General features: G+C 37.1%; 3 protein-coding genes and 1 pseudogene across 8 annotated transcripts in view; 1 reads left to right on the top strand and 3 right to left on the bottom strand.

Annotated features, from left to right (window-relative positions):
• LOC306872313 (atrial natriuretic peptide receptor 1-like) overlaps positions 1 to 10,019 on the bottom strand; it is a 17,262-nt pseudogene extending 7,243 nt beyond the window's left edge. Inside the window, exons 1-18 of the transcript in view lie at positions 9,664 to 10,019; positions 9,230 to 9,319; positions 8,980 to 9,125; positions 8,434 to 8,555; positions 8,189 to 8,339; positions 8,025 to 8,109; positions 7,678 to 7,813; positions 7,430 to 7,516; positions 7,182 to 7,325; positions 6,297 to 6,375; positions 5,098 to 5,197; positions 4,742 to 4,834; positions 4,528 to 4,589; positions 4,327 to 4,448; positions 3,209 to 3,280; positions 2,969 to 3,118; positions 2,653 to 2,805; positions 2,358 to 2,536 (exon numbers count right to left, since the gene is read on the bottom strand). The product of the transcript in view is annotated as an atrial natriuretic peptide receptor 1-like (transcript). The remainder of the gene's footprint in view (positions 1 to 2,357; positions 2,537 to 2,652; positions 2,806 to 2,968; positions 3,119 to 3,208; positions 3,281 to 4,326; positions 4,449 to 4,527; positions 4,590 to 4,741; positions 4,835 to 5,097; positions 5,198 to 6,296; positions 6,376 to 7,181; positions 7,326 to 7,429; positions 7,517 to 7,677; positions 7,814 to 8,024; positions 8,110 to 8,188; positions 8,340 to 8,433; positions 8,556 to 8,979; positions 9,126 to 9,229; positions 9,320 to 9,663) is intronic.
• Positions 10,020 to 25,409: 15,390 nt separating this feature from the next.
• Positions 25,410 to 50,915, bottom strand: LOC306872524 (spermine oxidase-like). 2 transcript variants are annotated; one of them, XM_079421128.1, is made up of 7 exons: positions 50,697 to 50,915; positions 46,713 to 46,946; positions 46,377 to 46,603; positions 39,306 to 39,479; positions 37,474 to 38,170; positions 29,259 to 29,419; positions 25,410 to 25,927 (listed from the first exon to the last, which is right to left on the bottom strand). In XM_079421128.1, the coding sequence occupies exons 2-7, from the start codon at positions 46,918 to 46,920 to the stop codon at positions 25,775 to 25,777; spliced, it is 1,620 nt and encodes a 539-aa protein (XP_079277254.1). In that variant the 5' UTR covers positions 46,921 to 46,946; positions 50,697 to 50,915; the 3' UTR covers positions 25,410 to 25,774. The 2 variants fall into 2 exon arrangements, with proteins under 2 accessions (XP_079277254.1, XP_079277255.1); XM_079421129.1 differs by lacking the exon at positions 25,410 to 25,927 and adding an exon at positions 28,239 to 28,931 and having other exon boundaries at positions 50,697 to 50,794.
• A 16,767-nt stretch (positions 50,916 to 67,682) lies between these two features.
• On the top strand, positions 67,683 to 103,666 carry LOC306872090 (RING finger protein 24). Of its 4 annotated transcripts, XM_079420468.1 has the most exons (8): positions 67,699 to 68,025; positions 70,526 to 70,579; positions 81,873 to 82,026; positions 85,554 to 85,703; positions 93,363 to 93,405; positions 93,594 to 93,635; positions 101,312 to 101,391; positions 103,191 to 103,666. In XM_079420468.1, exons 3-8 carry the CDS (start codon positions 81,944 to 81,946, stop codon positions 103,330 to 103,332), a joined length of 540 nt encoding a protein of 179 aa, XP_079276594.1. In that variant the 5' UTR covers positions 67,699 to 68,025; positions 70,526 to 70,579; positions 81,873 to 81,943; the 3' UTR covers positions 103,333 to 103,666. The 4 variants fall into 4 exon arrangements, with proteins under 4 accessions (XP_079276597.1, XP_079276596.1, XP_079276594.1 ...); XM_079420470.1 differs by lacking the exon at positions 81,873 to 82,026 and having other exon boundaries at positions 67,685 to 68,025; XM_079420471.1 differs by lacking the exons at positions 70,526 to 70,579; positions 81,873 to 82,026 and having other exon boundaries at positions 67,683 to 68,025.
• Positions 103,667 to 114,263: 10,597 nt separating this feature from the next.
• On the bottom strand, positions 114,264 to 143,950 carry LOC306872561 (F-box only protein 41-like; the record flags this gene model as incomplete). Its single annotated transcript, XM_079421169.1, has 12 exons — positions 114,264 to 114,326; positions 115,870 to 115,985; positions 116,440 to 116,598; positions 118,016 to 118,134; positions 118,283 to 118,378; positions 119,936 to 120,088; positions 120,649 to 120,764; positions 123,154 to 123,389; positions 125,514 to 125,872; positions 129,474 to 129,547; positions 133,788 to 133,995; positions 143,232 to 143,950. 12 exons carry the CDS (start codon positions 143,948 to 143,950, stop codon positions 114,264 to 114,266), a joined length of 2,418 nt encoding a protein of 805 aa, XP_079277295.1.
• Between the last annotated feature and the right edge of the window lie 229 nt (positions 143,951 to 144,179).

Genomic DNA, 144,179 nt, shown 5'->3' with positions numbered 1-144,179 from the left:
TAGTACATTATTAGAAAAGGCGATTTGCAAAGATTCATAAAAGACCCTTTTACTCACTTCTGTAGATGAAGCTGGATCACGAATGATTTGCACGAACATAAGACCTATTCGCACGGGATTTGTATTACCTGGTGACCTCTAGTCATTTGTAATAATTGCGGATATTGTCTGTGATCTTAATCCCGTGCGAATCGGCCCTGTCTGTAACTTGTAAAGTAAAAATTCCCCCGCAAATGACCTACCATATTTCTCCGAACACCGAGGTCCTGTGATAATATTAGTCCCGTGCGAATCGGCATCTCTGTGATTTGGCCAGCATTTGGCGGGTCATATATAATTTTTCAAGGTTTGTGTTTCCTGTGCGTCTTTTTATCCATCTTTTGCAAAGAATGGAGCTGCGTTGGAGTGTTTGATAGTATTTTGGGTGCTGTCATATCGCTACACCATACAATTTGCAGAAAGAGAAAGCTGAAAAGTAATCGCGTTTGGTCTCATACTGTATCGCGTATCTTGTCAATGTGTGCACTTGCTTGGCCATTTTTAGTGATTAATAGGAAAGTGGGTTCAAGCGCCAGCAGAAGGCAATGAAATAGTGTAATGAAATAGTCTTTAAGAGAAGCAGTCTATCAGCGGAAGTTAAAATCAGCTCGTAAGTGTATTTACTTGTCTCAGTGTTTAGCGCAGATGCCGTTGCTAGGAAACGCTTATTTTGTTTACTGTGTTGAGTTGCTGAAATCGCGTTTGGTCTCATACTGTATCGCGTATCTTGTCAGTGTGTGCACTTGCTTGGCCATTTTAAGTGATCAATAGGAAAGTGGGTTCAGCTGAATTCTAATAGTGATTTGTTAGATAGGTATAAAAAAGGTTATTATACCGCGGTGGGGTCGCGGCAGCCCTCGTGTGAAGCCTTCTTAGTGTGAAGACCAAAGAGTGTAAAGACCATCGACTCTACCGAGCTAGGACACCGGCAAAGGATATAAGTATCGCTTTTTATTTTTATTTTATTTATTTTTATTTTTTTTCCCTTTTTATGTTTACTATTGTTGTATGCATTTGTCAGTTTTATTTAATTTCTGTATTTTCTTAAATGGGTGTGTATAGAGTATTTACAGAGTGTTAACTTTTAGTTTTAGTTACTTTTTCTTATTTGTAAATCGCTTTGGATAAAAGTGTCTGCTAAATGACTAAAAGTAAAGTAAAAGAAAAGGTTTAATGTGTTACAAAGAAATCAAGCATAAAGCTTGAGATATTATTTTAACCTGGTGAAATGTAAATGACACGGGCACAAAACTATATTAGTTTCTTTTTTCTTTTTTTTAAATCCATCTAATTGGACCATATAATGGGACTCTCAAAGCCTTGACATCCCGGTATCCGGGAGATAAGTCAATCATTTTGTGTAAAATCACAGGCTTCGCTTATCCCGTGCGAATGCACAACACGAAATTCAAATGTGGGGGGGTAATTTCAAAATCACACATGGTCCCCAGATAAAACTAATCCCGTGCAAATAGGGCTATAGACATATTTAGGCAGATTGGGGATCAGCACATTCACTTCAAAGCGAAAGTAACGTTAAACCTCTGTGTCTTCAGTGGCTCAGATGTCGGGAGTAAATGACGACTTCTATATTCATTATTACAGCCAACAAAAAAACACCTCAATCACTTAATCTGAGACATCTTGTCTTCCCCTGCACCGGAGTCGACACAATGGCGGTCAGACTGTTTACAGCTCACTCAGTTCACTCGGGGCGGGTCTAAGGTAAGACGGCCTTGTCAATCATTGTGGGAGCGGTCTGTGCAGAACTACGTCATTCTGACAGGAATCTCAGAACAGCCTGATTTGAGAGAGGGGATTTTAAAATAAAAAAAACACTGTGATTTTTATAATTATAGGATGGATGTGTACACACACTTCCAATACACATTTATGCTAAAACAACTTGAAAAGTGAATTTTGCATCCGATGACCCCTTTAAGATAAAGTCTTTAATATTTTAAGATTAAGTTTTTTATCTAATATTTATATCTTAATTTAATTCAGGTTTATTTTTTAATTATTGTAAATGATTTTCAATAGGTTTAATTAACAATTAAAACACTTATATCCATAGATAAATGCACACACATACAAACAGAAGATCGGATTACTGATATCCAATTTATGAAGCTGGTTCTTGATTCAATTAAATGTAATTTCAAAGCATCTGAATCAGTCAATTGCGCACTGTAAAAAGTTGTAAAAATCAACTAGACTTGCAGTATATTGGCTATATTGACAATATAGTGTAAAAGAAATGAGAGATAGACATTCTAAAATAAATAACATTATTGCTCTATGTCTTGCTTCATTACTGACCCCTTAGGACATAGTTTCTTGATGGCAGTCCTGAGAGAAGAGAAGTCTGGTCTCTCTGCAGGTTTCTTTTTCCAGCAGCTAACTATGATTCCCTCCAGTTCCTCTACACCCTCCGATGGGTCTATGTGAGGCCTCAGTGGGCTACAGCCTCTTGCCCTGACCCTCACCACAATCTCTGAAAAACAGACAGGGAGAGAGTCACCAACACTCCTGTACAGTTATCCATCTGAAATGGTTTACCTTATGAAAAGAGGCTTTTTTAGAGAGAGGGAGAGGAGTGTATTAGCATGCCTCTAGCACTGAAGTGACAGTTGGGGATGTAGAAAGGCCCTCTACGATATACTACCTCTTGAGCGATAATGGCAAAACTGTAGATGTCACCTTTTTGAGTACCATTAGCTGACATGGACTCCCTCAGCAGCTCCGGTGCTCTCCACAGCAGAGCTTAAAATGAAAATGTTTTTTCAAAATTTAAACAAAACGATCTACACTTTGCGTTTATGTGTGCAACATATTTGTGTTTATGCATTGAGCTCTAATTTAATTATAGATTTTTCATCCAAACAAACATTCTTTTCTTCTTAAAAGTTCTATATTTCTAGTTTACAAATCCAGGGCTCTGCTCTGACTCTGAACGCCTGACTGCATTAAATCCAAAATCAGTGACCTTCAGGACAAAGCGGCTGTCCACAACACAGCTGGATGACGAGAGGCGACCGTCACAGTGCAGAGGACTGTGGTGCAAATAGTCCATGCCCTACATCAAAGTCAAAATTTATCCATCACTGTTTTATATTCTACAGTCAACGAAAAAACAGTTTAGACTATAAAACACAGACACTTTGACCTTTACAATATCTAGCATGAGGGAATTCTTGAAAGTCCAGTCCAGCTTAATAGACTCATTCTTCAAAATGTCCTGCAAATTTTGGGGACAAAAAACTTTTGTTACAATGGCTATTGTTATGAGCCTTAATCATTTGTTTGTTTCATTATGCCCTCTTGTGTTCTCTCTGTGTATGTGTATGTTTGTGTTTCAGATGGGCGGTTCCCTGAGATAATTTGCTGGAGGCTGCGATTGGTTCTCCTCCACAACTGACCCAGATATAAGGACTGCCCCAAACACTCAATGGAGGCCATTATTGTGCCGTCGTGTGTGACTCTGTAGTTTGCCTTTGTGCGTTGCCGTCGTCATTCCTTTTAGTCTTTGGGTGTCTTACCAGAGAGATAGTGTGTGGGTGCTTAAGATTGTAATTCTGTGATAGTTTAGTTTTTGTTTTGTTTCCATTTTGTGATATTCCTTGTTAACTTGACCCATGCCTGATTGACTACGAAATTGGATTCCGATTGTGAATTGTTTACTGCTAACTTGTATATATCTATATATAAGTTTTTAAAGTAAAATAAGTTTTTGGTAAGTTAAGGGTGGACAGTTAAGGACAGTCAGAACACTATTCTTAAAGTAATAAGAACATGGTACTTTTTCAGTTTACCCAAAAATTCAGTCATTATTTCACATCGTTCCAAAACTGTAAATCTAGAATTTTGTTTTAAGAATATACACAGCTCTTTCCATAAAGAGAGTAAATAATAACTATTTATTTTTTACTGGTGTACTAAAAATGGAACAATACTTATGACAACTCAGAACGCTAATCTACTACAATGCTTTCTGGAATTTTAAAACAAAATAAGGTCTGTGGTAAACTTTATTTGAAGATACATTAAGTTCTAACACAAACTATATTTCAAACATTAATTTTGTAGCTGCTTTTTTTTTTTCAAATGTATGCTGCAATATATTTCCTGTATAAGGATTACAACCATTGTCCCAGTACTTGCACCTATTTATTCATAAACCCATTATTAAAAGCCATTATTAAAAACCCATAAGAAAATCCTGAAGAAATACATAGTTTGATAGAAATGCTGATAGAAAAGAAACAATTATCTGAGTAATAGCACTTGCAGGCTTCCTTTAGGGCAGTACTCTGTAAGAATGAAGGGCTGAGGGGTCTCCAGCACCGCTCCAATAAATTTACAAAGGTTATAGTGGGTCAAATCTCTGCACTGAAGACACAGAGGTACTGATTGAGGTACATCATATCACCGACATATTGTATAAAAAAATTAAATGCATTTGTCAATGTTTTAAGCAGAGTTTACATGTTTGAGTTGCTCAAATGAGTGCTTCTTAAATTCATAAAGCAAACAGAACAAATTGTCCCCTGAATGTGAGGAGGAAAAAAATTATTTAACTATGAATCGTTTTATTGGGCAACTAATTCGTGCCCAGTGTTTTGTAGCATAAATTGTCTTCTACATAATGTCGGAATGCAGTGACGTAAATGTGTAAGCACTAATATCCCAAATACTTCACTTTGTAGACTGCGGTTCTGTGTGCCGATGGCTTGTCTTTCATGCTGAAAATTATAGACTCCAAAGAAGCCTGAATGGGTTTGGATCTGTGGGACTGAACCACAAAGAGGTGAATCTAGATGTAATAGATTCATTCATAGCGCATGTAGTCATTCCATCTAAACAAACCACAATTAAAGCAGTAATGATTAGGAGCTAGAAGTGGGTATCTCTTTAGATGACAGTGTCTATTACATTAATTATACGTAATATTTCTGTCTCACAATTGCTATTATGTTCTTGCATTACAAAATAAAGTAAATTGTGGGCCAGAAGAATTACTTAATCAACTTGTAATGCATTAAATCCTCTCAAAACCTTTGCTGGCACGGTTGAGGAGTGATGCTCCATCATTAAAACATCATCAGTATTGACTGTCCACAGCATCTTGGAAACTTCCTCCTGGAGTTTGAACTTCCTGGTAATAAATATCAGTTTAATCTGAAGACTGTAGAAAATCTAAGGCCATATTTCTACAAAGCCAATAAATCCTGAAAAACTGAAGAACAGCAGTGGAGCTGATTGAATAAGAATAGCATTTTTGGGCATCAGCTCTAACGTTTCAGCTCAATTTAGTCTGGCGTGAACTATAAAATCAACAGAATGTTTTAACATAATTGCAGTATAACATGCAAATCTTACATCCAAAATAAATGAAAATGGTGTAACTAGCAAAAACAAATCTCCTAGGGGGGAGTATAGGGTACAACAGGGCAAAAGAAGCCTTTGATATTATTTTCATCTAAACCACTAGATGGCACAAAAACATGGATTAGCACTTTCCAAAACATCCGCTTTTCAAGATGCACATGTATATTTGTCTGATATTTGACGCGATCGTGCACAGCTGTGCAAAGTTGATTCTGTGCTTACTTGAGCTATTTTTTTTTTTTTTTTTTTTTGTATGTTGTAGATTTATTGGTGATTGGTGATGAGTTTTTGGCTCAAGGTCTGCATATAAAGTCACACCAGAGGTGTTCAGCTGGGATCAGGACTTGGCTTTCTGCAGACCAGTCAAGTTCTTCCACACTGACTGAATCAATCATGTCTTTTTGAACCGTGCCTTATACACAGAAGCACTGTCATGTTAGAATAGAAAAGGGTCCTGTCCAAACTGTTGCTATAAAATTAGAAGCACACAATTCCCTAGAATATCAGTATATGCTTTAACATTAAGATTTGTACTTATAGAAATTACTAAAGTAGTCAAGCATGTTCATTAGAAGGGGGTGACCCAATACTTTTGGCAATATAATGTATTTGTATCAATACCGTGGGCCTTTTACTCCATGCTGGTGGGCTCCTCTTGCCACCTCATACATTTATAAGATTTTTAAACAAAATAACTTGATTTATTTTCACACAAAATCTATTGATCCATTAATGTTCAATACAACGTATATATATTTTAAGGTGGGCCTTTAGCCCCGTTGTACCCTATGCATCACACCTAATTTCTACACTTGATTCAGCATTGTTAATATTTAGCAGTTAAAAATACACACTTTAACTATTACCTGTATAAAGCACAGATTGCAAGGGTCCCTGTAGCCTCCAAGCCAGCAATAATCCCCAAAGAAATCAAGAGTTTTCTCTCTGAAAATAAAGAACACACATTTGCAATCTGCAGGTCTGCTGGGTGATTAGCACTCACTTGGTGTCAAAATGCAACTACTACGTCCATTTATAGAATTATGATACAGCAAGACTGGAAGACACCAAGGGTAATTCTGTAGGAATGCAATATGAAACAGTCACATCCAGTCACCTTTGATAAAAGTATTATATCTGATTGCATAAGTCTGTCCAGACTTTATTACTTCGACCTGTTAGCTTGAGGGCGATTCAGTCAGTGAATAGCTGAGTAATCTATATTGCCACAGAGTTGGACATTTGGATCTTGCAGGCATTGGTACATAATTCAAGATTTTTCTTTCCCCCCATTTTTTAATCAATGATAGGGTATGGGGCAATGCCAAAAAAGATGAAAATGAAGGGGTGAGAAACCAAGGGCAGAGTGGTGGGGTGTGAATGAACGTGTATGGAGCAACGTTGGGTATCTGGTGCCCCCTACTGGAAACAAAGTTACAAAGTTACTATAGCCTTTAACTGGCGCCTTTACAGAGCTGATAAACAGAAGTGCATGAAGACGCTTCCGGGCCTAATATCATGTTGCTGTGTGTTGTTATCGCACTTTCAAGATTAACGAATGATGGACCATAAAATGCATTAAACCTAGAGGCCATGAAAGTCCAAACCCCAACCCATCATTGAAAAACATGCCTTTGCCACAGACTTGACATTTCACAAGTGTCACGAAATGTGCAAGAAGTTATGTATTATGATTATGCAGAATTGTTGCCACAGTCACGTTTTTCCAATGAGCCTGGGTTGCCCAATACCTAGAATGAGGCAGAGTTCTCCATGAAAGCCACAGTCTGGAGAGTCTTTGGGATGAGTTGTCCGTCCTCCATGCCACTTGATTTGAACTCCTTGTGCTGCCTTATAAGTCCCAAAATAGTTTGCAATGACCTGTGTGGAGAACCCTATGACTCATTTGACAAATGCAATTCAGAATAGCAGAGCAGTTTTCACATGGCTTACACTGGTTTGGTTTAGATAGTAAGCATATGCTAGTGGCTCATCTGACACTGGTTATTACTACCTTGGAATTGTTTCATCATGTAATTTAACTCACGGTCTCCACTTGCATCAATAGTTACATCTCCTTGAATACCTGTTTAACAAAAAGTCACAAAGCATGTAACCAGAAAACAAATCAAAACCAGAAATATGCTCCTTTTAATTCATATTATACTAAATAATACAGCATTGCATACGCACATGTAATCTTAAATCCAGTTGGGAATCACTGGATATATTTGAAGCTCTACAAACCTGTAATGGTTCTGTTCCACATTCGTCTAGTGATGGCTAAGCCATCATATGGGTTTTCTTTTTCTGCCAAAGTTTTGTTTAATGTCTGAGCATACAGCCAGACACTATCATGGGCTATGGCTGCTAGGAATGACACCTGTGGAATTAAAACAATTGAAGTCACAATGAAATAACTTAAAGGTTGTGCTAAAGCATCATCTCACTTGTATAGTGATATTTAAAAGCGAACTAAATTTCCCATCACATGGCTTTCCATCCATTCAACCACATGCCCTCGCACCAAAATTCAGATGTGGTGTCATTGACAATAAACGCTATCTTTGTTGATGTGCATAATAAAAGCAAACCTTTTCATTATGAGCATATGTATAGCCAAAGTCTATTTTGGCCACTGAGTCATATCCATCACCTGAGAAAGAAGAAAACCATGTACTATAAATAGAAAATTACATCATGTTCAGTAATGTCTCATTTTATGAGCACAGTCATTGATTTTGTGGTTACATAATACATACCTTGTTCCCAGTCAAAACTGCCAAATAACACCTTTTGCTTGTATGGCTCGAAACAAAAGAAAACAAAATCTCCGTTGGTGAGGCCTTTCTTGTGAGCTTCAATTAACAAACTGCGGACCACCTTGCTATGTGCTGACGTCACAATAACTGTATAGGCAAAAGGACACAAACAATAGTTTCATTGTTTAGTTTCTCACAGCTTTTGGGAGAGCAAATTTGCATCAGATGGGATTTTTCTTACTGCGAGAGACTTGAGCCACCTCAGTTAAGACCCAGGATCAGGTCGACAAGGATCCTTGAGAAAGAGAGCCATGGATTTCTTGATACTTGGCCACTGTGATGTTATTGTGCTCTGCTTGATACCTTTCGAGAATTTTTTTTTTAATAATTCTAAGATGAACTTCTTGACTTCGTAATAGTAACTATATATTTTTTTATCAACAAGACATTTAACTGCTATATACTTATATCAAATGTGAACTGTCACACAGGGAATTCTGGTAATGTCAATTTACGCATTTTTTTCCAGTAAATTATTCGATTACTTGTTCGTTTTCACATCTAAAAAACAGTACATTTATATGCAAACTGTACATAAACCAGTACAGTTCCTTTTGGTGCAATATTTTTTTTTGTACTTAATATATACTTATATATACACATTATACTTAAAAATCACTTTTACCATAAAAATTACTTTTTATTTATTTATTTTTACAATGCAGTTTATAATAAATGTAAATATACACGGATTTTACACCTCTCAGTTTCAAGGTATATTACATACCTGATCCCCTCGATGGGAATAGCCCAGGACTGTTTATTGTCATAGATAATGCCAATGCGCTGCCAGCCAAACTGCTTACAGATTTCCACAAAGAAAGCCCCTAGTTTAGTAAAAGGTCCAAACACTCTTGTTAAGGTTGGATAGGCCTGAGTTTAAAGGGGCCAAGAGAAAAGGACATTTAGCAACTGAAAAGCAAAGTGCATTTTAAGACATAAGTGTGTCCATTGTAATATACGCATTAAAACAGACTTTTCATATCTAGAAACTGTTGATCTGCACATACGGGGCTGATGACAGCAATGTTCCAATAAGCTGCTAGTTTAGCAGTCACTGCACAGACCTTAAATAAGAATTATCAACAGATGATAATGCTCCATTTCCTACTCAACGAACATTTGATAATCCTTCGTCTTGTAATGATGATATCTTGTGACAAATGAGATTATAACGACTTTTGTAATTACTTTTTGATAGCCCTTCATGCGTTAAAAGTCAATTTTAAGCTTTAATTGGAAGCGTGTGCTTGTAGAAGACGGATACCTTAATTTTGAGTCTGAGTAATGATATGAGTGAGTGATTGTTATTTTTGACACGTTCCGTTTAAAAATACTTTCCGCTGTATTTTATTATTTATTTGTTTTGACCTTCAGTTGTCTTGGAAAGGAAGTTAATACAACCACATACGTTTGAGCAAGAAGGTCCGATGAAAGCACTGTATTTGTGTCTATGGTAAAGCATCGCAATTTTCCCTGGGCCACGTAGGTCATTGCATTTGCAACATATTACATTTAAGATGGTATATAAATATTGTGGATCTTGCTTTTCTACTTGGTACAAGTACCTCACTGACCTTGCAGAAGGTCCGGGCTGCTGTTTACAGAACTGATCCCGACAAGAGCTCTAGCCCCAATCCGACCAATACTGAAAGGAATGGAGGTGTTGGGCATCGAGATCAACAAGGTGAATCTATCACCCAGACTGAGAGCAACCAGGGTCATCAAAAAGAGCAGTGAGACAGGAAGTCTCTCGGAGTGCTTCATTACCTCTAGATGGCATATTAGTCCAAATTTATATTCATATTTTTCAGTACACACGAATATATATTTGTATATTTAAATAACTACCCATGTAAGCAAACTGTGTATAGATATACAGTATGTGTTTGAATAGCTTCTAATTGTCTCATGTGCTATGTACATTAAATAAGCCTGGAAAACTATTAAATTAAATTACTTACCACTCATTCCAAAAGAATAATTCCCACTTCAACACAGTGTTTGAACAAAATGATTCAAAAACAAATAAAAAAGGGACCTTGCATCAGGAACTACCTGTATCGTGGATGGAAAAAGTATCCAGTGGCAAACTGTGGCCATATGGTTTTGCTCTGAATCCAGCCATCCACGACAGTGATCTCCCCAGAGTGACTGTAAATCAAGAGGCTCACATTAATACTGCTCTGTATCTCAAGCTCTGGTGTTCCTCTGACATTTGTTTATAGCTAAACAAGCATATGAGTAAACACTGGTCTACAGATGTCTTTGGGAATTCTCATGTCCATGAGGACTGAAAAAAACATGTTCGTCTGTCAATGCTTTGAGTGATACTGTAGCATATGTTTCTGTTTACATGCATAAGGGCTCTTTTCAAAAGTGCATGTAAGCATAAACAAGGATTTGTTCATATTGAATAATGACAAGGATGTAAGGTTCTAAAATAAACTGGTATTTTCTAATGTTTTCCAACTTTCTGTGTTTTAAAGAAGAATAGAAAGACGAATATTAATGTATGCACATCAGCCAGGTCAGGAACAAGAGGTCAAAAGGTTAAAGTAAAAATAAGATAGTGTCACCCCCGGCACACTGGCACTGGAGGCTTTATATCGTGGGAATGGCTCTAGTGTGTATGCCAATTCACAGGCCAGAGAACATTTGAAACCTTTCTCAGTACAAAAAAGCTGAACGAGAGAGAGATAAATGTTGTGGTCATTTTCCCCCTTAAATATGTCTGCCTATAAAAACAACAAAATTTGTATTGGGGTTAGTTTGTGTCATTGCACGAATACACAGAGGAATGAAAATAGTACAGGAATAGCAGAGAGAGATGTCTGCTTCAAAATGGGGATGGGGGGGGGGGGGATATATAAAAAATAAGGGGTAAAAATTCAATAATTATTTTTTGACAAACACCAAGGTCATTTAATTGCCGTCCGAATCCACATCTCTGAGTTTACGAGAAAAAATCGTAAAAATTCTGTGTTTAAACACTTTTTGAGCACTCTCGGTGTAATTTGCATATATATTTATTTCTGAAATGCTGGAAAGTATTTAAAAGAACAATACTTCATAACAGCTCCACCACAGCGAGTGGGAGCAGAAAGAGAAGAAAAGCTCATTCGAAATGGGTCTTTATTATGGCAGCAGCAGGTATGCAATACAATTTTCAAATGTGTATTATAAACATATCATGTATATACAAGTATAGCACGTCTACTTTCCTATTTTTAAACAGAAGATTTAAATAATTAAATAATAAATAGGATTATGTATTATAAAATATGCTTGGAATAATAAGAATACATTTTACATAATAATAAGTATTTTTAAATACATTTTACACAATAATAAGAATATTAATATTAACGTGAGCAGCCCGGGTTTGTAGGTTCACAGAACTCGCTCGTCCACTGTGAATAAATCGCCATCCGAATCCATGCGTTTTATCACTGAGGTGATATGTAAACTTATTTTTACAGACGTCCATATGAGAAACAAGTAGGCTACCGTCCGAATCGGGCTTTACTCTGTCATTAGAACGGCTGTAACTGTTATCTGAGGAAGAAATGCATCACATATGCTTTCGTCAGCTTTTATAACATTTATTGTAGCTATATGGGCGCTTAGTTTTTCTAGTTGTTTAATACACTTGGTCAAAATCTCAAATTAAGAGTTTATGCACAGAATATTTGGCTAGACGGCAGATACTTCTTCTCCGCTCTTTAAGCACACAAAAACATTAGCCTTTACAGGGAGTGTTGGAGTAAAGGAAACGCTGTACTATTCAAACATCAATTATTTATTTACCCTTTCATTGCGAAAAAGCAGAGATCTCCTACAGGCTGTGCGCGACGCGTCAATATGAAAGGAGTTGTGGGTGAAGTTACGAGGTTTCGCAGAGTTGATCCAATGGCGTTACGAAGTTTTACTGACCAGGGCCCGTATTCTTAATGATTCTAAGTATCCTTTTAGAGAGCTCCTAATTTATCTTAAAAATGGCTAACTAGGTGTCTTAGCTTGAAAGTGATTCAGGACCAATCTGAGAGCAACTAAGCAAAAACTTTCATTTTAGTGAGGAGGCAGGGCAGACCCCGTTGCTCTTTTGAAGACTGTGATTGGTTGGTTGCCCATGAAGGAAATAAAAGAGCGTAAGAGTAGGGTTTATTTTAAGCCTTCACTTTGAAATTACAGGCGTAATTTCTTCTCCCTCTTCATGTTTGTCCATTTTCTCCGCTGCTAAATAAACTCTTAAGCCCCTTAAAAGTCCTCGTCCATACGCCTAACAATTTTGGACCTTAAAACCTCTTTTAAGGGTTCCCAGCGGGCACCTTGATGTCAATTTGACGTCAAATATTAGTCAAGATTTGACCAAGATGCTTTATAGCATAATTTTAATTTCAGTTTGGATGCCAATTTCTTCTGATGGTTAATTATGGAAAATAGGAGGTTATCCTGCACTGAAATTGGTTTAATATATATGTAGGCCAATATATTTGACGTTCAATGTACGTCAAATCAACGTTTGACCAAAAACATTTAATTGATGTCATATCGACGTCGTATTGACATCAATGATTAGTATGTTTAATCAGGCTTTATGTAAAGTTATGGTGTACTATGAATTTTTCATTAGCTTGATTAAGTTTAAATAGCATTTTTTTCTTAAATGAGGTTGAAACACATCCTTGTCATCTTTTGAACCATGATGTGTTGGATTTGTGCATGGAACACAAACTGCTGTATGTGGACTTGTAACTTCTACTCGAAATTTATTGTTATTATTATTATTTTACTCATGCTGAAATTGAAGGTAAACAGTCGAGTGATTATTAAATTTACCAAAAATACTTATTTATTTATTTTTATTTATAGTGCTATCATAATACTGTATACTGGCAAATACAGCATTATGGATGTGACATTTTGTGTTAAGGATGTGACATAAATTCTTGAAAATGTATGTGTTACCAATATACTAAATAATCTGCTTATATTTTAATAAACCCTCGTTGATAGAGTCTAAACATCAGAAAAATATCAGTCTATATAGTTTTCTATGTTAAAAAAGAGAAATAATCATGTGTTATGGATGTGACAAAAAAGGACACTGTTTTTGAGAGAATAGGTCTATACTTTGTAGGATTTCTTCAAATTAAAATGCACAAACCAGATGCAATAATACCCAACAAATAGAGAAGCGATGGCTCTTCAAAGAATAATGTTATTTTAATTTTGATAAATATGTACTGTTATGGATGTGACAAGCCTGAAAATAGCACTTACCAGACTATGGAAAATCATGCACTAAAAAAAAAAAAAAAAATGCTTTAAAAACCTTAAGAGAGACCTGGGTCATGGGTATTTGAACCACCAAATGTTGACATCTGTGCTGTCAGTATAGAAAAAACTTTGGTAAAAACGTTATTTTTTCATGGTAAGGTTGACTTTTGCATGGAATTGCCATTTGCTGTTATTACGATATAATTGTAAAACCAGCATTTAGAGTAACAATTATTAATTATTGTAAAATTTACATTAGGCCTAATTTTTCACAGTGAAATTTTTCACTTTGACATTTCATGTCTGGTGAACAAAAACAGGCTCCCCTTCAGATTTTACAATTATTCAGATTTCCTTAATTGACCAAGATGCAATGTATGACCCTATAAAATCAATTTTATTTTTTCCATTTTTTTTCTTTTTAATTTTTCTTGACTCCAACAGACAAATAAAAAATATATATTAATAATAAAAAGTATGTCTAATTAATTGAAATCATGAAAAAAGTAATTTAACAGTAATTTATTAAAAAAAGTTATTAAAAGTTTAACAAAAAAAATACATTTTTTTAGGCTCTATGAAACGTGCATTTTATTTTCTCAAATTCAGTTTGTGTTTTCCAATAATTTTCTGGAATTATGAAAAATGTAGGGCCATAATGGCCATTTATTGAGAAAGCATTCCACATCTGTAGATGGTGCTGTTTTACTCATTTCCGGGTTTCCGTTGAAACGCCTCATCACTGCCTTGATTGGTCCATTCTGAAGTCGAAGCTTCCAGAAAGCGGTTCTCTGACACGTTTTATCAGGTGAGTAAATGTGTTATCTTATAAAATATAAATCAAGTTATATTGTGTAACTATTAACACTTAGGAGGTTGTGTTAGAATGAACTATGACTTGCAATAGAACTGCAACGTGCAATTATTTTTTTGTGTGTATTCGAATTTCCCGCCAGTATGTGGCCTAACGTTACCAGTGTGGTTGAAGCTTTGGCTGTGTGAACATATAAAATATGACTATAAGCATTGTATTGTAAGTCTAACATTAATGATTTTGAAATGTTAAGGGGATGATGCGTTAACCGTTTGTGTTCGGACTAGAGCTCCGCGACGAACATCTCCCTGCTTTCACGGGGGTCCGTGTATTTTTGAGTCCATTCATTTTTTCGTTATTTATCCCAGAAATTAAATACGGAAAATGCGGTTTCTTCTCGTTCAAACTGTGATTAATAAGCAGAAACATACCTTTTCACTATTATTTCATTAAGAGATTTTTTTCATTAAAATCAAAATAATTATATAAAAATAGTTTCATAGTGTACGCTAAATTTAATTTTTAGCGTCTCTATGCAGACTGTAATAACAGTGGACTGGCCATCGGGAGCACCTTCACGGTGAGCCGCTGTAAAATGTGGGCCGACCCATTGCGTAATTATAAATAATGAATTCTAGTTAGCTGATGGGCTGAGCTGATCCTGTATGCACAATTATAGCACCCGACAGACAATTGCAAGTCTTATATTCAGTAAATAAACAGTGTAGCCTATAATAAAATGAAATGTATAAGTTAAACTACTTAAAATTAATTAAAAGTTAATTGAAAATAATAAATTTGTAATAAAACATAATTAAAAAGTAGATTATTAATAAAACTACGCAATTAAAATATAAAAGAAATACTAACAGTTAAGTAATTGGTTATGACTGAGGTTGAACCATGTTTCAGTTTAGATTTTTGTTTGTCTGTTAATTGATGATAGTGTTAGTACTCCTGACTGCTGAAAATACATGAGATTTTTTTTAAATGTTTAATAAGACAAAAAGACCCATGCTTGTCATTCTCCCATAACATCTTTGTAAATATATGTAAATATCTCATACATTGCTCAAACAAGTCGCCTGGCAAATTTGCTCAAAGTTGCCCCATGTATCATCAGCCTAACAGCTTTTCCAGAAATTATCCTTGTGAGGGTGTGGAGGTTGTATATGATGCTTTTTCTGAGTGTGGAGGAAAGAATGCTCCCCTTATGTAGATTGCATGCAACACATTCAGAGAATGATTAAGTTATCTTAAGTAAGTTGTTGCAGTTGCCAGAGTCATAAACTGAAATAACACTTCTCTAAAAGTACTGATTTGTTCTGATTCTTTTATAGGTCTTATTATGTGGATCAGGGCAGTTTGGACAGAGCCACATGGAGAAGAGGAGGGAGTCATCCCAGAGGTTTGGGTGAAGGACAGCATGGTTCACTGGCCACCAGGGGCTAATGTAACCAAAGTCGCTAAAGAGATGCGACAGCCAGCAAGCAGCTGGAAAAAGTTTCCACTGTTGAAAATTAAAATCAAGTCAAGTAAGTTTACATCCCTTTTTAAAAGTTAAATCAGTTTTTTTTTTTTTTTTTTTTCTAATTAGGGGTGTGTGATATGACGATTTTTGATCGTGGAAGATTACAATGTCTCTACGATCTGCTTTTGAATAAACATTTTAACACAAATTAAGTTAGTTATTAAAAGTTTGTTTTGTTGTCCACTTACTTTAGAGAAGCGGGAGGTGTGTGAGGCATTCGACCAAACAACAACTGCAGAGCTGAGTGAAGAAGAATGCAGTCCTGTCAAGAGGGTATCGAAGAAGAAAAAATACCCAGGATTTATGTTAGGTATAGAATAATTGGCCACTGTGGCAGGTCCCTGGTTTCTGGTGCTGAAGGATATTATATCTTGTGATAGTATGCATTGTGGTTATATTGTTGTTTTCCTTCTTACACAGATGTGGATGAATGCACCCAAGATGGTTCTGGAAAAGGATGCAATGTACGAAAGCCATGTGTGGAAGCACAATCACAACACAGTAAGCAAACTGGTAAGCATCATAACTTTTATTATATATTTCAGCCAATCCATCATCTAACTTGGTTGTCTTTCATCCATCAGGTCTGTCCTTTCCAAAACCACCAAGTGTTCGACAAATGTCCAGCCAGGCTTCAGGATCAGGAGAAATGACTCCTAGATCTAGGTCCCGCAGTCCACTCCATGTCTGTCCAAGCCAGCGGTCCCATACCCCACGCCAGCGGTCCCATACCCCACGCCAGCGGTCCCATACCCCACGCCAGCGGTCCCATACCCCACGGCAGCGGTCCCATACCCCACGGCAGCGGTCCCATACCCCACGGCAGCGGTCCCATACCCCACGGCAGCGGTCCCATACCCCACGGCAGCGGTCCCATACCCCACGGCAGCGGTCCCATACCCCACGGCAGCGGTCCCATACCCCACGCCAGCGGTCCCATACCCCACGGCAGCGGTCCCATACCCCACGGCAGCGGTCCCATACCCCACGCCAGCAGTCCCACTCTCTGCATCACAGCACTCCACACCAGCGCTCCCACTCTTCTCATCATTGGTCCCACAGTCCATGTAGGGTGAACCAGCACAGAGAGGGCAGTGATCTATTCCCTTTAGATAATGGAAGTAAGTATACCTCCTTATTTTCTAACTGACAGTGGTGTTTTTGCAAATGGGACAAATGTGTATATACTTTTTTGACTTTCAGAGTTCCAAAGACGAGTCCTCTATCTACTGTCTGATATAAGAGCAAAGCTGTCCCAAGTGGGTCAAAACTTTGTGCCCCCAGAATCTCAGTTCCACCTGGATAAGATAAACAGCAGGCATGAGCTCAAGAATCTAGAAGGGCAACTAACTGATGAAGGACAGAAGAATCAGATGGTCAGTATAACTTTGTCATGCCAATAGTAAAACTGTTCTCTCTGTGTTCCTGAGTTGGAAAATGTTAAATTTTAAAAAAATGTTTTCAGATGTCTCGGTTAGCCAAGATTGGGGGTGCAAACCTTGAGGACTGTGTGAGAAATGTGATGAAAAGGTAAATGAAACTCCATAATACAGTTTTTCTCTGTTGCTTTGGTGCATTTCTCAGATCAGAATTGAAATTCTTAAATTCTAGATCAACTTTCACATCATCTAGTCACTTCTTCACATCATAAAAGCAATTTCTCATTTCTTGAAACAAACAGAAAATCCAGTCTAGCAGGAAAAATAGGTTCCCATTAGGGGTATAACGTAGTGTGCGTTCTACAGCATACACTCTATCAGTTGTAGTTCTGACACCTCTGTCTTAATATACTGTACAATGCCACATACATTCACATCAGTGTTAACTCCGCAAGACTGCACTTATTCACAATCACAAAAGTGCAATATTTGCATGTGCTTTAAAGCTTTGCCACTTAAAAGTTTTATTCACGTGCTGTTCTGACACAGGCTTTTTCATGTACACCTGAAGTACACACACTAAAAACAGGGTTTGTACGGTCATTAAAAACCTGGAAATGTCATGGTATTTTCAAACAGCAATTTCCAGGCCTGGGTAAGTTTTGGAAAAAGTAAGAAATAATGCTCGACCAAAGCGATGGAGAAAAAGGCATTCCTTCTCTGCTTGAAGGCTCAGCTGTTCTGGTCACTTACATTGTTCATTCAGCTAAACAAATATTGGTTACTGATTTCACTTGGTTGTCTTTTTTCTGTTGGCAGAGTTCTTACAAATCGATTGATGGCCATGATGAACATGGACGGCACAGGACCAAAGAAAGCCTTTGGCAAAACACAGCTCTGCCAAGTTATGATAGGTACTGGATCACTTTTCTAGTATGATTAGAGGATGTAGTGTCCAGCTAGGTCAGTGTTACTCATTGTAGAGGGTTCGTACAAGATGCTTAAAGTGCTTGAAGTTGACTTTTTAAAAATTTAGATCCTGGAAAACACTTTAAAACAGGCATAGTTATGTATAAAGTTATCTGATTGGCTTGAGTAAATGGTGGGTGGAGTGTACACATTTGTGGATTCAGCTTCTTGAGGCTAGAAATGTTTCTAAATCCACAAATGCACAGTGACCGATCTACAAATGCACAGGATGCGATTCACAAAAGAATACCAGGCAAAGTTGTGTTTGTAACATAAAAATATATTTGTGAATGTTTTTTTATTTGCAAATTTTATTTTATTTTTTGTGTGTGAATTTAATTCTTGATTGTGAAACTATAACATTTATTTGTGGATCTCATTCTGTTTATCAATACGTTAAATTTTTGTTAATGTCTTTACATTTATTTGTGGCTCATCAAGTTCAAGTTCAAGTAGTCATAGTCTACTTTTTTGGAATTTTGCAACGATTCTACCCCTATATGTGAAAGCCTTGTTTTTAGCCACCACAGATGACAATAATGTATATAAAAATAGCCTACTCAACCCTGCTACACTATTCATTCCAAAAGCTGTTGTGTACTCATGAAGCCTATAGCAGCCTAGCATTGGTTAGAATTTGTTTTGTAGATTGTAATGTCTTGAGTGCAAAATGGCTCAGGGATCCTAACGCTTTCCATGTCAATAAGCAGTGACAAACTGTACTGTCTCCCTCAGTATCACATCATATCACTTTTTCATTCTTTTTCTTCTCCTAGTAAATGTAACAGTATATGAGAATTTGGATATTCTGTATACTACACTCATGTAATCAAGGCTTTTGAGTATGGATGAGATGTACTTAAGCAAGTGTTCATACTGGAATTATCAGAGAATATAAAACACACACCTTGTAAAATATGTGAATTCTATTTTGTGTAGCGCCAATTTTAGTCGAATCGGGTCCATGTAACACTTGTCAGTTCAATTTTGCATCTGAAAAATAGGACATTTTAAAATTGGACTATGTTGACTTTGTCCTGCTGGTGCAGCTTACTTGGAAATAATAGTGAGGATCACTGAGCCACTAGTTGGTTATCCATGCTTATTTAAAGAGTTTAAATTACTTTTTGGATTAGTACGAGTGATGGTTAGTTGAAAATGTATACTGCATTTTAAAATGAGTGATACAAGTGTCTCTATCTTCATTCAGGTGCTGTACAGCAGTCAAAACCATCAGCGTCAGAGGCTGACATTAAAAAATTCATGCGGAATTATCTCCGGTCTGCTCCCGACAGATGTGGGGGTATGGGACGCCGAATGGGCCAGACAGCGATTGATCTGTGTTCTGATTCTGAATAGTTCCAAGCTAGCATTTACACTACCAGTCAAAAGTTTATGAACCGGAAGATTTTTAATGTTTTTTAAAATGGAATTTTACTATTTTAAAATGTTATTTATTCCTGTGATTAAAGCTGAATTTTCAGCATTATTACTCCAGTCTTCAGTGTCGCATGATCTTTCAGAAATCATTCTGAAAATACTGATTTTCTGTTCAAGAAACATTTATTATTATTATTATTATTATCAATATTAAAAACCGTTGAGTACTTTTTTCTGGATTTTCTGTTGAATAGAAAGATCCAAAGATCTGAAATATAATTTATGTAAAATAAAAAGCTTTTGTAACATTAGACACCATTCAAAAGCTTGGAGTCATAAATAAATATATATATATTATATTATAGAAAATAATACTTTTATTTAGCAAGGATGCATTAAATTGATCCAAAGTGATGACAAAGACATAATGTTACAAAAGATTATTTCTATTTCAGATAAATGCTTTTCTTCTGAACTTTCTATTCATCAAAGAAACCTGAAAAAAATTCTACTTTGCTGTTTTCAGCATAATATAACAATAATAATAATAATATGTTTTTGAGCAGCAAATAATAAAATTAGAATGATTTCTGAAGGATAATGTGACACTTAAGACTGGAGTAATGATGCTAAAAATTCAGCTTTGAAATCACAGAAATAAATTACATTTTAAAATATATTCAAAGAGAAAACAGCTATTTTAAATAGTACAAATATTTCAAAATTTTATTTTGTTTGCTGTACTTGGATCAAATAAATGCAGGCTTAGTGAGCAGAAGAGAATTATTTAAAAAAAACATTAAAAATCTTACTATTCAAAACCATTTGACTGGTAGTGTATCTACATCGTCTATCTACAGTATGTTGTTAATTGGCCTTTTTTATGCTTTTGATTTACATTGTTAAATTTACATACTGTAGTCCCTTGACGAGATAAAATCCAGTTCACATTTGTATTTTGGAATTGTATCATGATAAATAAAATAGTTCTTACATTTATTAGTTGTGTCATTATTTTGGTTGTCTAGAATAGGACATAAATGTGTGGAAGTCATTGACCTTAATTTTTGATGTCAAGTTTTTGACGTCAATTTGATTTGACCTGTTTTTTGATGTCAATTTGACATTAAGTTTTGATGTCAATTTGACATTAAGTTTTGATGTCAATTTGGCGTCAAGTTTTTGACGTCAATTTGGCGTCAAGTTTTTGACGTCAATTTGATTTACGTTTTTGACGTCAATGTTTGATGTCAATTTGACGTCAGTTTGATATCAATTGCCCACTGGGTTAAGATGCTTTCTGAACTTTACTTTACTTTTTCCTTTACTAGGATCTTTTCTTTAATTTTAAGAGGAAACACCCACATTTCTTAGAATTTTGTTACTAGGAGCAACTCTTAGCACTAAGATTTTTCATGAATACTGGCCCAGCTCTTTTTAATGCTTATCATTGGTTAAGCATTTTTGAAACTCTCTGATTTAAAATAACGAATTATAATAGAGATATGAAGTTTGGATCATTTTTCACGGCACACCTGACTGGGCTATGGTATAGCCTCTGCCATACGGAAACGCCACCCCTGCTCTTTCCTACTACTTGTTTCACTTCTGTTTCAGTTTTTTTATAACCATTTCTTACTATGTGTAAGTTGTCTTTTTTTACCATGTGTGTTTGGCTCAGTTTGATTTGTATTATGTCTGTATAGATTTTTTTTATTTGTTTTAGTTTTATTTAATTTGAGATTTTAGTACGTCAACATACTACATGGAAATGGATATATATATATATATATATATATATATATATATATATAACAGGTAACTAATACTCATCGCTAAACCGAAGCATGCACTGATATCTGAATACTGAAGTCCTCGATGATGATAAAAGGTGAAAAAATCCAATAGCAAGAGAAAATCTGATAGCAAGAGTAGCATAAACAATTGTAAATCCGTTTCCTTAAAACATAGAGTGCGTTGCAATTCTTTAATGATGCTTTGTCCCACGATGAGCACAGAGTTTTGGTGAAGTTATTTCTTAGTCCATTGATGAGGCATTCAGGGTAAATAAGAAAACAGAGACAGAAACAAAAAGAGTTCTTCTACAAAACAAACAAACAACTAGCATTAGCATTTAACAACAGCCCATAATTTCACTACTAATTGAACTATTTACAAAGTAAATGCAAAGTTACACAGCACAAAATAAACTGAAACACTTACATGATTGAGCTGAAAACCTTAGTTACTCAATCTGAACTCCATATGCAAATTCAAATTCAAATTTTATTTGTCACATACATATACATACGTAGTACATGTAGTGAAATGTATTGTACGACTGTCCAACAAATTTGTCCAACAAAATTAAGAAAAACCTCAAGTTTACAAAAATACAAATAGAAAAAGTACAGTAAACATATATACAGAAATAAACTAGCAATAAAATAAAATAACAAATAGATATGAGAATAAAAATAGATATGAGGAATAAAAAATAGAATATGATTCTATATAGATTCTATAAAAAGTAAAGTGTATGTCAGTGATAAAGTGTCCGTGTGCTGTGCAGTGCAGTAAAGTGTATAAGTGAGTAAAGGAATACTAAAGACAAAGACAAATGGTATGTAAGTCCCACTCATTTATCCTTACGTAACCTTTTACAAATTAGTGCAGATTGTACTTGAAAAATGTGCAAAGTGGAAGTGTGGGGTGATGTGATTATAGTGAAGAGTGGTTAAGACTCCGAATGGCCTGCGGGAAGAAGCTCCTCCTCATTCTCTCTGTGTTCGCCTTCATGCAGCGGAAGCGCCTCCCTGAACGCAGCAGAGAAAAGAGTCCATTGTTGGGATGGCTGAGGTCCTTCACTATCTTCCTGGCCCTGGTCAGGCACCGCTTGCTGTAGATCTCCTGCAGGTCAGGGAGCTCGGTGTGAATGGTACGTTCCGCTGAACGCACCACCCTCTGGATAGTGCAGTTCCCGAACCAGGAAGTGATGCTGCCCGTCAGGACGCTCTCGATGGTGCAGGTGTAAAAAGTCTTAAGCACCCGAGAGGGAGTCTAAAGTCCTTTAAGCGTCTCAGATGGTACAGACGCTGCCTGGCCTTCTTCACCAGGGTGCTGGTATGACAGGACCAAGTCAAGTCCTGCGTGATGTGAACACCCAGGTATCTGAAGCTGTCCACTCTCTCCACTGGAGTCCCGTTGATCGTGATCGGCTGGTATGACCGCTCCTGCTTCGTACTGAAGTCCACTATCAGCTCCTTAGTTTTGCTGATGTTCAGGTGTAGACTATTCACCTGGCACCAACTCTCCAGGTTCTTAATCTCCTGTATGTAGGCCGTCTCGTCGTTGTCTGAGATCAGGCCCAACACAACAGTGTCATCAGCAAACTTGATGATGGTGGTGGAGTTGGAAGTGGCCACGCAGTCATAAGTGTACAGTGAGTACAGCAGGGGGCTCAGAACACAACCTTGAGGGGCTCCAGTGCTTAGGGTGATGGAGGATGAGGTGTGTTTACCCATCCGTACGGCTTGCTGTCTGTCCTTCAGGAAGCTGGAGATCCATTGGCACAAGGATGTGCTGAGACCAAGGACCTCCAACTTGGAGGTGAGTGTGGAGGGAATTATGGTGTTAAACGCTGAACTGTAGTCCACAAACAGCATTTTTACATAATTCCCTTTTCTGCAGTCCAGGTGACTTGTTGTTCGTGTGGAGGAGGTGTGAGATGGCATCCTCCGTGGAGCGGTTACGCCTGTATGCAAACTGTAGTGGATCCAGTGTGTCTGGTAGTGATGCAATGATGAAGTCTCTGACCAGTCTCTCAAAGCACTTCATCACCACTGATGTGAGGGCTACAGGGCGATAGGTTGCAGTAAGGTTATGTAAGTGAAAGCCATGCTTCCAGGACAAGGATACGTTATATTTATTGAAGGAAGATCTTGATGTTCTTTATGCAGAGAAGGCCAAAGGCGCATTTGTTAGATCAAGGGCAAAATGGTTAGAATTTGGAGAAAGGAATTCAACATATTTTTTTAATTTAGAAAAAAGAAAAGGTGACTTAAAAAGAATTTCCGCCCTTGACGTTAATGGTATTCTCACTTCTGATGAAGCCAAAAAAATCCTATAACCTTGCTTAATTCTGATTATAAATTATTAGCTTCTTTATATCCAAGGAGACTAAAACCTTGTTTAGAAGAAGTTATCTCACTCACACAATCTGGCTTCATGAAGGGTCGACACATATCAAATAATATTCGTCTTGTTTTAGATCTCTTAGATTACACTGAGCTGGTTAATGATGATGCACTTATTTTGTTTTTAGATTTCTATAAGGCGTTTGATACAGTAGAGCATGCCTTTATGTATGAAGCCTTAAGACATTTCGGTTTTGGCCCTAAATTTGTGAAAACTGTACAGACTCTGTATAAAGACATCACTAGTAATGTGTCTTTGTCTTCTGGAACGTCACCACGTTTTGCCATGGGGAGAGGAATTAGGCAAGGTTGCCCTATTTCCCCCTTCTTGTTTTTGTTAGTTGCAGAGCTTCTTAATCTTTATACAGTGAATTGTTCAAATATTGAGGGCATCCAAATTGTAGATCGCACTATTTTGATTAGTCAACTTGCAGACGATACATGTATTTTCCTAAAAGACAAAAGACAGGTCCCTATTATATTAGAAGCTTTAAAACAGTTTTCGCATGCCTCTGGCCTTTCTGTTAACCAGACTAAATCTGAGATTATGACAATTCATCACTCTGATATATCAGATGTATGTGGAATTAAGGTAAAACAAACAGTTAGATATCTTGGTATTGTAATTAATAAATGTTCATCTGAAAGAATTGAATCTAATTTTTCTAAATGTTTACTTAAAGCAAAAACAGTTTTTAATTGCTGGTCTCAGAGGAATCAAACCATCCATGGGCTTGTTCTGCTCTCCAAGGCTGAGGGAATTTCGAGGCTGGTATATCCTGCTCTGTCTTTGTATGTTAACCCTAAAATGTGCTCAGATATTGTGACAGGGCTTTATTTAAACTGATTTGGAAAAACAGAACTGAATATGTGAAAAGAAAAACTGTTATTAGAACCTTTTCAGAGGGTGGGCTTAATGTCCTTGATTTTAGTACTCTTAATATTATTTTTAAAATCAATTGGATTAAACATTGCTTGGCCCAGAGCAAATCTATATGGTTTCATATCCCCTGTTTGTTCTTTGAAAAGTGTGGTGGGTTATCCTTTCTACTATCGTGTGACTTCAAATACCGTAAACCTCTCATATGTAATCGCCTTTGTTTTTTATCCAATAGATTTTCTAGTGGCAAATTCTAAATGCATTTTACCTTTTATTATATGTTGTGCAGCTTAATATGAAGGCTTTCACTGTTTTTTTTTTTTTTTGAATGTTATGTATTTGTCTCATATTGTGTCAGTATGTTTTAAAAAAAATTAATTTTCCAGGTCAACACAGCCCTCTTGTGGTCGCTCCGAATTTACTTATTTTGTGACTTGATGCTGTTTTTAAAATAGAGCAGAGTCCTAAGAGTCTGCAATTTGTTAGTGGTACAGAGCCAAAACAGTGTAAAAAATTTTAATATCTGTAGTTACTAGACCCTATATGATCCACTGAAAATTACTATAAAAAAAATAAAATAAAATCTTGGAAGCCTGGTAAATTAGTTCAATCCATGTTTCAAAGATATGTACTTTTATAAGAGAAGAATTTACAAAATAATAATAATAATTAAATGCATTTGAATAATAATCAGAAACAGAATTGGAAAGAAAGACAACATTCTTCACATTAACATAGGTACACTTTATTCATATCAAGTCTTTTTTGTTGTTTAATTTTTAAAGACAGCATTAAATACAGAAGGCACTTACAAAAATTGTTAAATTATAGAAACATATTAACATGGATTAAAAATAATAAGAAAAATGATAAGGACCAGAGATAGAGCCACATGGCAGCCTTGTACAGTACATCTCAAGTAAAATCTACAGAGTGCTAATCTAAGTACAGTATAAAGAGGATTTATTGTTATTAGTTTAATGCCCCTACTAGGTTTTCATACATAATTATATCATTTGAAATACAGATAGCACATAACACAATTGTTTTTGTCACTAGTAAGTGGTTCTTGTTTTTGTTGCGGTTTATTTTAAATGTTAGGCTTTGTGGTTTCTGCACCGAAGGAATACTGGTACAGCTCGATCAAGCGGTTGGCCTCCCTCTGCCCTGACAACAAAGCACCATGGGTAGTGGAATAGTATTTTCTATGGGTGGCCTCCCCAGCAAACAATACCTGTAGAGGCTTTGGATAAAAGAAAAGAGAAGAACAACAAAAAGTTAGCTTGACCAAACAAATGCTCTACAACAGGGTTCCTCAAATCTTACCCTGGAGGTCCAATCTGCTGCAGAGTTTAGCTCCAACCCTGATCAAACTCACCTACCTGTGATTTTCTAATGATCCTGAAGACTCTGATTAGCATGTTTAGGTGTGTTTGATTAGGGTTAGAGCTAAACTCTGCAGGAATGGTCCAGATTTGAGGACCCCTGCTCTACAACATTACTGCCCTGGAGCCCAGTAAGCTATTTTAAGCATGAGTCTCTATCTTTCTGCTATAGAAAAGTGATTTAACAGTCTCAAGCCTCTTGTTCTTTTTGTGCAGTGTGCTCTGTGGGGTCAGACTGTTCCTTTCAGACCCGTAGAAGCCAGAGAATGTTTGTGTGTGTGTTTGTCTGGCCCTTATGCAACTCAACCTTCTCATCTGACTCAAATTTCAGTCTCAGTGCTGCACAGCTCAACATGACACATTTTAAAAAACCATCATGCAAGCAAGACTCCAGCCTGACTTTAGAGTAGTCGTGGGAAATTTGAACAATGACACGAGGTGAAAAAGCCATGTAAGTGGTTCTAAACAGGATTCAAAGGTCTTTGATTAAAATAATCAGAAACAAGTATAATGCTGTGGAAGAACACCTGGGGCCTGTACCATGAAGCCGGATTTGCTGGCTAGCCAGGTAAGTTTCAGTTTAGTTTGCACCAATCCTGGGCTCGTATTCATGAAAAATCTTAGTGCTAAGAGTTGCTCCTAGTAACATAATTCTAAGAAAATTCTTAGAAATTTGGGTGTTTCATCTAGAAATTAAAAGAATGATATTAATAACCAACTGTTCTTTCTGTTTAGAAAACAATGAAACATCTTTACATTTATTCTGGAATTGCTCTTACACATCATTTTGGTGTGACATTCTTGATTTTATCAAACGTTATGTGAATCCTAATTTTGAGTCTACGTATAGAAATGTAATTTTTGGCTTTCATGAATGTGAAAAAAAGTGATACTTATACTATAAACCTTATTTTCCTGTTAGCTAAATATCATATTCTTAAATGTAAATTTTCTAAATGCAAACCTCTTTTTGTGAGATTCAAACTTGAAATGAAAATGTATTTTAAATCTATTGAATTCTCTACGAACTTGAAAGCGATAAGAGCAGTGGCTTTGTTGAAGGACTTGGCACTTCCTTTGGACTGAACAACTGAATGACCTTGGACTATTGTTGTGATTTGACAATGAGTTGACGTTTTTTCATGCATTCAATAAAAAAAATAAAAAAACTTACACTCCACAGCTAACCTGCTCCGGTCAGGTTATGTTCTGGGTTAGAGATCTCAAACTGAACCTGGACCAATCAGATGTGAGCAAAGTGGCACATCTGATGCAAAATGTCACTCCCGCAGTTTCTTTTCCTCCAACTTAAAGTTCAAAATTAAAAAAAAAAAAAAAAAAAGTCTGGCTTCAATGATAATTACTTAGAATTATTTTATATGATTTATATAATTATTATATGATTTATATTATTATTAATCAATTACAAGCAAATTTAGTTTAACAATTATTATAAAGCATTCATTTTAAATGAATATTAACATATACATATCATATGTAATATAGATAAGGTGTAGAATCAATAGATAACGCATTAAAAATGACTACATGTGACCTTACACGTTCAAGTCTCTATCGCTATATATTATCAGCTATATAAACTACAATACATTTGAATAATAATCAGAAACAGAATTGGAAAGAAAACATTCTTCTTCACATTAACATACACTTTATTCATATCACGTCTCATATAAGTGGTTTCATTTTTAAAGACAACATTAAATACAGAAGGCACTTACAAAATTTTTTAAATTATAGAAACATATTAACATGGATTCCACAAACTCAGGATCAAAGCCTGGGGCAGGTTCAGGCTCACAGGTGCCCAGCGTTTTGCTACGGTTTCCGGGTTGAACAACATGTTTCCTGGAAACAGTGTGCAACGGGGTTTGAGATACATTTTCTCTTGTTTGGTGGGTGTGTCAAAAATGTAAGCACAATCAGCAGCAGCGCGTTTATAAACCATGCAGTATTAAAGAGACAGATTGAACAATGTGTCCAAGTGAAGTCCTTTAATATGTGTCCGCTGAAGCTCGGTATATGCAACAATTGAAGATATCAGAAGACATGTTTGTCGTAAGAGTTTTATAGTAACATGATGATGATGAATTTGTAAGTAAATGTAATTAACATCAAAATAAATTCACAAGAGCAAGTATATTGTTTGCACATGTTTATTTACATTAAAGGCAAAATAACAGAAATAAGAGCACAAGTATAGATCTGGAACTTCTTTAAGTATGTCTACATATGTAGTAATGGCAATGCCTTCTGGTCCATATCCTTTCCTTAGGAAAGTGTGCTAGACACTGATTAATGTAACATAAAAATACTATACATGTTTATATATTTTCCTATTGTATTGTGGAGGGACACTTTCATAAACTTTTCTATGCTCCTCTGATTATATAATGGTAAATATTACAATATCATAGCACAATAACAGTGATCAGCAATAATGATAAGCCTAATACTCACAATAAAAATAAGGTCATATAGATCATAACACAGAGGTAAGAAGTGGATTATCCTTCACCTGAAATGTATTTTCATCCTGAAATGCGAGGCAAATGTTGCATCACAATAATTAGGAACCACAGTTTCCACAAATCCCTTCACTCGATTGGGATGTTCTCTTTTATTCTGGATGGCAAGGGCAGTGACTGTAACATCGAGCGTATTTTGCAGTATTAAACACGTATTTCATCAGGCTCGGAAAATTCTTCAAAAAGAACACAAAGAATGGCCTTCTCAGCTTCCATAGTTGCAACTCTTGCGTCATCAGAACAGGGTGTTCAACGCATCACCGTTTCCGTTTAATAAATGTTTTGCACCGTTTTTTCGGGGCTGAACGCAGCCCTGAGTTGACAAAGAAAGTTGATGATCAGCATCATGGTACCAACAAAGCCAGACTGGAGTGGTTTGGTTTTGTCAATTCGAAACTAATCATGTAACTCTGAATTTGTTCAACTACCATCATGGTACATGCCCCTGCTGTTTTTGGTTTAATTGGCAGATAAGTTAATGGAAAACAAAAATCATAATTTGCCCACTAAGTAAAGAGGCACCTATAAAGATCAGCGATACTTAAACTTTGCTGTTCCAAAAAGATACTGCATAAATTGTGATACCTAATTTATGTTATGCTTTAATAATTTATACAACTCAGTGGGTATTTCAACTTACCGGAGCCTTAGTGTTCTTAATATAAGGCAGGGGCTCAGCTAGCTTCTCCACATCTCTGCCGCTGGAGCCTACTCGAGTGAAGGAGTAAGAACCCCGTATATAGGGATTACTGCCCCACGAGGAGCGCAGGATACGCCTTGGTTTTGGAATATTCTGGTTTCCTGTTAGAAACATCAAACATATGAAAATAAATTGACTATTTGCCAAAGCCAACCAGTTGATTTAAAAAAAAAAGTTAAAAAAAAAAAAAAAACCTACTAATTTATCTTAAATTGTGTTGCTACAATTTTAAACCCAGCTAATGAAGAGAATACTAGGTAAATTGCATTTAAATTGCAATAGGTAATTTGAAGTGTTATTATTTTAAGATGATCTGTGCTTGTTTTGGTGGTGTGGGTAAGGTGGACACGTGTTGGACAAGGGAAGTTAATCTTAAATCTACTGTCAAATAATGACAGAAATTAGGGTACCTTTCAATTATCAGTGGCAAGGTGTGACCAAATCCAATTTCAGCACACTAATTACTGTATATAGGACTGGGGCAGATGGGAGGGGAACCTGCTGTGGATCTGGATTAGAACAGACTTACCTAGCTAAGAGGCACGACAGGCTGTTGACATCACCTACAGAGAATGTGTGCATTGACCCTTATATCTGACTTGTGTTATGTCATGAAAGTGTTACAGTGCACTGTAAAAAAATGCTGTAAATTTACAGCAGAAATTTACGGTACTGAACCGTTATCTAAAATTACAGTTTTTTACCGTAAATTAGCACGTGATCTGTGGGGGAGGAACGGCAAGAGTGAGTGAGTGAGTGACACGACCTTTCAGTGGAATCTAGTTTTCATCAAGTGTGAAGTTGAAGCTCATTTACAGGTAGCAGATCACAGGTGAATATAAAACAAGTGTGCTCACTTTTAATCTTATTATTTTCATTTATTTTTTCGCTTTAAAACAGTGGATGTAGCTAAATTTATTGTTCCTCAAAGTTAAGTGTGTGTGTGTGCGCGCGCGCGCCTGCTTGCAGCTGGCATATTTTTGTTCTTTTATTGTGCAAAAGTTAAGTATACCCTAATATAGAGGGAAATGTAAAATAAGTGCATTCGTTTGATCATTTTATTAAATTGGTTTTTGAATTTGCCGCCATTTGGCAGTATGTTTTTTTATGCAGTGGGGGGTGGTGGTGTTGGTGGAACAGCTAACAGTTAGGTTCTTTAGCACGAGCTAATTGCATAGCACGTCTTTCTCAGTGGAAGTTATCCACACAGTTTTCATCTTAAATCTCATTTACAGGTAGTAGACCACAAGTGAATCTAAAATATGTGTGTTCAATTTTAAGCTCATTAATGTACTTTTAATTTTGCACTTTAAGACAGCTAAATGTATTGTTCCTCAAAGTTAAGTGTGTGTGTTCGCGTGTGTTGCATATATTTTTGTTCTTTTATTGTGCAAAAGTTACCCTAATATAGAGGAAATGTAAAATAAGTGTGTTCGTTGGATTATTTTAAGTAGGCTTTTGAATTTGCCGGCTTTTGACAGTATGTTTTTTTTTACACGGAGGGGGGAAGTGAGGTTCTTAATTAGCACAAGTGAATTGTGTCTCACTGGACGTTATCTGCACTGATTAAATCTCAAGTCTCGTCAAAAGCAACTTGGGGTAATCTAAATAACATTATTATGTTGGCTTTGTACAGTATATGAACACAACCGTTTTAACAGCATATTTTTGCACTCGATAAATTTGCTCCAACTACGTACATTGAACATGAAATTCACTTAAATTTTAACTTCCTCAAAGTTAAAACACGTGTGTTTGATAGCTAGATTGTGCTCGACTGAATGTGAAAAGGCTATTATTGAGTCTGAAAACACAGAGATGGCACTCCTGCATGTCAAGCTTCTAATGTCCCATTTTCAGGAACATGAAGATGGACTGGTGTTGCATGCAGATGTGAGTATTTAGTTTTCTTCTTTCTACTTTGCTAAATTATATTATGTATTCTGACTTGTGTTTTGTGTGTCCTCCACAGGTTGCTGCATCTGCAGCTGATGTTGAGAAGAAACTTAATCTACCTGCAAGTCCTCGTCTCATTTTGCTGGGTTAGTGTCTTATTAGGATGTTAAAGGATTAGTTCACTTTAAAATGAAAATTAGCCCAAGGTTTACTCACCCTTAAGCCATCCTAGGTGTATCTGACTTTTGTCTTTCTGATAAACACAATGGGAGATATTTTAATAAATATCCTGATGCATCCGAGCTTTATATTGGAAGTGAACAGGGGTCACGAGTATGAAGCTGAAGAAAGTGCATCCATCAACATCCATCCATCATAAACGTGTACTCCACATGGCTCTGGGGGGTTAATAAAGGCCTTCTGAAGCGAAGCGATACGTTTGTGTAAAAAAAAAAATCCATATTTAACAAGTTATGTAGTAAAATATCTAGCTTCCACCAGACAACCTTTCGTATTCAACGTACAAAGAAAGTGTAATGCCTTTCGCAGTTCAAAACACGTGCACTACGTTCTACACCTTCCCTATTCAACTTATGTAAAAAACTTAACTGACGTGACACCAGTTTACACTTTCTTCGGAACTTGAATACGGATGGTGGTCTGGCGGAAGCTAAATAATTTATTTCATAACATGTGAAATACAGATTTTTATTTTTTTATTTTTTTTACACAAATGCATCGCTTCGCTTCAGGTCTTTATTAACCCCTGGAGCTGTGTGGACTACGTTTACGATGGATGGATGTGGATGGAAGCACTTTCTTCAGCTCATAATCGTGAACTCTGTTCACTGCCATTATAAAGCTTAGATGCATCATGATATTTATTAAAATATCTCTGATTGTGTTCATCAGAAAGAAGAAAGCCATGTATACCTAGGATGGCTTGAGGGTAAAACTTGGGATAATTTACATTTGAAAGTGAACTAATTCATTAAGAAGAAACATTGACATATGGAGAAGATGCAATAAAAAAAAACCATTTCTATTGTATACAGATGTTAAAGAATAGTGAAGTGACATTCAGTGAAATGACATTAAATGAAATGACATTAGTTCACCCAAAAATGAAAATTCTGTCATCTACTCACCCTCATGTTGTTCCAAACCTGTATAAATTTCTTTGCACTGCTGAATGCTCCACACTATTTTTTTCCTACTATGGAAGTCTATGCTGCCCCAAACCTGTTGGGTTACAAACATTCTTCTAGATATATTCCTTTGTGTGCAGTATTATGACAATTTAATTTTTGGGTGATCTAACCCTTTACAATATAGTCTTCTCAAAAGCAAATCTTGAAACGAGTTGTGCCAATGTTTTCGTTATTGTTATATATATTTTTTAATTAAAAAAAAAAAAAGTTTTTTTTTTTGCTGTTTTTATTCTAGGTATGGCAGAGGAGACAAATCTGCAGTATCAAGAGGAGGCTTCTTGCACATTGGAGTTTCTTCAAAGGTGTGACACAGAATCATCTTCATAAGAATTTTGACACATGATTCTTGTATACTATGGTAATTTGTTATATAACTGTCTTTAGACGCTTCGTTGGAATAAACCCAAAAAGAGGCTCAAAGACCTGCAGAGGCAAGGTGGTCTCGAAGAAGACGGGCAAGGTGGTGAATAAAAAGTCTGCAACAGTTAATCCAAAGGTTGCCTCTCTCCTGAAAAATCTTGTGGATTTTGAATGGGATTTCATCTAGGTAAGTGAATTTGCACATACACACTTATTTCTGTACCTGAAGGTTTTGAAGAATCAAAGTGGTAGTTGCAAAGGCAGTCTATGGAAGGAAATCTGACAGTATTCTGTCATCAAAAAAGTTCTTCATTTGTGTTCCAAGGATAAAGAAGGTCTTACAGGTTTGGAACAACATGAGGGTGAGTAATTAATGACAGAATTTTCATTTTGGGATGAACTAACCCTTTAAATTTAAAATAGGGTTTAGAAAGAACAATAACCCAGAGTTATGGACAGTAAAGCCCTTTTTTGTGACAGGCATCATTGTACCATGCTGCTGGATATAAAAAAGCCTGCCGCCTCTTCTTCAAGCTCAAAATGTCTCCCCATTTACTCTCTCCTTAAAAGGGTTAGTTCACCCATAAATTCAATTTCTGTCATTTATTACTCACCCTTGTGTCGTACACACCAGTTTTAAAGGATTAGTTCACTTTCAAATTAAAATTTCCTGATAATTTACTCACCCCCATGTCATCCAAGATGTTTATGTATTTCTTTCTTCAGTCGAAAAGAAATTAAGGTTTTTGATGAAAACATTCCAGAATATTTCTCCATATAGTGTACTTCAATGGACTCCAAATGGTTGAAGGTCAAAATTACAGTTTCAGTGCAGCTTCAAAGGGCTATAAACGATACCAGACGATGAATAAGGGTCTTATCTAGCGAAACTATCGGCCATTTAAAAAAAAAATGTATATGCTTTATAAACACCAATGCTGGCCTTACTCTGTTCTGCGATGTGCGTTCATGACTTCACGTAATACGTAATTATGTTGAAAAGGTCACGCTTGACATAGGCAGAACTACCGAGTCAGTGTTTAAAAGGGTGAAAACTCCATCTCATCTTCTCCTCCAAGTTCAAAATCTTCCGACATCGTTGTTTTACCTTTTAACTCTCTTTTTTTGTAAGTGATGTTTGACTTCGTATTTGCACATTCAACTTGTAAACACTGACTCGGTACTTCTGCCTATGTCAAGTGTGACCTTTTCAACATTATTACGTGAAGTCATGAACGCGCATCGCAGAACAGAGTAAGGCCAGCATTGGTGTTTATAAAGCATATACATTTTTTTTTTTTTTTTTTTTTTTAAATGACTGATCGTTTCGCTAGATAAGACTCGTATTCATCATCTGGTATCGTTTATAGCCTTTTGGAGCTGCACTGAAACTGTAATTTTGACCTTCAACTGTTTGGAGTCCATTGAAGTAAACTTGGAGAAAAATTCTGGAATGTTTTAATCAAAAACCTTAATTTCTTTTTGACTACATCTTGGATGACGTGGGGGTGAGTAAATTATCAGGAAATTTTCATTTAAAACTGAACTAATCCTTTAATGTTACCTTCGTTCATCTTCTAAACACAAATTAAGATCTTTTTGATGAAGTCTGAGAGGTTTCTGTCTCTCCATAGAGATCCAGTACAACTACCATTTCAAGGTCCAGAAAGGTAGGAAAAAGGCATCATTAAAGTACCCCATGTGACTCCAGTGGCATAAACTCAGTTTTATGAAGCCACATGAGTGCTTTGTTTGTGCAAAAAAACAATTTACCACTTTATTTACAAAAATATTGATCTGCAACGCACGTTCACAAGAGCTTCACGACGCATATGTGTTGTGTTCTGACTTGCGTGTACTCCATGTGGCTCCAGTGGCTTAAACTCAATTTTATGACTGCCTATTTTGTGTAAAAAAACATAATTTACCACTTCATTTACAAAATATTATCCAAAGCGTTCACGCAACAATGCCAGCTCGTGAGCACAAAACGCATGCGTCGTGATGCTCTAATGAACGTACATGTGCATTGAGGTGACACGCAAGTCAGAACACAACACATATGCGTCGTGAAGCTCTTGTGAACGTGCGTTGCAGATCAATATTTTTGTAAATAAAGTGGTAAATTGTTTTTTTTGCACAAAGCACTCATGTGGCTTCATAAAACTGAGTTTATGCCACTGGAGTCACATGGGGTACTTTAATGATATATTTTTCCTATCTTTCTGGACTTTGGAGTGGTAGTTGTACTGGATCTCTATGGAGAGACAGAAACCTCTCAGACGTCATCAAAAATATCTTAATTTGTGTTCAGAAAATGAATGAAGGTCTTACGGATGTGGAACGACACGAGGATGAATAATAAATGACAGAATTTTCATTTGAGTGAACTAACCCCCCCCATTTTTGTCTTTCAGACTACACCTGCATCAGTTTGAAGATTCTGAAATGTTTTTGGCCTGTTCCTGTTCCAGTTACTTGCCAGGTTTTGACACTTAAACTAAAATCACCTTCAAAATGTTTCATATTCAATAGTGTTTTTAAAGGCTGTTTTTAGGGGAATGTACACCCCAAGCATGTTCTTGGCAAAAGTATTCAGATTTTCACTAAAATGTCAATAAAAGTTGTGATGTAAGTTGTATCCTCTTGATCCTGTTTTTTTTTTTCTTGGGAAAATATTATACATTAAATATTGCAATACCAGTTTATTTTTACAAGTACATATATAGATATTAAAGTTAAATAATACGTAACTTGGAATACAGTAATGAAACTGCAGGATTACAAAGGAGTACAAAGCTGGAAACCCTGCTGCCAGTATTTTACTGTTAATTTACAGAGAAACTGTAATTTAGATTACGGTAATGAAAATGTAAAATTACGGTACACAGCTGGAAACCCTGCTGCCAGTATTTTACCGTTAATTTACAGAGAAGCTGTAATTTAGATTACGGTAATGAAAATGTAAAATTACGGTACACAGCTGGAAACCCTGCTGCCAGTATTTTACCGTTAATTTACAGAGAAGCTGTAATTTAGATTACGGTAATGAAACTGTAAAATTACAGTACACAGCTGGAAACCCTGCTGCCAGTATTTTACCGTTAATTTACAGGTAAATTTTTTACAGTGTGGAAGAGAAACCAGAGTTGTTTACAGTACAATCTTTCACACAACCCTGGAAACTTTAGAGCCATTGTCTGTACGTTTACACTAGAGGCCTGACCTTGTCAGAGGTCCTTTTTCTTCCCTGATTTAACAGGTACATATGCCTTCTTGTCACAGACAAATATAACTTAAAAGCATGACAAGCAGACAGCATTAATATAACCAGTTAAAAATGTATGCTACAAAACAAACTCCTTGTTTGTTTGAATGAATGAATGAATGAATGAATGATGCATTTATGTTTGGCTGACAAACTTGATTGCATTCAATTCCTGAACCCAGAAGCGTCATGCCCATTCAATGTGAGGGGGCACGTGCCCCCTCAGATTTTTGAGCCAAGTGGATTTTGAATGCAGCTTCCAAAAGACAAAAAATAGCCAATTAATATTTTCTATATTTAATACAATCACACCGGCGTGATTAGATCATTCAGTGCGTCTTGCTGCTTAATTCAAATCTGCATTCTCTGGCTGGCACTGAGCCAGATACAGACGTGTTTTTACAGCACTGCGCATTATAACCAATAGCACACGATTCTGTTGAGCTTATGAACGCAATGACAAATCAGAGGTGTTCAGATGAGTCATCGCTAAAATGCCGGTGTTTTCTTCACTTGCTCGCTGACTGAATACCTCTTTCTGGCGAATTCTCTCATCAGAAACATCAAAGTGCAAATGTGTGTACGAATATGTAAGTAAGATATTCATTTCACAGTGTAAACCGCTTCAGTGATTTTAATGGGAATTTTTGAGAGTGCTTGAACTCTAGACTGTAATTAAAAATGTTCTTTGATAATGTAAATGTTCTTTGCTCTCTTTCTGTACAATGAAAGTGTTATGATTAGTAGCCTAATTTAATGTTTTTATTCACATTAACTTTCAATGTTAAATTCACATTAAATATAAAGTCAGTCGTATTAAAATATATTATGGCATGACACCCATATCTGTTAATTAAGTAAACAGACAGGTTTTTATGCATAGTTAATAGATGTACATTATTAGGTTACTTTGACCATCGCCCACTAGATCAACTAACATAATCTATAAAGGTGAGAATCAAGATATTTCATGATATAGTTAATGCATTTGGGAATGTTTCGAATAAAAAGGAAAAAACTAAATAAAACATATGCTGTTGTGGCTGTGTCACATGACGACCCCCCTGCCCCAACTCGTGCCCCCTCAAAAATGAGTGCATGACGCCCCTGCCTGAACCCCTACACAAATCTCCTGTTAGCTGGAAATTATCTACCTTGATTGTTGTATAAATGCAGTTCTCTAAGAGGGTCAAAATGGGGGATTATATAAATCAGGGAATGGTACTAAGAAACTAAAATCATTATGCAAATGAACACCAAAAACTGTCAACAATACTCTAAAGTCCTATTGTCAGTGGGAAATGAACTGCAATTCAATGACATAAGTACTACTGAGAATTAAAATAGATGTACTTTTTTGTTTTGTCACACCCTGATAATAGTGCAGTTTAACAGTGTTACTCTTGGCACATGTGCTGACCTGTGAACTGACGCAGTAGTTCGGTGCATATCTCTGCCACAGTCTCGTCATCACACCTTTCCATGCGCAGGGCTTCTTCTCCACAGATCCAGCCACTCAGCATGTGACCATAGCGCTCGGGTGGATACAGCACATCAAAGCTGCAGATCTTTCGGTACCACAGCTCTTCTGGGTATGCCTGGTTCTCCAGTTGTGCCTCATCCTCCCACACAAACTGAATGCTGTTGCACTCGGGGCTCCAGAAGGGCTCTGCAAACTCCAGAAAGATCTTGTCGGTAGTACTAATGCCCAGTTTCTGGATGGCCTGTGCCTTGTCTAGTGGCAGTCCTGGGGAGAAGAGAGTCTCGTGAGCTTTCTTCAGGACCCCAAGAGAGGCTGTTACGATCACATGGTCTGCCAGCAGACACACGTCTTCACACTCCACACAGACCGGAGAAGGGCTGGGTCGTTGGTCCTGGTTATGGTCAGCCTGGTCTACAATTTCCTCTGTATCATGGGAGCTGCAGTTCCAGTGGATACGGCGGACAGGCGTGCTGAGGCAGAGGACACGACTTGGGATGTCCTGAGCCAGGATCTCAACAATTTTAATGAAACCAGCGGGAATGACATGGTGAGCGCCAGGAATCTCGGTCCACTCACCAAACTCACTTAGAGACACTTCATCCATGCTGGGGGAACTGCTTTCACAGCTCTCCACCTGAGGCACAGAAAAAGATGTTAAGAAAAGAAGAAATAGTGCATAAACCTACCAGCATCTTGCTGTTAAGGTGCTTCTTGACATTAAAACTGAAGTATCTACAGATTCCAGTGTTGCCAAGTCTGCAGTTTTTCCGTGGAATTGGGATACTTTAACACAGCCACGGGTTTAAGCGAACGCAATAATGTGATATTTAGCCGCTAAAATGTGAATTTTAGCAGGGGAACCCCACCAAAAAACGTGCATTTTACCACCCACGGAATGTGATTACCGGGGGACCCTCCTCGAAATGCGATTAGACTAGTTTTGAGTACCAATTGGAAGGGTTTTTTTGTGTAAACCTGGCAACCCTGACTGAGTCTGATAATGTGACCATTCATGAATAGCCTAGCAAAGCTTAATTTACTGTTGTTGTCACACTGGTTTCGCACAATAAATGCTTGAACTCTGCTAAACACACCATTTACTCTAAGGTTACAGTTCCAAACTATACTGCTGTAAACAAACACAGACAGTCCAGCAGGCATATAGCCAGCTGAGTGCTTTTTCTGGTCCTGCCCCTTCCTCCCATAACCTCTAGCATTACAGGATGACATTTACTGTCTGTCCTACTTTTACCTCAGTAATCCAGAGCTTTCATTACTATCAGAATTTCTGTGAATAGCCTGAGTGACAAACAGTACAGTGTGACATTTATAAAGCGGTTTAATTATTCCATGAATGGTAAATACAAGCCCATTGTGAGTCTAGGTCAAAGTGTGGGAAATGATTAAAACAGTAGTATGTTTTGAATCCACACTTCTGTGGGCGGAAGTCTACAGTTTTGTATTTCGCAAGAGTGTGAGCTTGACGTCAGTGTTGTCTTACAAAGGTGAAGACACATGCGATGTGTTTGATGTTGTCATAGAGCTCCAGTAAATCTGCTCACGACAGGAACTCAGCTATTTCCGGTTGTGGCAGAGATGACAAAAATGATGCCACACCTATAATTTCAAAATCACGTCTATAGAGAGATTTTTAATTACTTTGATTTTTAATTACTTTGATTTTTAATTACTCTGTGGCTAAACAAAGCATGATTTGCTGATGAAAGTTGAGATGGAAAATCTCTCTACAACATTAGAGCCCTGCCCACCTTGAGGTACTGTTGTAACATAGATAACTTGAGTTTCTTGATGCTTTCTGAGTCATAGGGATCGAGCATGATCTTCTTGCGCACCACATCTCGTGTGAAGATTCCAACACTGTTTTGACTCTCGGCTCCCACAGGCTTTCCATTCTGGAAGAACTCCTGAGTCAGCTCATACACCTGCACAAAGGAGGGTGTTTAACAAGGTTAAGAGAGAGAGATGATAGAGTCATTCACTCTGAGAACAGCAGCTCAGGATAAAGTAACAACCACAAAACACATGACTTCACATTACATTTTTGAAGTGAAAAATGCTTTCTCTGACAAAAATAAATAAATACTTCACGTAAGTCACAACACTTTGCAGTTTGTTCAGCAGAAAGTAGCAAATTAACAATTAGGAGCAGTTATAGTTAACGAACAAAATGTTGAACGTGTATATTAAGCTACTGTACACAACTGCTGAGATTCTCTGAACTCTTTCGGGTAGAGTGAGGCCATTAATGAGCAAAGCCCATACAACAGAATTTCTAAGTGGGAATACAAATGCCATAGGCCCTGTTTCCACCTGGCATTAAGTGTCACGGTTCATGAATTCACTGGTTTCTTCATGTCTCGTGTATTGTTGTTCTCTGTGTGTGTGTGTGTGAGTGGGCGTGACCGCTCACTCCAGTCATCAGCGCGCCAGCTGATCTCAATTCCCGCTCCAGCTGCTGCCAGTCTACTCACCTATAAAGTCTCACCGCACTTTCCTCTCCTTGTCAGATCATTGTTTGATGTCCTCCAAGTGTGTCCTGCGTTCGTCTGCTTCCTGGTTCCTGGTCATTGTCTCGTCTTCGTGGTTCGTCTCTCTTGGATTTACACCGTCACTGGATCACCAACATCACTCGTCACCTACACGCTGTCTGTCGAAGTACCTGTGCCACCTGCCCACCCGAGAGACTGTACTGTTTGTCCGAAGCTGACTCTAATAAACCTTTGTTGCACTGCATCTTTGCTTCCTCCTTTATCATGTCATTACAGAACGATCTGACCACCATGGAAGCAGCAAGTGCCGACTCTTCCTTTTTGGAGGAGTTCATTAGAGTCTCTCGGATGGATGCCCAGGAGAAGAGCTTGAAGGAGTCAGGACAGGCTATTCGAGCTCTTGTGGCGCAGGTGTCCGAGCTCATCCAGCAAGTTCAACATCGGCAAGTTCCCGCTGCGCCACCTACACCGCCAGCTCTCCTCGTACCATCGAACTATGTCTCCCAGTCAGAGCCCCGCCTACCAGCGCCGGAACTTTACAACGGTGAGCCGAACTTTTGCCGTGCCTTTCTGACTCGCTGTGCTCTGCATTTCTCCCTGCAGCCCAGAACCTTTGCCAGCGAGCAGACAAGGGTGGCGTTCGTGCTCACGCTGCTGACTGGGAGAGCAGCACTATGGGGAACAGCGGTGTGGGAGAACCAGGATCCATGCTGTGCCTCGTTTCAGACACTCTCCGCCGAGATGAAGAGAGTGTTTGACCGCGCGGTTGCTGGGAGAGAAGCCGTGCGGATTCTGGCAGGGGGAGAGATCCGTCTCTGATTACTCAATCGAGTTCAGGACCTTGGCGGCAGAGTGTCAGTGGAACGAGGAGGCGCAGTGGGATATGTTCCTGCATGGACTGGCTGATCGCGTCCAGAATGAGATCTATGCCCTGGACCTACCCCCCACACTTAATGGGCTTGTCGATCTGGCGTTGCGTGTAGACTCCCGACTCTCTCGAGTCGAGCGGCGGAGGTTACCCGCTCAGCTTCCAGGGGAGACGTCTACACCACGAGCCAGCGACAGGGACGCGGTCAGCCCCGTCTACGATCACGAGCCCATGCAGGTCGGGCGAGCTCGGCTTTCCCGGGAGGAGAAGGAGAGGCGGAGATCCCAAGGCTTGTGCCTGTACTGTGGCATGGCAGGACATTTCGCCTGCAACTGTCCAGTAAAAGGGGCAAGCCCGGCAGTAAGTCTGAGGCTACTGTCGGGTGGGATCTCCGCTGAGAAGACCTCATCGACATCTACACTCCTCCCGGTAAGACTACGATGGTCAGCCCACACTCAGGACTGTCACGCACTGCTGGATTCTGGGGCTGAGGGTAATTTCATGGACTCTGCTTTTGCACATAGGACTCAAGTTCCCCTTCTACCCCTCACACAGACCATCGCAGTTCACGCTCTCAATGGCCAAGCCCTTCCCATCATTTCCTTCACCACCGGACCCGTCACACTAATTGTATCTGGCAACCACTCTGAAACCATCTCCTTCTACATTCTGGACTCCCCCCTCGCACCCATTGTTTTAGGTCACCCCTGGCTCACCAAGCACAACCCCAGGATCGATTGGCAGCAGGGAACAGTATCGGAGTGGAGCAGTAAATGTTATGAGTCTTGTCTTGTGTCTGCTTGTCCGTCTGTTTCTGTTTCTACGTTTCAGGAGGAGGCAGTGGATTGGTCAAACGTGCCCACGGAGTATCACGACCTGAAGGAGGTATTCAGTAAGTCTCGTGCTGCTTCTCTCCCTCCGCATCGTCCCTATGACTGTGCTATAGAGTTACTGCCAGGTACGTCTCCACCTAAGGGCAAGTTATATACACTTTCTGTTCCAGAGAGAGAGGCTATGGAGAAATATATTTCTGATTCTCTAGCAGCGGGGTTCATCAACAACATCACAGTAAAGAATACGTATCCTTTGCCGCTGATGTCCTCAGCCTTCGAGAGGTTGCAGGGAGCGTCAATCTTCACTAAACTGGACTTGCATAACGCTTATCATTTGGTCCACATTAGGAGGGGGGATGAATGGAAGACTGCCTTTAACACCCCCAGGGGGCACTTTGAATACTTTTGCCTTTCGGGCTGTCCAACTCCCCGGCAGTCTTCCAAGCACTCGTCAACGACGTGCTGCGAGACATGGTCGATCAATTCATATATGTTTACCTGGATGACATATTGATTTTTTCTTCTTCTCTCCAGGAGCACGTTTGACGAGTGCTTCAGAGGCTGTTAGAGAATGGGCTTTTTGTCAAGGCGGAGAAATGCGCTTTTCATGCACAGTCTGTCCCTTTCCTAGGGTACATTGTGTCGTCTGAGGGAGTGCGTATGGATCCTGAGAAGGTTAAGGCTGTGCTGGATTGGCCAAGTCCAGATTCCCGTAAGGCCCTACAGAGGTTTCTGGGGTTCGCCAATTTCTACCGGCGGTTCATTCGCAATTTCAGCCAACTAGCCTCGCCTCTGACCGCCTTGACCTCCCCCAGAACCACGTTCAGGTGGTCTAGCGCAGCTGAGGCTGCGTTTGCCAAACTGAAAGGCCGCTTTGTTTCAGCCCCCATCTTAGTTACCCCTGATCCATCACATCAGTTTGTGGTGGAGGTCGGTGCGTCAGAGGTGGGGGTAGGTGCAGTGCTATCCCAGCGTTCTCCTGCAGACGACAGAATGCATCCGTGCGCGTTTCTTTCTCATCGTTTATCCCCCGCCGAAAGTAATTATGACATTGGTAACCGAGAGTTGTTGGCAGTCAAGTTAGCATTGGAGGAATGGCGTCACTGGTTAGAAGGGTCGGGGATACCTTTTATCATGTGGACCGATCATAAGAATTTGGAATACATTAGAACTGCTAAAAGATTGAACTCCAGGCAGGCTCGGTGGACACTTTTTTCGGACGTTTTGACTTTACTCTCTCGTATCGCCCGGGTTCCAAGAACATCAAACCCGATTCTTTATCACGCATTTTTGACCGTTCCGATCGCCCGTCTACTCCCGAGTGCATTTTTCCAGAGACCCTAATTGTCTCCACACTCACATGGGAGGTCGAATCGAAGGTCAAGACGGCCTTACATGGGGTAACGCCTCCGGTCGGTTGCCCACCGAACCGGTTATTTGTGCCAGAGGGATTACGGTCCAACGTCATTCAGTGGGGGCATTGTTCCAATGTGGCTTGTCATCCAGGAGTCAGTCGCACTACATCTTTAGTCAAGCAACGATTTTGGTGGCCACTTATGGCTCGCGATGTTCACAGTTTTGTTTTGGCTTGCTCAGTTTGTGCCACTGGTAAGACTTCCAATAGACCTCCAGATGGGCTCCTTCAACCGCTGCCGATCCCTTCGAGACCCTGGTCCCATATCGCTCTAGATTTTGTCACCGCCCTCCCAAGCTCTCAGGGTAACACGGTAGTTTTGACCGTGGTGGACCGGTTCTCGAAGGCGGCCCATTTTATTCCCTTGCCCAAATTACCCTCAGCCAAGGAGACAGCGGTTACAGTCGTTAACCACGTCTTTCGGTTACATGGCCTCCCGACGGACGTGGTTTCCGACAGAGGACCCCAATTCGTGTCCAAATTTTGGCAAGAGTTTTGTAGATTACTGGGTGCTACTGTTAGTCTGTCCTCAGGGTTTCATCCCCAGAGCAATGGTCAAACTGAGAGAGCCAACCAGGATTTGGAGAGAACGTTGCGATGTCTGGTCTCCAAGAATCCTTCCTCATGGAGCCAACAACTGTCAATGGTGGAGTACGCCCACAATTCGTTACCAGTGTCATCCACGGGCCTATCTCCGTTTGAATGTAGTATAGGTTACCAGCCACCAATTTTTCCTAGTCTGGAATCCGAAGTCGCGGTTCCCTCCGCTCACACCTTTGTCCAGAGGTGTCACCGCACTTGGACTAGAGCCCGTGAGACTCTACTCCAGGTGGGAGCGCGCACCAAGGCTAAAGCCGATCGCCACCGGTCTAAGCCTCCCGTTTACGTCGTAGGTCAAAAAGTGTGGCTTTCTACCAAGAACATTCCTCTCCGCTCCGTTTCTAATAAGCTTGCTCCGAAATTCATTGGCCCGTTCTCTGTCACCAAGATCATTAGCCCGGTGGCAGTCCGCCTCAATCTTCCTCCAGTGTACAGGAGAATTCATCCCGTGTTCCATGTATCCAAAATCAAACCCGTCTTTTATGCCCGTATTAATCCGCTAGCCCCGGTTCCCCCACCGCCGCGACTCGTAGAAGGGGAACCTGCTTATTCGGTTAATCGTATTCTGGACTCAAGGCGGAGGGGACGCGGATTTCAGTACTTGGTGGACTGGGAAGGTTACGGTCCGGAGGAGAGAAGTTGGGTGCCTGCTAGAGACATTCTGGATCACTCCCTTATTGATGATTACAATCGACAGGTAAGGGAGTCTGGGAACACCAGGAGGCGTTCCTAGGAGGGAGGGTACTGTCACGGTTCATTACATTAAGATGTGTTTTATATGGAAACCACACTTGGAGGTTGTCAAAAACGCATTAAACATCATTTAAGTTATATTAATATAACTTAAATGATGTCTCTTACTGAAATATGTAGTAGAAAACCCATCAAAGATTTGCTATTTTAAAAAAATCACATCGTTTTATACATATTTTCAACTATGGGGGGCGCTATTATTCTGATGACGTAAAATGGTTGCACTCGGTGAGCTACTAGCGCTACCTGATGCTATTTTTACCACAACACATCTTAAAATAGACAACTCGGAAAATAAAATACTGATGTGATGACCACAGCTACTGAAAGAGCTTACAGGTGGCGATGGATATAAGTATAGGTTTAAACCAAATGCTGTACCATCGACTGTTCCCCACAAGGAGTCTAAACACCTGGATATTGAGGGAAATCAGTGCTGAGAAACTCCTCTAGTGGCCACGAGTCATGATTAGCGTCGGCATGTTTACATCCTAATAGAGCAACTAGCGTTTCTTGTCTCAGTCGTTTATAAGCTCTTTCAGTAGCTGTGTTCTGTTAAAAGGCTCAAAGGCATCAGGGCTAAAGCGGAGAGAAAAAAGAAAGCAAGTTTTTATAAAGTTTTATTCGTCCACAGGCATCTTCCCATGCTTTTCTCCTCCTATTATCGCTAGGAAAGCAGTCTTAGGCCGTGTTCACACTTGGCGTCTTTTTCGAAGCTGCCGGCGTCTGTTTTACATTATAATCCTATGGAGTAAACCGTGTTTTCAAAAAAGTCCTGAGCGCTTTTTAAAACGCCACCGCCGGCGTCTTTTTCTGCAGCTCAGAGCGTTTTTTCGAGTTGAAAAAAGTTAAACTTTTCTGAAAAAAACGCCCTACGTCAAGCGCCTTTTTGACAGCTGACCAATGACAAGCGAGTAGTGAGATCTGTCGTTTCCATAACAACAAGATGATATATAGAATATACCGCAAACCGTGCATCATCCAACCGGAGCTCCTGGACTAAATTGTTGTAAGCACCATATTGGTTCCTTCCCTGTATAAATGTCGTGCACCCACAAACGTCGTTGTGAATCAACATTTTCTTTCCCGTTAACTTCAAAAGCCAACGCAAGAGCCAACTTTTTACTCTTTCTTGACATTTGTGCAGTACACAGCGCTAGGCTACTGTTGCAGCTGTTGCTATGGCAACAAAAGCCGCTCTCGGCTGCTATTTGTAACAGACGCTGCCAGCTTTGTTTTTCATTAAAAAACGCTCGTCAACTTTTTCTAGTCAAAAAAGACGCCAAGTGTGAACACGGCCTTACATTGCTTCTCTTGTTGCCCTTTGACTGAAAATGACAACCAAAAGCCACACAATGTGGTATCGTATCAGTATTTTATTTTCTGAGTTGTGTATTCTGAGTTGTGTTGTGGTAAAAAGAAAATAAAAACAATTAAAAGAAATAAGCGCCAATAGTTCACAGAGTGCAGCCATTTGACGTCATCGATGCAGAACTGTGCACATAAAATAATGGCGCCCCCCATAGTCCAAAAACGATGTAGAATTTTTTAAATAACATACATTTTCATGGGTTTAATACTACATATTTAAATAAAATACATAATTTACGTTATATTAAGCTATACATGTCTTAATACCCGGGTATCCCTTTAAGGGATCCTGACCGCAGAAGGCTCTGTCTTGTCTTCACGTTAGCTGCCTAATACAGATGGAAACAGGAATGCATCTCGGCTGACCATTTATGATTGGATCACCAAATCACTTCGTAATACCAGGTGAAAACATGGCCTTTATTTATTCATTTTTTTCATTTATTCAAGCCTTATAATCCACAAGATTATACACCAAAAGCTTCCATCACCTCATTGTACAGGTCACTGAACTCCTCCACCAGATCCTTTGGGATCCGCTTGCCATTGTTGGTCTGGTAGTGGGCCACACCATTCTTGGCATAGAGGCTAATGCGGCCCACACTCCTCTCCTCCTCTGTGGTGTGCTCCAGCAGCCCATTGTCCTCAGCCAGGTGGTAGATGGGGTTCCCATTTGCCCCATGGATCCAGGTTGCTCCAAGTTCCAAAGTGGTTTTACCTGTAAGGAAATGGAAATGAGGAACCTTGAAAAAACAAGTTTTTTGATCAGAGAAGGTTACGGATGAAGTAATAAAAAGGATGCTATCATGAGAAGACAGTTGTCTTACCGTGCTGAATGCTTTGCACTCTGCCTCCGATACGGTCTGAGGCTTCTAGCACCGTGACATTGGTGAAGCCGTTCTCCAAAAGGGTTTTGGTTGCGGCAAGGCCGGCCAAGCCCGCGCCAATTACTACTATTCGTGGTTGTCGATGTCTGTGTAAGGCACTACTAAGAGGATCATCAGTGCTGTCTGAAGATATTTCACAACTTTGCATGCCGTCCAAACTCTTCTTCTAGGAATCTGGGGAAGGGTGAGATGGGGAGAAGCTATTAGAGTAAACACCAAGCCCTCCAGCAAGACAAATAATAGAGATTATTCGCAGAAAGGAGGAAAAGAACACATCAAAGATACAGAACATTTTATACTTTACATATACTTTCACCATGTGGTTCGTAGGAATGACTGCAACACAGCCCCGTTTCAAGCCATAACCCGTTCACACTAAGGACGATAACTATAAAGATAACGATAAATATGTTTCTAAAAACCGTTCTCAATATTAAAGAATAGCAGAGTCCACACCACAGCTATAAAGGCACAGAGAAACTATATCATTGGAATCACTTTCAGAGTGATTTTTTTTTTCCAGGCTAATATAGGCTATGCTACATATTAACCTACATTTCATAGATTAGTTAATTAATGACAAGACGCTCTTTATTCAGGATTTAAACAAATGCAATTCATAGAAATGAAGATATCTACTATGTTTTTTTTTCAAAATATTATGAATGATAAAAATATTGACAGCCAATCATAATCAATCCTGCTGTCACAAGCTCAAGAATTTAAAGAGGTTGACGAGAATGCGCTGAGAATAAACCGATGATATCTTCGCTGTTGTGGATGCTAATATAGTTATCTTTATAGTTATCGTTCTTGGTGTGAACGGGGCTTTAAATTGAGCATCAGCGTGGAACAGGGCAACAGACTTGCAACAACATAATGGAGAATGTGAAATGTCATTATACAGAGTCCATTACACTAGCGAATGGAAAAGGTCTGTGTGTGGCTGTGAAAATAATTACACTGTGACAGCCACAAGGAAATGAATGAGCTCTTCACATTTCCGTTGATCCTTTCAGACAAGGTCTTCACATAAACACACCAGCTTATGTGTGTGACAGCCACAAGGAAAAGATGCACCTGATGTTGGACAGACCTCGTAAAAAGTTTATCAAGGACCTGAAAGCGGAATATTGTTATGGATACAGGATGTTATTATGGTGGACTAAACAGAATTTTTCCTTTCATCAAAGTGAAGGGGCAATGTTCTCTTCTTTATGCACACACTCCGTATCTGTCAACATTGTTATTGTACCCCGTGGGCATAGCCACACACATGCAATGAGGAAGAGATGGACAACTGTGAATGAATATGATTTAAATGAATGAGGTTGTGGCTACTATGCTCTCAGTACAGACCACAATAACCTCCTGTTGGGAGTCTGCACAGGCCAAATTCATTAACACAGTTTGTTATCAGACTGTGGAGAGAACAGGAAGGGCTGCCTGTAGCTTCTCTGATGTACAGTGACAGTCAGAACGTTTATTATAAACACTAAAAGGAGCTAGCTTGGTGGCTGCATTGTATCTGCGAATGCATGAATGGGTTGTTTCCTTCTTGAGAATTCTCAGCATGTGACTTCAACTAAATTTAGCCACATGTCAGCAGATTTTTAATACAGCTGAACTAAAAACTTTAGATTGTTAAATTGACTTCTTGAACACCATTTTCCAAAGATAATCAATTCACCATGCAAAAACAACCAGTGTCAGGGCATAATAGCAAAACATAAAACCTTACCCTTTAACTATCATGTGAAGTAATATGTATGTAACAAGGATTAGGTAAACACATAATATTTTGTTACACTGAACTGCTGGAAGCATGAAGCATACTAGAAATCTCTATGTGTGGCCTATAGAAAAACAACCCAACTATAGATGAACTTTGCAGCTGTAAATCCAAAATTACAGAGTGAAGAGTTTTTTTTCCAGATTCTGAAAAAGATAACATTAATGCTTTAAGAATACCAATTTTGTCATTTTTAACTTAAGCAGAGGAAGCTGCTACTAAAGGAGCTCTTTGGGTAGTGCCAGCAGTGATAGTATGATAAGTCCCTGATTCTTGGATTAATGCTTGTATACTGAATGGGTCCCTTTAGCAAACTAAGCTTGTGAATGTGTGTTGTTTCATGGATCTGCAATGACCTCCTGTTGAACTGAGAGAAGTATTTATCAGTGACTCATAACCAGAAACTCCTATAGAAAGGACGCTCTACAGTGAGGTGGAGAGGATCTTTGATGGGATCCTGAAATGGAAAGGCCTGAATAAACTCAACTGCATCTGCATCTTTCCAATCTCATGCAGTTTGAGGCGAACCAGAGAGTATGCGCAATGTTTAACAGAACCACATCTCTGATATAACCAGTGTGCTCTTCTAGATGGAGCACATCAGAAGTTGCTGAAGGCATTACAAACAGCTGTACCAAATAAAACATAACTACACACATTTGCGTTTGTTCAACAAAGTGGTTATGGTTGAGAGGGTTTGTGTGCGAAACATTGTATGCATGAAAAAGTCCTTGCCTTTGGTACATCTGGTTTCAAGGCAGAAGCAGAAGGTCATATCTTGTGAAGTTAGGATGAAGCCATAACGGAAAATAAGATGCAGTGTGTATATAAGGCATGGCTTCCTTTGTTCCAGTCAGTCCACTGATCCTACATTAATGGCCCATATAAGGCTGCTTTTCAAACTTTTTTAACAAACACTTAGGTTCCCAGTTAGCATCAACTAGAAGTTTTGATGTTGAGGACGTTTTGCTCCTTTTCTACCAACAGGGTAGTGGGGTTGGCGACCAACGTAGAACACAAGAAAATGCTGAAGTTTTCAAAACAACAGCAAATCTGGCAAAACTGACACAAAATTAAACTACTGATCCAGAGACATTGCTTAACATAAAAAAGGAAGTAACTCATGTATTTTGAAATTCTTATTTGAGCCACCTCAAATAGCACTATCCTTGAATATTGAGTGTTATCTTTATAGCAGTATAATAACAACACAAGGTCCCTGCACCTCATGTGCCACAGATTAAGGGTGGGCTTTGGGGAATGCACACAATCTTCACAACCTACTCACACATTGCAGGACAAAGGATGTATATGAGCACTGTGCAGTTTTCCCCTCATCCCTTCTCATATCATCAGTGTTCTCTTTTAAAAGCAGACTTGGAACTGTTATACAGACCCATACTGAAGACCTACAGTCCACATGCAGGGGATAAAACAGGACAGGAACTGTCTATTTGGAGAAGATAACATTCACAAAGCCGGCAGAGGAATCGTTTTCCCAGTGGGATAAAATCTTGTAGCTACAGAAAACGATTTGATCTATACAAATGAATCTATATTAGCCTATTATTATTATACTGATTTTAAAATCCAAATATGTTTTTAAAAAGGAAATGTGTGCATAAAAGCCCGAAGCACTGGGTCATTTGAGTTGAGATAAGCGAAGTTTGGCTGCTGATAAAGTAGCAGCACAAGTGTGTTCAGTGGAATCAGCGCTGCCACGTAACTACATGCTGTCACGGGCGAAACATCTACCTATAAGATTTACAAAATATCCTTTTCATGAAATCAGCAATCACCTTTTACTGTACCTTTTTCAGGTGACTTAACATTTAAGTCATAATGTATGTGTCGGCGCATTATTAGAAGCACCTCAATGAAAACTGAATTGTAACAGACAATGCACTTTGCTTTCGAGAAAAAAATAACGGAGAAAAACGCAAAAGACAGAGAAACACCTTCTGTCCGAGATGAAAACACTGGTCAGTCCTGCGAGTCAGTTTTGTTTACGATTTTGCTTGGATTCACCGTTTCTCCGTTAACCTACATCATTGAAACGCGCACTAGTAGCAGTGAAAATACATACAGTTCATCTTCTAGTATTCATCTCTGTAGTGTGGCCATTAACTTACCTGACTTTGTCGTCTTCAGCGTAAAGCGGAGAGCGGTCCTCTGTTCTTTGTATATTCGCAGGCAGCGTCTCGCTTTGTATTTATGTGTCTTGGAACCAGAAGCAGCCAGTTTTGTCGATGCCGCTGCCTCCTCGCTGAATAAATATGAGGAACCGTGACGTACCGCGACGAAACCAACACCGGCGCTCGAGCGAGTCTTGCTGTGACTCACTGTTTGTCACAGGGGCGTTTGAACTAAACGCAAAGCCCACCCCTCTTGTAGTAATGAGAGAGTAGCTTGTTTTGTTCAGTCTTGTTAGATTACGGATTTGGTTTGTTCATTTTAGTATTTATTGTAAATAATAATAATAATAAATCAACAGAAATATTGATATTCAGAATTCTAAGCTGTGCAAGGATTTTATTTTATTTACATTTTTTATTTTGGTTATATCACTATTTATACACTCTAAAAAAAATGCTGGGTTAAATACAACCCAGTGCTGGGTAAATATTGGACAGAACACATGCTGGCTTGTTTTCAACCAACAGTTGGGTTAAATGTTTAAATGCAGTAACCCAACCACTGGGTCCAAACAACCCAGTCTCTGGGTTCGTCCATATTTTACCCAGCGCTGGCTTATATTTAACCCAGCATTTTTAAGAGTGTACCAACATTTATTTATTACAACATTATATTAACTCATTTATAACAATACTCAGTGATTGATAGCTTACAAAGCGAAAGGAAATTCACTAAAAGTGAAGTTCTGTTATTTTGGTTTCTTGCATGTTTCAGTAGCCTACATGTGGGGATATTTTTTATCTTTAATTTGCCTAAAGATTATTTCTGATCCAACCGCTGTTATGTAATTCACAAAACACCGTAATACAGCATTGCTATTGGATAAAAGATGTACTTTTTACTCCCTTGCAAAGATTAAATGCAACCTTTGAGACTAATTTAATCAAGTGGCAATCTGATTTTAATGTGTATCTTTAAAGGGATTAATCCCATCAGACTAGCATGCGTTTTTTTTCTAGCTCTCATCTCTTGTTAGTTGTTCTAATATAAACCCAGTCCAGCAGATTCACAACTTCCCTTTTTATAGGTTCAGTAGAACAGGGTGTCCTTGTTGTGGCATGTTGTTGGTTACTCACTTTGTCACGCCTGTACCGTTCATGTTCTGATACTAAATAGATACTAAATAGATAATTTATCTTAGAAATGCAAATACAACTCGATAGTGAATTAGCTCTGGGTACGTTGGTTTATGCATCTATCTAATCATTTTTACACTGTGTAGTCTGCTCTACATCATGTTTTCCCTCAATTCACAGATTATGACTATAAAGAAAACTTAGATTAGGAAACCTAATTTAATAAAGGCCTGGTATATTCCAATGCCATGCGATTAAAGGCCTGCATTCTACAGGCTTTAGTTTAAAAATAAAATCACAAGAGGATTAGCAGTGGTCCGTACGTTCCTGAGATGTAAAACTAGTTAAAACCCATTCATGAATGGGTGCCAAAGCACAATTCATTCAAATGAAAACAGTGAGGATTAAGCATTCCATTTGGGAATTGGAAAACAAAATACTTGTGATCCCAGATATAGTTGCAAAGGTACAATGCCAGCTTGTTTTCTTGACTGTTTATTATATAGCAGTATAATTTGGGTCATTCAAAGCTATATTATGGATATTAATTTTTTTTCAAGGTTCTGTTTTCATTTACTCAGGGAGGGAGAAAAAAAAAAAAAAAAAGCGTGAGAAGTGTCGGGTGTAGCAGAGGTGCTTGTTGACTATAATCTTCTTTTGAATTTAAAGGCCGGTCAGATTCCTCTGTTTTTGAAAACACTGCATATACCTCATTAACATCCTTTATTTGGTGTTTAAATTTCATTTGCCACTCGCATATGAAGAATTTCACACGCATACACAGATTAAGATATGCTTGTTGTGCTGTTTTGTAAATTCCAAATTAGTGTTGACTGGATGGAAAAGGCTGTTGCTGCTGTTTATTTAATTACACACAAACATGCATGTGTGCGGGCATAATTACCCATAAACACAATGAGTGTTTCTAATCTTTGAGAAATCACCCAGTTTACTTGCTAACAGCGGTTAACCACTTTGAAACGAGTCTAGTCGCATGCAAACCGCACTGTCACTGGTTTCAGTAGTGCATGTGCTCCACTTTGTATGCGTTATCTGGATGATTTCAAAGCAAGCTTGAACGCACAGAAAGGCTGCCGTTATGTGGCTAGCACGTGAATGGACACGAGCCTCTTGAATAAGTGGAACAAAGTGGAATGTGGTAACAAGCCATCACCAGTGGACTGGTCTACTAGAATGGCCCTTCTGTTGGTGACTTCAGTGGGGTGCATAGCCTGCACATTGTGAATGCTGCCTGCCTAGCCTCCGTTTTCTCTTGCAGTCCAATTGGCATTAGCCATGTGACTCAACAGTACAAAAGAGAAGGAAGAAAGTGTCTTTTCATGCATGTGAGGAGAAAGCAAGCACAGGAACTGGGTGGAATCGTTCTCATTATGCAGCTTCATTGTGGATGTTGGCAATGGCTACCTTGTGGGCTGAATTTTTTTGTTGTTTTGCTTATGATTAATGATATCATTTTATCTGGAATGGGGAGACTCTATATTTTTAGGAATTTATATCATGGTTTCGTCTGAAATTTGCAGGAACAGTTAATATACTGTATATCAAGCTCCAAAAGGACAAATAAGTAGCATAAAAGTGGCTATTTCTTTGTGTAGCTCACAAGTTAAAAATTCCTTTTAACTTGTGAGCTACATTTGAAGAATGTAACTTTTCAAACAACGCAAAATCAATGCTATTCTCTAAAGACTAAGGCCAAATTCAAATGTGATTCCCAGAATAAAGGTTTTACCAGAGCCATTTGATCCATGATCAGCCTTGGAAACCTAACAAAAAAGAAAAAATATTTTTTTTATTTTGTTTAGAACTTTGAGCAAGATTGCGCTGCTATTCAAAAGTTGGAGGGCACTGTGATTTTAAAGAAAGAAAGAAAGAAATTACCACAGAGCATAGTTACTACAATTAACAAGCAAAGATGCATTAAATTGATCAAAAGTGAAGACATTATAAAAAAAAAATCAATTTAATAAATAATCTTTTGAAATTTTGATTTATCAAAGAATCCTGAAAAATGTATTGGTTTCCAAAAAAATTCAAATAAATAAATAAATAAAATAAAACCACAACCCTTTTTTTTCTGTGATAAGATTGTATTAAACAAAGACATTTTAACATCTAAATGAACTTGATTTATTTAAATTTATTCAAGACCATAACAAGCTGACATAAATTACACAAAAACCTGGGTTACACAAATTAATCTAAAAGTAATTTAAAATGGTCTGATCAGATCAATAGTTCCTCCATGTAACAAGCTCATAGCAATTCATAATTCCAGAAATTATGAAGACACTTTGTATTGTATTGACAAAATGTGTCCACTAAAAAATCTTTGAGCTCTAGGACCAAGTTCTCATAATTTGTGCGTTTGGGTTAACTAACCTAAAACAGCTTAATAAAGGTAATTTATTTCACATATAAACGTGCAAAACATTTTACTTAAAAGTAGAGTTTTGTTTATGGTAACTTTATTTTTTTTAAATTGAATATATATATAGATATATATAGGGTTTTTATTTTCAAATGTTTTGAAAGTTACTACTTTACTTTTACTTTACTTTACTTTTGTCATTTAGCAGACGCTTTTGTCCAAAGCGACTTACAAATAAGAAAAAGTAACTAAAACTAAAAAGTTACAACTCTATAAATACTATCTACCCACATATTTAAGAAAATTAACACAACTCAAACAACTATAAACACAACTCAACTTTTAAATAAAACGTATTATAATAGGAATCTTTAAAAGTGAAAATTGTATTGTTATTTATTAGGCAAATAACAAACTGAAACAACTAGATAATATTGATAATAATAATAAATAAGACATAGTTTTCCACAGTCGCTGTTGATTTTGACTTCTAGTTTTTAGTTGTTCCCAAAGACTTGCTTTTGATTCAAGTTTGTGCGATCTGTCTTAGAATCCAATAAATTCTGACAATACTTATATTTTTGCAACAGAAACGCTACTGTGACTAAAGAGCTTACACATATTAACCCTCTAATATAGTTTTATTATTATTTATTTATTTATTTTTTGTTTGTGATAAAAAGTATTACATGTAAAGAATGATGCAAATACAGCAAGCTTGTAACATGCTGTACCTGATGTGAGAGGAATTTTAATTGACTGCATATAAAGACTCTGTTCTTTGCAACCAAAATGAATGAGTTCAGTCTGACCAGGCAAGCCAAGACAGTCAGATCACTGCCTTCACTCGTTCACTATCTCACCGGATCTTTTGTATGCTTACCCTCACTGCTCTGATTGCGTAACTCTTTGCTTTAGCGAGCTGTCTTTCTCTTCATTGTGGTTATGGGACAAAGTGCTCTGTTACTCGTTTTCTGGTGTGCCATAGCTCTTCAGGGCAGTACACCCTTCCATTTTAAGGTGCTTAACAATAAAATAAAAAATACCTTATTTGGGAACATCAAACCACATTTTGTGCTCAAAGCAAGTTTTTTGTTGTGCTGCACCAGTTTTTGGTACACAGTGCACACCTAAATGGTATTTGTGGTTTGTAAACTATGAAGAAATTCCTGTTATCCTGTTAGTAAATAGAAACAAGACTAGAAAATTGCTTAATTGGTAAGTTAATTCAAAGCTGGAATCTTGAAACTTGGTGATTCTTTGTAACTGTTTGTGAAATTTGCTGTAGCAATTTTTGAGTGAAAATTGTTTCTGTACCAAATTGTGCTGAATCTACACAACTATAAAAAATATATATTTTAAGTTGAAGTAAAAATATACCTCGTGTTACATCCAAACTATAATGATAAAGGATCACAATGAATGCTGGGAGTCTGCATCCTCTTCTTCCAACAGCTGTTATGTATCTTGTGCTGTATCTTCCGCCCTGCTATTCTTAGGCTGTGGTACTCTGGGTGACACTGGGCGGCTATCCTTCTGTCCTGTCTCACTTTGGGTGTGTCTGTAATAACATGGCCCATATCCTCCTCTCTGAATCATAGGAAGGACGCCTGTGACGGTGATGGACTCAAACAATTCATCTCCATCCTCCTCTCAGATAGTTCCTCAGAATGGGAAAGACCCAACCGGAGAGGGCGGGATAGACTTGATTACCTTCATGGGTCTTAGGTCTCTGTGGGCTACAGGACACAGGTCTTGCAAATGTGTCCTGGGGTGGGTTAAAAGACCCTCCACACACCAGGAATCTGGTGTAGGTTTTTCAGAAACATTTTTTTGTTGGTCTGGGAAGTTTTAGGTTCCACCAAATTTCTATTCTCAATTAGATTATATGGATATGAATGTTTCTTTAACTTAGTGGACAGTTTATGTCCCAGGGGTTGATTTTTATTAAAACAAATAAAAAGATTTTAACTTTTTATTTTCCCTGACCGTGCCTTTCTATGTATTAGAAGGCATGAAACAGAACCACTGCGTTTTAATCACGATGCAAACAAACATGGTATTAGTATGAGCCGTTTTTGATGAAAAATAAGTTGTATAATTTCAGAATTGAAAGCAAAAACAGAATGTTCTGACGTTAGCTTTGTGAAATTATGCTACATAAAACGCATCTGCACAAAACCAAAAGAAGAGTTTTTTTCAGCAACCTTTGGCAAATGGCTAAACTAGACTTGTTATTTTGATCAAGATGATGGCAGACCATTTCCGAATATTAAATGGTTCCATGACACCTTGCTCAATTTAGTATGGCCATACTGGCCTTAATCATAGTACAGTAAAGTCTGTACATTACAGTCTGTGTATTTAGGATATCTATTAGAAATATGATTTATCACCAACATGGAAACATGGTAGTTGATACAAAACAGCAGAGTGCTGTAATATTAGCAGAGATGGTTCCCTTCCACGTTCCTTACAGCCACAGTTTGTTAAATCGCCTTCAAACTGACGGTCCCTCTCCCACAACCTAGCTCAAGTACAGCCGAATTACCCAGTGATACCAAAGATGTATCACTAAATAAACATTTGATACAAAGATCACCATTAGTGCTTTAAAAATGATCTTTAGTCAAAAACAAAAAGAACTAGGCAAGGGTTAAGCAAGCATGGTAGATGGTTATTAGCTTCAGAGGCTTCAGGTTCAAACTGTTCTTGCCCTCTGCCTCTATAGCATGCTGTAAAATGATACTGTAAACAGTCTGTCAGCTGGGTTAGTCAGCATACCTTCACCGCCAGACAGTCAGAACCCGACTGAGAGACGAGGATCATGTTATACACAAACATACTCACAGTAACCAGGCTGAAGTTAGTGATCAGTTAAAGGTCATTTGTGTAATGTTAATATAATGTACACACATGCTGATTTCTGTAGTACGGATACATTTACATAAGTCATTCAGATTTGAAAAGATATGAGGGCGAGTAAATGATGACCGAATATGTGAACTATCCCTTTAAGCCATAAAGAACATACACAGACACCCTGGACAACAGTCAGGATTTAGTGGATTTATGTTTAAAGACCATTTGCTTTGGGATATTTCACTCATTCATTTTACATTCTATGTAAAAGCTTACAATAACTTTCTTTTTTTATTTCCAGTGCTTTAAAGAAGAAAAGAGATATTCCCCTTAAATAATTAAAAAAAAAAAATAATAATTTGACATTTTTTTTTTACCCATGACATTATTCTTAAAATAGCCAGCTGTGATGTGTCCACATGAAATTGCTTAAATACAAAACATTTTAATCGGTGTGTTTGTTAAATGTCAGTCCACATTGTTTCAGAAGTGTCAGTTGAACCCCCTGCAGTTGCACTAATCTAAGACAAAACCTGCTGGTTCTTTGTACAGTCACAAATATGTGCATATTAACCACACTCACCCAGAACTAATGACTTCACATTGCCATTCATATTTCCTAACAGACCTGTCTGTCACACAGCAGATGGGCCAACAGCTGTGTGTCTCAGAGACAGCGTGCTGTTATTCTCCAGCCCGCCAAGATGTCCAAACAGTCTCAGATGACAGAAGAAAGCACACTGCAGATGTACAGGTTAGGATTCAGTAGATCATATTTTCAGTCTCAAAGTTCAAGTGAATTTTGAATAAAAAAAATTCATGCAAAATATTTTCGTCTTGTACAGTAGGTAAAAGTACCAGTATGTAGTTTTGCATTATTTTGCAACTTTGTATAAATTCCCCTTACTTAACTGTGGGGGGCTACATTTATATAATGTATTTGCAGAAAAAAACAAACATTCTCACGTTTTGTTCAAACTCTTCCGCACTAAGTGAAAAAACCTTCCAAAACACCTAACTATTCCCCTACCTACTTTGACCATCATAAACCAAACAAATAGAACTCAGAGGACCTACTTTCGACTGATTAACCAACACACTTGTCTTTCTTTGCCCACATTCTCTTTACCATCACAACACTTACTCAAGCCTTCTGTTTAAACTTTTAAAATGATATAAAAATTGATAGTGAATTTAAAATGAATTTAAAAAAGTAATTTAATTTAAAGTAATTTAATTTTTAATTTAAAAGTTAAGAATAGAAAATGATTATACATAAACTACAGTGCAATCAGTTCGGACGTAGCACAGTGCTCATTCAACAGATGCACAGCTAAACAGATGAGTTTTGAGTCTTGATTTAAATGTGGCTAATGTTTTAGCACATCTGATCTCTTCTGGAAGCTGGTTCCAACTGCTGGCGGCATAATAGCTAAAAGCAGACTACCCTTGTTTTGTGTGAACCCTTGGTATTTCTAACTGACTTGATCCTAATGATCTGAGTGGTCTGTTTATATTCAGTGAGCATATCTGTAATGTATTTGGGTCGTAGGCCATTTAGTGATTTATAAACGAGTAAAAGAACTTTAAAATCAATCCTAATGTAACTGGAAGCCAGTGTAAGGACCTGAGGACTGTGGTGATATGCTCAGATTTTCTGGTTCTAGTCAGAATCCTGACAGCAGCGTTCTGGATGAGCTGCAGTTGTCTAATGGTCTTCTTTGGAAGGCCGGCGAGGAGACCATTACAATAATCCACCCTGCTGGTGATAAAGGCATGAACAAGTTTCTCCAAGTCTTGACTAGAAACAAAACATCTAATTCGTACAATGTTTTTGAGATGACAGTATGCTGATTTAGTTACTGCTTTGACGTGACTACTAAAACTAAGGTCTGTCTCCAGAATCACCCCAAGATTTGACTTGATTTTTAGTTGTTTGACCCCCAGAGTCAAGATACGCATTCACCTTGAGAACTTCATCTTTGTTTCCAAATGCAATGACTTCAGTTTTCTCCTTGTTTAACTGAAGAAAGTTCTGGCACATCCAACTGTTAATTTCATTAATGCATTGGCAAAGGGAGTCAATGGGGATATAGTCATTTGGAGATAAGGCTAGGTAAATCTGGGTATCATCAGCATAGTTGTGATAGGCAATTTGGTTCTTTCTCATTATTTTACTTAGTGGGAGCATATACAGGCTAAACAAAAGCGGTGCAAGAATTGAGCCTTGTGGGACTCCGCATGTCATGGACGTCCACTTAGGCTTATGCTCTCTCACATAATAACCTCTCCCTTCTAAGTATGACCTGAAACATTTGAGTACCATCCCAGAAAGCCCGACCCAGTTTTCCAGTCTCTCTAGAAGTATGTTATGATCGACAGTGTCAAACGCAGCACTAAGATTTTACATGAAGTAGGTGAAAGCTGTATGCTAAAGCTGTTGTAAATGACTCCTAAACATACATTAGATTTTGTTGTGTATTTTCTTGGAATTTTTCTGGAACAACCATTTGATAAAAGCAATAAGCCCTGTTAAGCCATGGTTTACAGTGAATTTAGAACACTCCAAACTGCCACTCTGTGTCATGCCTAACAACACTCCTTAGTCAATTATTGCTTTAATAAATACTACTAACCACATTAAATTCAAAAACAATGCTTGAGTTATTATGTAAACAGGCCAAAAATGTCACTAGTCCCACTTTATATTTGGTGACCTTAACTACTATGTACTTACATTTAAATTAATCATTTGATACTATGCACTTATTGTGTATATACATATTTTTACATTGTACTTAAATTTTAAACAATACCTGCATGTAATTACATCTGTAGTTAATTTAGGTAATTACTTTTATAATTACATTGTTGACTCATAGCTTGCACCTTAACCCACCCTTAAACCTACCCATACCACCAAACCTGTCCCATCCTTACCCGTATCCCACCTCATTAGCAGGAAAAGTGTTTTGCCATACAATATGAACACAATAAATGCATTGTATTTATTTTTTGATGCAAGTACATAGTAGTTAAGGCCACCTAATATACCAAACCACCTATTGACCAAATCACCTATTGTAGAGCAACCCATTAGGTGCTCTTGTGGGAACCCATTTAAAATGTGAAAAAGTAAAAAGTGAAGTGATGTGTGGCCAAGTATGGTTACCCATACCTGGAATTTGTGCTCTGCATTTAACCCATCCAAGTGCACACACACACAGTAGTGAACACACACACACCATGAACACATACCCGGAGCAGTGGGCAGCCATATTGCCATGGCACCTGGGGAGCAGTTGGGGATTCAGTGCCTTGCTCAAGGGTCTCACCTCAGTCGTGGTATTGAAGGTGGAGAGAGCGCTGGTTATTCACACCCCCACCTACAATCCCTGCCGGACTTGAGCCTCGAACCTGCGACCTTCGGGTTACAAGTCTGGCTCTGTCCATTAGGCTACGACTGCCCCAAGCAGTCCAATTAGGCCAAGCAATTAAGACAAGCAGTTGTGGCCTAATTGCATTTACCAAGCAAATTTCATTATATATGCTGAACAAAGACCTAGTCAATTTTTGTCTGCCTAGGAATCTTAATGTATACTAATCTAAGGATAATCACATTGTGTGTTTGTATTTTCAGTCATCAGAAATAGATGTGCCTGATTTGTGAATGAATCATGACTTGAGCAGGTTCTTTTCAATCAAAGGTTGGCAAAACTGAATCGTTTCGTGATTTAGTCTGAATAAGTCTGTCTATTTTTCACCCACTGAATCATTTGAAGTGGTATCTCATGCAGTAAACAAACATTAATCTAATATTAGTAAACATATGCCCTATAACCCACAAAAGAACGGTTGAAGTTGAAACCTCCAAATGCATCCTGTCTTGTGGCAGCATTGAAGAAGTTATTTATTAACTCTGCCTGCTACGTGTAAACAACTCCGTAGGGCAGATAAATACTACAGGTTAGCTTGAGATGAGTCTTGGTGCTGTGCAGATTCATGCTCATCTTGAACCAGTATATTTTCCAACATATTATTACATGAAAGCACTTACCTTGCTTTGACCATATGTGTCCTCTCACCTCCAGGTCAGTACTTGTGACACCTCCCAGCCCCTGGCTCACAGATGTTCTCCATGACCATCAAACCAAGGACAGAGATACTAAGAGGAGCTAAAGAAAGATTTTAAAAAAAACAACTGCTAGCCAGAACAAGTACCGTTCTCTTTTATTATTTCTGTTGCCAAGATATTTCACTGCCAAAACAAAATCAGCAACACCTCAGACACTTGAAAACTATTCACAACATTTGCTTCTCTTCACTGTCTCCCTACACCTCTTTCCACTTCTTCTCTGACTGCTGATGTCTTTGCCAGCTATTACATTCATAAGGTGGCAAGCACCAGCAACAAGTTCTCTACACCACTTACCCACAGCCAACTTCCCCCACACACGTTCCTCTCTTCTCTTCCCTCTCTCCTCTTACAGATAATGAGGTATCCAAAGTTCTCTGTGTCAGCTGTCCTACAACCTTAGACCCAATCCTTTCCCAACTACTGCAGGTGATCTCATCAACTTTACCACCCATGCTCACTCACATCATCAACACATCCCTCACTACTGAAAAATTTCCCAGCGTATTTAAATAGGCCTGGGTAACCCCGTTACTCAAAAAGCCAATACTCAATCCCACAGCAGTTGAAAACTACAAACCAGTCTCTCTTCTGCCTTTTCTGTCTAAGCCTCTTGAAGGGTATGCATTCAATCAGCTCTATGCTTTTCTTTTAAAGAACAACCTACTTAACAACAACCAATCTGGCTTCAAAAGCGGACACCCTTTGGAGACCACCCTGCTTACCATTGCTGAAACTCTTCGGCTGGCATGAGTGAACTCCAAATCATCTGTTCTTCTGCTGGATCTGTCTGACACTCTTAACCACCAGATCCTCCAGTCCGTCCGTTCTGACTTGGGCATCACAGGTACAGTACTTTGGTGGCTTCAGTCCTAACTCAGGGGTAGATCTTTCAGGTTTTCCTGGAAAGGATTGTTGTCTTGAGTGACATCAACTAATCACTGGGGTGTCTCAAGGTTCAGTGTGTGCTCCTCTTCTTTTTGCCTTATCAGACATGTCTGCTTGAATCAAAATCATTTGAAGCTCAGCCTTGCAAAGACAGAGATCCTTGTTCATGCAAACCCATCGGCTGATAAAAACATCCTTGTGCAACTGGGGTCCACAACACTAACACCAACCAACCCGAACTGCAGAGACGATCATGTTTTTCAAAAAGCTGTGTGCCGCATAATGATAAAAACAAAGTACAAGTTTGGAATAATTCTGATTTTTCAAGTCTCTTATGCCCAAAAAGGTTGCATTTAAAGAAAAAATCTAAAATAGAATTAATACAGTAATATTGTGAAATATTATAACAATTTCAAATAATTGTTTTCTATGTGAATATATTTTAAAATGTCATTTAATACTGTGTTAGCAAAGCCAAATTTTCAGCATCCATTACTCCAGTCTTCGTGGAGTTATTAATAATTAAATACCAATAATAACTGATAATAACTGAGCACCAAATCAGCATATTACAATTATTTCTGAAGGATCATGTGACTGAAGTGGCTGCTGAAAATTCAGCTTTGCCATCACAGGTATAAATTATATTCACACAAATTAAATTCACATAAATTATATTAAAAATATTATATTTTATTTAAATATATATTCACAAAGAAAACTGTATACTGTTTTACTGTATAAATCAGAATAAATGCAGCCTAGGAGAGCTTAAGAGAATTCTTTCAAAAGCATTAACTAAACCTAATTATTCCAAACTATTACCCTGTAGTGTATATATGGCAAAAATATGACGAATAGGAAAGCTGCAATGTGGAGTGTCAGCCTTACATTGTTCTGAAGCAGCTCTTGAACATCCAGAGCTACTAACTGACCTGACTGTAATGATTCTTTGAATTGTGGAGAGAGACTGATAGCAGCAGTTAGCACTGTTGAAAGAAAGTCGAAGGGTTCAGTGTTCACATCTCTTCATTAGTAAAAGAAGCCATGAAGATATGTTATGCAACTGCTCCCTAGCTGTAAGTAATGCCACAGGCTCAACTGTGAAATGTCTGGAGTGAAGTGTCCTCTATCGGCTAGCAAATAACCAATTATTTGAGGGGCATTAAAATGGTATCGTCTGTTAACCGTGCCTTCAAAAGGACACCACCTTTGCAGACATTGCACAGACTGCCACCTAGAATTGCCTGGAATGATCTTTTTCTACTAAGTGGTTTGAAAATTACAGTTTTTGTTGCACCTGTTTAACCACATTGACTACTTTCTCACTCATATCTGTTCTTAAGAATTGCATTTGTCCGGTAGGAAAATACATTGTTGATTTAAAAACAAATATCAATCATATATAGATTTTAAAGTCAAAATCTAGAAAAGAAATGCATACATGCTATAGAAAATATGGTTTTTATCATTCTGAAAATGTAAGTCTCTTGTCCATATATTACCATGGTGTTCTACAAAAAGTGCTCAGAAGAACTCTCTAAGAAATAGATGGTTGAGCATTGTAGAAAGTATCCTTTCCACTGTTAGAGTAAATCTCCTCTAGTCATTCAAACATGAAGACATCTCCTCTCTGTGACTGCTTTTGCAGGAGCATGAATCTCTGTTTTTATGTTCTACAGAAACCATGGAAACTTCATACATCATCTCTAGCTACTGAAAGGGGGAATCTGTGATTCACACATCCTCTGATGTATCATAACCATTAGTGCAGCTCCAAATGAGGGGATAAATGGACAAGCAGAGTGTATAATTTCTTGCAATGTGGAGACATAAAAGAGGTACAGTGAAACACTACCCACGTACATCAAGTAGGGCTTCTTAAAGCTTCCATCTTCATAAAATGCATAACCTTTATCAGGCCATGAATGTTAATTTGCTGCCACCTAGAGGATACATAGATGTAGATCAGAAAAGAGAAAACGTCTGTTATGGAAACACTTTTCATTTATATATATATTCTAATTATTATGAAGCAGATTACTTTAGTCTAAAAATATTAAATTTAAGCAATAATGTACTGTAGGATACAGGCCTTTAATCACAATGATCCTAAAGGGCCACATACTACACTGCTACTTACCAAATAAATAGACATGCAATATTGATTGGAAATTATCAGTGTTTGGACCCGTATTGTTCTCCATCTGCAACAGATAACTCATTTTCTCATTATCTAACTTATTATAACTCATTTTCTTACCAGTAATATTCTAACAATACCTGGCATTAGGATTTCTATATGCCTCTCTGATAAATCAAACTGAATGTTCACCCTCAAGCTTCATCTTGACATGACAGAGCTCTACTTCCTCCCAGCTATGACCTCTGTCCAGTCTCTCTCTATTTTGGTTAAAGGCCAGTTGTTGCCTTCAGGTGTGTAGTAAATAACATTCCCAATAACTGTTAGAACAGCTGATGCTCTAATTACATTACAAAACAACAACAAAACCCTCTACACTGTGTTCTTGGGTGTGTTTGTTGTGTCAACTTATCTTTAGATAATCATATGTAGCAAATAATGAAAGTGTGCATATATACAATAGCACACTAGATTTGTATTTATTTACATTTTGTGCATTTCATTTGGTGTAAGTGTATTTTTCTCAAAACATGACTTAAAGAGATTATTTTTATTTATTTTTTGATAAATTAATACTTTTATTCAGCAATGATGCATTAAAGAAAATGTATCACAGTGTCCACAAAAATATTAGGCAGGACAACATTGATAATAATGGTTTCATGAGAACCAAATCTGCATATTAGAATGATTTGTGAAGAACTATGTGACACTGCAGACTGGACTAATGCTGCTGAAAATTTAGCAGTTATTTCATTTGCAATATTTCAAAGGATTACAGTTTCTGTATTTTAAATTAAATAAATGCAGTCTCTGTCAGAATTAAAATTCTTATATATATATATATATATATATATATATATACACACACACGCACACATTACTGACCCGTTACCAAATCTTACAGAAAATAATACCTTTGAACACTAATATCTCAAAAACAATAACTATAAACCTATACATGGACAGATAAAAAGAGATTGTCTCTCAAGGACATTTGGCTCTGAATCTGAAGGTTATAATTGTTGTGGCAGATATTCTGTTATGCAACACATAGTGGCTTTGATTCATTTTTTTCCCCAATCCCAAATGTAATAGCAATCTGCAAGCACAAGAGGGCAAGAGAAGCCTTCACATACAAATGAGATATAGGCCTGCATTAAGATCTGCACTTTTGGTTTTAGCTTCTGTGGTGACCATGGAGATAGGCTATGGATAGAGCTCCCCTGTTGTCTGACAATTTCTTGTTCTCTGTTGAGTTACTCAAAAATTATTCATAGAACTACCTAAACATCCGTTTTATAAAAAAAAAAGTCAAGAGGAAGCCTTCATCACAGTGCTTTCTTTACAAGATTCAGCTTCAAGTGTATATGGCAAAAACCAGTTTTTCACAGAATTCAGAAAATTTACCAGGGACAATGGATCATCTTTCTGTAAGTCTCATTGGCTGGCATCTCTGCTATTCTGTGGGATGTACTGCATATCACAAGATTTAAAAAAAGAAAGTCATGGCCAAGTGCTTGGACACTTATATGAATCGCATTGTGAAATCATCACTTATGTGTCTATAAAAGCATAAGACATAGTGTATTTTTAAAAAAATGTAATTTCCCTTTTTTTTATTGAATCTCTGCACATTGAGTTGTAAATTAACACCTACTTCTTGGTAGATTCAAAACATTTTAATAACCTCAATGTGAAGATAAACACTGAAAAAAAAAATTATAGAGCTCATTTAACACTCACCAAACCTAATACCTGCATATGCCTTAAAGCTTTTATTAAAAGACAAGCATTTAACGTGATTTTGAGCACTGCATGTTAAATGAACACAGCATACGGTACCAATACTCTAGGGCAGTGCTTCCCAAACCTGTCCTGGAGGACACCCTGGCCTGCACATTTTGTATGTATCCCTAATCAGACACACCCAATTTAGTTCTTGCAGTCTCTACTAACGAGTTGATGAATGGAATCAGGTGTGTTAGATAAGGGAGACATACAAAAGATGCAGGGCAGGGGGGCCTCCGGGACAGGTTTGGGAAGCACTGCTCTATGGCATGTTAAAGCATGTGTCAAACAAGATCAAAGTCAAATTTTGTGGTGAATGAATAGGATCAAAAAGACAGTTAAAGGAATAGTTTACCCCAAAATTTTGCAATCATTTACTCAGACTCAAGTTGTTCCAAACTTTTTGAGTTTCTTTGTTCTGTTGAACATAAATGAAGATATTTTGAAGAATGTGGGCAATAGTTTCTGGACCAGATTGACTTGATTGAGTTCCGTAATATTCTCTAATGTGTACTCTAATGACATGATAGCTGTTTGATGTAAGCATTGAATATGGGGGCAAAAGTGTGTGGTAATTGACAATGGTTGAGATCGCTTTAATTCTACAGGTCCATACATTGATCAGTGTATAGAGTAATAATACATTCTGCTTCATAGGGTTGAAGGATAATGCTTCCTGCCTCCTTGCACTCTTTATCCCCCACATGTCACTTGATTCAGTGCCAGTCTAGCGCCCGGTGTGTCGACCTCAATAGGGCTTTGTAAGCGCTGCCACCCTGGTCTCCCAACCCACCCACAAACAGCTATTCATGGGTTCCCATAATTCCGCCCAGTTGGCTCTGGTACAATATGTGTCTGTCAGTGGCACCTCATTGGCATGCACTGGCACACGCGCACAGACTATGTCTCAACCAAGTGTGCCCACTCACTGAGCTTTCCAGAGACGGTTAAATCCAAAACGGTTTGCACTGGGCACTGATTCGAACTTTCTAAGACTACACTAGATTAATCAAATATGAATGCTTATATACTGTATAAATGAAAAACTTTTTTATATTATTTATAAAGAAAAAAAAACAATAAAATGTATTAAATTATATTATTCTCCAAAGCGCTTATTTAGTTTTTTTGAAAATCTAAAAATGCACAAAGTCTCCTGTGAGGGCTAAGTTTAGGTGTAGGGTTGGTGTAGGGCAATAGCACACACAGTTTGTTCAGTATAAAAACCATTACGCCTATGGAGAGTCCCCATAAACCACAAAAACCAATGTGTGTGTGTGTGTGTTTGTGTATATATACATGTTTATTGTCCTCATTTGTAAGTCGCTTTGGATAAAAATGTCTGCAAAATGACTAAATGTAATGTAAATGTAAAAGTATATTGTATTATAACATTATTCTCCTAACCACTTCTCCTATGTAGGGTTTCAGTGTTTTATATTATATTTTATAAAATTATTAAATATGTACATTACACAGAAAAAACAAAAACAATGCTGGATCTCTGGAGGATATAATGCAGATATAATGTAAGGAGCTACCTATGATTGTATGAACCTGCCCCTCCCTTTGTGAAAGCATCCGCATCCCTCCCCACACCCAGACTCAACTCCCCTCTCTCTCCCCCCTCTCTCTGATGAAGGAGGAGGGACCTGCTCTTGTCGTGAGCTACGTGCAGAGTTCACATCTACTACCAAATATCTCAATCGACCATCCCATGAAGACGCAAATCAGGGGAGCGACTTTACTTTGTTTTACGAGCATCAGTTAACTTACAGCCTGCGATGCTTGTGTTTATACGATCATTGATTTGTTAATGCGTACGGATTTGTGCACATTTTAAAGGCTTGATTTGATATATTTCTGGTCGGTGGTTAGAAGAAGTTAGAAGGTGTTACATTGCGGAGGCGCTGAATTTGAGCTCTTTCATCTGTTTGGGTTTGTGATCGAGCAGGAGGGAGGAGTGGCGGAGAAACGGCTGGTAAGTCCATAATATTACACCTCCACATGAGCAATAAATATATACATGTGGTTGTTGCACTATCATAAACAGACATTCTTCCTTGGCCGTGTTTATTCCTCGAGTGCACCGATTAAAGCGCGACCCTTAAACCAAAGGTTAAAGGCATTTACCGTCTTTTAACGTTGTAGACTTCGTTAGCCCGCTGCTTAATGTGTCCGAATCGTGAGCGAATCGTTCATTTGAGTCGGATCTGTGAGTAATGTTTCGGTTGAACTGTTTCACAAAACACCGGTCTTTTAGGAATCGGAATGAATCGATCCGACATCTCGCCGACTCATTGAGCGAGAACCGCTTCATAATCCGACTTGGATTCAGATAAGAGAATTAGTAGGTTAATGTAAATGCATATCATTTTAAATTCTAAACAAAACGTGTGTTACTATGAAACCCTGTATTACAATTATTTGTAATAATGAAATGCAATAAAAACGTAATAAGCAGCAATATGTGCTTACATAAGAACTTTATTGAAGCATGGCCTCAGCGGGATGTCAGGGACCCTGGGAGAACGTTGAATCATTTTTAAATGATTCTTTGAAACTAAGTGTTCGAACGAATCGATTCGCATAAACGAGTCGGATCCCCCTATGACGTTTTTAGACAGCAGAACGGCTAGTGAGCTACCGTGTCTACACCGACCGGACGCGAGCGGCACGGCACGACAAGTCCCCGACATTAAACTGATGCCTCGTTCGGTTTATGACTATCTGACACAAAGTTTAAATGATTTGCAGCGGTCGCTTTGTCGCGTCAAGTGTAACGTTAGACATACTTTAGCTGTTGCGACACGACAATGGTCGCGTCCGCTGTAGACACGGCGTTTAATGTCGCTAATTAGGCGTATAATATTCGTGTTAATTACAATTAGACATATATGCTTCTGCTTTTACAAGCAGAGAGCATTCATTACTCCGTATAGACTCCAGAAACACCGCCTACTATCAGCCCGATACAAATATAACTGGAGTAATGTACTCATCAGTGCTTTTACTGATTGAATGGAACGGGGTTACCTCTGAATTTGAGCAGTATTGAGGCCTTTATTTGCTGTGTCTGCCACTACGTTCATTCACGTGTGGTGTCAAGCTTATCGACCTCATGATGATAATAAAAGCAGGCGCGAGAGCAGAATGTTCGAGGCGCGTGCTGGCCTGACCCCAGCTGTTTGTTTACCACTGCTTCTGTTACACAAAGTAAACACAATAGTAACCTGTGCACGTCATTATGAACTCCAGCGCTGGAGAATGTTTAGTTATGGTACACTTAAACTTGATTTAAAGTTGAGATATTACATGACAAAATGCATATGCATACTTTCATTGGTAGGTCTATCCAGTGATAAACCTGCATTTGCATTTAACTTTTTTATTTTATTTAATTTTTTTTACTTTAGATGCCCTATATCAGAACAGACCAACAAACCATTTGGGGTCTTGGCCTACCATTTAAATACCATAAATACTGATTTAACTATAGTTAGTGCATAAAGCACATTTTAGGTTAATTGACAAAATATGCAAAGTGCACATGCAAACTTTATATTATAAAGAAATCCAAACCACAGCTTTCTTCTTAATTTGTCATGGCAAGAAATTTCATTTACTTTAATATCATCCCTCACTTCATCAAGCAGGCAGGTCTGGTCTCTGGTGTAATACACCGAGCTTGTGCATGCTATTTTTCAGTGGAGCTGGCTGAATGACATGTATGGCAATAAGAACGTAATAAGAACTAATCAGGAACTTGTTTTTGTGCACAATGCACAATGTCAGATGTCAGTTTGCCTTATGCCATCCTGGCTGCTTGGTATTAGACAATGAAAATAATAGCCCCCTATGGTGTAGAGGTCAGCAGTGTGACCTTATGTGGAGCAGTGCTCAAAAACTATAAACATTTGCCTACAGCTCACTGTTAAAAGCAGTTGATTCAGGGGCAACTGACCCTCAAATGCATCTGTTTTCACTATGTGTTTAGTTATATTCAACATGCTGACATTTAAAACCAAAGTGGTCATTTCTGATGTTTTTACTTTGTAATGTAATGTGATGTATAAAATGCTTGTATAATGCTGTATGCTTATGATTGATATAAATTCAGGTTTTTATAATATAACTTTGAGGTTACTTAACATGCAAATGAGCTGTTGAACCTATAGCCTGCCTTTGAGTTGTGCATTATGCTTATGAATAGTTTTACACATGCCAGATATGACTCATGAGTCATTTGTGGTAAGTGTAGTTAATTCCAATTATTCCTAACTATTATTATTTTTTTTTCTTTTGATAAGACCAGAAATTGTTTTATTCAGGTAGAAAATGTGGAAATGCATTCTAGTGAAGCGATTCGTCATCAGCTGGATTTGCATGTTTGTTCCTCTCAATACTCTTTTGTAAAAAAAGAAAAAAAGATTATGTAAGTTTCAAAGACACAGATGTGAATTAGTCATCATGTTTTGCAGGCTCCTGAATTCTGAATCCTGCCTAAAATCCACAAAGATGATATATCTGCCAGTGTAAGTCTTAATATAATGCTTTACAACATATTTAATAGTTGAGTTCAAGTTGTCTGGTCCTTTAAAGGAATAGTTTGCCCAAAAAAAATAAAATTTGCTGTCAATTTACTTACCCTCAGACCATCTAACATGTAGATTTTGATGTAGAGTTTTTGTTTGTTTTTTCAATATAACAGATTTGAAGAAATTAAGCATCACTTGCATACTAATGGATCCGCTGCAGTGAATGGGTGCCATCAGAATGAGAGTCCAAATAGCTGATAAAATAATCATAACAATCCACACAACTTCAGTTTGAGTCTAGTGATGTGAAAAGCTGCATTTGTAAGAAACAAATCCAATGTTTTTCCAATCCAACCAATTTTAAACGTCACTTCTGGCTAAAATACCAGTTCATAAATCCATAATAAGGCTTTCTCCAGTGGAAAGTCCTCTCACATCCAAATCCACTGACATATTTGTTTAGAACTGTTTTTGCTTGTAAACAGTGCTTGCTCTTTGTGTTCTCTCCTGTTTCTAACAGGACAATTTTATTGCTGGAGAAGCATGGATAGGTGACTTGCATTTTAGCCAGAAGCAACGGTTTGAAGTTTAAAAATCTCTTGATTATGAGTTTCTTACAAACACGCAGCTTTTCGCTTCGCACAACATGAATCGATGAACTGGAGTTGTGTGGATTATTGTGATGTTTTTATCAGTTGTTTGAACTCTCATTCTAATGTCACCCATTCACTGCAAATAATCCATTGATGGAGAGTAGGAGATGCAATGCTAAATTTCTCCAAATCTGTTCAGATGAGGAAACAACCTCATTTAAATATTGAATGGCCTTAAGGTGAGTCGGGTTTCAGCAAATTTTCATTTTTGGGTGAACTGTTCCTTTAAAGTTAATTTATCACCAAAATGCAGTTATAGAAATTCTCCATATATTCTGTAAGATAAAAACTGTCTCTTGTGTGATTGATCATTCAGCTGAGTTCCCTTACCTTCATAATGTCTTGCATCAACAGCTTTTAAGTCTCTTTAATGAACAGTTGCTCTGGTATTTCCGGATTCTGGAGTTTTTATAGACTCATTTAAAGAAAATCATTCTGTGTTGTTTTAGAAGCACTGATTCTGTACGAAGGACACTTGTCTAATACTAATATAAACAAAGGATTATTGCATGCATATTTGGTGTACAGAATGGCCACATGATGAGAAATAAGACCACAAGAAAGACCGGCAAAAATAAATACTGAGTTGTTTATGAGGGCCCTGTGGGGAATGGCTGAGAGGGTAAATTAGGGGCAACAGCTGCTGGTGTCACTTCTACAGCTTGTTTGTACCATCTCATGTTACTGTTTAAGCTCACAAGACAGGACACTTACCCTCTTACGTATATTTAGGATCATTAAACCACTCATAAAAGCAATGGCAGATCTGTTCTCAGATCAGTATATCAAGCCAGCTTGCACTCTCAGCACAGCAGAGCATTGGAGAGAATTATTGCAAGATAAGCTATTTGATAGCATGCAGAGTATTCATCATCCTTCTGGACTTATAAATCATATCTTCTCACTCCCAGTGCTTAGTCTGCAGTGCGTATTCCCGTTCACCCAGAATGAAAATTGTCATTTGCTCACCCTCATGTTGTTCCAACCCCATATGACATTCTTGCTTTTGTGGAACACAAAAAGGCAATATTTCTCCTTTTGTAGTCCTCAGATATGAAGTCATAAGGGTTTGGCTCCTCTTCCCTGTCCTATCTAATCTCTCACCTGCAGCTCTGCTTCTTAAAGTGGATTAATTAGCTGTAAGAGTAACACCATTGCCCTGGATTAAACAGTGTATTAATCTCACTGCCCACACACACTGAGCTGAGACTTTTTTTTAATGCTACTCTTTGATGACTTAGATGATTGCATTGATATAAGGTTCCTTTCTTATCATGCACAAACTTAAAGCCTGAATTATGTGGTTATTAATGTGGTAAAGTTTCACTTCACATGGGTCAGAGATGCAGTAGATGTTCAAGATTTGCTCAGGAAAGACCAACAATCCATTAGGATGACCACACACATTTATATATTTACTAAATATGGCTTCGGATCTGTCAAAATGCATTCATAACTATTTGTTCATCAAGCCCATTTTGTTGAAATGTTTTTGAAAGAAGTCTCTTTTGATGACCTAAGTTGAGCAAAAACCTAGTAATATTGTCAAATATTCTTACAATTTAAATGGTTTTGTTAAAATATAATTTATTCTTGTGATTGCAAAATTTAATTTTCAGCATTATTTCTCCAGTCTTTAGTGTCATATGATCCTTCAGTAATCATTCTAATGCTGATTTGGTGCTTAAGAAACATTTCTTATTATTATTTATTTTGAAAAAAGTTGTGCTGCATAACATTTATGAAAACCACGATTCATTTGTTTCTTTGCTGTCAGTTTTGATGAACTGATTGTGTCCTTGCTGATATAAAAGTAAATTATAAAAATAAAAGTATGAATTTCTGATTTCTGGCTTTTGAATGGTAGTGTATATGCTTATATGTGCACAGTGGTGACAAAGTTCTCTTTTCCAAGCAATGTTCACATTAATGTGATTATTAAGCTGCAAATAAATATAGTGTTCTTAATTTTTGAGAGTATAACATTTCAGTGTAACATGATCAACAAATAATCTTTAAAAAAATATTTTGAGTTTGTGAAATTGTGAGTTGATTTGGAGTTAGAAGTTTTTCAAAGAAGCACCATTCTTTAAGATTGGCTAGGGGAAAAGTAGTGAAAGAGCAGATTTACTCATCACACTGATAAGAAAAGTGTTTATTTATGCAGATGTTGGCAGAGTCATTGTCTGATACGATCTAGTATTCTCTCAGCTGAGTTGAAGCCTTGAAAGCAAGCTTTGTAATATCTACTGTTGACACGGTTCTGCAAGACCATCAAATCTTGTTAGGTACTATATGTAAAATGAAATTATAAACTGGTGACCACATATTCTCACTAACCTGGCACCGACACTGTCAGAACCCACACCACTCCCCTTACAAAGCTGGAGGCCCTCTAGTTTTGTTGTAATATCAAGTTTCAAATGTGCAACTGGGATAGCCAGGGCTCAAGGCTCAGTGGAAATTTCCACTTCAGATTCAGACAGCAGCCTTTGTTCAGATGCAGGGGCTTGACACATGTTGCTGGAAATTGGCTTGAGCATCTGTTGCAAAAGACAGACAGCTTTTTCCTGACATTAAGAAAAAGAAACAAAAACCGATACCAAAACCGAAAACAAAAAATCGTATTCTGGCAAACGCATGTTCCTGTTTTAAAGGGCTCCAGTGAATAGAAGGGTATTGAGTAATTCAAACTTTTTCCAGCCTTTAACGGTTAGTAGATTAACCTTTTTTTTTCTTTTTTTTTTTTTTAAATGCAGAATCTTGTGCATTGCATAAAATTAATTTACCTTCCAATGCCCCTGTTTACTGATAGACATGAGGAATACTAATTACCCAAACTAATGTCCCAAATATAGCCCTATTGATCATGTTTGGAGTCTGTCCGGCTGTTAAAAGTGAATGATCAACTAGCAATGTTAGGTGGGGTGTAACATTTGCTGCTCGGTAGGGGCATGTTGACAGTAAAAACACGGTTTTACAGTTCTAAGCCTTGAGATATTGAGCTCCTCCCTTGATGGTGGGGGGTAACAACTACCCTCCCTATGATGGAAGATTACCAGAAGCACTCTGCAAGGAGTCTTCTTACTGCTTGATAGTGTTCCCATGGATAAACAAGAGTTTTAACTTACAGACAAGGTATCTCTTCATGAGTATGCCATGTCGATTTTTATGGAAGTTACACAAGTTTTGTAGAGAGGTCAAAGGGTGGTGTCAGTATGAGTAGTAGAGTTATTTTTTATCTTGTTTAGTTGAATGGAGTTTACTGTCTTGGAATGAAAAGACGAATAAACACTTTACGTAGTCGTAGGGGAAAATATATTTTGCTTCTGTTCAAAAACCTATAAATTTAATGTCGGCCTATAGACAAAAGTTTAGATCATGATATTTACACTCTTGTTTTGATGCAAAGAGTGCATGACGACAGTATAATAAGCTCTCAGTGACGCAAGTCTTAAGAATCACATGCTTTCTTTGTGGAGAAGGCTATCCCAAAATGCACTGGGGAAAAAAGAATACAATTTGGAAAATAGGTCCAAAATTGATACACTGTACAGTGTCGTGAAAAGGTTTTTGTCCCCTTTCTGTTTTAAATTTTTTGCATATTTTTCACACTTAAAAGATTCAGATCATCAAACAAATTTTAAAATTACACAAGAATAATGTAAATACAAAGTGCAGTTTTTAAATGATGATTTAATTTATTAAGGGAAAAAAGCTATCCAAATCTACCTGGCCCTATGTGAAAAATGAATTGCCCTCTCCTGATAAATCGTGAAAGAACTGCGATTAACCACCTTATTTTAGAAAGCTGAGTTATAGCCACACCCAGGCCTAATTACTGCCAGACATGTTGAATAAAGAAATCACTTAAATAGAACCTGTCTGACAAAGTAAAGCAAGCTTAAAGAGCAACACATATTCAATCTAAAGAAATGCAAGAACAGATGAGAAACTAAATATTGTACTTTATCAGTCTGGAAAGGGTTATAAAGCCATTTCTAAGGCTTTGGGACTCCAACGAACCACGGTCAGAGCCATTATCCACAAATGGAGAAAACGAGACTGGGCAAAAACGGCATCCATGGGAGAGTTCCAAGGCAAAAGCCATCGCTGACCAAAAAGAACAAAGGCTCGTCTCACATTTTCCAAAAAAATATCTTGATTATCCCCAAGACTTTTGAGCAAATATTCTGTGGACTGATGAGACAAAAACTCACTAGCAAGTTCACCTCTGAATGGCTCAAGAAAAACAAAATTAAGGTTTTGGAGTGGCCAAATCAAAGTCCAGACTTAAATCTGTGGCATGACCTTAAACTGTCCATTCATGCTCGAAAACCCTCCAATGTGGCTGAGTTAAAATAAATCTGCAAAAAAAGAGCGGCCCAAAATTCCTCCACAGCGATATGAAAAACTCATTGCCAGTTATTGCAAACGCTTGATTGCAGTTGTTGCTGCCAAGGGTGGCACACCCAGTTAATAGACTTAAGGGGCCAGTTACTTTTTCATGTAGGGCCAGGCAGGTTTGGACAGCTTTTTTCCCTTAATGAATGAAATCATTATTTCAAAACTGCATTTTTTTTATTTACACAGGTCATTTTTGTGTAATCTTAAAATTTGTTTGATCTGAATCTTTTAAATGTGACAAACATGCAAACACACATAAACAGGAAGAGGGCAAACACCCTGCTGTCACCTTTGCTGCAGCAGTTCTGTGTTTAGACACAACATTTGTTAGGACCTACTTTCTGATGGTCCCTTTCATTCACTTTCATTGTGACACTGTTTTTTGTCCAATATTCTTCTTCACTGATGAAGTCTTGCCATACTTACTTTATGCATTCATAATCGTAAAGACTGTGGTTAAGGTAATTTTGCTGTTAACTGAAAATTTAATGTTTAATCTTATTATACATTACTGACACTCTATCCTCCAATCTGATACTTTTAAGTGCTTTGACGTAATCTGTATTGTTAAAAGTGTTATACAAATAAAGGTGACTTGACTTAAGTTTACAGACGCTTCTGCTAAACGAGCTCATTTGATTTGTCCTTTTTGGAAGTCCAACAAGTCACTGATTTCACTGAATGCTTGTAACTAACCACTGCTGAACAAAAAGTGTATATACAAACTAAAGAATGTAAACAACAAAGATAAAAGAACTATTGCAATTAATTTGTGATCACGTTATTTTGTCCAACCCCTGTAAAAAGTTGGATTAAAATGGAATATTTTACTCAATATTTGACCAAGTATTTTTGCAACATGAACTCCATTGCCATCCATTGTGAGTGGAATGATGTGAAGTGTGCTATTTGTTTGAGTGATGAATTTGCTATGACTCTGATGTCCTGTGTTGGGTGGTTCAAATCAGTTATGTTGTGACATGAAACTTAGGATGCCTCTTTATCATTGTTTGCATGTCCGTTTTAATAAAATTTATATTTAATATGTTTGGGGCCACTCAGTGGATGTGTGAAATATCTATGCATTGATGTGTGCCAATGGGTCTTTAGCTGCCAGACAACATAAGAGAGGTCATCATAAAGGTGTGTGCTGATGGTCTGCCTGACCGAGTTTCACAACATCTCTATGCAAACACTTTAGCAACCAAGGTTGCGCGCAGAGTGTGTAATTATAGCTTTACTGTGATAAATGCTTCCTTTTGCGTCTGTGCTGAGTGTCAGAGTGAGACATGACTCATGAGCAAATGTGAAAGTGAAGTTGAATGTTAGAAAGTAAGTTGCATATCCTTAGTACACTGTACAGTATATGGTGAATTGCCCTGGTGGCCTAAAGACAGAGAAAAAGAAAGGATCTTATTTTCTTTTCCAGAAATTCCAGGGTGCTTTTTTAACCTCAGAAGGATTTTTTGCTCTTACTGTTAACAAAAATGGACATTTCCAGCTTTTATAGTCAGGACTTTGTGCATATTGAAGACCTTTCCAGAAGTAACATGAGAGTGATCAAACATGATTTATATATATTATAGATGTGGCAGTTAATAACAGCTCTTGGTTGGTGTGGCCTACTGGTTACAGATCTTAACTGTAACCAAAAGGTCGTAGGTTTAAAACCTCAAATTGTCTCTGAAATATATGGATTGTAGCTTAGTTTGGATAAATAATTTGCTATATGACAATACTGCTCAATTTTTTTTTTACATGCCATTGCATTCCGAAAATATGTTACAGAAACAATTCATAACACACCACAAGTGTGCACTGCATACTCCACTTTACCACAGGCTGTGCTATAGTGGACATATAAACTACAATCGGTTTTCTTTTAGTTTAACTACCATCATAGTAATAGTTTGAAAGGTATCTTTCATATTAAGTTAGTTAAAGTCAGTTACTTATCCTGAATAACTGTTAGCTGGTTGAAAAGCTGTTATTTAGGTTAGCGAGCAACTTAAAATTAAGCGTAGCGTTAGTTCTGGCAGGTCACGTGAGTCCAGCTTGCACCAGCTAACACTCAGCTGAACACATCTACCTATAGGGATACGACACCTATCACGTCATTCCTATATAAGCGCTATTCAGTATTATTCAGCAGCTTGCTTGCTCGGGAGCAAATTACCCTCCTCCATCCCCAACTCCTCCTTTCGCCACAGTCAGGACTTGGCTTCTGACATTTCTGTTGAATGAGATTTCCCTAATCTTGAATAATGTGTTACACTAAATGTAATTAAGTACATGAATCATATCTGCTTGGTTCTGTTCTGTTAACCCTTGGGGGGTTATTATTGCTGCTCTCCCTGCTCATTCATGACAGGCTGCATGGATGGGCAGGGAGTTTTTGCCCAGAACAGAACCATACCGCCAAACCAAACTGTATGCTAAGTGTCTATCATTGACGATAGTGGTCCTGATAGAATAATAGTGTTCTGTTTAAAGGCATAGACATTTGAAGTTAACTAATTCTCCCTGTACTGAAGGTTTGTACTGCCTCATGTAGTACGCAGGCCTTCAAATGAAGGTTTCTTGGGTTGACAGCACAATATGTTTCTAAACTTTGTGCTCAAAATGTAGTATCTAAATTCAAAGCCTTGTGCCTCATTTCAAGTTGAAGGCGTCCTCAGCTCGTATCTTTTTACAGAAATATGGAATGAAACTGTAGCTTAACGCTAGTTTATTTAAAACCACTGCCTTCTTAAGTGAATCTTACATATGTTTTCCCCAGATGGATGTCTTGGGTGCTTTGAAAGCTTCGCTATGCAAATTTAGCATTGGCTAAATACCCATTGTGATGTGTTAAGGTGAATTATGACAACATAGATATTTGACACAAGTCTGTATTAACTTTAGCTGGGAGAATTCAGTGTATGCAGTATGCACTTAATTTTTCCCAGTCTGCTGGTGGGTTGTTCTCCCTTGGGAAGATTGTTTGGTGGTTAATCAGGCATCTCCTCTGTTGTCTGGCATACTGGCAGTGTTTGCATTGTTCACATCAGGGCACAGTAGGTCTTGGATTGCAATTAGAGTTTAGCTAATGCACATAAATTGGAAGGTGACATTGTGCCCAATGATCTTATGTAATAATGTAATAGTATAGATAGATGTAGAGAGAGAGAAAAGAGAGGCAACGCATAGAAAAACAACAACAATCGCAACAGTATAACAGTTAAGCCCTATTCAGTTACAAATGGGTTTCAAGTGTTATACTTGTACATTTATTTGATCATTGTTAATGTTTACATGTACTAATGTATTTTTAACATTTCAAGTTGTATTAGTTAATAAACTTTGTATGATAATGATAATGATGAATTATTCACAGACAATAGTATATTTATAAATTAATGCTAACTAAGGGTAAATGCTGTAAAAAAGTGGTCTGTTGTTATTTCATGTAATGCAATTGCTAAGTTCATGATACTAATATTCTGTTATTCAAGATTCAAGATTATTGTTAAGCCTTGCTTTCACTCCAGTGCAATTTCATTTCCAAGCACCAATCATAGATATTTACTAGTGTTGTAAGTCTTCTTGTAGGAATATATTTGTTTCCTTAAAATGGATCCTTTAAGTGCTTTATTATATTTCAAGTGCACCAGATGGGCTATTGAGATTTTTGATACTTCTCACTCCTTTATTCACACTGAAATTAAAAATGAAATAAAGTAGGTGTGAACAGGGCACTTCTTTGCTTTGATTTACTAAAACCAAAAAGTGCAGCTGCTTAAGTGTGCATGGCTCACTGTACATTAATCATTGTATAGTCAGAAGCCTCTTTTAAGCCCAAGAGCACTTTTTATAGCCCATCTGAACACATTAAGGATTGAAAAATGCAACACATTTTGAACAAGCAAGGGCCACTCCAGTGTTACTCTGCACTTCTTCTCAGTTCTGAGGGTGACTCAGTGCACTATTGAAAAGCTTTTCCTCCTCAGTTGAGGTGAAAATACCATTTGGCAGTGTCGTTACAGCAAGCGGAGCATTGCAAAATGACCTTGTCTGGTCAGTTCGGTGACATAATGGGAAGTAGGGGTGAGAAGAGACTAGATATTGCACCCTGTGGTACGGAAGATCAGAAAAAGAACCTGTTTAGTTTCACTTCCTTTCATTTTGGGTGGCAGCAATGGCCTGACAGACACTTAAAAACACCTTTTGTGCATTGGGTTGTCTTCCACAGCAGGACAGTGGCTCCGGAATACATTTGGTGTCTGCGACTCGCTCGCTTAGCAGAAGCTGGTACGTGAAACTGTCACTTTGGTACACAGGGAGTTTTCATTTGTAGTGTCCCTGCTGCGACCTCTGCAAGCTTTCCCTCTTCTCCTTTTTGAGAAGTTGACATGTGTTTCTAAAGCTTTTAGACCATCTGAGCTGCTCACTATTGGAGATTCCCTTTACAGGCAAGGTTCTTGAAAGCTGCATAACTATCGTATTGCAGACGGGAAGGAAAGATATCTATTGCTCATTTAAGAAACATCATCTCAGAATCACAGGATAAGATTTGAGGAAAATCCCTAACACTCCCAAGGTGGATTCTTGATATTATTACATGAGTAAACAAAAGATTTTTTCCTACTGCCAAAAAATCATAAACTGTAATCAGTTTCGCTATAAATCAGTGCTGTGGTTCTTCACATTTACGATCTGTTAAATGGCTATAAAGTCAAAATTTATAGCTGCTGTTACCTGGAAAAAGATTCAGCTTGTTTAAAGCTATGTGCAAGAGCCAGTTTTGTTTGAATGGTTCTGGATCAGACTCGTAAGCAAAATTGTACTAGGAATTTTGCACTGAGCTGACAATGTAGGCAGAAATGAGTTTGCAGAGCAATATCACTTCACTCATTAAATTGTTTTATTATTTACAAGATTAAACTTGCAATGCAAAGATGTAACTGAAATAGCAGCAGTTATATTATTTGCACTTACTGGTTAAATTCAGTTTATTATAATGATACCAAAAATGGAAATACAGCCCAATATTTTAACTCATTTGTTTAGTTTTACTGGGTTTATTTTGTGCCTCAGTGATGTGATCTTTCCAACGATTAATGACACATCTTATCTGTATGATGCTTCATCTTATGTTTATTATAATATTTCAAGTAAATATATCAGTGATTATATCAGCCAGAACAAGCTGTTGATTAACTGTTTTTAATATCTCCCTAGAACTTCCTTATCAGTGTATATTTTATGATTGTAGTGGATTTTTTAACCTATCAAAACTGCTTTTGTGTACTCCGTTTTGCCTCATTATGGTTAATAAACACAAATCTCGGTTGGAATGCTGTTAACTGGGGTGAAAGTGATGTTGTGACAAATGCATTCAGCTCTCATACTTCATCTCACTGTAACCTGATGTTGAATCTGCACTGAATTGGAGGCAAATCAATTATAAGTAGTTAAGATGTTTTTGCTCACATATTATCTGATGATACTGAGAATCTTTATTTTTTATCTCTGTTTTTTGTTTTTTTTGGTCAGTGTAATGTGTCTTTTTGTTCAACTTTGACAGTGAGACATGTTACTTGAGCACTAAATCAGCATATCAGAATGATTTCTCAAAGATCATGTGACACTGAAATCTGGAGTAATGGCTGCTGAAACTTAAGCGTTGCAAACACACATTTTGCATTTTAAAATATATTAAAAAGTGGCAAATTTTGCTAGCAAGTAATCATTCAACAGACATGACATTTAAAATGAATATTATCACTGACACTGAGGGGAAAAGGAGGATGAGTACTTGCCTGCAGCCAATGGAGCCTCTCCCAGTCTTGAACCCATGCCCAACACCCTGATTCTTTTAAAATGTAGGTCTTTCCGGATTCTTTTCCATGTCCTGAACTTCAGGAGTTTTCCCAAGAACATGCATCTTTGTGTTTGAGGGCATTAAAATGTCAGTGTGTATGTATGTTTTGGCTTTGTGACAAAAACCAAGCCACAAGAGCTCAGACGATTAATGTCTGTACAGCAATATAAAGAAACAAGAAGAGCAGTGAACCGTATTTTGCCACAGCGGCAAAATGGCATTGTGAGCCTGACAGATTCAGACCTCTAACTTAGTCAAAAAAATACTACTGTTTACTAGTACATACTGTATCGGTAAGAATGAGGGATGCTGTTATTGATATAACTGTGTCTGTGTAAAGGCAGCTGGTTATTGATTTTCTTTTCAGAGACGGAGCGGCGAAGTAAACAATCTGTTGGTGGTCAGTAGGAATCTGGGTGAAAGTGGGAGCGTTTCCGAATGTGTCAAAGGCCATCACATTCAGACAGGTCCAGGATGTCAGATGTTTATAGGGACAGTACAAGTCGGTCTGTGAGAACAAAGTATGATGGCTAACACCCAGCTGCATACTGTTACGGGACATCACACAGTTTTTTCTCTACCTCCCCCTTTGTTTACACACACTGTCTCACGTGTCTCTTGTCTACTAAAGGCATGTCCAGACATGCCCTTTCTGGGGGTGGGTGGGAGTAACATCCTAAAGAATTTCCAGTGAAAACTCTCACTCTCACACATGTAAATAAACAAAGACCTACACACAAACACACATACGCATTTGGGATGTTCCACTGACTCCTGCTGTTCTTAAAAAATTTATTTAGACTAACCCTAAATTTTTTATCATGGATTAAGACATAACATTATGAGTTTTATTTGGAGGGGGTTTGCAACTTCCAAATAAACTTTTTTTTTTTTACTATTATTATTATTATTATTATTATTATACAAGGCACTTATCTTTGGCTTTTGTGTTTTTTATACTAATCTAAAGATATATTCTACTGCATCTCCCAACTTTACCCCTAAACCTCACAGAAACCCTTTTACATTTTAAGGCAAGACCTAGTGACTTTAACACAGATATCACCATATTCTCTTAGGTTGATTAATCATAGTACGTTAAGACAATTATTTTATATTAGTTTTTGTATAAGTTTTCTGAAATGTTATAAGTATGATAAGTATAAGTGAGTCATCTAATTAAATATGTGCTAATTTGCATGTTTTTCTAGAACATAAATGTTAACATTGTGTAAACAGGTTCAAAATAGTGTTGTTATTGAAATATTTGAGTTAAACGTTTATTTTAGATCTTGGATCTCTTTTTATCACTCCATAAATCAGAAAATACTGTCAAACATGAATAAAAATTATAGAAAGAAATATTATAAAATTATATATAATTATATATTATATAATTAGATACAGTGGGTACGGAAAGTATTCAGACCCCCTTCAATTTTTCACTCTTTGTTATATTGCAACCATTTGCTAAAATCATTTAAGTTCATTTTTTTCCCTCATTAATGTACACACAGCACCCCATATTGACAGAAAAACACAGAATTGTTGACATTTTTGCAGATTTATTAAAAAAGAAAAACTGAAATATCACATGGTCCTAAGTATTCAGACCCTTTGCTCAGTATTTAGTAGAAGCACCCTTTTGATCTAATACAGCCATGAGTCTTTTTGGGAAAGATACAACAAGTTTTTCACACCTGGATTTGGGGATCCTCTGCCATTCCTCCTTGCAGATCCTCTCCAGTTCTGTCAAGTTGGATGGTAAACGTTGGTGGACAGCCATTTTTAGGTCTCTCCGGAGATGCTCAATTGGGTTTAAGTCAGGGCTCTGGCTGGGCCATTCAAGAACAGTCACGGAGTTGTTGTGAAGCCACTCCTTTGTTATTTTAGCTGTGTGCTTAGGGTCATTGTCTTGTTGGAAGGTAAACCTTCGGCCCAGTCTGAGGTCCTGAGCACTCTGGAGAAGATTTTCGTCCAGGATATCCCTGTACTTGGCCGCATTCATCTTTCCTTCGATTGCAACCAGTCGTCCTGTCCCTGCAGCTGAAAAACACCCCCACAGCATGATGCTGCCACCACCATGCTTCACTGTTGGGACTGTATTGGACAGGTGATGAGCAGTGCCTGGTTTTCTCCACACATACCGCTTAGAATTAAGGCCAAAAAGTTCTATCTTGGTCTCATCAAACCAGAGAATCTTCAGGTGTTTTTTAGCAAACTCCATGCGGGCTTTCATGTGTCTTGCACTGAGGAGAGGCTTCCGTCGGGCCACTCTGCCATAAAGCCCCGACTGGTGGAGGGCTGCAGTGATGGTTGACTTTCTACAACTTCCTACAACCATCTCCCGACTGCATCTCTGGAGGTCAGCCACAGTGATCTTTGGGTTCTTCTTTATCTCTCTCACCAAAGCTCTTCTCCCCCGATAGCTCAGTTTGGCCGGACGGCCAGCTCTAAGAAAGGTTCTGGTCATCCCAAACGTCATCCATTTAAGGATTATGGAGGCCACTGTGCTTTTAGGAACCTTAAGTGCAGCAGAATTTTTTTTGTAACCTTGGCCAGATCGGTGCCTTGCCACAATTCTGTCTCTGAGCTCTTCAGGCAGTTCCTTTGACCTCATGATTCTCATTGCTCTGACATGCACTGTGAGCTGTAAGGTCTTATATAGACAGGTGTGTGGCTTTCCTAATCAAGTCCAGTCAGTATAATCAAACACAGCTGGACTCAAATGAAGGTGTAGAACCATCTCAAGGATGATCCGAAGAAATGGACAGCACCTGAGTTAAATATATGAGTGTCACAGCAAAGGGTCTGAATACTTAGGACCATGTGATATTTCAGTTTTTCTTTTTTAATAAATCTGCAAAAATTTTAACAATTCTGTGTTTTTCTGTCAATATGGGGTGCTGTGTGTACATTAATGAGGAAAAAAAATGAACTTAAATGATTTTAGCAAATGGCTGCAATGTAACAAAGAGTGAAAAATTTAAGGGGGTCTGAATACTTTCCGTACCCACTGTATATATTACCAAATCCCTCTGTAAAAATCTTCAAAATATACAGTAGAACTGGAACATTTGGTGTTAATGCTACTAATGTTGAAATTTCTGACTTAGTGCATGAGAAACAACTAATTTTGATAAAACAGCCTTTAAAGATGTGTTGTAATTGAAATCTTAGTAGATAAATTGTAATAAAACAAACACTCAAATGTGTGTTTTGGATGTTTTCTTTTCACTAGTCTGAAAGAAAGCAAGTTATGGAAGCAAAATTGCTCAAAATTGACCAGTGCCTAAATAAACAATGGTTTTGTCTTCTTTCATTATTTAGTGTTTTTATTAAATGTGTTTCATTAATGCAGTTGAATTCATGTTTTATCCTTTTTGAAACATTTGTCTCTGGTAGTGTTTTACATTTTATTTTTCTGTGTCCATATACCTTTTGGGGTGACTGTACTCCATTACTAAATTTATGTTTTGGCAAGAAAATGTGTTCATCGTTCTGTTAACAGTTTTAGGGTTTAATTTTTAATTTGAATTTTTAGAGTGATTTTTTCAGTCAGAGGTGAATATATAATTATTTTTTTTTTTAAACATGCTCATAAGGGACCAAGTCAAAGCTGTACTGACTCTCAGTAGATTAGTTAACACTAATTTCCCACAGACAGACAGTGTGGGTATTGCTTAATGGCTCCTGCAGGACCAATGTTCTCAAACGCTCTCCACTAGAATATTACATGCACTGCCCACTGCACAATTTAATCCATTAATGAGTTTATTCATTGGTCTGCTGGGTACATAAGCAGTTGTTGTGGAAACCGTTCAGAAATCAAGCCAAGCCACATATCAAATCACAGTCATACTGACAAGAACATTCGCTTATACAAGCATCGGCAGACAGGGTGATTATTTTCCTTTAGAGATTGAGCTGACACAGCATAAATGGATTACTACACTAATGGGCATGTGGTCTGCTAGCATTTGCATTAGTGTTGGGATCAATAAATCACTCACTGATGTTTCTTTGTCTCTTTTCCCTCTCATTTTAGGTTATCCATGACCTCAGATTTACAGCATTACAGTTTCAGGATGCCAAATATAGGGTTCCAGAACCTTCCCCTCAATATCTACATTGTAGTTTTTGGGACGGCCATTTTCGTCTTCATCCTCAGCCTACTCTTCTGCTGTTACCTGATTCGGTAAGACCACCTGGCTCTTCTATGTGTGCGGCAGCAGAATATGTTTGAACAAGCCTCAAAATGCCATACATTTGCTTATTTCTCACTCCAATGTGCGTCATTTAAGTCACAATTACACCACAGATATAAAAGTAACAATTATCTATGAACCTCATGTGCTGACACCGAACTGCCTTAGATTATGCCACAAATGCGCGGATTGGTGTTCATCTAGACAACTGTTTAATGCTCCGTGCTCAAAGGTAAAATAGAAAATGGAAGGGAGTTTAAAAGACTTCTGTGAAGAGGATAGAGGGGAAATGACAGATGGTGATGGAACGGAGAAGTTCTCTTTCATCTTCACACAGTTCATACCATGTGAGGCAGCTTTTATCATACTTACTTTGAAGACTGAACCAACTCTGAATGTCAGAGCCATACCTTACTTATTAGTGCCTGTCCAATACAGAAGTAGAAATAAATCAGCAAGTTTAATTGATTTATACTTTTGCTAAGTACAGAGAAGCTAATCCTACACATTAACACAGTTTGTTGTTGTTTGGTTCTAACAGAGCTGTTTAGTTTCAGAATAGGTTCCCTCTGAAATTTTGGATTTAGTTTTGGATTTATGACTAAATTAAGGTTGTTAAAATTTCATTACATAGACTTCTCTGTAAATTACACAGTCATACCGTAATGTCATTTATTCATTTATACTTTTAAATTATACATTTAAACCAACTGGTCTACAAACCATGTCTTGATGGCATGCCTGAACAGCTCTATTGCAATGCAGCATTTTCTTAGGCATGGTGTGTTCAGCTTGTAAATGAAGTCCTAAGCTTCTAAAATAAAAGTAAGTGATGATCAGGACAACAAGGCAATTGTATGGCATTTTGAAAGAAAATCATGATTACTTGTCACTGAAATGGAATTGTTACTTTTAATAGTTTTTGTGCATACTCGATACACTAACAAAGTTTTTCATGAAGAGTGAGAAGGTCAAACAGCACAGTTTGGAGAAGCTAAGAAAACTACTGACTTGATAATCTGAATTGACAATAAAAATCACCATTACTAGCTACCTCTGCTATTTGGCTTCTAGTTTCAATGTGGTTGGATATAAAGCTTATTTTCACAATAACTGAACCCAAAGCATATACAGGTGCATCTCAATAAATTAGAATGTCATGAAAAAGTTTTTTTCTTGTAAGTTATTTTAAAAAGTGAAACTTTCATATATTTAAGATTCATTGCATGTAAAGTAAAACATTTCAAAAGTTTTCTTGTTTTAATTTTGATGATTAGAGCTTACAGCTGATGAAAGTCAAAAATCAGTATCTTAAAATATTAGAATATTTACATTTGAGTTTCAATTAATGACCATCCCTACAGTATAAATTCTGGGTATCGCTTGTTCTTTGAAACCACAATAATGGAGAAGACTGCTGACTTGGCAATGATCCAGAAGACGAACATTGACGCCCTCCACAATACAGAGAGTTTACAGAGTGCTGTATCAAAGCATATTAAAATGCAAAGTTGACTGGAAGGAAGAATTTGGGTAGGAAAAGGTGCACAAGCAACAGGGATGACTGCAAGCTTGAGAATACTGTCAAGCAAAGCTGATTAAAACACTTGGGAGAGCTTCACAAGGAGTGGACTGAAGCTGGAGTCAGTGCATCAAGAGTCACCACGCTCAGACGTCTTCAGGAAAAGGGCTACCAAGCCACTTCTGAACCAGAAACAATGTCAAAAGCGTCTTACCTGGGCTGTGGAGAAAAAGAACTGGACTGTTGCTCAGTGGTCCAAAGTCCTCTTGTCAGATGAAAGTAAATGTTGCATTTCATTTGGAAATCAAGGTCCCAGAGTCTTGAGGAAGAGTGGAGAGGCACAGAATCCATGTTGCTTGAAGTCCAGTGTGAAGTTTCCACAGTCAGTGATGATTTGCGCTGCCATGTCATCTGCTGGTGTTGGTCCACTGTGTTTCTGAAGTCCACAGTCAACGCAGCCATCTACCAGGAAATTTTAGAGCACTTCATGCTTCCTTCTGCTGACAAGCTTTATGGAGATGCTGATTTCATTTTCCAGCAGGACTTGGCACCTGCCCACACTGCCAAAGGTACCAAAAGCTGGTTTAATGACCATGTTGTTACTGTGCTTGATTGGCCAGCAAACTCGCCTGACCTGAACCCCATAGAGAATCTATGGGGTATTGTCAACCGGAAGATGAGAGACACCAGACCAAACAATGCAGATGACCTGAAGGCCGCTATCAAAGCAACCTGGGCTTCCATTACACCTGAGCAGTGCCACAGGCTGATTGCCTCCATGCCACGCCGAATTGAGGCAGGAATTAAAGCAAAAGGAGCCCCTACCAAGTATTGAGTACATATACAGTAAATAAACATACTTTCCAGAAGGCCAACAATTCACTAAAAATGTTTTTTTTTTATTGGTCTTATGAAGTATTCTAATTTGTTGAGATAGTGAATTGGTGGGTTTTTGTTAAATGTGAGCCTAAATCATCACAATTAATAGAACCAAAGACTTAAACTACTTCTGTCTGTGTGCATTGAATTTATTTAATACACGAGATTCACAATTTGAGCTGAATTACTGAAATAAATGAACTTTTCCATGACATTCTAATTTATTGAGATGCACCTGTAAGAAGCACAATCACAAATCAATGCATCTTCGACCTTGAGGCCGAACCTACATTGTGTCAACAACTTCCCTTATGGATTGAGTGAACTTGAAGGACATTGATTTTTTTTTTCAACGTTTCAAGTAAAAATGAACCTGGCAGTGAAAAAAAACAACCAAACTGAACACTGATGTTTTACAGCAAGCACATAGAAATGGGAATATTTGGTCCTCCACGAAGCTTAAGAAACTCTTTTTCCTTCAGCTACTGAGCTAATGAGTTGTCATGTAGTCAGATTTGTCCTGAGCACTGTTGCCATGTGGTCATTCCTGGCAGCAAAGCTACTGAAGCTTTAATGTGCAATTGTGTAGCATCTCTTATATAAGACAGTGAGAACCAGCGGCTCTTATCCAAATTCACCCTAACCAGTGGAGAAGATAGTAAGTTCTTTCCCATTTATTATTTACTAGTTCTGTTTTATTTGACTTTGCCTCTCCCTTACTGCATTTTTAAATGTGTATATGTTTTGGTAGGTTTTTATAGTCTTAAATTAGTCATATCAGTAAAAAACACTGGATTCTTGAATGAAAAACTGTCAGATTACCAAGTCATTTATAAAAAGAGGTTGTGTTTAGTCCAGATTCTAGGCTTCTAAAGATGCAGGCTCCCTTGCATGTAATTAGTTCACAAATATTCATGACTTCCTCATTTAATTAACCAGCAAACATTTGTCATGCCCCAATGCACAAACAATAAGTGGCTCCAGAAAAAGCATTTGGACACTTCAAGCGCACTTAAAAATGCATTACCGTCATTGCATCAATTAAGAAAATGTCAAAATAGCTGTTATTTATTTTAGTTGATTGCACGAGCATGCTTTTCAGGTACAACATTTCACAAAATATATTAGTGGGGCCACTTTGCATCTGAAAAGCAGCTCTGAAATATTTATACTGTACATTACACCAGCAGGTGATAATGGAAATGCAACAATCGCAAATTCAGCAAGTACCAAAATAGTAGGCCACTATTCTACCCAGCTGCATTTTCCACTACATTTTTAGCGTGCTATTTTTCACCTCCACATATACCTTCAACATCGCTGAAACAATAGGGCAGAGCACAGAGTGCTTATTCACAGCTTTTTACATAATTTAAAAGCTGCTTTTGACAGGGTGGAGACGTCCCTAATGAGAAGACCAGCATATGCTGTGTTTTAAATGCTGGTGACAAACATGGGATTTCTGTGTGCTAGTGTATCCACCTGGACAAGTTAACGGAAAAATACAAATTCTGTCAATTATTCACTCTCATGTCATTCCAAATCTGTATGACATTCTTCCATAGAACACAAAAGTGTATTTTTGAAGAATATCCTGGCAATGAAAATTAATGAACGTTTCAGCCTTTTTTATACCAAACCTAGTATATGGCTTCAGATGACTTGTAATATAGTTGTATTGACCACATCTAAGTACTTTTTTAGGTTCTTTTTGCATCATTTATCAAGCTTGAAAGCTCCAGTCCCATTTTCTTGTGAATGCACTAAAAAAGGCGACCAGTACATTATTAAACTTCCCCTGTGTTCCACAGAAGAAAGAGAGTAATGTGGGCTTTAAAACACGAGGGTGAGAAAAGATGACAGAATTTTCAATTTTGGTTGAACTAATCATCCTATAACTTAACTAACTAGTTATGAATATACTGGTCAACCAGCTAGACAAGCTTGAAATTGGTCTTTTCAGCAAGGATTTCATAAAGATGCTTTCCTTTTAAAATCAACATGAAATGATTGAAATCTGGATCTGGTCTCTTAAACTGCTATTTTATCCGGAAAATCACAGACCATCAAATTGTAGTCGTGCGACTCTGTGGACATTCACAATGTGAAAGACGAGAGAGTCGTGAGCTCAAGTGGACCTGTGAAGAACGTCGTGATTCAGAGTAAACACGCAGCCACACGTAGCAGCCGTCCACCAGCTCCGACACATAAATGCAAAATGCCCCCGTGAATAGCGAACACACACTTGGAGAAGAAAACAGGCGGGTGGAGGAGTGTTTGTCTGTCTAAAAACTAAATTCACACACACGTATGAGATTGAGCACTCTCTGTGACATGTTAATAGCTGTACTGGTTATTAAACAATGCAGGGAAAAGGTCATAAGGTGGTTTTCTACGTGATAAACCGTAACACTGCCCTAATGGTGTGTGAGTAATCATGACTGCATGTAGTTTGTCAGATGACAGTTTATCTTGACCTAGCTGACCCCAGAAACTAGAGCAAAACACACTGTACGATTTTGGCCATGATTATGAATATCTTGTTATTTTGCATTCCCTTCACATTTTGTATTTTTGCTTTAAAAAAACGAATGTTCCGTGGTTACTTTCACCCAGCCACCGCAGACTTCAGGTGCTATTTACGGATAACACTTTTTTGCATCTTCTATAGTTTACCTTTGTAGGCAGACGTGTTTGTCCATTTCACCCGTGTCTTTTTACAATGTCTTGCGCATGACATGGTATTCTAAAAAGGGATATTTCACCCAAAAATGAAAATTCTGTCATTAATTACTCACCCTCATGTCGTTCCGAACACGTAAAACATCTTCAGAACACAAATTAAGAAAGTTTTGATGAAATCCAAAAGCTTTCTGATACTCCATAGACAGCAATGTAACTAAAATATTCCCAGACCCGTCTAAGAACATCTGTAAAATAGTTAATGTGACAAAAATAATGATTTATTCAACAATTCTTCTCCTCCAAATCAGGCCATCCGCCATTATCGAGAGTATGCATGGGCTGTGCCTTGTTTACGTACAGAGGAACGCACAAGCATGCGTTGAGATACTCTCATTAATGGCGGATGACGTGATTTGGAGAAGAAGAATTAATAATAATAATTCATTACATTTATATAGCGCTTTTCTGCTTTTCTAAGCACTCAAAGCGCTCTACATTGTGAGGGGTGGTGTCTCCTCGTCCACCACCAGTGTGCAGCATCCACCTGGATGATGCGACGGCAGCCATAGTGTGCCAGAACGCCCACCACACACCAGCTTACTGGTGGAGAGGAGACAGAGTGATGAAGCCAATCAGTGTAAGGGGATGATTAGGAGGCCATGATGGTCAGAGACCAATGGGAAATTTGGCCAGGATGCCGAGGTCACACTTAATTGTTAAATAAAGTTGTTATTTTTTGTTTTCATTGTGTACAAAAAGTATTCTCGTAGCTTTGTAAAATTACGGTCGAACTACTGATGTCACATGACAACTGTCTGGGAACATTTCAACTACATTGATGTCTATGGAGGGTCAGAAAGCTCTCAGATTTCATCAAAAATATCTTAATTTGTGTTTTGAAGATGAAAAAAGTTCTTAAGGGTTTAGAACGACATGAGGTCTGAGTAATTAATGATATAATTTTCATTTTTGGGTGAGCTATCCCTTTAAGGTAAAAAGTTCAGAGTTTTTTCACGCCACTGCCCTGCGTTGTGCATTTTTAAATTCAAAAACACATTCATTTGTATGGCCCTTTAGATGTCAACATTAGTGCCAGGGCTTTTCTGGGTTTTGTTTCTGCATGCCAATGAGTCTAAACATAAAAAATGTTCTAAAATACCCATAAATCCCTCATCCTCACCCCTACATTTCCTCCAAGGGAGTATCTGCACCTTTACCTGCTGGTCTCTTTCAGAATGTTAGTTTCTCTCCTAGACTGTGCTGCCTGTTTTACAGGTCCCTCTCACTCTGCTGCGAGAGGTTAAGCTTACTTTTAATGGAGGTAAATTTTACAATACATGTCTCTATTTTTCACATATCTATCCAGCTCTTTCTTCACTTGCTAAGTCTTTTCTGAATGTATACTGTATTTTCTTTAATCAGCTATGTTAATTTTTGCTAAGGAGCTGATTGTAAGATACTTGAACATTGTGTTCATTTTCTTTGTACAGGAAGTAATATTGGTTGAAAGTATTATTTCATATCTAAATGAAAAGGGATTCAGCAAACAACCATTCAAAAAAGTTTGCAATATAAAGCTATTGGACTAATACTAATGTTCTGCAGACATTAACAGTTCAGTGTTCACAAATTAGTGGCTAAATATAGTGTGCAAGGCGTTTGCTGGTTTTCTTTAAATAGCCTTTTTCTTACATTAGAGACTCTTCCATCATGCCTGATGCATTCCAGTTATTTTCCATCAGGGTTCCTCTCTCACTTTCCCTCTCTCTGTCTGTGACACACACACTTGCTCAAGATCAAAATAGTGTTAAATGTAGACTGTCCGTTGCTTGGCTGCCTCCATTTCTTAAGTTCATGCCAATAGTATCTGTATATAGTTCTTTTAAAGGGTCTGGCTCCAGTCTGACAGTCACACTTCGTAAAGCATTGCAGTGGTGTGAGTAGGTAGTGCCTGGGCAGTCTGGTTCAGACAGGCTGTTAAAGTGTTGTCAAGCTTGATGAGACAATACAAGACCCAAACTATTCAAGAAAGACTCTGAAGAGAGTTTTAAAATACTAAGGCAGCTCACAGCACTGCTAGAACTGGACGCAGCCAATGTCAAGAGGAAGTGGATGTCAATGTGTTTAGAAGTTGAATTGTGTGATTAATCTCAAATGTGGTGGATATAATGTATGCTATGTATGTTCAGAATGACTGGAGTAATGGCTTATAGGTAGTGAAGGCTGCAGTTTGTCAAATTATAACTGAAATATAAGATCCAGGCAAGTTTGACCAAATAGAGCTGGAATATATAAACTGAGGTCCAGGCGCAAATACAATGCATTTTTCACACCCATGAAACCCTGTGTATTAGTATCATGGTTCAACTTGATGATCTTGGTATTGTATATATATATATATATATATATATATATATATATATATATATATATATATATATATATATATATATATATATATATATATATATATATATAATTTGGTATTATCAATGTCTCTCAAGCACAGGTTTTTGAAAATGTTATGCCACTCTGAATTAAAACAAAGATTTATTTTGTCTAGGTTACGGCACCAGGCACACAAAGAGCTCTATGCATACAAGCAGGTGAGCTGCTGACTGTATTATATAAATGTACATTATTTACTGTATGATTCAACTTGGGTGTGAATGGGAGTTTCTCTGTTTGTTTCTCATGCAATTTCAAATGTTTAGGTGGTAGACTGAGTTTCCAAATTGCAATTGAGACTTAATTGAGATTTAATAACTGATTGTTTTTTTTTTTTTGTTTACAGGTTATTCAAAAGGAAAAGGTCAAAGAATTAAACTTGCATGAGGTGAGTTTTCCCTTTCATCCAACTCTGCAGGATCATTTTATGAGATGATTACATGATGCATATTGGCCAGAATGTTTTTTTTTTTTTTTTTTGTATTAAAAATGTGCTGTGATGTACATTAAAAGACTTAAAAGACATCTTGCAGCAAAAATCATTAATGAAAGTAAAAAGAAGTATATACAAGTAATATAGTAATAAAAATGAATAAAGCAATGTAAAAAAGTAATAAGGTAATATACTCTCTCTATATATTTTTTTTTTAAATCCTGTCTAAACTGATTTGCATTATTTGCAATTTTTGGAGTATATTTGGGAAATGAGCAGAGAGAGAAGAAAAAAAAATGTTTATCACTGTCTGACATTACACTTGGCCATGAATATTAGTTACATTGTACCTTTCAGTGGTTTCAGTGAATACAGACTGTTAAACCTGAGCTACCCTTTGCCCTGAACATAAGGACCTTTTACAGGATTTGTACTGTACGCTCTCCATGTTTAATATTAGCATGAGCTTATGATGTGTTTAACCTTCACCGAGATGGTTTGTACATGACCGTGTTAATAGGCCAGCGTCCCGACTTATGTGAGTGCTAATGAAATGTTAATGACAATATTGAGGTGTGAGGACACCAGAGCTCTTGTTGAATCCTCAAACTCTCCTCGAATTTCTCGTAGCCCTTCACTCCCTTCCTGTATCTCATAAGAGTTGAGGAATAGTGTCATTTTAAGGTTATTGTATTTTCAGTATTGTGGCTAAAGTTAGATATCCCTCTACAAAGAGCAGGCATATACTGTATATGAAAAGCAATCTTTAAACAAAAAAATGACAGCATTGTGTTGTGCGGAACTGAGTTAGGCTATATTTTGTTAGAAAACTTGGCATCGTGTGTTGCATCTGACTTTTTTTCATTTGTATTTGATGCGACAGCACAACAGTTGCAAGTTTTATGCACGATACAATTTTGTTCAACTGCAACACAATCAAAAGAGTTAGTAACATTTTATCTTGGAAAGGAACACAAAGTTCTCCCAGCCGCTGCATTTTTGTCTAGTACTAGAAGTGCTAGAGGGGTCATCAATATTAACAGCACTGTTCATGAGTTTATATTAGTCATATCTTTTGAAACAGAGCCTGAAAACTGTCAGTACTGCCCAGAAGTGCCAAGAAAATGTCAGCCACACTTGTAAACTCAGTTTTTATGGTTTTCTTCATGTTTTGTTGGACTTTCTGCACCAGCAGTCTTGACACTCATTTGTCAGACTCAAGGTTTTATATTTGATATTGATTTTTTTTCACAAATAGCTTTGAGGAAACACTTTCATCCATGAGCCTGATACTGACTTTTTTTTGTTGTTGTTGTTGTTTTTAACTAAATATGTTTTATAGTTTAAACACCATTTGCAGGTGTTCCCATCTTTTTGTTAGGCAACATTGTCTGTTAACCAGGCTGATTTGATTATGCTTTAAGTGACCAATAATGTTTTAGTATTCTCAGCTAATGTTTTAGTATTCTCAGCACGGCGGGAAGTCGTGGCCTAATGGTTAGAGAGTCGGACTCGTAATCCAAAGGTTGCGGGTTTGAGTCTCGGGCCGGCAGGGATTGTAGGTGGGGGAAGTGAATGTCCAGCGCTCTCTCCACCCTCAATACCACGACTGAGGTGCCCTTGAGCAAGGCACCGAACCCCCAACTGCTCCCCGGGTGCCGCAGCATAAATGGCTGCCCACTGCTCCGGGTGTGTGTTCACGGTGTGTGTGTGTTCACTGCTGTTTGTGTGCACGTTGGATGGGTTAAATGCAGAGCACGATTTCCGAGTATGGGTCACCATACTTGGCAGTATGTCACTTCACTCACTATAATTCACTCACTATTTTTAACTATTTTTAAATCCATTTCACAATATAAAATTCTTAAGATTTTACAGCAAAATTACAGCATAAATTGTGGAGAAAAAAGGGATCATACATTATATGTAGAGTTTTTTTTATTTCTAATGTAAAGTACAGCATATAGGAGCATTGTTTATAATGACTCAAGTTTAACAGGTCAGGGTTATTCTATTACATCATATATAAATATAAAAACATTATTAAACTTTTTTTACATTGTTTATAACTTGATAAAATAAAGCTAAATACAACTATATATGTGATTTCTAACATATATAAAATATAATTTATTATACATTTAAAATTTAATTATATATATTTTATTATCTTAAAAATAAAATCTATTTGATAAGCAGCATCAGTTTCAGTTTTTCAGGGTTTTTTTGTTTGTTATTTATTCATTTTTTTATTTTCATTTGTTTTTGCAAACAACTTGCAAGTTGCAGTGTTTTTTTTTGTTTTTTTTTTGCATAACATATGTGGTTTGGGGATTCTTCAAGTCAAGGCATATACTTATTAAACAACACATTCCCACAAACAGGTTTCTAGAGGGCATTCGTGGAACTGAAAATAAATGAGTCAGTAGCCCCACGCCTGTACTGGTAAGTCTAGTTTGCACTTGTATGTGTGCTCAGACAAGAAGGAAGGGCTTACATGAAGCGGTGGGGCCGAGCTACAAGCTGATTGGACTCTCTATCCTGTGCACACAAGCCAAAGGGGGGAAAAACAATGTTATGATTGTATACCGCAGGCATGAGAGTTTTTCACTAGCATAGTTCGAGGTTACAAACCTTCAGCACAGCCATGCAAAGCTACCGTTTCCCCCGAGGAACATAGATCTTCTGAAATATCATAAACTGTAATATTACCATATTTAAAGGTATAGTTCACCAAAAAATATTCTGTCATCATTTTCTCAACCTCGTTCCAAATCTGAGTGACAAATCCAATGTTGTCCACCACTCATTTGCAAAATATCTTCTTGAAGGTGAGCAAATGATGACAGAATGTTGGGTGAACTAATAATTGTTCTCCACTAGATCCAGGAATTAAAGAGTGTCCGACCACAGCATGTAGCCTTGGCTTTTAAGTTCAACACCCCATGAGTTGGAAAGGTGATCTGGCTATAGAAGACTTCATAAGCAGAATTATACAGCCTCACCTCATCCTTAAGCTTACATAAGATACAGTGCCAGGCGAGTGAATATACTCTCAACTCTCGAAACATTAAGTACCCTTCCTATAAGGTGATTATATACACAGACACTTTGTATGGTAGAGCTTGTGCACGGATGATTGATGTACAAACACGCTGGTACAGAAATCTAGCATATGTGCCAGACGGTTACCAAGATATGGATCCTCAGATGGCAACCAGTGAGAATAGCATGGACATAAATATCACCGCATCAGTGAGTAAGATTTATTGTGCATAATTTCACTGCAGTGAAGCGGTCGGAAATAAAACTGCACGGTTTGTGTTTATTATACTTGCACGTAGCTGCAGCTCCCTAGGTGAGAGATCAGACACATGAGAGCGGCAGTGTGAAACAGACTGAGCGATACTTATTTCCATTTGGTAAGAAAGACCCCGGGGAGTTTGAACTGCAGAGGTGGTCCTTTCAGTTCAGAAGCCCAGCAGACAAGAGTAAAAGAGGCCAAGGATGGTAATAAAACAGAAATGCATGATGATCCACGGTGGCATACATTCACTGTTTAGACTGTTTAGGCCTCTCTATATTGATGGGAATCAGTGTTATTTCAGTACCATTGATATTGCTTTTAAATATTTTGTCATTTTGTTGTGTGCATTTATTTCTTTGTTTATTTAATATGTCTATATAATTTTATTACGTTTTATTCAGTATCTTTGATATAATATTTTAGATTTTGTTAATATTGTGAATTATTTATCTTTTTCTATATTTTTTGGTCAACTCATATATATACTGTATATAAGTTGACAAAAATCATATCTGACATATCAATAGTGTTTTTAAGTTTGTTTTATTTGATTTCTTTTGTTAGGCTACTTAAACAGAAATTAGAAATTTTGCCTTGACAACTAACTAAAATAATAAATAAAATTAGAGCTTATTATTATTATTTTTTTACTAACTTTTTTTAATAACTTTTAAAAAAATATATTTTTTTTCTGTTTTAGTCTCAGTTCTTAGTTAACTTTAATATCCGTGATGAGAATGACACGGTTGGATGATTTATTATAACCAGACTGGCCTTGGTTGGAGTATAAAACACAATAGTGAAGGCAAGGCACTGTCAGTTTTGTGCAGGATTTAGCTACATGTGCAGTGTTATGAAGAAACATTCTGTCCATTGTTGGCCAGTTAATGGCATTCTTTCCTCACAAAACCCAACAGTGTATATTCAGCAGACAGTCTCTTGCTAGATGTGCGCTTGCAGTCTCGCTCGTCTCAAACAGAGAAGCATTGTGTCTCAATAATTTGCCAGCCACCCCCTGCTCAGGGTCAATGACACCTAAAGCACTTGGACTGTATACAGAACTATATCTTGTTTTATGATACACACACAGAACAGTAAATAACTGTTGTGACAGACGCACATGTGCCCAGGCACATTTGTCCGAAACCACTGTTGTTCTCTTACAATTGGTACAGTTGTGCATTTCCCTGCCCCCTTATTTGCTGTCAGCAAGGTTAATTAAATATTTACTTTGTACACAGTTCTGTAAGATGTCCTGGATAACATGAGCTATGGAACATATCAGTTTTAACTTTATTACTAAGATAGGTATTATAATTGTTTTTATATTGTGAATTAAAATTGTGTCAAGGCTGTGTAAGTAATTCTGAATATATACTGTAAAAACAGCAGCTGTGGTTGTCAGAATTCTTTTATGTTTTACAGATTCAACTTAACAAAAAAACAATAAAATAAAAATAACATGTATTCTATTAAATAAAATGGTTAATATACCAAATTACTAAAATAAGTTTTTACCTTGACAACCACTATATATGAATTCATTCATTCATTCATTCATATATTTATATTTTTATGTTAATTCATATATATTTTTTGTCTTTTTAGAAACACTTCAGTAAAGCTGTAGTTATGGCACAACGGTGTTAGCTGGTGAAAATTAGTCATTTTCTTTTCTGTGACAAAATTTAGTCACTTTACAGTAGTAAAAGTCATTCTTTTGCAGAAAACAGACAAACAGCATTCCACATGTTGTTGGTATTGTGGCCTGAATGTAGTTTGATCGTATTTATATTTGCCTCATTCAAATGAGAAACAAACTGCAATTTGAAAAACTACAGTGTCCCACATATATACATACATACAGTCATGGCCAAAAATATTGGCACCCTTGCTAGATCAAAGAAGGCTGTGAAAATTAATCTGCATTGTTAATCCTTTGAACTTTTATTTTAAAAAATCACAAAAATCGAACCTTTCATTGGATAATAAAAATGTAAAATGGGGGAAAATATCATTATGAAATAAATGTTTTTCTCTAATACACATTGGCCACAATTAACGGCACCTTTTTATTCAATAGTTTTTGAAACCTCCATTTGCCAGTTTATCAGCTCTAAATTTTCTCCTATAATGCCTGATGAGGTTAGAGAACACCTGACAAGAGATCAGAGACCATTCCTTCATCCAGAATCACTCCAGATCCTTCAGATTCACAGCTCCATGACGGCGCTTCTTCTCTTCAGTTCACCTCACTCATTTTCTACAGGGTTCTGGTCAGAGGACTGGAATAGCCAGAGCAGAAGCTTGGTTTTGTGCCTAGTGACCCATTTTTGTGTTGTTTTTGAGGTTTGTGTTTGGATTATTGTACGGTTGGAAGATCCAAACATGGCCCATTATAAGATTTCTAACAGAGTCAGTCACTTGTTGTTTTTTTTTATCTGTTGGTATTTGATAGAATCCATGATGCCATGTGTCTAAACAAGATGTCCAGAACCTCCAGCAGAAATATAAGCCCACAACATCAAAAATACAGCCGTATATTTCATTGTACACATGGGGTACTTTTTATCCCTGTGTTCACCAAACCCATCTTGAGTGTTTGCTGCTAAATAGCTAATTTTTTAGTTTCATCTGACCACAGAAGCCAGTCCCATTTGAAGTTCCAGTCGTGTCTGATAACTGAATATGCTGGAGTTTGTTTTTGGATGCTAAACAACATGTGGTGATGTAGGTACTGTTTGACTTTTTTTTTTTTTTAGGTTTTCTGACCTTGACTCAACTATTTTCTGCAATTCTCCAGCTGTGATCCTTGAAGAGTCTTTAGCCACTCAAACTCTCCTTCTCACCGTGCATTAGGACGATATAGACACACGTCCTCTTCCAGGCAGTTTCGTAACATTTTCTGTTGATTGGAAATGCTTAATCATTGCCCTGATGGTGGAAATGGGGATTTTCACTGCTCTAGCTCTTTTCTTAAAGCCACTTCACTAATTTGTGAAGCTCAATTATCTTTTGCTGCGCATCAGAAATATATTCTATATATTCTTCAGAAATATGTTTTTTTTCATTGTGATGGATGATTCAGGACATTTGGGCTTTGTTTTCCCTATTCTCCTATTTATATTTCTGTGAAACAGGAAGCCATGGCTGGATAATTTAATGTTCATAATCACCCTGGAGTGCTCAAAATTGTGAACATGAATGGGAATATACTTCAGAGATATTTTACTCGTAAGAATTTCTAGGGGTGCCAATAATTGTGTCCAACGTGTATTTGAGAAAAAAACATGTATTTCATAATGATATTTCCCCAATTTTAAATTCTTATTATCCAATGAAACATTAGATTTTTGTGAATTTTTTAATAAAAGTTCAAAAAGATAAACAATTCAGATTCATATTCACAGCCTTCTTTGATCATATTTACCAAGGGTGCCGATATTTTTGGCCATGACTGTATGTGTGTATATATATATATATATATATTAAAATGTACAATTTACATTTGAAAAGTTCTACACTCCTGATTGTAACCATAGTCCAGTGTTGTGAAAATTTGCGGGAAGGGAAAACCTTTTTTTTTTTTATTCTTTCTGGAAATACATAACATTCAGAAATTTTTATCATTGTTTGCATCTGGTTTAATATCTTTACCCTGGTACATCCTGTCTTGCTATTTGGCTTTTCGTCAGATGACTTTTTTCATTTTCTTATACATTCTTCTGAATTCTATTGTCTACTTTATCAAAGGAACTAGCTGCCAGCCCTCAGCCTTCTATGGAATAGCCAGTATTTGGGACTTTTGCCTGCCTCCAGATTACATCAGCATTTAATTAAATCCAAATGTTCACAGAATTCCACTCTCTCATGTGAGACAGATCGTTAATCAGAGTGTTTGACTTGCCTCCTACAGCACCAGGTCTAGAAAATGAAATAGAAAATGCTGCACTTCCACTGATGTCCATATTTTTTATTTTTTTGCTTGGCGAAATGTCTTATCCGCGCCCCCAACTGCTACACTTCACTGCTAGATTGCAAAGGAAACTTCTCGCGTATAGTCCATTTCAAGGCTTAAAATGGAAAAGCCTTAAAAGAAATGTACTCAGGCATATCGATCATATGTCTATCATAAAGTTCTCATGAATACTGCATTACAACATATCTTCCAGTCTCACTGAACTTTGAAGGTGATATCGTCCATTTCTTGTAATAACTTGCTGAGTTTATTCAATGGAACAATTTTCATCTTTAATGGCACAAATGTTTATATGTAAACATTGTATCTGTGTGTTCACTGGAATGTATTGTTTTCTCTCCCTAGATTTGTGCGGTGTGTTTGGAGGAATTCAAGCAGAAAGATGAGTTGGGAATCTGCCCCTGTAAACATGCCTTTCACAGAAAGTGAGTACCCTGGCATATGTTGTTTTCTAAAAAGAGGAACATTTCTGCACCGCTAGTAGCCAGCACCAAACTATTTTTGCAGTCTGTTTGTTTGAGCGACCTAGCTGGGCCAAAAAATAACATTGGAGTTTGAGGTTGGACCACCTGTTTGATGAGCAGTGGCAGATAGTAGTGTTGGACGCTTAAAAAAATCTATTGTTTTAGAAATCCTGATTCTGCTAGTGGCATAGATTACGTAAAACCTTACATTAAGTGCTAATTTGCTATGTTACATGGGTTCTTTTGCCATTGATCTAGTTGAAACGTGTCTGACTCACCCATCTTCTCCTTCACCACTTTGTGAAACATTTGCCCTGGGCTGTGTGTCAGAGTAAATGTCAAAGCAATGCTTGGACACTTATCAGAGGGGTGGGGAGCTCTCTGTTCTTTTTAAACATTTCAACATTGTAGTTAGCTTCGATAGGAAACCAGCCAATCTTTATAGCTTAAATGAAGTCAAATATTAAATGGTAAACTGGTAAAATGATAGCAGTTAATTATTTAATGAATACATTTTTATTTCTATGTCAATTCACATATATATATATATATATATATATATATATATATATATTAGTTATTTTAGAATCAATGCAGTATGGCCACAATGTGTGCTATAAAATTAGGCCCCACATAACTACATGAAAATATAATATAATGTGACACAAAATTACTTGATACATATCATTTGCATGTCACGCTCTATGATATATTAGCTGCAGGACATTCCCTTAAAAAATCCCCCTAAAATTCCTCTGTCACTTTCATCCCATGATACTTTAGAGGAGATAAAATGATACTTAAACGAAATAGATTTGAACTATTAATAAAGGACAGAAAACCTGTCAGTGAAATAAAAATATTAAAACTGTAAATATAAATGATTATTAAAATTATATAATAATCATAAAAAATTTTAATTTGATAAATTATTATTATTATTATTGTTTTTGTTGTTGTTGTTGTTTGGAGGCAGATTGATTATAATGGACTGTTATTGAAATACAGAGAGGTTTTTCTCAATTAGAGTCAATTGTGAAATAAAAATATTATTGAAATTGTGTAAATATAAATAATGATTGCTATTATAAAATAATAATAAAAATTATGAAATGGATAAAATGTTGTTATTGTTGTTGTTGTTTTGATGCATATTGATTATAATGGACTGCTAAAAATATAATAATTATAAAATAATTATAAAAATTATGAAATGGATAAAATATTATTGTTATTAATACTATTGTTGTTGTTGTTTGGATGCATATTGATTATAATGGGCTGTTATTAAAATACAGGGAAGTTTTATCAGTATGATTAAACTGTGAAATAAAAATATTATTAAAACTATAAATATAAATCATTTTAAAATGATAACATTACTAAAAAGAACCCCAAGTGGCTAAATGGGAACGTCTGTATCGTAGACCTGTTTGTGTACCTGATGGGACTAACACGGGCTAAAATAGAACGGTGCTTACAGTGAATTATTCATCAGTGCAGAGATAGCAACATCTCACTCAGACTAACCCGAGATTCAGTCTCACATTCCACATGGGCTTCCTGCAAGGAGAAGACACACAGCCAGCTCTGAGACATCACTTGAGATCACTTTAGACTTGCTATTAGGAGCATTATTGGTAGTTTGGGTTAGCGGAATTTCTTTGCAGTGGGATACTCTACTGTGATCTGGCAAATTTGGGGAAGATTATTATCTAGTTAGCCTTTCATCTTCTAAATTCTCCTTGTATCTGTCTCAGGTGCCTTATTAAATGGCTGGAGGTGAGGAAGGTATGCCCACTGTGCAACATGCCGGTCTTGCAGCTGGCGCAGCAGCAGAGCATGTCCGAATCTGTGCCCCCAACACAGCAGCCTCTGCCTGGAGTGGAGAACCTGGTGTAGCCCCTCCTGTTTCTCCTAAAAATGTGACCACCACTACCTTCACACTCCCTCCTGTACAGGTACACATTCATATCCAAGGACAGAGCGCAGGATATGTGCCCGGAGCCACGGTGACCTGTGACCTGCCTTGGTGGCTTTACAAAGGATTTTATTTTATTTTTTTCAAATTATAATAATAGATGATTTACTCAGTCTGTTTTATTTGGGTTTAGTTTTTTTCCCTGTGGGATAATGAAGAAGAATTGAGTTTACTTGGCCAAGCCATGATTAAAGTAACCGTTCCACACCAAAGCACTTTTCTGAGGACACCAGTGAGAGGCAAATAAAAGACAAGAACAAAAAAAATAACAACATTAAAATACATTAAGAAAAACAGAAAAAAAAAAAAAAATTAACAAGCACTGTACACAAAGCTCAAACCTAGTTGCTTATGATAGTAGCAAGATCTTGTTTTATATTTTATGATTTAAAATTTTTTTAGAGCCACAGAGCAAACCATTGGTTTTATTTTCATTAGAGAGGGTTACGTTTATACTGTATATTAAAGGTATAGCAGCTCTCCAGTGTGTATATGTTTGTTTGTGTGAGTGTTTATGTATTGACGGTCAGTAGAATGACTGTATCAATAGATATGGTTCACAGTGACTTTTAGCTGGTGGCCAAAAGAAATGTGAATACAGAGTTTGTCTTATTAAGGTCAGGATGTGACCCAGCAGTATTTGATCTGTGGAAGTCTTTATATTTGAAATGCTTTTTTAACTGAGGGCTGTGTTAAATACCCCCACACACACACACACACACGTCAGTACATTTGAGTTCAAGGCCGCATTCGATGAATTTGAACATAACCAAAAAGGCTAAAGCAAAAAAAAACACCAGTGGTCTTTAGGGCTGGGCGGTATATCGAGTTTGTACGATATATCGATACATTTTTTATAAGCGATGCGGTATGAAGTAATACCGTTAATATCGATATAGTTTGATACGAGCGCATCTGGAAAAATATCTAGGGAGGACACAGACTGAACTGCTGCGGAGAAAGTGCATAATGCAATTTGTTCTAAACATATGACAAGCTTTATATGAAGGACTTTAAAAAACTTGTAAGATATAGTAGCCTATAGCCTAGTTTATAGTTTCAGTTCAGCGGCTCTGTTTAATGTGTTTGAAATGTGCTGTTTTCCGTAATGCATAACTTATATTTCACATGTATATTCTCCATCTGTACATGTTAAAAAAGCCATGGAAATATTTTCATTTTGCTGTCAGAAGTGCATGAGCCTTTAACTTTGCGATTCTCTGCTAAATGTCAGACTTCATTCAGACAGAGCGCAATAATTCTGACTAAAATATACATTTCGCTGAAATATTTGCAGTTGGACAATAAATGTGACATGTAGAATTTTAAACCTACAAGTAAGTGTATTTGTATGACAGAACTAACTGTAAAGTGACTGTAATGGGGTAATCAGAATAGCCTTCCTTAGACTTTTAATTAGTCTGTGCTTTTTTATTATTTTCATTTTTAGTTTAGTAAATGTAACTTCTGCTTTAAAAACATTATTTTTGTTTTTAAATGGCAATGTTAGAATGTAATGCAATTTTAACCCTTTTTAGCACATAATATATGCCTACATGGTTACATTCACTTTATTTGTTTAATCCAAATACAAAATACCGAGATATATACCTTATACCGCAAATCAGCCAAAACATAACATGAATTTTTGCTCATATCGCCCAGCCTTATCTGATACACATTATTGTTACTCAAACTTTAGATGTTTAATATATATATATATATATATATATATATATATATATATACATTACATTTCATTTTTCGATGCAAATCCTATTATGCCGGCCCACACTTACTGTTCTAAACCCCTTCTGTTTTCACTAAGTCTTCATAGTTAAAGTATTAGTCAGTTTCTGGCTTCATTGCAGATGTGTTATAGAACTAATGGAAATAGTTTCAAATTAAAGGGGTTTTAACCAAATTTAAACTGAACAAAATGTCCCAAAGTATTTTTTGTCTTTTATGGATTATTGCGCAAATCTGGGGCTTTATGCCTCAGGTACTGTTGAGATGTATTATATTTCCTTAGTTACTACATATCTCACATGATGCTGTGGCTTTATGCAAAACAGCCAATGTGTGTGTGTGTGTGTGTGTGTGCGCGTACTGGTTCTCATATTAAGCTGCATAGCTTTCTGAAAATATACATGGCATAAAGCCCCAGATCTGTCTCCATGAAATATTAATAAATGAAATACCTCTCTAGTGAGGCAAATCAAACTAAACAGGCTACAGAAACAAACTAAGATTTGACCTGAAGTCGCATACACAATCTAGTCTAGTATCATTCCAGCATCTTTCAGTGAATCAGTCCAGCACAACACAGAATCCTCAGCCATTAAGATCAATGACCAGCAGGTGGATTCAGTCAGCAAGAAAGGCCGTTCTTTATTCTCTGTAATATAATAGAAGCTCTGGCTCTTTCCTGCTCTATTATACCGCTATTTTGCAGGGTCATCCCAGCAACCTGCCATAGGCTCCGACTGGGTCTCTGAGCCCTCCATGTTAAGCTACTCTAGAAGGGAAATATGTATGATATTAAGTATACTCAACACGACAAATGATGCCAGATGTGAAAACTTAATTTTGATGCCAAGCAGAATTATCTGACGCAAGTAATGTTTTATCTAAACCCAAACTAAATCAGCACTGGTTTGGTTTAAAGTGCTGATTAAATGGTTTACTACCCATTCATACCCAAGAAAACTGCCCACCACATTCTGCAATGTATCTTCATGTTTTTGAAAGGCTAGATACAGATTGTGAATTAAGTTGAGCTTATTTAATTTTAATTTCATTTGCATATGCTGCGTGTGTGAAGAAATTAAAATAAATTTTTTGGCTTTTTTTTGTTTGGTTTGCTCTGGTACTGTCTTAACAAAATGTAAAACACTGAGGGTTTCCTTTAGACTTGTAATTCCGTATCATGGACAAATATTGTTGAGTCCTAAATTAGGATCTCTCCTTCATCTGTGTGGCGTTTGTAACACAGCAGGTCTTAAAGAGTCACTCTGATCACGAATGTATGCATATAGAGAGCTGTGGTTCAACTGTGTCAATATAATGTGAAAGTAGTTGATTGTGTCTAAAATCAAGAATTACATTACTGCACTTTTTCATATTCTTCCGTTTTGGTGCCTCTCCATTGAGGCAGAACTGAAATGGGGCAAAAGAAAAAAAAAAGTTATTTATTGTGTGCTTATGTTTAAAACCTGTAACATTTCAGTAGTACTAACAGCTCTATATGTTAGTGCTAATACAGATTAAGGCTTTGTGGAGATTGTTAAAAGCTATTTCAAAACCCACAATCAGTTTGAAAACATGTCTAGAAAACTGGAGGTCAAATTAGCGTGTTTATACTGGAGTGATAGGTTACAGTTTTGCTCAATATATTCAAACTAATGTTTTCTACTGATCATTACTCCGAGTGCCATATCTGGTTGACCAGTTGTATTTTGAAAAGGCAAAAATTACGATTTCAGTTGCAACTTTGCAACTTCTGTTTGTTCCTAACAGGCTTTTTAGACTAGATAAAGATTTTATTGTGGGGGGAAACAAGGCTGTTGGGAATATATTGGCAGTATTATTCTGTTGTAAAGTAGTCGTTTCATAGAATGTGGTCAAGAGTCACTAAGGCACATGACATAATTCAAACATTTTCATCATTTCTATCTGCCAATGAACTGCCAATGTATCAACTATCCCAAAGTCACCACCATGACAATTGGACATTTTTTCAATTCCTCATACCACTCTTTTACTTCATTCTGAGATAACCTACTTTTGCTCCACCCCTCACTATTGTGACCTCACAGATGTAAACATGAGCCCCTCCCCTTCTTACCACAGTATTGTTTTAACACTGCTAATGTTTGTGAATCCCACAAACATGTTTGTAAAAGTAAGAATTCTGCAGCAGAATATTTTCTGTACAGTATTTGTAAACTATATTTTTGTATATTTAATCAACATTTTGAAAAAAATATAAAAAATGCAAAGATGCTTTTTTTTCTTTTGCTAATTTTGTGTTATTAAAATATGTTGCATGTGACTGACTTGAATTGTAAATAAAGTTGCCAAGTTTTTGAAATAAAGAACATTTGTTGTCATTCTTAAAACTAAAAAAGAGAAACCTTCAAGAGCAGCATTACAATAAATGCGTATAGATCGCTTTACTTAAGTTGTCCTCTAAGCAAGAAATGAAATCAAATAATATTGAAACTAATAGCAGTTCCTGCATTTGGATAAAAAAGTGCACACTTTTATTGATTAGTGATAAAAATATCTGATATATTTAGAAACAATTTTACTTGCCGTGGTTAGAGAGTCGGACTTGTAATCCAAAGGTTGCGGGTTCGAGTCTCGGGCTGGCAGGGATTGTAGGTGGGGGGAGTGAATGTCCAGCGCTCTCTCCACCCTCAATACCACGACTGAGGTGCCCTTGAGCACCGAACCCCCAACTGCTCCCCGGGTGCCGCAGCATAAATGGCTGCCCACTGCTCCGGGTGTGTGTTCACTGCTGTGTGTGTGTTCACTGCTGTGTGTGTGCACGTTGGATGGGTTAAATGCAGAGCACGAATTCCGAGTATGGGTCACCATACTTGGCAGTATGTCACTTCACTCACTTTAAGATGTCTGTTAAATATCACTTGATCTGGAAAGCATCTGCTGTGTACAAACATCTGACAGACGTCTGTAAGATGTCAGTTTTACATACATTCTAAATCATAAACATCTAACAGACGTCTATTTGACATCTATGGAAATGTCCTTGCAGATGAGCAAACTCACAAAAAAAACGAAAAATCTTGCAAATTTACATCTTGCTGATGTAAATGCAGACGTCAAATAGACGTCTCTGTAATGAAGGCTAAGTGTGCTATCAGAGAGCATGTTTATCACTTATTTTAATCACAGGAAACTTTATGGACTCTTTAAGTAGGCATCACATCTTGCTTCACTTCTATAATGTTTTCCCCCTTTGGACAATTTGCATGCATGGGACTGATTTCAATTTTTGACTTTTAATTCAAATTATGACTCATTTGAATTGTGACTCATTTCTCTCAAGAACCTACTTGAGTGGTGTATTTTGGTAAGAATTTATTTCAGCGCTACACACTCTCTGAAGACTATCCTTTCATAATGATGAATTTCACCACATGTAGGGGGTCTCAGATCTGTCACTATATAAATAATGTGTGCATCTTCCATCTTCAGTGAAAAAAGAAGGTCAAGGATATACATTCTGCAAACATCGGGTCATTTTCTGCATACATAAGCTTTATGTAGTAGCCTGCTCGTTTAATAGGGTGGTAAGAAAATAATTAAATTAGGTTTTTGCTTAATTACCCCGAAACGGGCCTACTCCTTATCCAAAAACACCCTTTGCCTTGCGCACCCGTCACATTTTAATCTGAAAATGTAAATATAGTTACCAAATCGAGTTCACTCTTTATCTGAAAGGCAGTAACCCTTTACTCTTTAAATATTTACTCTGTCCTCCAGCCTACTGACCCACTAACTAAATCTCAACGTGTTTCGCCTGCTACCACGTGCCTATCAAACACAACACAATTCTCAGGTGATAAGCCGACAGGAGAGAACGAGCCTGTTTGCATTGTACACAAATAACTACAGCTATCCGTTTCTTCTCTAAGATAAAATTGCTCCTGAAAACTGCTGTATTTGTATCACACACAAAAACTTCCTCAGGCACTAAACTTACGCCTGATGCGAGTGATAAAACAATGTTTACATATAAACAGTTATGTATATACTTGGCGTATATGTAATTAAAAACCTTGAATCATTTACTACGCGATTCGAAAAGAGCCATGTTATTTTTCGCTTGCTTATACTGACCTCTGGCGTACATGCTGTTTTTAGTGTTCATGAAATCAACTGTAGGCCCTATTGAAAAATAAAATCAATGTAAAGTGAAAATGACTTATATTTTAACAACTAAAGACATGCACAATAAACAATGGCCAGCCCTCGGCAAAATGTGTTTTTAATAAGAAACATTTGTTGACAATGATTTGGTCCAAATATAATAAAAGCACCCTAATGATGCTGCCTGAGGAAGCACTTCACCCCCCATTCCATTTTATTTAGCCTACATTTATACTTCTCACAGAGGCAGCTGTGTGAAAAATCCATTTGACCATTTTTGGTAACATTTTAGAATAATGGTCTGTTGTTAACTAAGCATCTATGAAGGAAGTAATAGGTAGTGCTACATTAACAATGAACTTAATAGTAGCCTACTAACTAATATGGAAGCAAGATTAACTAAGCAGTAAGTAATAAAAAATTTATGACAAAGGTAGTTCTTTATTAGGTATTCAGTATAAAAAAAATCTCAAGTTAAACAACTTAACTCCTCACTATACTCAAGCGGGCTGACAAGGTAACACTTGAATAGTTAGTGAGGGGTTAACATGTTTTTCTTATGAGTTACTTTTACAAAGCGTTTGAAACCTGTAACAAATTGGTGCAAAAATAAATGAAACTTTTTTTTTTTTTTAATCATTCAAGGAGTGCATGTAATACAAAGATCTCTTCACACAATATGAGTATATGTATCAGATTTTTATTATAACTCATAGAATATGCCTGGAACAAAATGGCATGAGATTTTGGAATGTAAACGATTCCATCACACATTTATACTCAACTTTTTGCAAACTGGGATAACTGGTCAAACAGACAATAAGGAATGTTAATAAGCAGGCCACAACAATACAACGAATGAAAAAAAAAAAATGAAAAAAAGTTCTGCAGTTGTTCCCACAAGCAAGAAAAGAGTTTAATCATGAACATTTTCCAATAAATATTAACTAACTTCAGGTGATGAATTGCCTTTTTGTGCAATGGCAGAGAATGTGCAGGGCATTCATTAAATAACGTCTATGCAATCTGTTGGTATCAAAAAAGCAACACAATTCAACTTATGTTGCCAGAAGATGTTTGAGGTAATGCATGTTCAGACAGGTGGGCATAAAATACAATCATTCAAATGAGACCCAAGAGGTAATGACAAGCCAAGAAGCATCATGGCTAAATAACATCACGGCACAAAGCTGAATATTGGAAAAGCAATATATATCGCAAACTGAATGCCATATTCACGGATAGAGTAGCAGAAATAAATAAAATAAAACAGAAAAATGAAAGGCATTTAGATGTATACATTGTTATTTAATCATTCCAGGGCTGTGGAGTTTGAATATGGCTGTTAAGATTGTGAATGATGTTTCTATCTTACACCATGTCGAGGCTACAAAACGTAACGGAACAAAAAGCTGAAAATACTCCATTAATAAATCATCTGTTTGTAAATTCATCTTTTTGACATACTTTTAACAATAGGTAATTGCTTTGATGGTTACAATTACAGCTACACATGAATTGTCACAACATCTGGCACCTAACAATAGCTAACACCACTATAACTGATTGTTTCAAGAAGTTCTGGTTAGTGGTAAAAAAACAATGGTTATGCTTACATTAAAGTTATATTTATCTTTTTTAGTGCTTCAGGTTTTCTGCTAAAGTGGCATTCTGTGATTGTTCCCTTTTTCTTCCTTCCCAAGTTACAATCAATTTCAATATCTGTCAGTTTATTATAATCTGCACTGTAAAAAAAATAAACAGTCGTTTCAACTTAAAATAATTCATTAACCCACTGACTTCAAATTTTTTGTTTAGTCAACTAAAATATTACAGTTGTCCCTTAAATTAACATTGAGTAACTTCAAATTTCAAGTTGACTATACTAACAAATTATTTTAAGTTGCTACAACTTTTTTTTTTTTACAGTGTGTTCAGATGAATTCAGTTCCAGGTTTGGGTTGGTCACATAGTTCACAAACTCTTTTAGTCTATTTTTAGTCAAATAAAATGTAATATTCAAAGTGCTCAGTCCACACACTATTACCCGGCACACTGTCACTTTCACCACTCACTTTAAAGCAAAGCAAATCAAGTAAAAAAATAAATCAATAAAAACATGATCGAAAGTTTTTACATTATCAAGCAATTATATTTATGTAGCTATTTATTTTATATTGCATGTTAATGCTGTGCATCAAATAAGACCACTGGCTTCATAAAATAAATAAAAAATCACTAAAACTATTAAATGGACTGATGATACGAGGCATGGAAAGCTGATAGTCTTCCGGTGCAAAGCTTAGGAAAAGAGGAATTGCACATGAATTATATGAAACCAACCATCAGATATAAAAAAAAGTGCATTACATATGTCAGATTCTTTAAAAAGGCTCGACATTAAACAAAATAGAACATCAACGGCTTAATACTAAACATTAGCAGTTACTTTTTTATCATCATAATGGTGCAACGGTTGCTCAGTCTAAAAATGAAAGGCAGCAAGCAGTAATCCAGAGCACTCGGAGCTAATAATCTAATAACATCTACAGCAGAACAGTTGAAAAGGCAACATGATATATATATATATATATAATGCTTTAGCACAAACATGCCATCATAGACATCTCTTTTATAGAAATAAATAGTTGAAATAAACTGTACTCTGTTTTTAAATTATTTCCATCTCTATAGGACTCTGATACACATTCAATATAAAGCATCTATCATACACAGCATACTGCAAATTGAACACCTTTGAACTCTGAAAGTCATCCGGCCACCACACGGGGAAACCACTTGTGGGCGGATGTTAAACGCTTCAGGTTCTCTCTTTCTTTAGGTTGCTTTTCAAATATTTACACTGTTTGTAATTCCTTCCTATAGAAACAACATATACATACAGTTTTTTTTAAAGTCTTCAGAAGACAAGAGTGCCAGTGCACTCAAAAAGTCATGGTGTGGGGCGGTGGGTGGTTGCCCTCTTCCACATCTGCAATTTCTTTCTTGAAGATGGTTTTGCAGTGTCCGTTCTGGTCCACATTGTCTCATTTTAAACAGCCATCCTAAAGGAAACCCAGGCAGTTCATGTGAATACTCCTCTCATGCTAATTCAAGCCCCATAATGTGTTTTAAGACAGGAAGTAGAACATTGCACCATAGAAGTGCTCGCCTTGACTAAAGCACAGAATTTGGACTGTGTGATTTCAGCGCAGAAACTGGCCAAGGGGAGCAGCAATGCCTGATGGGTAATGGTACAGCACTGAGAGAGGTCGAGACCAGTACTTGCATCAGTATTATTGCATCAGCATTTAAAAAAAAAAGAAACTTGACGAGAATGGCATATTCTAGTTTCTTTGTATGACTGACTTCCAGCTAAAACGCATTTAAGTGCTTTATCACTCATTTCTAGAGTAAACAACAGAAAGCAAAACCTGACGTCATACCACCTACTTAAAAATGCGCCAACAATTTACCATAAATAATAATAATAATAAAAAAAAGTTAACAATGCTACCCTTGACAAAACGAGGCTATAAATATTGAATGTTTTGTTTTTCATTTTGTAGTCTGACATGGCCTAATATGGCTATTGTTAACTTATTCCAACAAAGAAACAAAGCCAAACCCTAACCTACTCATTTTAGAAAGTGAAGTTCTTGTAGATTCTGTAAAGAACCTAATGTGACAACTGTATATATTTGTTTTTATCCCTTCTATTCGATTGTGCAGTGTGTACATTCAGAACTCAGAATCAGAATTCTCCATTCAGAACCTTTGGAACATGAAAAGTAGCATCTGAAATCAACAGAGCAGATGGAGAAGTGATCCATTCAGTTGCACCAGCCCGAGTTCCACAGAACAGTAAGTGACGGAAGAGATGGAGATGTTGACATCTGAGGTGAAACAGTAGGGTTACATTGGACTGACAGCACCATGAGCTTGTCTCTATCCCTCACTATTCGCCCTTAAATTCCTTTAGGTAAGTGCACACCTTGTAGGATATGACTTAACACCTTTTAGACTAATGGCACATTGGGTATGACCACAATTCAACCTTAAAAACAAAATGTCGGAGCTATGGATGGCACATTATGGAGAAGGCATTGAAAATCTGTCTGGAACAACAGATCCAATGATGAGAAACAATCCCTTACCAGAGTGACCCTGGTCATGGGAATACAGCTAAAGGACTGGAGGGCCTGACACAAACACAAACAGCTTGGCTTCTTCATTCGGTTTCACTTGCGCTTAAGGACACTGCAGAGATTACTGCAAGTAATAGCAATTTCTGTGGAGACATGGCTTCCCCTACATATGTCTCTGTAAGCCATGTCTGAAGCTGGTGATTATGTTATGTTGCTATTTGTCCTAGTAATATGGCATCCAGTTCGAAGAGTGACACTCTTAAGTGACGACTAATGAACGAATGCGTCTCTTTGCTGAGCATCAGGGGAAGCAATCGAGCTGATCACACAAACACACACTCCCACATTACTAACTCACCCATGTGCATTTTAAATTTGTGCTGTTTGGATTTCACGTTGATTTTATGATTTGGGTCAATCTCGAATATGAGACTGCTCCCTCCTGCAGCTCTGTGCTCTGAAGAGAGACGTCATGTTCTCTGAGATCTTATTAAAAAGTTTAGTGCGTTTGGCAAGTAGGAGAAAAATCCTTAGTCTGTACTTGGGTGACCGTTGGAATGGCATCCATGGCAAGTAATTATGCCTTCTCACAGAGTTTGTTCGTATTGTCTTTACAGACTCCTCTATTTGATTGCGTCGTGTCAAAGCTAACAGATGCACCCGTCTTGGTGTGGTAGACTGGTGTTTAGAGTTCAAACTGAAGCGGAAGTGTTTGATTCTTTCTCGTTTCTTCGAGGAGAGAATGACTCGATCAGGTTGAAATATTCGGTGAATCTTTATGTGGCTCTGGCCTCAACACAGCAGAGTTAGCACAAGCCATCAGCCTTCACATGGAGGATTTTGGAGAAACCAGGTCTTTTTTTGAGGGCCTGAGATGAGAAGACAGAAAGGATATAAAGGAACAGGGGCTATATTTCTGTAAATATGTATATGTACAGTATTATGTTGGGTACATGTTAGGCACAAAGGAAAACAGTAAACATTAAAATATAAAAAAATTTAAATACAAGAGTCAAGTCAGGTCTGATTTGGTGAGACATTTCAGGATTACATCAATCTCTGCTCTGGTCAAAAAACAACAACATAAGTGTTGTTATTGTGAACTAAAACTTCAAAATGGTTTTTGGTAACTGAAATATTGCTGAAAATTCTTTTTATTAAATGCTAAATTTAAGCCTATTTATTCTGGTTAATTAGCAAGGCAATATTTCTAATTTTTACTTTTTTTCTATGTTTAAGTACAAAAATTACAAAAACTAAAACTGGAATATAAATGATGCTAAATATAAATGTATTTAAAAACTCAAATAAAAAAATATATTAAAAAAAAAAAAGGAAAATCTAAAAAAGGCTGATTCAAAATATGAATAAACACTACAATAGTATATAAATAATACAAAAATAACACTGAATTCTATGTTTCAACCATAGTTGGCAATACAGAGATCAACATTCCATAGTATATCGTAAAATTCAAATTACAATTCTGCATTCTATTGCAACATCAATTCAAATCCAATTCAGAAACTGGAATTTAAAAGACGTATAACATTTCTAATGACAAAAACTCGACGACAAAAAACAAATAGACTTTTATGATAAATTCCTTGTTTTGTTATTTATTTGTATAAGTCTCTCTGAATACAAAATGGAAAAAATGCATGGCAATGCAGCATTAAAGTTACATAATCTGAGATTTTAAAATATCTCCTGGCAATCATAATCTACGCTTGCATTTCGATGGGTTCAACTGATCCTGTGATGTGATTAAAGGGTATTTTGCTTTTTACAAAATGAAACAAACTTTCATCAGCAGAGCCACATGGAGGAGCCAAATAAATCACTGAGATGATAGAGCTGGACATTTGAGGACACTATAAATTACTTCCACGCTGATGGTGGAAATAAACCGTGGGCAGTCTCTGAACAAGTACTGCACAAAATATTTTTTGAGCCTCTTATGGAAATGATATAGGATGAGCAATGCACTCTGTCATCTACAGCAGCCCATTTCAGCATAGCTTGTGTAAGACATCCTGCAAGTAACTTTAGCTTGATTTTTCACGTGGGCGGGTGTAACCCCACTTCCACTTCCTCGCCCAGCTTTTCTAGAGTCAGAACAGAGAAGAGGCAGCTTCCTGCGTCCACAAAGAAAGCAAATGGATGAGATGAATCACTTGCATTTGACTCATGGCTCCGCAACATGGCAGCTGTGAGAGGTTCTTCTGCTTTCACTTACTCATCTTTATCGCTGTCTCAGACACAGGAAACCCCATGGCCTAAGACTAAATTACTACCGAACAGCTTTTGCTGGTAATTTTAGTCTGGCAGTGGATAAACGGATATGGATGGGTCAAATTTTTTAATGGCCTTAGATGTCTCAAAAACCTATCTATGGCGATGATTCCATACCTGCAGCTTGTTCACCATTTCGTCAAAGAGTTTTCTGGCCTCGGGACTGTTAGGGTCTTCAAAGTAATCTTCTATACCGATCTGGACTACAATAGACTTCAGGTTACGGCACACACCTGTGAGTAAGAGAATGAGGGCAGGGAGTCATTTTGCAGGAAGAGCGGGCGTATTTCATGTCATTCATAGCTCCAAATCTAAAGATATCACCAAATCCAATGTTTAATATGAATTTATGACTACATTCATTCAACCGATCATTTGAAATTAACTGCAGAAGAATATTCCTTAGTATCTTGCAATCCATTAAATGCTAATTAAAAATGCAATAAATTATTAAGAATGAAATTATTTCTTTTAAATTATTTCATTATTAGAAAATAAATAATTAAATAAGAAAATAAAGTAATAATAAATAATTAAATAAATCTTAATAAAGCATGATTCAACATCTCTGCCTTTGAAATCAGGCTTCCGCTGGTTGATACTTGGTTTAGATGTACAAACTGAATACCTATTCATTGAAATACAAGAATAATGAATCAGGATCTGAATCAGTGAGTGTGGACTCACTGTTGAAGTGAAGCAGAGCTTTAGGAGTAACAGGAGTGGAGGTGAGCACCAGCATCTCCAGACCCTTCAGACCCTCTCGGCACATCTCAGCAGCCACTTCCTGATTGATCTCACTGACGTGGTCCAACTCTAGCACCTGGAGCCTCATGCAGTTCCTCGCTGAAGATATATATACACACAAACAGTCTATTGGCACACTGGTAGATAACTGCATTAGTCATGGAAGAAAAACAAACTTGGCTCCAAAAAGCACTATAAAAACATTGTGAATGTAGTTCATACTGAATATGCACTATATTTAAGGGAGCACAGGAAGAGAAAAACTCTGTTAATACACAGAACAGATGCAGTCCTTCTGAAAAGCGAGACACTGAGGACATTAATTGGAAATGAAGTGGAACAAAATAGCTGAAAGGTTTGAAGTTTAAAAAAAAAAAATCTGTTTAACTTTCTGATCAAATTTTCTTAAGTGGTCTACGTACGGCTCAGATGATTTGTACATAGCTAACTGCAGTCTTGTGATTCAGAAAGGTTAAAACCATTAAATCTAAATGAGGATGGTACAGTAAAGTAGGATAAATAACAAGCAGGGTAGAAAATGGTTCCACTGCTATTTATAATCTATTTATAGTCGTATAATTGTATACCATAAACATGTGCCTTCGGTTTACTCACAGCAGCATGTTAAAAGTGTCATTTCTGATGCCTCTTTGTCCCAGTTTTTAATGTGAATAACAAGTTACACTTGAGTGATGTTCCCTTGCGATGCTGATCTGAGAACAACTGTATGGGTAGTGCAATAATTTGATACATAATTATTTTTAAGGCATGCTGGTTATAAATCAGAGCAGAAGAGGTGTGAATAACCGAAGCATAGGTACTGCTTATGAGAGAAAAATAAAGTAAAAACAGATAAATTAATGAAATACAATATAAAAACCAGTTTCCTATTTAAAATATATTTAAAAATGTGATTTCTTTACTTAATTCGTGGCAAAGCTGAATTTTCAGCAAATATTACTCCAGTCTTCTTTAGAAATCATTCTAATATGCTGATTTGCTGCTCAAGAAACATTTCTGATTATCATTGTTGAAGACAGCTGTGCTGCTTAATAGTGAAATGTGGAAAGTATGATACATTTCAGGATTTTATGAATAGAATAAAAATAGAATGTTCAAAAGAATAGACTTTATTTAAAATGGACATTTTTGTAACGATGTACAAGTCTTGACTGTCACTTTTGGTCTTACTAATTTATATTAAATCCTGTCATTGTTAGGTCCGTTTCCTCCAAGTTGTAAATTGAATGGTAAACACGGTCACACTTTATTTTAAGGTCCCATTCTCTCTATTAACACACCATTAGTTGGGACGTTTGCCTCTGTAAACTGAATTTGCTGCTTATTAATAGTTAGTAAGGTAGTAGTTCAGGGATGCAGAATATGTGCTTTATAAGTACTACTAAACAGCCAATATATTATTAACATGCACGCTAATTTAATAGCAACTATTTAAAGATTAAATTTGGTCCCTACACTAAAGTGTTACCGCAAACACTAGTTTACTTTCACTCACCCAAAGAAGCCAATCCCTGTATGCCACAGCCAGCTCCGCCCACACCCAGTGCTCGCAGATGTGGCCAGCATCTGCCAATGGTCTGCAGGCACCTGTTACTGAAGCGCGCTGGCTGCTGGCTGCAGAAAGAAAATTTGCATTTCTAATATCAAAGACAAATGCTCAAAACGAAAGATGATGTTGCATTTAAATTTATACAATATTTAAGCTATCAAGCCATGTATAAACAAAAATCTACAAATGCAGGTAAGTGTATTTCAATCCTACCATGGATGCAAAGGTGCCACCTGTAGTGAGATGATGTCTCTGCAACCAGCTCCCAATGCCCAGATAACTTCCTGTCCAACGGGGTCTGTCGCACTCCTACAACATTATCAAAATCAACATTGAGAAACTTTCTCTCTCTGCCTTTGCAAACCTTGTTAAGGCTTGGCAATGGGAACTAAGCAACCAAATACACTGATCAATGTTTATTTCTACTCTGACCTGTACTGGCCTTGGACAGAATTAATAAAAAAAAGTTTTTTGGTAATATGGCCAAAATGATTAGAACACTAGTATTTTCACCAGCTAAAAGTGGTTGTAAGTCAGTTATTTCTTTCTTTTGCTGTAGTGTGTCAGTAGGAAATATCAGTTGACATTTCCCAACATTCATTTTGTGATTAACTGTAATAAATGACATGAAGAAACAGAACAAATTGAGACAGACTAAATCCGGGAGATTTGTGGCAATGTCCTGCAAACAAAGAAACCTTCCTGCAAAGCTACAGTACTGTTAAAAGTTTTAGGCACTTGTTTAAAAATGCTGTAAAATAAGGATGCTGTCAAAAAAAATGCCACAAATAGATTTCTTTATCAATTAACTTCTATTAACTAAATTAAATCAACATTTGGTGTGAGCATCCTTTTTAAAGCAGCTTTTGCCCTCGGTGCACTTGTGCATAGTTTCTCAGGGAGCTTTGCAGGTAGGTTTCTTGAAGCATCTTGGAGACGTTGCCACAGTTCTACTGGATTGAGTCTGTCTCAGTTTGTTGTGTTTCTTCTCACTCCAGACAGACTGGATGATGATCAGATCAGATCTCTGTGTGAAGCACTGGCTGTTGTCAGACAAAAATCTCATTGGATTATTACAATTAATGGCAAAATGAATGTTTGGAAATGTAAACTGATATTTCCTACTGACACACTACAGCAAAAGATAGAAATAACTCACTAAAAACCATTTTTTTAGCTGATGAAATTACTAGTGTTCTAATAATTTTGGCCACCACTGTATGTATGAATTTGATGTATATTATTGTATTTAACATAAGGATGTATGAATGCCAAAATGATGCCTGCATCCTTAAGGGATACATGATATAATGTATTACCGCTTACTGAATAAATAATTAAATATACATGAAAAAAATAATTAGAGTTGATATTATTTTCATTAAAGCAATTTAGTAAATTGGTTTTCTAGCACGGTGGCTATTAATACAGTTTAGGAGTCATTATATTGAAATGCTTAAGTATTCAAGTTTTGTGAGTGAATGCAGAAACATTGAAATATTTTTTTTCCTCCCATCTCATTTTTTAAATGCTAAATTATATCTAACAGCTAGTTAGTCATTGTAAAATAAAAAAAACCAAAAGATGTTTTCATCCTTAAAGCATACATCATCCAATTCATTACATCATTGCTTACTGAATTACTGAATAATTAAATAGATATGAAAATTTAATTAGAGTTGATATTACTTTCATTAAAGCCTTGTAGTAAATTGGTTTCCTGGGGACAGTGCTCATTAATACAGTTTAGCAGTCATTATTCAATAATATCTGCCTGTAAATTGACCAATCAGAGTCAAGTATACCACAAAGCTGTAGGATACACAGACAAAAAAAAGACTAAATAGTGCTCCCTTGTGGACTGACCTGTATGTGACAGCCTGTAGAGCCCTGCAATAACAGCTCGCCAACCACAGAGAGCGATCGGTCAATAGATTCGGACAATGAGACACCTTCAGGATGAGCAGATTACTGCCAGTGGCTTTCAACAAAGCCTCAAGACCCTCCTCAAGACAGCCACTAAACACAAAAGAAAGAGAAGCTATTAACACCATCTTTTGACATGTCAGATTATACAAAATATATGGGCACTACAGTGACCAGACGTCTTAATAAAGTTATGACCCATACGCAAATGTAATACACCGCATGTAAATATGTTAACGTTTATAAACGTTTAATGAATTGTCTCAGACAGGATATCCTAACATTAAAAAATTATGCACTTTCAGGTTTAAATCCACCAAATACGCAAATTCTATGTTTGTCATGTAACCCCCCCCCCCCCCCCCCCCCCCTCTCTCTTTGATGAGGTTTTCGACTGGCACTCTGGTTGAGGTGATTTAGCAGAGCAATTAACAGGCTGCTCATTCTGTTCCCTTCTCACGCTGGATCTCTGAACAAGCACTTCACAAGTGTCAGACTGTGCGAGCGAGTGAGTGTGTATCTGTTTGGTGTGAAAGAGTGATGAGAGGATCAGAGAAGAGTGCAGAAGGTAATAAAAGAGCGATGAGAAGAGGAGGAGGTGCGTGGAGCTGTGTGGTACAGTAAACAGCAGGCGCAGTGGGAGACCGTGTTACCGTGTACTCTTCAGATACTCCTCCTTTGTCTCTTTTTTGCCCCTCTGCCGGGGTTTGAGGTTCTGGAGGATGAGTGAATGCGTCTGTGTGCACCACTGAGACAGAGTGCACAGGAACTAAAGAAACACAGAGAGAGACAGAGTTAGAAAGCTTGGCCTTTTTCAGGACTATTAGCAGTTGCAAAATACGTGGGCAGCAGATAATATACGCTACACTTTTTTACATTTCATTCAGATCTGTTAAATGTCTTTTGGGTCACTCCTACAATGCAGCACATTTTCATCTCGCCATCATACATATATACATCATAAATATATATTATTTAGTATAATCTTTAATAAAATATTACAATCACAATTTTTAAAGTTGACATTAAAGATGATAGAATTTAGGGATGTAACGATTACCGGTTTGACGATAAATCATGATAAAATTCCCCGCGGTTAGTATTACCGTTTCATATTTTAATTATCATTAAAACCGTATTCGATTACCGTGATTTAAACAACTCGCGATAAATAAATACTGTCCGGCATAAAGCAGAGTTTTCAGTAACAGTCTCACGAGCGCACGGCAGCACAGTAGTTTCGTTCTGAGTGAAAATAGGGCGGAAAAGCTGGGAGGTTTTAAAAGAGTGCTAAGGGAATTATACAAATTAATATATCAATGAATTAATTATATGAATGTACCTCTGAAGGTTCGGACTGTCTTCAGAAACGATTTGATGGCATTTTGTTCTCATCTTCGCTCCATGTAATACCTAAAGGAAGTGTTCGCGGAGTTCACAGGAATCAGCTGTAATTCAGCTTTTCCGTATAAAGCGCCACCTGCTGCCAGAGAGTGGATTTACAGACACTTATTTACATTCAGTCTGTGTGCAGTTTCTGTCTGGCCAAAAATTTGACCAAATTTGCATGACCTGCTGTAAATTTTAACTGGTTGATGAAAAACAAACTTATGTACATTTAAACAATTCAGATATGCTATATAGAATTATTTATGGAGCAGGTAAAATACATATAATCATTTATTAATTATCATTTTAATTTAACTCTTTTCTTTAAAGGCTGAAATGTGTGGTCTACCTTTATGTTAAACTTTTTCAAAGCTTTATTTGAACATTTACATTATTTATTTGAACATGCTATTAAACTGGTGTCAGTCAAATTGTCATTTAAAATCCAGACCTCATTGGTAATGTTATTGTTTTAGTGATTATGCAAACAAAAAGTCATTTTATTTGCTGTTTGTTGATTTTTAAGTATGAAACTTGGTGAAGTGATTTATGTTTCGGTACTTTTTGAACATCTCCAGCACATTTTAACAATACCGTGATAATACTGATAACCGTGATAATTTTGGTCACTATAATCGTGATTAGAAATTTTCATACCGTTACATCCCTAATAGAATTATTATTATTATTATTATTATTTTACATTTAGCAAAATATATCACAGTTAAACTACGAATCATTTCACTATACTTATGTTTGTGCCACAATCCTGGTGATATTTACTAACTTAACATGACAATTATTATTACTAATATATATATATATATATATATATATATATAAAATTTTAGTCTTCTTATGTGCCTGTCATTATTATTATTATGATTATTATTATTTATTTTGTTTTAAACTCATTTTATTTTTCAGTTTTAATTCTTAAACTATATTTGTGTAAAATGTATTTTAACATATAAAATTTCATCAAAATAATACAAAAAAATTAATAATGTTTTTAGGGACTAATATATTGATTTGTCTTTTATCTATTTAATCATTACATATTTGTCCTTCATGTCCCTAATATCGCTTTGTATCCTATGTATTTTTATTAACTAACTAAATAAATAAATCACAAATTAACTTTAACCTTTTGTCAGCTAACTCTCAATTCCTTATTGAGCAATGGCCAACTTAAGTGTTTTTCTTCCTGTGAAGCTAATTTTTTTTTTTTTTACCAAAATACAGAACAAGCATATTATTAATATTATTATTTATTATTAATATAATCAGCTGAAAAGGTACTGCATAACAGGAATGAGCCTTTTAATTCATTCATTTATTCACAGTCTACTGAAGGCTGAAGACAGTAATTATGGGTAATATAAGATATACATACTTATTTAATGTCTTGTTGTAAAGTTAAAGCATAAAATTCAAAAATAGCATTTTCTAATAAGAAAATATATTTAAAACGAAAATCCAGGCTGATCTGATTTCATAATTCAAGGTGAAAAATTAGTAATAATTTATTCATTAGCAGTTTGTTCATTCAAGAATGCATTCTGTATAATGTTGTTATGTCATTCATAATGTTATTGGAGTTGATTGATTTGACTTCGATATCTTTATTAAGAAATTTCTGAAATGGCCATGGAGAAGATAAATGAGAAATATATTCTGAACCCCAGGCTGCAGAAAAAGTAGGTGGTCAGTTCCAAAATTGAGCAGGAGTACTACTGTAAGAGTGTTTGTGTGAATGGTGTTAAAACCTTTGAAGAGATGCGAGCGTTCTCCAGCAGCACTCTGGTCCACACCGCCGGGTGACGAGCCACAAACTTCCAATCCCGGCACACCTCGGCCGCCCGCAGGAGTGTCTTCGTATCCAGGTAGGTAAAGATACAGAAGAGAGCGGCACGTATCTTCAGCACCTCAGGACTGATCACCTCGTTGATTTTAGAGGGGCTTTTCTCATGACGACAAGGCTTGTATCCCCCTTCAGAACGACCTGTCGACACGAAGAATAAGAGATAAATGAAGACTTGCTTGACAGCTGTGGTCACGATGTAGTTTTTCTGCATGTAAAAGAGAAGACCTTCAACACACTGAACTCACACTGACTGAACATGCATGAACTAATCCTTTTACTGGCTGCATTACCGTACATGTCCATATGGTGGCGCCTCAGTCCAATAAAAAAGTGCAGCTATCGGTCTGTTTGCTCTTCTCACTGCCTCCTACAGGATCTGAACATCCTCCAAATCATGCCATCAGCAGGCCATTTCTATCTCACAGCTCCAGTTTGACAGACTCTAGGTCTCTTGAGTCATACACGATTTGCTGAAGATCTAATGAGATTGAGACTAAAGAAACAGGTGTTCTTATTTTGCAAGACATTTTTTAAAGCAAAATCTGCCAAAAGCTATGACTCAAACAGGCTCTCAAATAAGTGAGATGTAATGGTGATGACAGGATAGACTGTGTATGGGTAAGATATGGCCAAGGTAAGGAAAGCTTGGCCTTCACCTGGATTGGGAATAATGTTTATGCATTCAGTTAAATTCAAATGGATAAACTAGCCAAACATTAACCAATAGCGGGACAGGAAAAGAGCACTCTAGATCAGTGGATGCATCCCACATTGTCTTGATTTCTGAAATGTTTACAACCCCCACAACAAATATTTATTATTGTTAAATAAAAATACAGTGTTAAATTATATTAGCTCAGCATTAAAAAAAATGTATTCATATGTGTACAGATAATTTATAAAATAATCCATTACATAATACAACAACATATAAAATAAAATTACATTCATATTTGCATTAAACACTAAACAAGTCTTAAGTGGATGTCTTAAGGACTTATGTGGATGCAGGCAACATCATCCCACATTGTTTGCTGCAAAGAAAAATGTATTGATTTCTGAAATTTTACACAATTTTAGATGTTTAATTAATAAATAAGTAAAAATAAAATAATAAAAATATGTCAATGATAATCATTTAATTAACGCTCAACAATAATTATTTATTTAATATTAATGACTGAATGAATGAATGAATCAATCAATCAATCCAATCAATCAATCATCCATCCATCCATCCATCAATCAATCAGTAATTTGTTAAATAAAAATTATTAAATTATTTTAGTATTAAAAATTAGTTAGTCCAAATAAGATATACCAAAAATAAAAATGTACAAAAATAATAAAATTAATGAGAATTACATAATAATAATAGATTTCTTTTTTTAATCTGCACTTAAATAAATTCACAGAATACATCAACTTGATCTCTCAAGTTTATAGCTACTTTTAAATACTTTTTGAGGCTGACACTGACATTGTTTGATATGAAAGGCATTTGTATTGTTTAAATATAGGATTTCATGATGGCTTCTGTATGATAGGAAGAAATCTTGAATATATTTTGTTAATTCCCTTTAACTTTTTTCATTAAGATGTGAGCAGGCCTGCTGCTGCCCCCTACATTTTCTGCCACATAATCTGACGAGAGGTGACATTCTGAAAAGCACAAATGAGCCTTAATTAATGTAAATGAACTACATACAGTAAAGACATCATGACGTCACACTCTGTATGTGGTATGATTATGTATGAGAGCATATAGTGCACTATTGGTTACTCATTTCGCTCTTCTCATAATGACCTGGAGTCAGTAGGTGGAAAATTGTGCTCATTGCTCATGGCTTTATGACACACTCTTTCTACTGCTCTCTGGCCTGTGATCCTGACAGTAGTTGCATCCATGTGACCTAATTTTCCTCAGCCAGCATCCTGTTCCTCTGACCCGACTGTCCCGTCATTATTTGGAGAGTGGGTACTGTGGCCTCGGGCCTGACAAACTGTTAACTCACAAACTTATATTCTGCAAAATGACATTTGCAACCATAGCAGCATGTGCTACAGAACTGCCCTTTTCTGCCTGCCCCAGATTATATTTTAAATGACTGACAAGCCAAAAATGACATTTACAAGGTAAATGCCTTTGGAATTGTGTTCCCTGGGAAATGAACCATGTTCTTCCACCACCATTTGGAAAAACAAAATAAAACCCCAGGACAAATTCTTCGCTCGTCCAGCCCACGCAGGTCAATGACGCACCTGTAGCTAGTCTGTATCCTCCTCGGTTTCCCCCGTGCTGGCTCTCTGCTCTTCTGTCTTGCTCCCACATCTCGGCCTCGGACTCGGTGGTGCGGGATCCTACGTCAGACACGTCGCCCTCCTCTCCCTCCGTGCTGTTCCGGTACGGCCGGCGCTGCCAGTTCTGGATGGCCTGTTTGCGGAGACCCCAGCTCCGGGAAGCAGCTGCCCTTTCGTATCCTCCTCCGCATCCTTCCCCGCGTCGGCACTGGACGTGGTAGTACTGAGCATCAGGGCAATCCTCCAGAGCATGGAGGTCCACACTGTCACTGTCGTAACCTCCTGACCCCTGGGACACAGACTTCCCTCGTCCTGATGCGCTGTTCAGGAAGAGCACAAAGGGAAGCATGGAGAAAAACACAGGCACCATACTGTGGTTAATTCACAGTAATTTATAAAAAGAATTACTGGACATCTACTGACAGTATTGTTCAATGTAATCATTAAACTAAAACACCGTAAATGCATTATCATGAAATGTAAAGGCCCAACAAATATGCAAAAATAGTTACATTGCATTTTTACATTGAAAATTCACCAAAATACTAAATCATAAATTTCAGTTCTTTTTTGTTCGTTCTTTCTTTGTTCTTTCTTTCTAGCCTAGAGCGCTTTTTTATTTACCTTGCAATTATCAATGTTGCCTTATTAACTAACTGAAATGAAGTAAAGCTACTAAAACTTAAAATGAAATTAAAAAAATATGTTTAAAAAAATACAAAAGCACATAAGAAAATTACAAAACATTAAGGCAAAATTAAACTGAAACCTAGAAATATAAAAATAAAAATCTAGTGCTGGGGAATGGTTAATCGCAATTAATCGATTATACATGCAGGTATATATGTTATTATATTATACAGAAATAAGCAGCCCTCACATTTTCAATTTGACTTCAGTTTAAAGAAAATGATCTGAGGAAGCTGTGACTCAATTGGGACAGACTCAGTTTAGACATGTAAATGCATTATTCCTGATTCCTTTTTAACGTCAATAATTATGCAACTTAATTTTCAAAGACACAAATAGTTGCATTCATTATCTACTGCTCAAAAATCGCATGGGCATCAGTTTAAATGGGTATGATATTTCTGAACACTTCCACTACGCAAGACCTTCAATCATTACAAGAGAAACCACTAAACTATGGCAACAGTTAGGGCATTCGCATGGGATTATGGGTAAATTCTCCTCCATGGCTTAGCAGGGACCGAATTTCCACTGGGGATTCCAGCCAGACATTTAGTCACTCTCCAGATGTTACAGTTCAAAAGCCAACACTGAGACTTAAAGAGATACTTTGCTACTGGAGTCACTAGTTACTGTAGGCTCTGCTGCAGGCAACTAACTACAATGACAGACTTTTCTATTCTACTGTAGGCTGAAGAGCAAACGACCCACTAGAGATGAAGCTGGGACATATTATTACTTCATACACAGAAGGAATGTGTAATGCATGACTGGCTATGGCAGAGACATCAAAAGCCATTTGTAAGATAACACACAAAGGCTAAAAAGAATTTATACGTAAAGTAAAAAAATAAAAACAAATAAAGATGTGGAAGAAACGTCATAAGATCTTTGAAGATGAGAGTCGTTTCTTTATCATTTTACACAGTTTTCTTGATGTTTCTGCACCCCTTACTTTATATAAGAACTACATATTTGTGCTTTTCATTTGAAGCTAAAAATAGAGATGCTAAAAATGGAAGCAATGGCTAATGATGTCTGTCCCCTAAGTTTCCCTCAGACAGATTTAAAAAACAGATTTAAAAAAATAGATTGCTGTGGACCGTAATGCAGCTTTATTTTCAATCATATGAAATAAAACAAACAATATAACTTCTAAAAACACATTTTGTAATGTCTCTAGTGATTTACTCATGTTAGATTTTCGCAACAACCTATATATATATATATAATTATAGTAGAATTTATTAATATTTTGTATTTATTATTATATTTATTAATTAATTAGCATATAACGAAAACTTTTGGATTGGTAAGATATTTTTTTTTATGTTTTTAAAAGAAGTCTCTTATGCTCCCAAGGGCTGCATTTATTTAATAAAAAATACAGTAAAGCGGTAATATTGTGAAATATTATTACAATTTAAAATACCTGTGTTCTATTTTATTAAAATGTATATTATTCCTGTGATGGCAAAGCTGTATTTTCACACGATCCTTCAGAAATCATACTAATATGCTGATTTGCTACTCAAGAAACATTGTTTTCTTATTATCAATGTTGAAAACAAAATGGAGAATTCCTTCAAATGAACAGCATATATGCCACTTGTTTAATAAACGTCTTATGTGTGTCATAATGAAGGAACAGCAGTGATCATATGCAGTCTGATATTTCAGTCCTCTCTCGTCTGATTCATGAGGAAGACCTGTGGAGTTTGTGATGTCAATTTAGGGACAGCAGACTCCAGGCAAACCCACGCTGCTCCTTCCTTCCCTCAGAGCACCAAATGGTTTGATACGGCCCATGCGCAGACGCACACACACAACAGATGGACAGTGATGTCTCACTGACAGATCAGAACCTTGTTAAAAGAGCAGCCATACAAAGGTTATGGTATGTTATGGGGAAATCACATAAAAAGAAGAAAATCTAAAAATAAAAACCAGTGTAATTTGTTTGTGATGTGAATTAGTCATGCTCAGTGTCAGATGGTGACTGGTTGAGACAATTTCACTAGAATAATATTAAATCTTAAAAATAGTGATGTTCACAATATGTTCAATTTTTCTGTTACAGCTTCATTAAACACAGCATTTATAAAACAGTATTTTATAATCCCCAAAAAAAGAACATCTTTAGATTTCCATTAAGACATTATTTCATTTGTTTATTAAAGTGATGCTGTGTTTTAAACAAAAATGAAAATTCTGTCATGAATTTGGTTAAGAATTTAGGTTTTACTAACTTTGGATATTTGGTCTCCACTATGTAGGCAAAATCTGACCTGACACACACATGCTCTCAGTACACACACAAGACGTGTTCACCACTATCCTTCAAAAGCCTTGGGCAATGGTTGTTTTTGGCCTTGTGCTTTTAGGCATTTTAGTGTGTGTGTGTGTGTGTGTGTGTGTGTGTGTGTGTGCTCAACAGGACTCTTTCCGCATATCTTCTGCATGGCTGAGAGATTACAGACTGGTTTAACCCGGAGGCAAATACAACAATCTAGCGATTTTCCCAAGACACATCCACACCAGACTGACTCTAAAACACCCAGAGCAGATAAAAGACATAAACATGCTACTCTGCCATATTTGAGATATAGCTGCAAAACTTCTGGTGCCGAATTTAATGATAAATTTAATACTTTAAAGTTTGAAGTAAATCTACACTTCCACCGTGCATAAAAGAAACATTAGGTATCTTTATGAGCAAGTCACTGAATCAGTCATTCAACCGATTTCATTCAGGAACAAAACAAATGACTGTCATTCTATGATTATTTTAACTGATCTGTTAAAAAATTCATTCAGCAACAAAACATCACTAGAGTAACACTACTATGAAGCATTTCATTGCTCTCTCTAGGTAACCTGATCTAAATGACTGGGGTTCTTTTAATATTTTAAATCAAACTACTTTTATAATATGCAGATTAATTATTTAATTATTTAAAGGGGTAGTTCACCCAAAAATGAAAATTTGGAATAATGTTTTCAGTTTCTTGCACAAACCAATTGTTTCACTTCATAACACCTTAATATACTGTCGGGAGCCACGGGTATTCATTATGTCTTGCCTGTACTTTTTTTGTGTGCCTGTAGCAGTTGACGTGCATTTGAATTAATTATATGAATTATTATTTAATAAATAATTATTCAAATTTTTAGTACTTATAAGAAAATTTGGCTGGTGTGCAGGCAGAATTCGGCTATTCTGAGACTTACGCAGTGCTGGGGGAGGAACGTCGATCAGACACTTGGTACATTCCTCTCGATGCCCCAGAGATACTTGAATTTCTCTGTGAGAAAAAGAAAGAGAATGAAGGGAAAGTGTGAGTGAAATATGCTTCAAAATTTCACTGACCACATCTGAGATACTGTAGCTCAACATCATCAGGGAAATACAAACAGAAGCAAAGCAGATTGACAGGTAGGGTAGAAAACTATAGGACCTGTCTCAATTGTTCAGACAAGAGAGATACTGTACATGGGAAAACAAGTCACATTTTCGTCACAACTTTATTGATGAAATTACCACTTACACAGGCTTTAGCGTCACCATTCATCCTTCATGGGGTGGGCACTGACAGTTTCAAAACTCCTTCAGTCAAAAATAACAGCACAGCCAACGAGACAGCAGATTGCTTTGCATCACTGATTACTCATCTTACAAATAACTAATTTGTCATTTAGCTGCTTTTATGCAAATTGGCTTACTGTGCACTTATTACATGGACAATCCCCCTGGTGCAACCTGTTTTAATGTGCTTGCTTTGCTGAAAGACATTACCAGGTCAAATAATTGGCAAAATTGCACCAAACCGAATTTGTTTCCAGACAGCCATGCTCACTTCATCGATTGTGCCATTTTAGCACAAGCCTTGTGAAAGGATAATGAATATTTTATGTTTTCTAAGTTTTTAAATATTATGTAAAATTGTGTTTAATTTCAGCAAATTTGCATCAGTGTTTTGATAAACTATTCGTTTTTGTTAATATTTTGAGTTAGATTTGATTTATTTTTCATGTTGAGTGTTTTCAATTTAATTTTAAAGTGTCAGTAATTTTGTTGTTTTGCCAGTTTTTATTATGTTTTTTTTTTTTTTTAAATATGTGTATAGTTATTTATTTTATTAGTTTCAGTTTATTTAGCTTTAATTCTTTTAGTACTTCAAGTTACAATAAATGATAATGAGAAATGTCACTTTGGCTCTAGCTGAAATAAAATACAAAATAATCAGTTAATTCTTATTTTATTTCAAGTCAATAGATTGGTTTTATTTGGGTTGGTTTTAGTTAACTATAATAACTCTAATCTATGTAAAGCGTATTTTTTTTATCATTTTTTTTTTCTATTGTAAGATAAAACATTATCCCAGAGAAATACAATATCGGTCAACTACTATTGACTTTTATTTGTCAGATGTAAGTATTAAAGGAGCAGTATGTAAGATTGACAGCTAGCGGTTGAAATGGGTACTGCAAAAACAAAGGCATTCCGCCCCGGAACGCACATTTCAGAGTAGAATTACTGGCTATAGCATTATTTTTCAGAGAAACAGCTATGTAAACATAACATGTTTCCTAAATATCTACAAACATATTATATTAGTTTTTGGCTTTAGAAGAGTCAAAAACTTACATACAGCACCTTTAAACTCATACAGGAAATAGGAAAACTGTGCCTTTAAATGACTGCTCTAGCTAAGGTGATATACCCAAGAAAATATGGGCCAAGTAAGGTGCCATAGTGCTGACAGGGCACACACACATTCAGAAACACACACTGGACTTAGTGCCTGCAGAAATGGGGCAGAAATAGAAGCAGCAGCACCATCGATCTCACTAGTGGTGCACAGCGTAAAAGTCTGGCCGGAATTCTAGAAAACACTTGAGACGAAAACACTCATTTTGCACCTCCATCTTTTTCTTTCTTGTTTACTTTCCTGCCTGTGCTCTAATTTAGGCCAAATGTCCTTTATCACAGCATGTATGCTCCTGATGCTTCTGACATAACTGAGTGTACTTCCTCTCCAGATAGTAGGAGACTGGAAGGCTGTGGCTGGCATTTGGGAACACAATCTGTGTGAGAACTCAAACTGAGTCAACAGTGCTGTGTGCAACACACTATATGAGTAAATGACAAATGTAGATTGCTGTTTCCATGGTGACAAAGGGGGTCCCCAATGATATCAGAGGGTTGATAGGGTGCTGCCTGAATGTGCCATCCGCTGTCAACAAGATGCCTAAAACAGCAGTGTGAGTAACCGTGTACACATACATAGACACACTGAATTTTGCCTAACTGTGACATATAGACACGAATAAATGTACAAAACACAAGTGTACATAAAGTGTACACAACTTTAATAAATTCTACACTTTCTTCACTATTATTAAAAATGACTTGAATAGATTTTTTTTCCTCGATAGCAGACCAATAATTTCTTAATATACACTCAGTGGAGTCAGTTATGAAACCAATTAGTAACCAACCACAGTTTAACACCCTCTACATCTAAGGAAATGAGACTAGTGTACCAGTGCAATCTTTTAACATTGTAAAAGTTCTCTGGAGGTTCACAGAAATTAGGTAAGCACTGATGAGTATTTAGTACGAAACACTTCCGGGGTTCTGCATTAAGATTTATTTATCTCACAGAAAATTGCAGACAGAACTGCAACCTTAACAAAGCACTTTCAGGTAATTTCCATCTAATTGCCATCTTTTTACATGTCCACATCAGGATAATGCTAATAATCAAAGATATTTGGCTTGTTGCATTACTATTTGGTTAGCTACACATATAGAGTACAATTCTATTCAAAAGTTTGGGATAGGTAATTTTGCTCACCAAGGCTGCATTTATTTGATCAGAAGCATAGTAAAAAGAGTACTATTGTGAAATGTTAATGTGAATAATACTAACATAAATAATGCTGAAGCAGCCATTAATTTAGTCTTCAGTGTCACATGATCCTTCAGAAATCATTCTAATATGTTTATTTGTGACCCTGGACCACAAAACCAGTCATGAGGGTCAATTTTTCAAAATTAATCTGAGAGCTGAATAAATAAGCTTTCCATTGATGTATAGTTTCTTATGATAGGACAATATTTGGCCGAGATACAACTATTTGGTAATCTGGAATCTGAGGGTGCAAAAAAAAATCGCCTTTAAAGCTGTCAAAATGAAGTTCTTAGCAATGCATATTGCTAATCAAAAATTAAGTTTTGATATATTTACAGTAGGAAATTTACAAAATATCTTCATGGAACATGATCTTTACTTAATGTCCTAATGATTTTTGGCATAAAAGAAAAAACATTTTGACTCATACAGTGTATTTTTGGCCATTGCTACAAATATACCCCAGTGACTTAAGGTCACATTTGATGCTGAAGAAACATTGGTAACACTTTATTTTAAGGTGTCCATAATACAGAGTAATTAACTAGTTAAGTACTTAGTAGTAGCCATTGTACTTACATGAAATAAAATGTACTTAGCATGTAACTAAGTTATGGAAAAGCCTGTAAGTACAGTTGGTAATTATGTAGATGTATTAGGCAGCTAATAAAGTGTATCAAGATTGTACTTAAGTAGCTGTATAACAGACTCGGTCTGTTACATATGTGTAACAGTAGCTGCCTATTACATCTACAGCATTACAAACTGTAATTACAGGCTGTTCCATAACTTAGTTACATGGTACGTACATTTTATGTCATGTAAGTACAATGGCTACTACTAAGTAATTAATTAGTTAATTACTCTGTATTATGACACCTTAAAATAAAGTGTTACCAAAACATTTCTTCTTATTATCATTGTTGAAAACAGTTTTTGCTGCCAAATGTATATGTGGAATCTGTAATGCATTTTTTCAGGATTCTTTGATGAATAAAAAATTCAAAAGAACAGTATTTATAAAAAAAAAAAACTCATTACTGTCACTTTTACTCAATTAAATGCATTTTATTATTGCTGAATAAAAACATTAATTAAAAAAAAAAAAACTTACTGACTACAAACTTTTGAATGGCAGTGTTTACCTGAATGCTCTGTGAAAATATGCAAATGACAAAAGTTTGACTCAAATTCATTCTTATTTAAACTTGGTATTCATACATGAATAAAACAATTCACATTCTGTTCATTTTGAAAAATGCCATTTGTTAAGGTAAAATGTGAATGTGAAAGCCTCAGCTATATTAGGATAGTTGTCTACCTTTTTGGCACCTACTATATGATTCCTTGGGATACAGGAACATTATACCCATTCAACTATGCTACACCCTGACATATACGACCATGAAATCCACTCTTTGCAAGTGATAAATCCATTGGAGTTTTTCCAAGAGTAACCCGAATGCTTTGTCCCATGCAGATACTGAAACAGTAAATGATTCCAATGATGTATTTTTAACTGAAATTGCATAACCGACTACAAAAGACAGGTGTAATCTCTGATTTCTCTTAGTACATCGCTCCAGTGTCTTTTTTCTCCTTGATCTCTTTCGCTCCGTCACTGTACCTGTCTTCCATTAGGTTTGGATCCCTGCAGACTGCAGTGTCCCAGGCTGCCGTTGGGGGTGGTGGCACAGCTGCTGATGATCTGGAGCTGTTTCTCAGCACGGTCGGCACGGTCCAACAGCTCCTCGATGAACTGCTGAAGACGCACTTTAGCATTGGCTTCACGCGCAGCTGTTTCCTGCAGAAACTGGTCGATCTGGGCCACCTCTCTGAGTGTGGAGGAAATGAACGAGAAGGAGAAAGAAATTAGGATTACTGTGAAAGGACTGAGTCGTCTCAGTGGTGATAGCTTGTCAGTTTGATCAATTTTGTAATGAGTATTAAGTGTGTTAAAGAGTAATAAGCATGTAACTCTAAAGATATGGTGGCATATAGATGACCTGACACATCGCTACCAACAGTATTTTCTTTTAAAGTAATTAAACATGAACATGCAAATTTAAACCTGTCCCACCTCGACAAATGGGAAAAGGGCATCTGATACCACTTTCTCCCTCCCATTTGTCCATTTTCTCATACTTGTTTATCTTCTCTAGCATTCTGTAAATCCCTGGAGTGTGCGTGCAGCCAATGAAAGCACAACAACTGTTATCTCTGTGTAGGAAATGTCTCTGTACACAAACACTGGCTTGCGCCTCTGTCAACACCGTCGCCTCAGCTATTCTAAGCTTCTCTCACACTTATAGTAGATTCTCACACAGTTGGACTTTTCATTTCCACACGCCAACAAAATGATATTTTGAGATACTGACATCTTGAATATTTCATCAACATAACATCATAAGCTATAGTGAATATGCACCAGTTCCTGTACTCAAGGAAGAGGCGTTAATTATCTACATGAATTAAAAGCAGCATTTTATAAACTAGGAAAATGACTGTGCGTAAATGTGATCTCAGTGGCATTTATGTAATTGAGCAATCGCAAAAGATCCTAAGTAAATAACTATGATAAAGATCAGGCTCTATTAAATTATAATGTAAGACAGACTGTAGTCTGCACTGCTGTGTTTTTATAATTTGTGGATCTGGTGTATCAGGTTGGTATTATTATTTCCAGTATGTTTCTCTTCTTGTGCAATAATTTATCATCACCAAATCAAGACTTACGTCACTGATCAGTATTGAAATCAAGGGACAAAAATGCAATAAGTAGTATAAACAGCAGAAAGTCTTGCTATTTTAGCAGTGTAAATAGAATTTATAGCTATTTGCACTTAGTGTAAATAGCATATAGTTAAAAATACCGCTATTTGCACAGTGTAAATAGCATCTATCGCTATTTAGACATAGTGCAAATAGCCGCTGCCAAAAAAAAGGTGTTATTGATAAAACTAAAACTATTACAAAACTATTTAAAAAATAATTTTTGGTATCTGAAATAAAACTAAATATAAATATTAGATGAAAATGTAAACGAATATTAAAAATGAGTTGAAGTACTAAACCTAAAATAAAGCTATATAGAAATATCTATTTTAAAAAAGCACATCAAATTGAAACTAAACTTAAAATTAAAACCTGAATATATAAAAATAAAAGCTAATTCAAAATGTTAATAAATAACAACAGCAGTCCTCTATAGGGCCACGGGTAATAATATATTAATAATACTGAAATAACACTGCTTAAAATAAAGTTAAAGTCATGCGGACCACTTTTATAATCTACTTGTGTGCTATTATGCCCTATTCATTGTTACTGCAAAGAAAAGAACATTATTTAAAACAATCTCCTTTTGTGTTTCAAAGAAGTCCCACTGGTTTGAAATGACAAACTAAATATTTTCTTTTTCTTTTTTTGGGGTGGACTGTTCAATTCAAAACAGTCATACTGCAGCTTTTTCAGTTCCTTGTGTAATTACTTCTCGAATGACTGCTCTCTATTCACTCGACTGCAGTGTTCTTTCTTACTGTAGTAAAGGTCAACAATATTTTTGTCTACTAACAACGAAGAGAATGACAGTTAATCAACAGTGTAAACGAGACTAATTACAGGCCCAGTAATGTGGAGGCAGGGCAGATCAGCATGTGTTCACTGGGTGCTATACCACACGCACATCCGCATCAGCCCCTCACTGTATCTTGAACCACAGCAGTGACTTTTCAATAATTAAAGGGCTGGCACCTAATTTCATTGGTCTGCTTGATAAATCTGTTTATCTACCCACAATGTGTGGGGCCTCTCACGGGAGAGTAGCACTGTGGATCAGTGTGTGTTTGTATTAAAGACCCCAGGGAATCAAAATTGAAGTTTTGTGGATTTAAGTCCATGTCTATTTGCATTGAGACTGTCTCTATAAGAGCAGGCCTATACACCTACATATGCAAATGTATGCATTTATACCTAAATAGTCTTTATCTCTGGGGGGAAAAAAATAAATACAAAAACTAACGATGACTCATGTTGTATGCAGGGGTGTATGCAAATTTTAGATAATAAATGCTAGCAATTTTTAGCAACAAGCGGTTTGATATATCCTGCCCCAAATTCCAGTTTTAATAGTTTCAACAATATGCCCGAATGAATGGTTACTTTTGGCCGTCAATGAAGATTCTTTTAGAACCAGATGTACTTATTGCATCTACCAGGAGGGGCTATCAGAGCCATGCTAAACAGGAAAAACCTTGACCTCTTAAAGGGATAGTTAACCTAAAAATGAAAATTCTGTCATTAATTACTCACCCTTAGGTTGTTCCAAACCCAGAAGACCTTTGTTCGTCTTCGGAACACAAATTAAAATATTTTTGATGAAATCCAAGAGCTTTCTGAGCCTGCATAGACAGCATAGACCACGTTCAAGGACCAGAAAGGTAGTGAGAACCTCTTTAAAATAGTCCATGTGATATCAGTGGTACGTTCCATTGCTGTATGTATGTGTGCAGCCAGTTTTGTATTTTTCTAATCATGTGTACTTTGTGCACTTTGAATTTCTTGGCACTAATTATTTTGATGTTATAAATGCCTACAACTCTAAACAAGTACAAAGACATTTTGTTGCTAATAACTATATAGTTATACATAATCAGGGCTTGACATTAACACCTGCCAAATCCAGTTGGATTTCAGCGTGAAACAGTCGCTCCCTCTAGCCACTTTTGTGAGCTGAATCAAATATGTTTCAAATTTAATTCATAAAATGGCTTGAAGGGTACAAGAAAAGTCTTTAATATAATGTCAAGAGTTAAATTTGGGGATGGAAAGACAAGAATCGTAATATGGATATGGATATATGATGATTCAACTTCAAAAGACTATGATTTCATTGAATAAATATAAGCTGCACATTTCAAAGTCAAAATATGATGCATGCATTATTATATCAATGTTTTTTTTTTCTGAAGGGAACCTATACTGCCTTCAGAAAAGTTTCGATGGTATTTTTATTTTATCTTGCCTATCCACATTATCTTTCCTGTAAGTGCAGGCATGGCCATTTGTAAATTTTATGGGTCTGGCTTCTGGTGTCATTCGCTTCCATCTATTTTTCATTGTTTTTTATTGTCTATTTTTTTAAACTGCTCATTTTGCTGCTTGATATTGCAAACTGGTGTGTCTTACCATATTATTTTAATGTATTATCTTAATTATGAACACACTGGTGTCACAAATCAGGCCTCTGTGGCTCTCTCCGATCACCACCAGAGGGCACCCTCACCCGAGTATTAACTCTCCACGTTCGTAGGACTGATTATGCCAGGTGTTTCTCACTTACCCCTTCTACTTAAGCCACACTCTCACTCCACTTCATTGTGAAGTCTTGTTTAGCCCCGTCTGACATTTCTGAGCGTTTAACTTGATTGTTTATTCTGTGTATGATCCTGGACTGCCTTGACCCTTGAGATTCTCTGCCGCCTGCCCTTTGATTGTTTGATCTGTTCCTGACCTGTTCCCAGCCTGCTGCCTGCCCTGACCCTAGCCTAGTAAACTCTTATGATTCTGGTTCTCTGTGACATTCTTGACACTGTTGATCGACCACTGCCCGCTGTTGATATTGATCTTAATAAACACTGCAAATGGATCCGACCGCTTCTGACTCCTCATTACAACTGGGTTGTAGTGCAAACATTTTTGCTATTTACTGCCCTTTGTAATTCTTGTTATTTTCCTACAGCTGCTAATGGACCGGAAGTTTTCAAGCCTGTCTGCTGTTTTTGTTCAGACCAATGCAAAAATTCACCCATATCTTTACGCAGCAAACATGCAGTTGTAAATGTGATCCAGTGGATTGATAAGAAGCTAATATGACCCAATATGTAACATAACTAATATATAACAATTAATTACTGCTCATTTTACTAGTGTTTAAAGAAAACATTTCAGTGGAAAAATATCCCTAATATCTGGTGGTGGCATCCAAAGCTCAAATCTGATCAGAAATTCTGCACACCCATATGACTAATCTCCATTGGAAATTAAAGATTCGTGTTTGTCATTTGTTGGAGATAGTGGAAAGGCAGCTTAACACTTGTCCAGACGCAAGCAGACGCGGCTGCAGAGCAAAAACTTCAAAAACTCAGAATGCTGGCCGACCGATTGGCCCGGTCAATATGTATAGGTTTAAAGTGAACACAATTAAGCAGCAGAAGAAAGCATGGACAATTAAGTGGCTGAAGCAGCATGACATATTACAGTGTGTCTCCCGCTGTCTGCCCTAATCAAAACTCTCCCAGTGTAGCTTACAGTCCTGGAGCTGACTGAAGCTTCTTCACAGGGGAACATGAATACAAATAAGACCGCCAGCCAAAAAAGCTGATATCTAAATTCCAATATGCTACAAGCAAAGCACGCTGGGAGAAGCACCGTGGCTTTCAGATTCACACTCTGGGAATTCAAACAAGGTATGTTGTTTGAAAGTACTCTAGCTTGTGTCACCTAATAAACTTAACCTTCTCTAATGAGCACAAACATACACATTCACAAGCAGACAACCTCTTTATAACCGAGAACAAATAACAATTTAATAACTCTACCTGAGGTCACACCTTATGGTTTGAACTGGAATGTGTGACAGAACTCAGTCTGAATGTAGCGCAGAGAACACAGTGTACAGACAGACTGACAGATTGTGTGATAACCTGTGTGTCTGCTTACTTCCACACATCCCTTATCTAAAAGCAATGGATTAAAACTGCTCAGATACGATGCTGCCAGTGTTCAAAAAGATACATTCCCCCAGAAACCAGTTGTGCTTGGACTCCAAGCTGTAGCCATTTGTAATGCCTGATCAAATACAAATGCTGATTAAATGGATAGATGGTGGTAGCTAATCAAAAAATCCAGTTAAGCATTTGTAGCAGTTGTTATCTTAGAACAGGAGATGTTTATAACGTTTACATTAAGATATGACAGAAAAACAGAATAATCAGGTAGTGATAGGGTCTAACCAGTTAGATTTCAGAGCATATTTGGCATAAGTCTTAATGTGATTTTCTGTCATTTTTTAATCAAGCACCAAATAAGTATGTCTGGTTAAATTTAATGTCATGCATCACTATTTCTGAATGCAAATGGGTACAAAAAGACCAAAATTTTCTTTGAAATATAAGACAAAAACACAAAGCTACAAGACAGTGTACTTAACTGTTTTAATGAGGTAAAGTCACAGTGCTTTATACATTTTGCTTGTCGAGATTCTCTTATTGGTGTAGATTTTTTTTTTTTTTTTTTCATAACAATGAGTAATGTAGTTTCTGGGGCACTGGATTCTATGATGGTGCTACTCAACCTTGCAAGAGACCGCTGCCGCTGGCATACAGTTCAGTTTGTATTCAGACAATTCTAAAAAATATTTTTTTTATTATTATTTGAAAAGAACCTTTGATCTTTCAATGACTACAACCTGTTTTCCAGACTAGTTTCCATGGGTACAACTATTGGTTGGCTGTCAGAGATGTCTTTAAACAATAATGCTTTTTACTGCTACAACAAAGACTGCATGAACATTGCACCGGTAACATTTTTACTTAAATTTAATAAGCCATTTCATTCAGATTGAAAGAATGATATTCCATTCACATAAGGTTAGATGGCTAATACAAAAAAAAAATGTTTTTCTATACGCTGCCAACTAGATTTTAAAAATTGTATGATATAGTACAGCAATAGTATGCAATATATCAGTTAACTACACTGAATGACTATCACAACGGATGTGCAAAACTACATCTGCATTTTAAGCACTAATTCAATGCATGCAAATGAATCTTCTCAGCTGAATCAAATTCTCTACAATTTATGAAGTGGAATTCAGAAAAATCTGCATTTCATGATTATGTAAAGGCTGTTTGCAAACACTTAAGCCGATAAATACTGATGAATCCAATGCAGGGCATCAGACATGGACAGATGAGAAAGAAATAAGTCACCTAGAAATACGAATTGTACATCTGACATTTAACATTCCTCTGCACTAATACACTAACAATTATTTCAAGTGCACATAAAAATAGCAGCAGAGGGCTAATCAGCAACTCACTGTATTCAGAATAGTAAATGATTATGTAACGCTGTAAGCAACACAGTCTCCAGACAATATGAATGATAATTAGATGCAAGAAACATAAGAAACAAGAGTGGTTATGGAGATGAAATTAGAGGAGGGCAAAAATGGGGTCTTGGAATGCTTGGAAGTATTACAGATTATTAGTATGACTAAATTGCTTTAGTTCACACTACAGAGGTGTACATGTTATAAGTCAAGTAGCCATATAGTAGTCATATAAGTAGCAGGTTTTTGTTTTGCATGTTACAAAATATACAAAGCGAATTTAGATTTTTTTTTTTTTAAGTTTTCTGTTTCAGAACAAATATTTTCAGTGAATTTTCAGAATTTTCAATGCATCATTATTCTAGGCAATGCCGACAAGCTCATGTCCTCAAACTGTGCCTGTCCTGTAAATTTCAACATCGGTATGACAGGATAGGTCACAAAGAAAGACAGAGACAGCGGAAAAAGAACATTAGCAGAGATTTGTATGCAAATGCTGAGAGGTTATAATATGAGCCCTCTTATAAACAGAATACTAAACACACACACATATAGCATATCAATCTGTCATTCACACTTCTGCCCTCTTCAAGATGGATACTATGGCTTCACAGAGGTACTCTAATTGCAAGACAGATGAATTAATCATGATCTACAAACTTAAGTTTGCATAATAATGGAAGCCATGGACATCGGATCTATCCATTCACATTTCAAATAGCTGAATAGAACATTGTGGCACAAATGAGCAAGCAATGAATTCAAGAATGATCCTTGTTTACTTATGTTGCTAATAAATCAAGTCAGGCTCGAAAATGTTTTTAAAAGCCTTGAAGTCTGTAAATTTGTTCAGTTAGAAATGATAGTCAGAATAGTTTGAAGATCTGTTTAGCTTGAAAGCTCCAGAGGACATCCAGTTAGGCAAATAAAGCAAAAATCTGCAAGTGAGGGAAGAAGCCAGAGTCTGCAGAGGAGAAACAGAGATCAGCTGGGATATGAGATGCTAACAAGATCAAGGTGACAGTGGGAGGGAGAAAAAAAGAGAGAATGGAGGAAGGGTACCGAGGGTCAAAAAGCAGAGAGGTGAGAGCGGGAGAAAAGAAATGAGGCCTCTTGCTTTCCACCTGCCAGTAGTGCGTGACCGGTTTCTCAAGAAAGCTCTAATCCACAGGCAGCTACAAATCAATCACAGTGGGAGTATATTTCAGATGAAGTCCTGCTGAGAATATCCCACAGCATACTCATACCACTCCAAAAGCTCAATTGCACCTCTCTTTTGGACTTCTATATCCAGTATATGAAACAAAATCAGTTTGGGAGAGGTGATATTTTATTTGAATGGCTTTAACCTGGGGCTTTATATAAAGGAAAGTGTCATTTTAGAGTATTTTTCCACTTTTTTTCCCCTATTCATTCTTGACAACTAAAATACCATTTATACTCAATGAATTGTATACTGTAATACTCTCTGATATGTGGAAATTGTCATTTTCTGGCTTTTGGTCAAAAAGGAAATCAAATGTTATGAAACTAAGCCTTTTCAATTCCAATGTATGGTTGCAAAGTATTTTCAGTGATATGCAACCTTCTAAAATACATTATTATTTCATGCCTTCACACTGCTTAGCAATCAAAGTTGAGCTCATAATATCCACTGAAATGCAAGTTATCTGATGGACTCCATTTTTCACTTTCCCTTTAGGGTTCCTACTCCATTATGAAAGAAAAATCGTGCCATGATAACATGAACACGTATTTGAGACTAAGCTGCTACAGAGAAACACAGCTAGGAAGTTGGTGCCATTGCCATTATAACCACAGAGCGGACTGGTAAAAGAACAGGTAATTAGAGGCAATGGCCCGTAGAGTCCAGGGTAGTTCCTCAGCTTATAAGAGGGAGTAAAAACATCTGCAGATCACAGGAGCACAGGTCTCCAGAAAACAGCATTAAAGGAATAAGGGATCCAAGAATGAAAATTCTGCTACTATTTACGCACCCTCATACCACAGATATTTTGAAGAATTTTGGTAACAAAACAGTTTTGGTGACCAATTTTCCTTTGTGTTCCATAGAAGAGTGTTTTCGAATGCCATGTGGGAGAGTAATGATGACAGAGTTTTCTTTTTTTTTGTTGGATGGACTACCTTTTAAAACAATCCATATGCTGTCATTTAATTTGGCGTCTGGACCATTTCAGGTTTTCCTTTCTGGAAAAAAGCCTTAAGCGGCACAACTTTTTCTGCATAAGGAATCTTAACTGAGTATATAAGAAGGATTTCTGAAAGACTGAAGTAATGATACTGAAAATTCAGCTTTGTCATAATAGGAATAAATTACTTTTTAAAATATATTTAAATTAATAATCAGTTATTTTAAATTGTGCTGTTTACAGTAATGTTTTACAGCATTTTTAATCAAATAAATGCAGCCTTGCTGAGCATATGCAAGATGACATCTTTCAAAAGCATTTCAAAAAATCTTACCAGCCCCAAACTTCTGAACAGTAGTGCATGCTGCATTATTGTTCTGCTTTGTTCTGCATCCAGCTAAGCTATACAAATGCACAAATGCTTGTCACGCCAATAAAGCACACTAAACTGTAACAACCATGAACATGAAAAGCCTGCCATAGAGCAGATTAAATCTGACTGGAAACATACTACAGAGATGCTACGGTTGCTGGTTTGTTAACTGTCTTGTTCAATTGCCTTGTCTAAATGAGGCTAACCAGTGGAGCTGTTGAAAACAAATCTAGCATGTCTTCTTTTGTGAAAGCCCTGCTTGCTCCAACAAAGAAACTTCTGTTGGAGAGCCCTAGAGTGAATCAAGCGTTTGAGCAAGAACAGCAAGGTCCAAGCAGTCAAGAACATTTCCCATTATTTCTTTAATCAAAGCCACTTTTTCCTCATTGTTAGGGGTTGATCATGAAACAAAGTGGTACACTTGTAACTTACTGTTGTTTGTGTGAGAGCTCCTGCTCCTTGTTAACCAGATCCTGCTTAAGGCTGGCCAGCATCTCCACAGAAACATCCACTTGCCGTGAAAGCTCAGTGGCCTTGTCTTCCAGGTCTTGCTTCTCTTCACTGAGCCTCTCGCTCTCCACCTTTGCCTTTTCCAACTCCAAGCTTTTCCTCTCCAGCTCCGCTTGCAGACGGCCGACACGTGCCGCGATCTTCTGCTCCACCTCCTCTGACAACTTCTCGAGCCTCTCATCTAGCTCAAGCCTCTCAAACGTTCGAGCTTTCAACCGAGCCAGGCCCTCCTCGTAAGCCGCCTCCACCGCACTAGCGGCCACGTTAGCGGCCACCGCCACGGCGTTGTTCCCTGTGGAGGACAAGGCGTCGCCGGAGCTCATGGCTGTCTTCACCAGGATCTCGCCCAGAGGAAACTCCACATTGGGCAGGTAGCAAGCAGTAGATGAAGGCGCAAGACTGAGCTGTTCTCCAGAGCAGGGCAGTTCGCGGTAAGGAAAACGAGATTCGGCAGCGAGGGCTCTGTCGGCCACTAGGGGGAGCAGCGCAGCGGCATCGCATACGCTGTTGGACTTGGACAGCACATACAGTGTCTCGTAGGTGTGGTTGTACTCCAGATGGGCGCGTAGAGATGACAGACTCCGAAAGCGCTTGTGTTCCCCACAGCGAGGACAACGGTACGGCAGGTCCAAAGAGGCCATTCCACGCTCCCGTGGATGCCAGGATGGAGCAATCTGCTCACGCCACCAAGCGCTGCCAAGAGCAGGCAGGGACAGCGGCCGGGCACCACAGAGCACCGCTCATCTCAGACGTGCTGGGTTTGCTGCAGGCTGAGAAAGGAACAGGAGATCATCACACATGCTCCCTCTGAGTCACAAGCTCTTGATTTAGTTCTTCAATAAGGTCTTGACTGCTGTTAGGCCTATTTCT

The sequence above is a fragment of the Barbus barbus genome (assembly GCF_936440315.1).
Source record: "Barbus barbus genome assembly, chromosome: 7".
Lineage (NCBI taxonomy): Eukaryota > Metazoa > Chordata > Actinopteri > Cypriniformes > Cyprinidae > Barbus > Barbus barbus.
This window is presented reverse-complemented; position numbering and strand designations above follow the sequence as displayed.

Coding starts and splice junctions, on each gene's coding strand:
- LOC306872524 (XM_079421128.1), bottom strand. CDS start 46,920: ATGCAAAGTTGTGAAATATCTTCAGACAGCACTGATGATCCTCTTAGT. Junction 46,604..46,712: donor AGTGCAAAGCATTCAGCACG/GTAAGACAACTG, acceptor ATTTCCTTACAG/GTAAAACCACTTTGGAACTT. Junction 29,420..37,473: donor ACTACTGCGTCAGTTCACAG/GTCAGCACATGT, acceptor TGTTTCTAACAG/GAAACCAGAATATTCCAAAA.
- LOC306872090 (XM_079420468.1), top strand. CDS start 81,944: ATGTGTCAAAGGCCATCACATTCAGACAGGTCCAGGATGTCAGATGTT. Junction 82,027..85,553: donor AGTCGGTCTGTGAGAACAAA/GTATGATGGCTA, acceptor CTCTCATTTTAG/GTTATCCATGACCTCAGATT. Junction 93,636..101,311: donor AAGAATTAAACTTGCATGAG/GTGAGTTTTCCC, acceptor TTCTCTCCCTAG/ATTTGTGCGGTGTGTTTGGA.